Raw genomic sequence first — 144179 nt, 5'->3', positions numbered from 1 at the left:
TCCCCTGACAGGCCTGGTGGGTTGTGAATCTCTACCGAGCCAGGCCCACCCCCGTACCTTGCGCTTAGCATGTGGTCCTCACTTTCTGCTTCCCCTGGCACTTGCCCCTCTGGCCTCCCCTTAGTACTTGCCTATTCCCATTGTCCCTGTTCTTCCCCTCTCCCCCTGCAATTTTATACCTCCTTTAGCCCCACACCTACCTCCAGCCCTAGCATTTTCCCTTCCACCCCAGCCTACACCTCACCCCTACACTTCTTGTTACTGCACTTGCATGATCCGAATGACACAAGGCCTAGCCGTTATTGTCGTTTTCTTCCCTCCACCTCCCAGCCCCCCTTTTTGTCTTGTGGCACCATGAAACACCATTTGATGTATAGCAGCTTTACAAGTAACCAATAAATAAATACAATAAATGAAGTCTAACCTCACTGGAAAGTAGGAATCATGATAAGTGGCTGCAGATAGCAATAGACCAAAGGTATGTGTGCCACAGTGCAAGCCATCATTGAAATAACCAACGAAAGAATATGTCTTGTCAATGTGCACTATGAACATGCACCTGTGGCCTTTGCACATTTACATCTTACTGTGGAGGCCCACATGTGGAGGACAACCAGGCACGCCTGCATCAATGCAGAAATCAATAGGATTGCTGGAATAGATCTACAGAGAAGCTAGTAAGCCTTTCAAAACTGTACTTACTCAAGGCATGGTAGAATTTTAGTGATATAATTTTTTTTTTTTATTGTTGCTCATTGCACATGTTGCCCTGGGTGCAACAGTCCACCCAGACTGGTGTAAAATCACCCCCCCCCCCAATCTCCTCCCTTGCCGGTCCGGCCATCTCTATATATATTAACCCACCGCTTTTCATTCATCCATATCCATGAATCTGTATTTCATGCGGTCACCATCTCTATATGTGAAGTATGATTAATGAAATGAGTTTGTGCATTCTTAATCCGTACTGATGCGGGAAGCGAATAGCTACTTAGCTAACAGCAATACATACTTATCAGGTGTTGGGTACTAGGTGCATAGAGTACTGTTGAAATAGGTTGCATAGTCCCAAAGGGAAAATTATTTAACCAATTGACAGAATTGCCAAAGTCGCATTGGGCGCAAGATGCAAAAGCCTGTTTGCCTGATGTGTATTCAAATTCTGTTTATTTCAGAAAAGAAGTGTCCCTCTTTGGCTTTTTTTGGGGCATTGCCCAATGGTCTTCACCTTGCATACAGTCATCTTTGAAAGAATACGTGAATGTTGTGTGACCATGCATGTTGATACCATTGAAATGGAAGTAAATATTTTCATATGTGGGATAACTGAAATATTTTGTTGTTTTGCAATGCAGAGCTTGCCATTAATATTGTTCAGTTTTGTGATATGTTTTCCCGAAAACGAAACTCACTCTGGCATGCTGTGAACGCTGGATGAAGGGTCCCATTGTTATTTATCGTTCAATCCACCGCACTAACAATTTGAAGGACAAAATGTGTCGAATATCCACAAAGAACTGATAAGATTCATTATATTGAAAGCTTACTTCAGAACGTTTCTATTACTGAGATCTGTCTTTTAAAGCGGTTGGTCATTGGTTACATAGGGAGAATGGAAACTCAAGACACAATGTAAGCAAAGTTTTAAATAATATTTATGCAAGTTAGGATGGGAAGTGTGCTGTATGCTACATGATTAACATTGTGATGGATGAATGTCCAATTTGATGTACAGAATAGACATTGTACATGTTAATTGTAACTTAATTGATAGTTACATAAATATGCACTGTGTATATTCAATTAGAAAGTGGGTACTGAAATATATTTTTGCATTCTCAATTTTACATAGTTATTACATAGCTCCTGTCATGGGTACAGTCTACTGGTCAATGTCTTCTTCAACCTAAAATTGGACAATAATCAACAACACATCTGTGATAACCATTGTCTGGGATGATCACCAGACACCAATCTGTCCTTTCGCGGTTACAGCAATAATGATCAAGATGGCAGCCTATAGGTTCTGAAAGTGTTGCCTTTGAAATTTAAACCAGTAATTTCTTCTCTGTAATGGAACACCATGTGCGCCGATCAAAAATCGGTGATGGAAGAAAATAACTTTCTGTGAAGAATACAAAGACTGGGATTAATCGATCGATTAACAGAATCGGGATTATAAGATCACCGTTCAGTTAGAAAATGAGAACAATGCGATGTTGGCTAACTAGAACCTCTATTGGAAAAAGTTACCCATGTTTTCGTGGACTTAATTACCTCTTTTCAGCGTGATGTCAAAATGAAAAGTACCAGTTACGCTCCCGACTGTTGCGGTTTTCGTCCAAATAAACAGTTTTAATCATTTTTGTGAAAAGAAACGGAACAAAAGTTTTGCATTTGTTGTGGATGTGTGTGTTTATGTTCCTGGTTCTGCGTTAGACAACGTTACGACATTGGTGATGACAGGGTACGTTTGGCTACGTTACTCACTAACATCAATAAAATAGGTGGAGCTCATCCTGAGCGTCTAGTGATGTCAGCGTTGGGGGCGGATGATCTGAATTAGTGCCGCCAGGGCACTTGAACTTAGGGCGATGGATCAATGGATAAGAATAGCACAAGATGGCAATACTCGACCCGCTGAAGGTATTTTGGGCCCAGGCCCCAGAAAGCCTTGTGGACAATGCAAAGGGTCTTGAAATTAATTGTTGTAGCCACTGGGAGCCAATGAAGAGATTGCAGGGCTGGAAAGATAGGATTCCAGGGCTTAAGGCCAAGGACAAGTCTTGCAGTCCTATTCTGGATAAGTTGCAAAGGGCGGAAAGTAGAAGCAGGTAGATCTAGAAAGAGGCTGTAGCAATAGTCCAACCTAGAGAGAACCACCGCTTGAGAGACAGTGAGCTTCTGGGGGGAAGGAGAGGAAAGGCAGAATACCTCTGAGGAGGTGCAGAAGGAAGTTTGACTTTTTAGAAACATCACGATGGCCCAGAGGTTCTTAGCCTTGCAGGTGGGGGTGGGAGGAGGGCCAAGGGAGGCCAGCCAAAGAGTGACAGGAAAGGAGGATGAAGGTGTGCCAATGAGGAGGATCTCCATCTTGCTGGATTCAGGCAGAGATCATTGGCGGCACAACAATCTTGAATGGCAGATGGCAATCAGAGATGAGAGAAGGAGAAGAGGTGGCTGAGGGAAGCCTGAAAATGAGTTGGGTGTCATCCGCATAGCACTGGAAATTGGAGTAGAAAATGGCAATGCGGTGGGCGAGAGTTCCCAAGTATTGGTTGAAAAGCCAGGGTGAGAGGTTAGACCCCCTGGGGAACACCACAGGTAGAAACAATCAGTGGTGATTGTATCTCAGCCTCAGCAGCCCGTGGGGATTGGGGCATCTGATCTCTGGGGGTGTTAATCGCTGTGTGGGTTTGCAGTGGGGAAGCCTCTCTGTAGTGGATGTATTTCTGTCTCAGAGTCTCTTTGTTATGGCTCCTGACTGATCCCCTTATGTCGGTGAGCGACTTGGTTGGTTTTATTCACCCAATGGTTTTGCTCATTCCTTGTGGGGACTTGTGTAGTCATTTGCTTCACAGTGGGGAGCGCCTCTCTGAGGTGGTTAATTTTGTATTTCTCTCCTTCACAGTGGCGAGAGTCTCTCTGTGGTGGTAGATGCTGTAGTTGTAGCGGGTTCACAGTGGGAAAAGTCTCCCTAAGGTGGCCGGTACTAATGTTGCGAAGATGTAGCCAGATTAATGTCCCAACTGTGCTGTGTGCGGACATGCAGTGTGCTGTAACTCAGCAGAACTGAAGTTAAATGGAGCCAGGCCAGATCTAGGCGTTGTTGCAGACAAAGCATGTACTGTGGGAGGAACACAATATTATCTGGATTCAGAATGCAACCATACCGTTGTGACGCAGTGCCTTACCTGTGTGTCGCTGCAGGTGGCTACATCTATGCTTTGCAAAGCATTAGCAAAAAACACAGGGCCAGCAAGCTTTAAACAGTGGCAGTTCATATGTGTTGTTGCCACAGAAATGCACTAGTAGAGTTAATGTTTATCTAATTAATTGAATGCCCTCCTAATGTAACAGGTGTGCTGCAAGCGCTGTACATCAAGCATTGACATTCTAAGTTGCTCTGGTACATTAGCTATCTTTTGCAATCTATTAATCAAATCTTGGGGGGGGGGGGGTCTCTAATGTACTTGGAATGTATTTGTAGGAGAGATCACAAAGTAATCGACAACCACCAGTAAGTATTCAAATAAACGATCAACCTCTGGGGAAGGTGAGCGGTATGACCAGAAATGCTCTGCAAGAGGACAATAACAGAGGAACAATCCCCGGGGGGAGGGGGGGTTCAGAAAAGAGGAGGTGTAAACTGATGCAGTTGATGATCCAGCGAAGGAGGGGGAACATACACATGGAACATTGATTGCAGACATGACAGATTTACAACATAGATTAAGAACATTACATATCGGGATAGATATTATGTATGTTGAATAAAGTTATATGCACTGGAGTACTATACAGGGTTCATAGTAGTTGGGAAGTGAGTGCCAATCTGCAGGGAGACTGTGGGCAGAGTAGGAGAGCAGTATTGGGAGATTGCAGGGTGCAATTTGCAAAGCTGCAAAATTGAGAGGTTTATGGAGTGGGTGATAGAGCCAGAAGGAAGCTAGAATAGTAGTTCAGACGGCCGAGAGCCAGGCTGAACATCAAGGCTTTAGCCATGTGGCAGGTGAAAGGGATTCATTTGAATAATGAGAAGGGATGGCCAGGCCACTGAGGAAGTAATGAATGGCTGGAGCTTTAGTTCTCTGTCAAAGAGGACTACACTATTGTGAGACTTGGAAGCAGAAGGGAGGTGATTAGGTAGAAAAGACAGTAGAGGTGGAGGAAGGGGCTGTGCCTTAGGGGCTAGATAGTGTCAGTCTTGGAAGTGTTGAGTATGAGGCATCCAAGTGGAAGATGGCAGAGAAACAGGAGGCTGGGTCGGGAATAAGGGGAGGAGAAAAATAATTAGATAGTATCCAGAAATGTTTCCAATAATGAAGGCCTACAGCCATGTTTAAGCTCACTGTACCTCGCCAGAGCAGAAATTACCATTTGCATATCAATCTGGTATCACACTTAAGGGCAGTCCAGCACCAAAAAGTTAATCAATTCTCTTCTGAACAAGAGTACCACCAGCAATACCATGTAGATGATTTTGCCTTTGGTGTCTCCAGTGAGGTGTAGCTGTGGGGTTGTGCATCGCTAGCTATAGCAACCTGGATTGGGTGATGACAAGGAATATTTCGGTTACACTGTCGGAGGTCACACCATGCATATGGTTGGAGTATTCTTTTGTTAACATGGAATGCATGCTTTCATCTGTGTCTGTTATTAAACAAAACATACAGAAGAAGGTCAAAAGCAGGAAGTTTAACAAAAACACAGACAATGATTTGGAATGAAGCATGGCGACACTCATGTGACAGTTACAACTGATGAGATTCCTGAATCTCTTGCATCCAAAGATAATATAGCACTGACCGAGTTATTCGATCATGCAGCCCCACTAAAACTGAAACCTGTTAGGGAACACATGAATAACCAAAAATGGTTCTCACAAACTCTCATGGCACGCAAACAGGAAAAGCGTAAAGCAGAGAGGATCTGGGAGAAAAATCCCACTATAGATAATAAAGCCTCCTAGAAAGCCTTGGATAAGATATATAGGAAAGAAATTTGCAAGGCCAAGCGAAATTATTATGATACTCAGATAGTGAATTAAAAAAACAGCACTAAAACACTTTTTGAAGTATTTAGGGGAATGAGGATCCTAAAGCTCAACTCAACCCCTCTGTTTCGACCAAAGAAGACTGTTCTGCAGTGCAAAAAGCATTTGCAACAAAGATACAGCTGGCTGGCACAAGCTAGAATGTTAGAAACTCATGCTAAGATTGAGGGAATACATCAGCAAGGAAAAAAGAGGCACATTGCAAACACTGCTGGACCAGACTTTCCATTCCAGAATATATATAATCCTGGTATGGTCCTTAGACTAAAGACTATGAGGCCTACAAGTTGTCCAGGAGATATCTTTCCAGTTAAGATTATACTGGAAAAAATTGAAATCGTTGTGCCTTTCCTGGTATGTTTTACGGATGCTACCTTTAAGCATAGGGAGGTCCCCGATTGTTGCAAAAGGACGGTGGTTACTCCATTGTTACAAAAGCCAGGGCAAGACCCTCGAAATGATGACAATTTGAGACCAATCATTAATGTACAATTTTTGCTCAAGAACATCGATGAAGTAGCAACCAGGCAGTTATAGGATTATTTGGAGATGAATAAGGTACTCCATGGCAAACCATCAGGTTTCAGAGCCTATCATGGCACTTAAAGTGCATCATTGGACATCCAGACAGGGATGCTGGACATTGTGGATAACAGCAAGTCAGGGCTGCTGATGTTTTTAGATTTACCAGAAGCCTTCGACTTGGTGAACAAGAGGCTTGGATAAGTAGGACATTGTTCAAAGCTAGTCATTCAATGGATTAACTCATTCCTTGGTAACAGGATGTTGTCCACTGGGGAGATGAAAGCTCCGAACCAGAATATATAAAGTATGGCATTCCTCAGGGGGCCTGTTTGTCCACTGCATTGTTTAATGTGTTTTGTCGCCCGTTATGCGATCTCCTAGACAAGCTGGGCATCCGCTTCAGCAACTATGAGGTTGATACCCAGCTCATCATGGAATTAAGAGGGGACTACAGTAAAGACGCAGAGGAGATCTCCCACGTGGCAAGTCAATTAGTGCATGGATGCTGGAAAATGGATTATGTATAAATGGCTGTAAGGCCAAGTTCATTTTATTCGGATCCAGTCAATCAAGAGCACAACTGAGTGTGGATTACACAGGTTTTTATATTGAACAGCATTTGATTCAGGTCTCAACAGAAGTTAAGATATTGGGTATTGGGATCGAGTCCTCATTAAGCTCGGACGCTCATACCAATAGCATTGTAAAGAAGACACAATGCCACCTGAGAGTACTTGGGCTAATCAAGCCTTTTCTTTCCTAGGCCAATTGCACTCAACTAACAAGAGCTGTGCTTATGCCTAGGCTGGACTACTGCAATGCCGTTCTAGCAGGGGCCAATAAAAGATGCATCCATTAGATGTAGGTATTACAATACAATGCAGTTTGCATTGTTGAAGACATTCCTAGAGGAACTTCCGTCAACGAGTACAGTACAGTTTTTTTTGCAAGCGTTTAAAGAAGATTCTGTTTAAACAGATGGCTCTCTTCTCTATGATCCGTTTGCACTAGCAAATCTTTTTGTGCCCTGATGCTCGCGGGCTCTGGCACGTTATAAATATATAAATAAATAGTGAGCAAGGCGTCCAAATCTGGATTACCCATACTGTCCGGGTGAAACCCCAAGTCTTTTGCTATTTACCAAAATGTGGGAGCCCCTCTAGTGAGAACAAACATGGCTAAGTAATCGGTTATATTGGAAGGGTCTACAGTCACGTTTTAGCTCCCTGCGCCTTAGGAGAAATATAAAATGTTCATATAAGTCTAGTCTCACCCAGACGGAAAGTCAAGACTAGGCACGTCTTGTTCAAACACAAATACCAGCATCAATCCCAGACACGCGTTTCTAACTTGTTGGGTCTCTTGAGTGAGGTGCAGCTGTGGTACTGCGTCACTCTTGGCACAGAGAGCAAGTGGTCAATGGCTGGACTCTAGCTAAGAGTAAATCTAGTCTACGGCAGTATGTTAATTTAAGAGAGGTTAATGGAAAGGGGGTGTCCAAAGAGTCAAAGGTAGCAGAGAGGTTCAGGAAGGTGGGACTGGCGCAGCATTTGCAGTGGTCGGCAGATGTGAGTGCATATGCCATTTCCATGGAATGCCTATACTGCAGAATCCAGATTGGAGGGGGTCACAGAGGCAATTATTCTCCAGCGAGAAAGTAATATTAGTGAATCCTGTGCATTCAAAGATTTTGAAGGACAGGGATGACAAAAGAGAGGGAGCAGAAGCAAATGGTGTTGGGAAGGAGAACAGCGTGGAATGTGAGTGTGGTCACAGGGTATCCGATTCTGGATATTTTGGAGAATGATTAATGAGAGGATGCAGCGTTGACGAGCAAGTAGGTCGTCTACTGTAGAGGAGAGTTTGCACGGATGGGAGTGGAGAGATTAGATTGCGATAGTAGCAGGATTTAGATGAGCCAATGGCAGTCGATGGAGCAAGAAGGGGAATCCTTAAAGGTGGAAGTGGGGAGTGATCCATGCCTGTGTGGGCGAAGAGATGGGGTTTTGGGAGAATTGGGGGAGTCAAAGGAGTGTTTATGTACCACTCTGGTATGCACAGAACATATGGGGGGGGGGGGGTCTTGGGAGAGTCATTTTTCTGCAGTCGCACTGGAATGAGGAACCATTGATTCACATTCCCATGTTGGATAACCAAGCAAGTTCTCATGTGCAACATATGCATCTTTTATGTAGTAAGCGCTGTCGAGTATTGCCAAATATCATCCTTTCTCTGATCCTCAGATTTTCATTTGTGGTCCTCTCGTCAAGGGTTTTATTGCACCCGATTACGGACCATAAACAGAAGATTTCAACTTGCCACTTTTCTTCTTGCTAACAGATTTAGGCGGGTGGTCACCTGTGACCCCTGCTAACTCCCAGTGGCCATTTGCTGATTTGTCGCATTATTTCCAGGAAGCCTCCAAGATCACTCAAGTCAGCTCCACTGGGGACATCCAGTAGGCGTACATTTACTGCCCTTAGTTAATTGATTACCTTTCTCCAATCATGAATTAGTCTAGAACTGCAGCTTTATTAGGGTGGAACACCCCACCAAGATTTTTGCAAGACCCAGTGTGTTCAGATGAGTGCAAAATGATTCAATGGGAAAGTTATATGACAATGTTTCTGTATGTCTTTTGTCCTTCCCAGGTGGAACAACTTCTTTTATCGTCCCCTTTTAAGTAGTTATGTGTCCTACTATACATGTACATAGCACTGCATAGGGTCTTTCCACCATGTAGAGTGTTTGTACTATTTAGGAAACTTCACTAGAAAGATTTTTTTTTAAAAGAATCAAAACAATTGCTGGAACTATCTTAAGCAATGTTTCACTTCCTGTTTAACGGCTTTGCTGAAAATCTTTAAGATGGTGTGATGATTCTCTACCAATGATCTTGTGACTTGGTACTCACAATATGCATTAGAATTACATAAGACACTAGACTCCGTTATAAGGAGACATGAATTTGCTTTAGACTTACTTTCCCAAATAGGCTTTAGACTTGGTTTCACAGCTTGCTTCCTTCACTTTAACTCTCTGTTGTTACAATTCGGCAATAGCTTCGGATTTCGAATTCCCGCCTTTAAATCAATGTTCAAGTGTTTCCCATTATTCTATTTTATGAGTGCACTGCATAATGAGGTGCAGTCTAGCATATATCCTTCAATCACTCTCCTCGAGTGACTGGCGGAGGTTGAGGGAGACATCTACTCTCTTCCCACCTCAGCGCCTCACAAATCTCAATGCCACGTCCTCTCCTACCTCATCTGAATTCACCATCTCTAATATTGCTCCTCCTCACATCATCGTCCATCACCCTCCTGGGCTCACTGGACCATTATGTGATCAACTTGGGCAACTTTTCGATTCTCTTTCCACTAACCATCACCACATTCTCTTAGGTGACTTTAACCTTCCCTCTCCAACCACTTCTCAGAAACATTAACTTCAATCTTTGCTTAGTGAGCACTCTATCCATAACCTACCCACCCACCCACACTGGGGCTCTTTGGATCTCTTATTCATCTCACCGCTAAGCCACTAATACTACTGAAAAAGCATCCCTATTTGATCACTCCATTGTTTACACCTCCATCTACTTTCCAACCTCTGAACTCTCTTCACCACTTGCCTCACTATTACTAAAAGGAAGTGTAAATCTTCTGCCATTCATCCTTTTCTCTCTGACCTAGTTCTCACTCTACTCCTTCACGCCTGATGCCTCTTTCACTTACACTGCCTTCTCCTGCTTCCAATAACTACTAGGATTCATTCTCCTCTCACTTCCCACTGCTAACTTTCACCCCGAAGTCTCAGCACACTCAACCATAGGTCATACGCTCTTTCCGCACAGACATGCATCAGCTGCTGCGCAAATGGAGGCATACCCACTAGCAGAAGGACCTGCAACTCTACCAATCTGCCCTGAACTCTCTCAAGTACTCTCTTGATAGAGCAAAAGGGCAATTCTACCGCACCCTCATTGAATCTCACTCCAACCATCATTGCTGGCTAAAAGGCACCCTAAACTCACTCCTCCTAAACCTATAACTAGCAACTCCACTCTTGCAGCTAATGGTCGAGCTGCATACGTTGCTGCATACATTTCTAAAATTAGACTCTCCATACCTTCCTCACACGCCCTTCTCCTACATTCTACACACCTATTCTACCGTCATCCTCTGCCTCCATCTCTCACTTTAGTCACACTAATACTGACCCTAACCCTACTGATGAAGGCTAATCCCTCTTGTGCCCCTTCAGACCCTCTTGCTCCTCAGCTAGTCAAGCCTATTGCCCCGTTCGTCGCCTCTCACCTCCCTAAACTCTTCAACCTGTCCTTTGACACCACTTGCTTTCCCTCCATTTTCGAAAAGCCAGTTATCCCTCTCCTAAAACGCAAGGGGCTTAACCCAAACCTACTGGCTAACTTTCACCCTGTGTCTCTCCTTCCGCCCTACTCTAAAGTGCTTGGAAGAGTTGTGTTCAACCATCTTACTAATTTCTTAGACATCCACAACCTCCAAGACCCCCTAACAAGCAGGTTTCCGCTTCTGTCACTCCATGGAAACTGCTCTCATGAATGTGTCCAACTTCATTGCCTCTGCTAAGTACTCAAACCTATCCTAATTCTCCTTGATCAGTCCGCTGCCTTGGACACGGTTGATGTCTCTGATCTCTTTAATACTCTCTCTTTTCTTGGGATTTGCAATCGAGCCTTTGCCTGGCTTGAATCCTAACTGGCACGCACCTCACCAATTTTGTCTCCTGGAGCAACAACCTCTCAACGCACTCGTCCGACTGTTGGCGTTCCACAAGGCTCTGCATTGGGTCATCTCCTCTTTACACTGTACACCTCTGCTCTTGGGGCACCAAGCTCTTCCTTCAGGTTCTCATACCAACTCTTCGCGGACACCCACCCACATCATCTTCTCTTTTCCTGCACTCTCCTCTGATCCCTTGTATAAAAATGTCCAACTGTCTCTCTGCCATTAAATCCTGGATGGCATTGTACTCTCTGAGGTTTAACTCTATAAAAACAGATGCTCTTCTTCCCTGACAAATACTCCCGCTCATCTCTTCCTCGCCTATCCAGTTCCCACCTGATACTCTACTCTACACATCAGCTAAAAACCTTGGCGTCATCTATGACCCGTCTCATACCTTCTCTACTTTCATCTCCAAAACTGCAACAGCAGCTCACCTCAAACTCATAAATATTACGAAAATCAGGCACCACCTTCCTTTCAACACCGCCAAGCATCTCTTAATCACTTGTGTCTTCTCTAAAGTGGACAACTGTTCCAGCATCCTCTTTGGTCTCCCCAACTATGCTTTCTGTCCTCTCGACAAGATCATTAACTTTGCTACTAGGACTCTCTTTGGACTCCCTCACTTTACACCTACTTCCCCGTACTGTCACCAAGCTGGATGGCTGACTATGCAAAACAGGGCCAGATTTGTATTTCTTATCCTGGTTGTGAGAAACCTAAGGGCATTCTCACGGATAGTGCCGTGGGATCCTTTGTTCAGGTGGCCAGGGGAGGGCCATCGCTCTTGGATCCAGAGCCTGTGGGCTGATGAGCGAGGGTCACCTGGGCAGGGGATCCTTGGGAACTGGGGAGAGAACACCTACAGGCAAAATAGGAGTATACCCCCCCCCCCCCATCTTGCCCCAATCCATCTTACTTTCCCTTTACCTTCATGAGATGTTGTCATACAAGTTCCATCAGGCCCCACCTCGTTACCTTAAAAAGGAAAGGGTAAAACAGCCCAAGAAATTCTACTGTTCCGTAACCCTTAACAGCAACCCAGTCCATCCTCCTTCTGAACTCAAAGAACATTTAACACTGCCACCTCTATCCGCTCAAAAGAACAACAATCTCCAGAGTTCATATTTTTCAAGCCATCCCTCCTTTTCTGAAATGTCCGAACACAGTTTGTCAATAACTCTTAGGAAAAACTATGACTGCAAGGTGGTGTATAAAAAGAGGCTGCAGAGAGAAGGAAGGCAGTTGCTATGGGGAGACTTGGAGGGAGGCTGCAAGGCTGAGTCCAGCAGAGGACCACTACCACACTCCCTAACATTGAAGGAGCAAGGCTGGGCACAGAATGGAGAAGTTACCCAGAAGCTCAAGGTGAATAGGCGAGCAGGACTGCAGGGCCAGGAAACTGGTCAACAATTCAAACCAGCAAAAGAAGAACAGGCAAAACTTCCCTGTTGGTTGCAACCTGCCAATTTTCCCAAACTGCTGCCCAACAACGAACGGGTGTATCCCTGTCGGAAGTGCCCAGAGAAAGACAGCTCTCCTCCGGGTGAATAACAGAGTTGGGGAGGAGCAGAGGAGACGGCGATGATCACAGAACCATGGAAAACACAACCGCTGATACAAGTGTCCAAACAGCTCGTGAATTGACGTACAAACAAACGTCTGGTCTGTGTTTGCAACTGGCGATGGTTTTAAGTATTTGATGAATGGATAAAGCAAGCTAAACATGAAAGTAGCAAGTGGCTATTTGAACTTTATTGCAACAAAGAACCATCAGTATTTTGAAAGGGGAAAGCCAGCTGCAGAGGAGTCTGTCACCACGTGGGTGCTCACTCGAGAAACTCTGGGCAATTACCCAAAGGTAGAAAACTACAGGTACCACAAGGCCGTAGGAGAGCTGCCAAGATAGGTTGAAGTGGTCATACAGGACATCGAGTAAAAGCTTTGTACCGTCGAAACCCTTTGAGTTATCAACTGTGAACTAAGACAAGAAGTGCACTGTCCCACTTGTCACATCCGAGCCCAAAGAGACACTATAATAAAGGAGTAGTACACTATCCAGATTGTCATTTGGGATCTGAGCCCAGTTGAGGGAGATCCAGGGGCGAAACCATCACCCAAATGTATTCTGAGTGGTCAGCGCCCAGAAGAGGGGTAGCCAGGGATGAAGCCATTACCCAAGGTCTATGTAGAACAGAACTTTGTGTTTATTTTCTTCTTGAAAAGCCCATCAGGCCCACAGGATCAGTAAACCTCAAAGGCCTTGATAACGACAGGAACTGAGGGAGATCCAAGAGGGGAAAACTGATCACTGAATATCACGAATAGGGGGTCACCACCCAGAAGAGGGGGACGTAGGGGTGAATCAATATCACCCTAAAATAACTTTCATTTGGTAAAGGAACTTTATATTTTTATTATATTGGACATGCCAGGCCCCCAAAGGCAAGAGACTCTCAAAGGAAACGAGACTTGGCCATCTACGTTCCCGAGTACTGTCGAAGCCGAGACTGTACTGTGCTCCGAGCTCTCATCTTACCCCGGGGTCAAAACATGGGGAAGGGAGACCCAGGCGACCGCATCCTGACATTATTTGAGAACACTTTTCTTTTCTTGAGAACTATCCTGCACCACTTTTTTGTATTAGTTTAAGGTTTGGCAATAGGTTTCTTAGTATAGGCTGCTTGCTCCCATCTTAGATTTAGGTTTAGATTGGGCATTTTTCCATCCTGCATACAGAATTCATTGTTTAATAAACACCCTTGAACTGTGATCACCTGTGTCCATCTTACTTGTTGCCACCATGAGTTTCTCACATGGTTCACAAATCTATCCACGGTAAGGCACTATCATATCTATCCTCTACAAGCCTTCTCATAATCTCTGCTCTTACTCCTCGACTACCTTGGTGGCACCTCTTCCCACCCCACCCCCGTGCTTCCTCTCGCTTCTGCCATTTTGCTCTTCTTGTGCCACTTGTCATCGGGAGGATAACTCAGTGGCAACGTGCTCGCCTTGGAAGACAGACGACATGGAGCAACACAGGTTCTATCCGCGGGTCTGCGCTTAGAAACCTCTGGGTATTAAGCACGTTATAAATAACCTATCATATCACTTGTATGGATTCTCTTCAACCGGACAGCCAAGAAAAAGACCAAACAGATTTGCCCAAAACCAAACTAAACGCCTACCTCCTTGCCTCTGAGTCACCCTTAACTTAGTTCGCATCTGCCTTCTAGCAAACCTTATTTCCTCATCTCTAACTTGCCTCTGTCCCTCACGCCCTCAGTCGCCACTCTAGCACTTGTCATCTAATGCTAGTTGTCGTTAATCTATGTATGTCCACTTATGTATTGTCCCCAGTGAATGCTCCATTTACTCCCCTCGACAACTTGGTCAGAATTCAACTCAAACTCACCCAATTGTAAAGAGCTTTTCACTTCCCATCAAATTTGACTTATTATCTGTTGTATGCTATTTTGGCTATTTTGTGATTAAAAGAGCACTGTTCCTCATTGTATGTAAATAAATGTATCAATTCCTGGTATCAGGTAATAAAATTGCGGCAAAAATGTCGCCGGTAAAAAAAAACAAAAAAAATAAAATATAAACTTGCAGCAAAAATGCCACGGTTTGACCCGGTAAAGGTGTACCCCATTATACCATTTAAGGGGTGCAGGGGTGTCCTCCACTCCCCTTAAATAGTCTAATGGTCTAGGGGTTGCGGGGGTGTCCCCAGCATCCTTTACATGACTGGCGCAAAAGAACACAGCATTTTTGCAGCATTGTAATCACTGACATTTTTGCCACGATTTTAAGACGTGGAACCCAATCCCCTCTCTCCCTTGCAATCTCGAATGAAGCTGGGCTTAGCTCGGGGACGTAGACGTTGGACAGCATGCAATTAATACTCAATTCAGTTGTTGAAATGGCCTCTCGTAGTAGCACACAATATTGGACTCAGTGCTCCAGCAGTCTCCCTTTGTTGGCAACACAATCCTCAGGTACCATGTTCACGGTACAGGACCATCCAGTCCCTCGATACCTTACGCCAATGATTCACTGCTTTGCCTTTGGATCCCTCTGCCATGCTCAATGTTTTTATCTGCATTCCTCCTTTCTCAATTGCCCCCCCTACTCAAAGCTTAATTTACTTCTCCTGCTGTGGTCTCCTTGCCAACTGTTCCTTCAGCACCATCTCACAATTCAAGTCCCACAGAATCCCCACTAGTGAAACTCCCCTTCACAGCCAGCCGCGAGGGGGGGAGGGGGGGGTCTTTTACCCTCATGGAAAATTAACTAGAAACTGAAAATGCAGATGTGGCCCTGGAAGAAGTAATCCCAGAAGCTCTGACCTTCTGTGGGCGAATAACCCAGTCATGGACTCTCGATCCCTTGGGTGGTCTCTTTAGTAAGTGGGGGTTTAGGGGTTGGCCTTCACCCTTAAACCAGAGAGATCATTTGGCCTTATTTATAAAAGTGTGTGTGTGTGACAGAAGGAGGAGAATTACCTTTCCTGAGGCCACATCTCATGGGTGGAAGGCACGATGGCCCTCATGACTGTACAGTGGGTCTCTAGAATCCTGAAGTAGTTTCAGTCAGACAAAAACCTTAGAGACCACAAGCACTCCTACTTTATATTATCTGTCTGTTTCTCCAAGCAAGTGGGATCCATAGTCAACCTAGATAAAAACACAGGAGCAGTGCTTCTTTAGTAAACACATTAAGACACAGTCTTAAAAAGTGCATTTCGAGCGTTTTTTCTGTGCCTCCATTGGAACACGAGGTGTTCCTGCTTCAACATGGCCGCCAACCTCCTCCTTGCCAAGAAGGCGACCACATGACATCCAGGAGAGCCCCCATTGGCCAACTGCAACTACAGAAGGCCAATCAGGCGCCGGCAGGCAAACGCCGGCCCCCTCATCCAAAGAATCCTCATCACAAGGAACTTTTCCTGTCTGGAGCCTGTCCGGAGGCAACTGAGGCCTGGGCCAAGAACTCTGCCCATTTTCTGGTAAGCCTGCCCTGACCCTGCAGCTTTCCCACACCTCCCCAGAACGTAACCTTTCCACCTAATCCCTTCATGCAGTACACCTCATGGGTGCCTCTGCTTTTTAATGACTTTGGAGAATTGCTTGCTATCACCTGGTCTATTGTTGTTATCTCACTATACTATTTAGCGCATTTACCAGTATTGCTTATCCGCTTGTACTGTATCCTCTTGTGCAGCCAACTGCTACCTATTATGCCCTGCCACCATTTAGCCTCTGCCTGCCCCACTTAGAAAATCGAATTTAGGCATTGTATTTTGTTGAACTGCCACCTATTATGCCCTGCCTCTGAACTACCTAGCACTAGTCGCACGATCCCCCTGTCATTTCTGTCACATACCAGCTATATATATATATATTTATTTCTCTCTCTCTCTCTCTCTCTCTCTCTCTCTCTCTTTTTCTCTCCCCTCCTCCCCCCCCCCACCCCCCAGCCTAACAGCCATCCTTATAGCCCTCACTATAATGGCCTCTACGCCTCCCAACATAGTCCCAGCACACCTCACCCAGCACTAAATTCACATGCCGCAGCACCAGACTACAACATCACACAGTCTCGGCCGCCTAGCCACCAGACTCCGCAATCTCAGAAATCGATCACTTCCTAGGTATTTACTCTGCTCACCCACACCCATCACAACTAGAAACACCAGATTAGGCACCCGCACTGCACCACTACCCCATGCTAAAATGAGCATAGGCACTGCACCCCTCTCCCCCCACCACCCCAACATGCCACTACACTACTTCACATTAAGCTCCTCACTACCACAACAAGCACACTGTTCTCCCCCAATAATCTAATCAACATCCACATCCTATACAGACCTCGCAGACTCCCAGCTAACTTCCAAGAGCACCTCTCCCATCGACTCAGCAACATTAAAAAGTCCTCCTAAATTTAAGTCTCCTAATAGAAGGATTTTGGATACAATGATCCTAAGGATAAATCCGCCGCAAACCTAGCTAAAGAACTCGCAGACTTAGGTTTCTCCCAAAGAGTCCTCACCCCTACTCACTCCAAAGGCCGCACCCTTTTTAGGTTTCTCCCAAAGAGTCCTCACCCCTACTCACTCCAAAGGCCGCACCCTTGACTGGGTCATGGATCACAACTGTGCATCCAACATTACCTCAAACACTGCCCTTCCTTGGAAGGACCACACACGCATCCAATTCCTCATCCCCACCTACCCTAAACCTAAGACTCTCACCCACGCACCACCTGCCACAATAAGAAGTTCTAAAAAAACTCAATGCAGACAACTTGCGTCCCCACCTTAAAAGCCCCTGCCTAGCACCACCTTTCTCTCAGGACCCAAATATACTATCAGCTATCTTCAATGATACTCTCACCACCAATGCCATAAACTATATAGCCCCACTTGAAAGCAAGAAGGAAAAAAAATTTCATTGCAACTCTTGGTTCTCGGAAGAACTCCAAACCCTCGGAGCTCAAAAGCGCCAGTCGCTTAAAAACTGGCAAACGGATCCGAGTGATGTAAATAAGAGCCTCTTCAAACAAATAGCCCTCCAATATAAAAAAAAGCCATTTTATCAGCAAAATCCAACTCCTTCAATGATAGGATCTCAAAGGCCAACTCCCAAGCTAAAGAACTATTCGCAATCTTTAATGAATGAGTCACTCCTCCGGCTACCGCTGACGAGATAACTAAAGACAAAGCCTGGTGTGCCAGCATTCAGTCCGCCATGCTCAACAAAATAAAACTCCAGAACACAATCCAAAACCAATGCAAAGCCCTCCCAAACCAAAGAACCTACCACCCTACACAAGACAAAGTGTAGTAATCTGAAGCACGCTCAATTCTCCTTCAGAGACGTCACTGAACCTGAGGTCCTTAACCTCATCAAAAACCTCAAACCATCCCTCTGCAAAGCAGACATTTGCCCTACCAAAATCATCAAGGAATGCGCCAATGACCTAGCACCCATGATTGCAGCCTTCATTAACGCATCTTTCCAAACAGGAACTGTCCCAAACAATCTCAAGGAAGCCTGGGTGTGGCCACTTCTAAAAAAGGCCACAATTGACCCAGCGCAACCCAACAACTACAGACCGATAATGACCGTCCCGTTCCTCCTAAAAATCCTGGACAAAGCAGCTCACATCCAGATCCAATCATACATAGAAGCTAACTCCATACTAGGCAAAAGTCAATCTGGCTTCCGTGTCAGGCATGGAACAGAATCCGCCTCATTAGACTTAAAAAAATCAAATCTCACAGATCATGGACAAAGGCAAACCTGCTTTGCTCCTCCTCCTCGATCTATCAGCTGCTTTTGACCTGGTAGATCACCAAACACTCACCACCCACCTCACCCATGAAGCCCATTTCTCTAATCAAGCAGCGTCCTGGATCACTTCCTTCCTTGAAGGAAGAGCCATGAAGGTCTACTCCGACACAGCTAACGCAGATCCTACCACTATAAACTGCGGTGTCCCTCAAGGATCTTGTACAGCCTCCACCCTCTATAACCGCTTCACAAAACCCCTCTTCGACCTACTTGACTCCATGGGTGTTGCATATACAAACTATGCAGACGACACTAAGTACTTTTAGCCCTATCTGGACTATATCACCAAGACGCCACGGCCCTTCACAACATCTATGCCACTATCCAAGCTTGGATGGCAATTAATGGCCTCTGTCTTAACGGGGAGAAGACTGAAATTCTCATCCTGGGCCAGACAAACACATTATCGAAACTAAGCCCCCAATACAACTTCAACATAGACAACTCAACCATCTCCGTATCATCCTCTGTCAAGACTCTAGGTGCTCACATTGATGCAAATCTTTCGATGAACAAACAAGTCAGCGCCATAGCCTCTGCATCAGCGTTCAGCACCAAACTCATCAATGCCATTAAACTCTACTTATCCACCCCCAACCGCTTGGCCATAGCTAGAGCAACTATAGGAGCCAAACTCTATTATTGCAACGCCCTTCTAGCTGGCACCTCCGCCAAAAACAATTCACAGACTGCAAACCACACAAAACAATGCCCTCAGAGCCGCCATGAGCATCCCTAGAAGAGACCATGTATCCCACGCCAGACTTGAAGCACGGTGGCTCCAGGTCAAAGACTGCATTACTCTGGAAATCCTCACCATCACTCACAGGTGCATCAACAAAACCGCTCCAGCATACCTATCTGAAGCAATATCAAGGACCACATCCACTCGCCCCACCAGAGCTCAGTACACCAACCAGCTACACATAACGCGCATAATGAGAGCCACAGCGGGAGGTCTAGGCTTCTCCTATATTGCACCAAAACTCTGGAACTCACTCCCTGCCACCCTTAGAGCTGAAACTTCCATCTCTGTCTTCCGCAACAACCTCAAGGCCACTCTCCTCAACTAGCAAGTGGAGGACTGCCTCCTCCACTTCTGCCATGTATATTGTAATACAAAACAAATGTAATATAACTATATTGTAACCTGTATATATACTGCTAAGGACTATGTAACTATATTGCAACCTGTATATATATTGCTAATGACCATGTAACTTAAGTGCCACGATGTCCTCGGGCTGTTGTGCGCTATATAAATACGAATAAAACAGAAAAACAAAACAGTGTACTTTCCCCACGGTCTTTCTTTTCTTGGCAGCAATTGATGTTTTGTATGTGTCACTGCGTATTATAGAGCCAGCTTGGCAAACTCTGTGCTCGTCACACCAGAGGATAGTATAAGCTTTGAAATCAAAGGTATGTTGAACCTTTGGTGGCAGGCTAACTTCAGGACAGGCTGAACTGTTAGGCCAATGGCATCCAAGGACAGTTAGCATTCCAGCACTTCACAAAACGCAAAGTCACCAAGCAGGCGGCTATCTTGCCGCAAGAGATGCAAAGACAGAATACCTTAATTTCCAAGACAGACAATTCCACACAAGCCCCAAATTCCAGATTCTGATTACAAAACACTAGCAACGATCAACCTCAGAAAACATGAACATATCTACATGCAGCCACACACAATTGCCTGGGCAAAATGATGAATTCTCATGTGTAGATGGTTTGGGTCCAATGTGCTGCCTCAGCTTTCATTGCATGAAAAAGTATAGAAGGTAGAATGGCGAGAGTTGGTCGCACCAGAAGGGAGGAGTGAATCAGAGCAGAACGTTCCTGAATGGGTTCCATTTCAGTGGCTTTTACAGAAATGTGTATGTGGCCTTCAAAAAGGCATTTGGCTGATATTCAAGGGCCAGTCTCTAAGCCAGAGCATGAAATAGGAGGGCCACCTCAAGAGCAATATATGGTGGGAGAGTCCCTTCCTTGTCAGAGTGGCGAGCACACAACTGCCATTGGCTGCCCCTCCTTGGCAAATGGGCTAATCCAATTATCTGGAAGCATCTTTTGGTAAATTGGACCCAAAACCAGTCATATCAGTTCTTCATCCTTTAAAGAAGGTGTAGTTCCAGACATGTTAAGACAGGCGTGGGTCACACCATTACTGAAAAAAGCCTTACTGGAGCCTTCAGATTGCGCCATCTACCATTACAAACGCAACATTCTTTCTTAAGATGTTTGCTCGAATCGCCTCTATTCGACTTCCATCCCACTTCGAAACCTATCTCCTGGGAGACCACCAGTCTAAATTTCACCCATGGAAAGGAATGGCAATGACCTTTCTGGATATTAAGAATTCTTTCCTACATACTTGGGACCATGGCTAAATGGGTCTATTACTGTAATTTGACCTCTCGGCAGCGTTTGATGCCATTGCCCATTCACTGCTAGGCAAGCACTTCAGAGAGGTGGCAATAGCATCAGAGTCTGCTGTGAAGTGGTTGGCTTTGTTTCTTAGGAAAAGTTGGTTCTTACAGCTCCAGCACTTTAATGGTTGAATTTGGAGTACCCCATGGGTCCGGTCTATCCTCCTCCCCCATTTATTTCAATAGCTACATAAAACCACTGCATGACCTTCTGACAGACCTTAGCGGAGTGTTCCAGAACGTTGCTGAGGACACTCCGCTAGTTTTCCATTTTAATTGTGACCATCAGCAGGACTTTTAACACCTTCTTGAAATGTATACATTCTTTATGGCTCAGAACCGATTGGGTACATACAAATAAAACTGAAGGATTACTGCCCTCCACCATCCCCTATTCTTGCCAAAAAGACTGGTCATTTTCACAGATATGACTTTTGGAGATCACACTATTCAGACTCTGGTTAAAACCCATGGCATGATTTTAGATGCTTACCCATCTATGATGCCACAAATATTATCAGGTTGTAAAAAATACAAACTACTACTTAATGTTTCTCAAACTAATCAGACCCATCTTTCAGAATATCATTGTTCCATTATAGCTAGAACACTCAGAGGTTCTAGATTTAGACTATTGCAATTCCCTTCAAGCCAGCATTTAGTTTCTACGGAAGTCAAAGGCCAGGATCTTTAATCAAACCCCTTAATATGCCCACATTTCTTCCCCCCCCCCCCAGTTGTAAGAAAGCTGCACTGGCTCCCCATAAGAAATAAGACTTCATTTTGTACTGCTTACAGTAGCTCCCAAAGCCCTCTTCGTAATGGTCCAGAATACCTGAAGCGCGGTTTCAAATGGCACATCATTTCTAGGCCTAAACATGCCTCAAATTCCAACAATACGTCTGTTCACAGATTTAAGAACTCTGGGTCGTTTGGCAGATCCAGCACAAGCTGCCAAGACATGGAATCGTTTCCCAGCAAAGTCGCAAAATTGAGGCACTTCTCTTTCGGGAAAATGGATTTTTCATTCTGTCTTTGCCTAGCTTCTGTTGGCCTCAGTGAAGCACTGCGAATCCCTTTTGGGTGGTATGCCCTCTTCAGTCATATTAAAATTACAAGCGGTAAGCTCTTTTCAAAATCACCAGTACAACCACATGCATTGCTACTTAAAAGAAAATATGAGTGGGGGGAGGAACCATGCCAGTTCATTTTACCCAAATGTCATCAATAACCAATAATATGGATTGCACAATGCTCCAATGGCTCGGTATTAAAATATATAGAAAAGACATAAAACAAGCAGCGTCGCATAGCAATTTTCTATGCAAATCTGTAGGTTTGCTAATTAAATTGACACTTGTGTAGCACAGCTAGCTATTTAAATTAGCTTGTTCAATGAAAGCACAGCTCGCCCTGCATTCCTCTATTGCTCTCAGGGCTCCCTCCACCCTCTGTTCTCTGCAAGTGCAAAGAGGAAAATGGGAAGTAGCAGAGAGGATTTCTGCTGCACTATTAAAATTGCCAAAGTCCTGTGTGGGGCTGCTAGGCAAGAAACATTCGCTTTTTTTTTTCTTCAAATAATTGCAAAGCAGAAGTACTCTGGATTATACTTGTATTAAGCCAACTATATCCTGCCTGACTGGCATGGACCAGTATGTGCGCTAACAGACAGTCCTGCAATTACCTACCTAAAAATGTAAGTTGTTAAATAATGCATCATTTCAGTATTGCGACACTGTATGGTCTACATGTTTTTCAGTACAGTTAAGTAATTGTATCCAAATCTCATAGTGTGAACTAGATTTTTTGTTTGGGAAAGTGTGCGTCATATTGACAAGTGAACCCTTTTGAAAATGTACATGATAACATGGCCAAATGCTTTTGATGGCAAACCTAGTTCCGTGACCTGCTGGTTGCATAATCTGTGCAACTGGTACTCAACCCGTGCTGATCTCAAATTCCTTGTCATCCTATCGTTTCACCCTGTTGCTTTATACCAGCTCCCCTGAAAGTGAGATGGCCGCAAAACTACAATAGTCCACCTAGTTTGCCAAGTTCACTACTTGCTAAACCATCCACTCTGCTTAGTCGCTTGCTTGATTAACTATTACATAACGAAAACACAAAGATAACTAGAAATGTACACAAAGTAGTGATCAATAGTTCCATACAGTATGTACAGCTACAGATCTATTGCTCTCACTGCTAACAGCGATAAATACCACATTCATCGATCCGTAGGGCTGGAATGCTGCGTTTACCCAACTGAGGCTTGAGGACAGTTAGAGGCCCTGCTCGCCCCCTGACAGTGGCAATTAACGATATACTGAAAACAGTTATCAATGACAGGCAAGGGCCACCTTGCTCACCTGCAGTTGAAAGTTACACCGCCTGCCACAAAACCATACACCTCAGGCTATGACTTTCTTTTAACATTGTGAGCTTTTTGGTTTTATGAAACTTCTGAACTTCTCCTTACATAGCAAATGAAAGGTCAAGCATACAATGTGCAGGACACTACCCTGTGCAACACTGACTGCACACAGAGCGTTGCACTGGAACAGGAGCCTTTTGATCATGTCCATTTTTTTTTCTCCCATTCAAGAAACTAACCTTTACATTTTAAAGACACTCATCGCACTAATGTATTACTTCAGAGGAACAAAGAAATGCTGTATTCTTCCTAATATGTCTTGGCTACAAATAACATCCAGTCACATTTCAAATATAATGTACAAAATTGCTAATCAAATAAGTTTGTTTGCTAATCAAGGAAATGTAAATTCGCACATTCCATAATCAATTTTTGAAAACGCAGCTATGCCTTGTATACATACAGCTACTATGCCTGCATATGCATCATGGCACCTTTGAGCTCGTGCTCTTACTGTAACTAGCACCCAGATACCACTGGGTTAGGCGCTCGGAAATAAGTGCAAAATAATATTTTACTGCATCATCAATCCCCCTCAAGATTTCTATAGCAAACCACCCACACAGAGAATCATGCACGTTTTGTAGATTCACCATTTACAGGGTTATCCCAGCACACAAAGGCACAGTGCTGTGTCTGAGGGCAGATAATGACCTACAAACGGAGACAAGATAGCCAGAGAATTCAGTCTGGAAAGGAGCATGGCAATCTGGACATCAACACTTGACTGGGATGTGAAAACCTTTCACCAGAAAGTCTTTTGGGGTTGAAAAATCAGTGTTGATGGGAAAAAGGTTTGGTAAATGCATATATCACCGAGAAAGGGATATGCACGAAACTGAGGCCAAACCTCATCTGCCATGCTCTGTCTGGAGTAATTACAGTAACAATGCAACACAGCCCGTGGCCTGATTGAATATGACGCTTGAGCCACCACATCTGTTGCCATATAGCAGACCAATGCAATCATTCTCATGAGGGCCACTTGACTCAAGAGGGAATTTCTGGATTGCATTCTGCTCAAGCCAAGTTGACATTAGCCCCCATTAGGCAGGACTCCCAAGTCTGGATGTGACTCCGTCTCTGTCCGTCATATGCTGAAGCCCACCTACTGTGGAGCCTAGACCTTTCTACTACTATGCAGGACCGCCATATCAGGGGATAGCCTCAGTCTTTGCATGCTGTATAGTGAGTCATCGTTTATTGTGAAGCCCAGACCTCTTCACTAAATTGCAGGGCACTCAAACCTAGGTGCGGTATACACATCTGTCCATTGTATGCTGAAACAGAGCCTCCTGTGGGACCAGGGCCCCTCCATGAAGGACCCATGAAATCAAGGCATTTAAGCATACTGTGAAGATTTGTTCCAAATCATATAGCCCACTAACCAAAAAGCTAAAACTCTGCATATTCACTCAAAAAACCCAACCACCTCTCGCAGCGCAGGCTACATGCACTTCACCACAACAAATAAGCCGCACCAACAGCACACAAGGACTGACATCAATCTCATACTCGCATCAAAGCTCAGCACACGGTGCATACTGAGCTGAAGCTGTCAAAGTACACCACCCCTCTCACTATCCTACACCGACTTCGCCTTACTAACCCACGTCGCCTTCTTGTTTGCAGATCCGCTAGAGCGCCTGGGGACCAACTCCATTGGTGACGGTGCGCGGTACAAATACATTTAACAAATAGTGCATCCCCACTCCTGATCGAGGGTCCAAAAGACCAATGACGCTCCAAAGAGGGTGCATCTCTCACCACTACTCTTGTGATGCAGAAGGACGAAGATCCCCTACTCAGAACTGGAAGGATCTGCCACCAACAGCTGCCTACATCTTATTAGTACCCAGCGAGGGGCAATCAGATTGTAACATGCCTTTCCATGGCGGCCATTTGATTTGTCTTTCTCAATACACTTTAAATGGCCACCATGGAAAGGGAAAACACTCAGTTCTCCCTTCCCGGGCAGCCATTTTTTAAAAACTTTTTTTTCTGTTCCGTTCCGAAACGCTCTGGCGTTTCAGAACAGAAAAACAATGCTATTAGGACCCCGGTCTTGCGTGCCGGGGTACTAATAGCAATAGCCCCTCGCTGCAGTGGCATTACTGAGTCAGGTAAAGCCCCGGAGCCTTCGTAAGTCCTCGCTTTGCTCGGGCCTGTAACTATGCGCCCCTGGGCTTTACCTGCCTCAGTAATGCCCGCGCAGCTCAGGGCTTATTGCTTAATAAGTCACCTTGAAGGCAGCCCTCCCTCCACAAACAGCACTACACTACTGTACAAAATCATGGCAGGATCCAACTGTAAATTAATATGCTCCTCTCGAGCTAGGTCTGCATTATTAGCAATGAAAATGAAACTAACATGAGTCCCCAAACCCGTGATGGGTCCAGTGGGAGGGATGGTGAAGCCAGCCTCAGTGGAGGCAAGGGCAATGAGCAGGCGACCAATGGAGGCGGGCATTCCTCCCCGGAGGATCAGGTAAATAAAAGACAGGTCGATGACAAGCCACTGTGCCTTTCTATTAGGACCCCACAGAGCTACTCGTCCAATAGGATAAGATGGTAAGGCACCTCTCAGAGAGGACACACCGGGGAGATTAAGCATCAGAAAGCCGATCGCTATCGCCAAGCAGGAATTGCTGGAGGAAGGTATGGATTCGGATATGTATTAAGGTAGCAGGCCAACTTAACAATACTACAGGTTGCACACTGAGAGGAGTGACTCCGAAGCCTTCGGCAACCAGAAAGAGATGGAGTCACTTCTGTCATCTTGCTTAAAACCAGGGCTGGAGGAATAATTTTGTTGTAGAAAACAGCATTGGGCAATATTCTGATGGCAAAAAAGTGAGGAATCTATTTTTTGGTACTAATGTCGAAGAACTCTGCGCCCTTTTTATCTTTTGTGTTCATACAGTTAAGGTCGCATGTGTAATTAGGGTAACCGTGGAGTCCTATGATTCCTCTACTCCACTAGGAAAAGACCATAACACAAAGTGTTACCCTTATGTGTTGCTCATGCGCCCAAGTTGTTTTTACTCCATACAGATGGAGAAGGAAATAAGGTACCACACAAGATTTGTGTTTTGATTCACCAATATTTATATAGAAAACTGTTGCCCTTCAGGACTGAAAGGGACGACTTTGAGGAAATAGAGGGACACGGGATTTAACCCATGACTGGATTCAAGCTTTTGAGAACATTTAAGAGGACGGTTACATTGGCCCTGATTTGAGAAAGACGTTGGTTACGTTGAAACACGTGTCATCACTAAAGGGCAACAGTTTTCTATATAAATATTGGTGAATCAAAACACAAATCTTGTGTGGTACCTTATTTCCTTCTCCATCTGTATGGAGTAAAAACAACTTGGGCGCATGAGCAACACATAAGGGTAACACTTTGTGTTACAATATTCTGATGGATTATCAATTTCAAGGGGACGGAGGTGGGGGGCGTATTCTCAGCACAGGAGAAGCAAATTCCAGGTGAGGCTTTCACATTACATGACAGAAGAAGCAAGGTGGCTCAAACGCTACTAGTGGGCGTAGAAACGGGGAGGCCAGAGACACAATGGAATCTCAGAGCCCTGGAATGAAGAGCAGGAAGCCATTTCCCTAGATGCCTGCAAGAACCAGGGCTGTGCCCCAGCGTGAAGATACTTCTGAACCATATAGTGTTCAGCTTCTCCATGCATCAGGAGACAGCGAGACAGATCCCATTACACTTTCAGGCATCACTCATTGGCTTAACGAGTGAGCACCAGCATGAGCCAGGAAGCTAGAGGAGGCTTACCTTTCGCATACCTCAGGTAACAGCCTCTGTAGAGCATGCAATGCTAGGTTTCTTACAGGTACAGCATATCCATAGAGCAGGGGACTTCAAACTGTGGGGTGGATATCCCAAGGGGAGCCTGGAGGATGAGCGAGGGGTAGCATGATGCAATAAAAAGGGACTCCAGAGACAGCCGTTAATAGAATATAGGCATTTCTGGAATGTGGGGACAGTGTTGGCCGGAACACAACATATTTACGGAAAGTTTGGATACAACTGCACCAGGTCTATGTCTATCATGAGACAGGAAATTACATCATGTCTACCATTCATGTGGCCCTCTCATGTATCATGACAATTTGACAGGGACAATGAGACTTTCCCCAGAGTACACTCCAGTTTCTAGCCTCTTCATGACTACAAACATTTGCACAACCCATTGTAAACTATACTCTCACCCATCAATGCATACAAAGATCACTTGTGACAAACTAAACCATTAGAGCGTAGCTGAGTGGACCCATCTTCCGGTTTGAATGACAGCTGCTTCGGCACGCCAAACTGTCAAAGACTATCTGGCTTGTTCATGCTGCACTGTGGCAGACAGCCTTGACAGGAGAGGAAAGAAAGCGCACATGCATGGAAAGCGTGCTGCTCCTGCTGCATGCATTTAAGGCAAACAAACATTTATTTTGTAGCATAGAGGCGGACCAAGGGGTACTGATGCAGAGCGCCATGTGACACATTGCAATGTCCCGTTTGCCTTTAATACCTTAAGTCTTTATATCTAACAAGACGACAAGTTATTTCCATTTCCACCCTTGTACCTTTCCACAGGACGGGCCTCTCCTGTACATTTCCACAGGACAGGCCGGGCCTCTCCTGTACATTTCCACAGGACAGGCCTCTCCTGTACATTTCCACGTGACAGGAAGCGATATCACACTCTGCTTAACAGTCTTCACACTACTGCCATGGAGCAAAAAGCACATTTGCCATAGTGTACTGTGTCCGTTTACAGGGGGTTAATAACACAAATAGTGCAAGTGCCACCCTTTGCTACCACTCTGAGGAACAGAACCAAAAGGAAGGCACCACTCCTTAGCACATTCACAGCGTGGGCTTTCCTCACCAGTGTCCTGCCCTCCAGCAACTTCACTTCTATTGCCCGAAATTGGTCTTCTGTAACATGGCACACGGGTGAGCACCAAAAGCATTCTCTCCTGTGCCCTTAGTTGCCAAATATCATTCTGAGGAGCACAATCAAGTCAGAAGCTCACATCCCAAGCTGCGGTGAGCTCAAGGAATCGGAGATATTCCACCTCAAAGCTCACACAGGCCATGCTGCAGGAGGGAGGTGGGCAGGCACAGCCATTAGTATCCCGCCACTCAACTCAGAAATGACCCAGGAAGGGCACAAGAAGAATCCTGGAGGTGCGTCATCCACGCAACTGAGCGCCATCCCTGGAGCACAGTTCAGTGGCTTTCCTTGTTAACTTCTTTCTTAGGTTAGCGATTTTCTCATCAAGTTCCACCAAAGAGAAACTCTGAAAATCAAATATATAAAAATTAACAAAGAAAAAAAAAATCAGTTACCTGCAAATCGCAGTAGATGCACATATAAATGCATGCAGTAGCAAGTAGCGCTATTCTTGCATAGAGGCAGCGCCCAGTGGAGACCGCACAGCGTCATCGCAAGCCAGCATGACACCGAGCTGCTAGGTGGGCACTGCAGGCCAGCAATAAACTACATTGATTTTACAAAGTTATTCCTCAAACTCCTATGTAAATGTCCCTATATGAAGTCAACCTTGCCATTTTATTTTTGTTGCTTTCACCTCGTGACACTTAATAAAGCAATGGGGGTGATAAGTGTCACGAGGTGAACGCAACAAGAATAAAACAGCAAGGTTGACTTCCAGTCAGGATGCTCTTATTTTTTAGAGACGTTGGAAAGCAGTGAGAGATTAGGGCAAGTTATCTCTGCTCTCCCTTTCCTAGACAGGCGACACAGCGGCGCCCCACTAGGGTCAGTATATATCAGAAGGGCTAGCGAGAATTTTTCCACACAGGGACATTTATAGGGAACAGAGTTTGAGGACTAACTTGTAAAATCAATGAGATTCTTTCTGTGATGTGTGAAAAGTATATGGGTAGAGACAGGATTGTGATACCCTGTAACTTCAGTTGTCCTGAACAAGCAATAAACTACTACAGGGAGCGATGGCCAGTCACTACTGCAAGTAGCCATAGCTCCCAAGACCCAGCACAGAAACGTGATCTCCCAGCACTGCACAGAGCACACATTAGACGCTTACTTGCGTTTCCCGGGTTCTTCTTCTCTTTCCGGAATAGCCCTAAAATAAACAGAAATACACAAGTCAAGAAACGTGCACATCTTGAGCACAACCACCTGTACTAGAAGCAGCGTTTACACCCCGCCTCGGCCAGACAGCACACACGTAAAACGCTAGATCTGGGAAACTAACCAACTGGTCACTGAAACCTGGTGGCAGGGCATCAGCAGGCACAGTACAGGGTGGGCAGCAGCAGGTCTGCCAATCTAAAGGCGCTGCAGGAACACTGCTCTGAAGCACACGGGCAACACTCTGGAAAGCGCTTGAGGTCTGCAGGAAAGCCTTATAAAGGCCACAGATCCACCCGCACACAATAGGGGCGTTATTTCTAGTGGCAAATAACTTGCAAGGAAGCGTTTACACGGACAGCACATGCAAGCAGGGCAAACGTCGCTAATCAAAACTAGAGCTGGACATGAATCTGCACGCACCACCGTCTCGAAGTATTCTGGCGACATCCCTTCCAGCTCCAGGATCTTCTCTTCCAGTCTTTTGATTCGCTGATAAATGTCTTTAGGCACCGGGCCTCCTACAGATGCAAAATGAAACAGAAGGCAGCAACCATAAAATGCAGAAAGCGGTACAGTTGGCAACTCGCCTGTTTTTAAGAGCACTACTTAAGCTGCAGTGCACAACGGGCCACATGGAGTCCACATGCCAATTGTGGCCCACTAGCCACCTCCCGGTCAGCAGGAAACATCAGATTTCCGACCCAGTACGTGGGCCCTTGGGTGACAATGTAGGCACATTTCAGGGCTTGGGAAGGCAGAGGGGCAAATGTCCACAAACACAGCCACTCCAATAGCCGGACGAGCATGACTAAGGATATGCCGAGGGTATACTGGCCTTGGCCAGTGGCCACTCTTAGGGCACAGCCTAAGGTCAGTGATTACCTACCTACAAGCTGTGGCCATAGCTGGAGGACAGGAGAAAGGACCATTTGGGTGCACGGAAGGGCTCAGATGCACCGGTTATAGGAGCAGTCCCTGAACAGAGGCTTCAGCCAAAGTGGGCAACATTCACAAGTGGGCCACTGGTAATAACCATGCAAAGCTTGGGGCAGAGTCAAATGCTACCACACAAAGGCCCATCAGGTGTTTGAGGGTGAAGACCCCACCCAATGAAATTAGCCCCAATGCATGGTTAAAGGCCATGTCCCGGTGGACCCATTGGCTGGCTTGAGTGTGTCTGAGGCAGGGCCGAAGGCCCAAACACATCCAGTGAATGTGAGGCAGATCATTAACAATCAAAATTCAGTAGAACAAACATTGTTCATTAAAACAAATGACAGAACAACAGAAAGAAAAAAAAAGATGCGCCAAAGAAATCCAGGTAAAAATGCACTTGAAGAGCAGATTTCCCAGGGAAGCGGGCAGAAGATCCTGAGCAGTGCATGTGTGTGTGTGTGGCTGGGTTATGAGGGTGGTGGCCCATCTAATTTAGAAACCATAACTGATGAATTTTATGTCATTACTGGAAACTAGAACATCCCTTTAAGAACATATTGTTTATATGAGCCATTTGAGCAAAGTCTCTCAGCAACACCCCGCAGCCATCACTGGAAGCAGTGGGTATGAAAATCAGTCCAACCCACCATAACTTTGCTGGTGTTTACTGAACATGCCCCCAATGCTCCAATCAAAAGGCAGACACTATACTGAACTGATGATCCCTATAAGAGTGATGCCAGTATGGAGTTGCTTGTAGCGTTGAGAGAGCTCCGTTTTGGGTTGATGACGTTCTGTATAAAATAGCACCTATAAAAACAAAGGCAATTTTCCTTTTGCATTTGGGCTAAATTGCATACCCACAACGTAGTTCTATACCCAAGGTCAACACCCCACTAATGGCTGCTGGGTGGCACGTGTAACTTCGCTCAAATGGCATTCTCGTTTCACATTTCAGGTGGACTTTTTTCCCACGTCTTTTTTAATCCCACCACATCTTCCTGATTTTGCTATAAACGAAGTGAGCATTGGAAATACATTTTAAAAACACACTAAAGCAAGGTCTTGAGTTGCTTTCCGGAACCGAAGGGCGCTCTGCTCAAGTATGAGAGAGGCAGGGAGGCAGGCCCCAGCCGAGGGGAGGGGGAGGGCCCTGCCCTAACTCTCTGCTTGGAGAAGCATCTGACCCTCAAAGAGTTGGAGGTGGATGAGTAGAGAGCTCAAGAAGGAAGAGGTTTAAAAGAGAAAGTTGGAGGTAGAGCAGTCCCAGGCCCCAGAAAGCCTTGTGGCCGATGCAGAGGATCTTGAACTTCATCCTTGCAGCCACAGGGAGCCAGTGAAGAGATTTCAGTGCTGGAAAGATAAAATCCCTGGGCTTTAGGCCAAGTCTTGCAGTCCTGTTCTGTATAAGTTGTAACGGTCAAAGAGTAGAGGCAGGCAGATTTAGAAAGCGGCTGTTGCAGTAGTCCAGCCTAGAGGACCAGAGCTCTGGAGACAATGAGCTTCTGGGGGAAAGTGCGAAAAGGAAGAATACCTCTGAGGAGGTGCAGCTGATGGTTTGACTTCTTAGAGACATCAGAGATGCAAGGAGAGAAGGAGAGGGTGGAGTCGAAGATGACAACAATGTTCTTAGCCTCACATGAGGGAGCAGGAAATGGGCGGCCAGAGAGAGGAACGGAGGGAGCAGGGGTGCCAATGAAGAGGATCTCAATCTTACTGGCATTAAGGCAGAGATCATTGGCGGCACACCACTCCTGAATTGCGGCCAGTCTGGTGTGAGCGAATGAGCAGATGTAGCTCAGGGGAGCCTGAAAGAGCTGGGCGTCATCCGCATTACACTGAAAATGGAGCAAAAAGCAACGATGCGGTGGGCAAGACAAGTATTGATTAAACACCACAGGTAGAGAGGTTAGACCTTGGGGAACACCACAGGTAGAGAGCCATTAAAACAAAAAGCCACCAATCCATAGTCTGTTACCAATACAGAATATTTGCTAAAACCAATGTTTCAGAAAACAGGGAAACACTAAAACTACATCAGGCATCCTTTTGACAAAGACCACTAAGCATTAAATACTGACGCCCTAATAAGGTGGAGGGACGAGGCTTTTCAAACCTGTCTGCAAGCGCAGGTGAGTCTCCATGTTCTGTAGTCGCTCCTCCACAGCTTGGTTTCTGCATTCTCGAGTCAGCACTTTGGCTTTTGTGCTAGCTGTCGGAGCTCTCTCTGGCCGGGTCTGGGGTCCATACGTATTCACGACTCGAGTAACTACAAGAAATTATGCAAGCCTCATATTTCTATTTTACAATTCCATCAATGTAAACTTCCTCATTATTCCAAGTACACTACAAGTGCCTGAACCACAGCTGAAGCAAGCAGGCGCCAAAATGAAATAAGCTACAAGAGAAAATAAATGAAAGGATGGAACAAAAACCGAAGAAAAGAACAAGTTACTTTCTTACCTGGTAACGTTCTTTCGATGGGATGTTCCTCCAACAGTAATGTCCACAGCTATGCTGCTTCGTAATTTTTTTCTGGCGTCTGTGTCCCACATCGACGCGCTGTCTGTCGAGAGCCGACATCACCAGATGTTATATGTAGGACGCACGACACCCGTAGCCTCAGTTGCAGTTTTTTCCCCTCAGAACATGTGGCACCAATCTACTGCCAATATGACTACAGAAGGCCTTGCAGAAACGGAAGCTGCAATCGCATAAGAATTCTGTAGGGGGGCAGGCTGGGAGGGTTCGATGTGGAATACGTCAGAGGAACATCCCATCGAAAGAACGTTACCAGGTAAGAAAGTAACTTGTTCGTCCGACGTATTCCACATCTCTGACAGACTCCCAAAGCAGTACCAACGTATGGAGGTAGGAAAAGAATTTAGAAACCCAATCTAATAGCAGAATAGAGGACCACCTTACCAAAGGCCAAATCTTGACCATGGATAGAGTCCAGGGAAAGTATGGACAGAGGCCCACGTGGCTGCTTCACAAATATTACGAATGGGAACACCCCTCTGCAGAGCAGTAGAGGCAGCCACACCCCTAGTAGAATGGGCCTGTAAGCCTACCGGAGGGTCCTTACCCACCAAACGGTAACATTCAGAGATCGTCAAAATGATCCATCTGGACAAGGTCTGCTTGGTAACAGCTTCACCTAGACACCTTCCAGCATATCTTACAAATAGCTGATCGTCCACTCCGACCCTAGACATCTGTGAGAGATCGAAGCTCAAAGCTCTCCTCGGATCCAACCTATGGAGCCTCTCCTCTTCCTTACCAGGATGCGGCAGAGGATAGAACGCCAGAAGAGTTACCCTCTGGCTCAAATGAAATTCCGACACAACCTTCGGAAGAAAAGAAAGTCGAACCCCAAGGACAACCCTGTCCTTATGGAACACCGTGAAAGGTGGCTTGGCGGATAGTGCCTGCAACTCACTCACCTCTGCCAGCGCAAGTAACCTCAACTAAAAATACAGACTTAAGGACAAGAATGTAAGGGCTCAAATGGAGCTCCCATTAGGAATTTTAGAACCAAGTGCAAATCCCATCCTGGCACCTGGAAAGGTGACAGTGGAATAGTCCTTTTAGAAACTGAGAAATCAAAAGGAATCTTAAAATAAGAACACTCCTCAGACAAGCACTTAAATATGGACAGCACCGCCAGGTAACCCTTAATGGTACCCACTAGAAAGCAAAAAAAGACTAAACCACAGGAATTGAACATTGAAAAGGATCCACATTCTGCACCCTGCACCAGTCGCAGAACTTTCTCCAACGGCAGTGGTACAGGGATTTTGTTCCAGGCCTTCTGGCCGAAAGCAACACCTCCATCACATCTTCGGGGAGGTCCCAATCCTTATACCTCAACCTTTCAGATACCAAACATGAAGACTGAGGGACTTGACCTCGGGATGGAGACCCCGACCCCCCCCCCCTGTGAGAGCAGATCGTCTCAGTAGGGAAGACGGCATGGAGGGCAGATGGACATGTCTAGAAGGTCCGGGTACCACGCTCTCTTGGCCCATGTCGGAGCAATGAGGATCATTCGGGAACCGAACCTCCGCAACACTTGCAGAATGACGGGGATTGGAGGAAACGTGTACAGTAGTGGGAAGGACCACTCCACTATTAACACCCCCCCCCCCCCCCAAGGCTCCTCTTGGAGGAAATTCCCGCAAGCAGAATCTTTCACACTTCCGGCTGACACTGGTGGCAAAGAGATCCACTTGTGGGGTCCCAAAAGAACTTCCTGAGCCAGCTCCCACTTGTGAGAGATCCTGCTCTGCCTGCTCAAAGCACCCGCCACCGCGTTTGTCTCCAGCCAGATGAACTGCCGAGATCGAAATTTCCTGCTGGATGGCCCAGAACCAGAGCTGCATCGCCTCTCTGCAGAGTGGGAGTGATCCTGTCCCCCCCCACACCCCTTTTTGTTGCAGTAGTGCATTGCCACTGTATTGTCCGTCATGATCAGGACATTTTTCCCCCCCCCCCGCAAACAGCAGAAAAGCATTCAGGGCTAGCCGACAGCCCGCAGCTCTAACAGATTGATGTTGAGTATGGACTCCGACAGAGACCTATGACCGCTGACCGTCAACTCATTGGCATGAGCCCCCCCCATCCTGTGAGGGACGCGTCCATCACGATCGTCATCTCCGGCCAGGGTAGCCAAAATGGTGCTCCCTTCTCCAGATTGCCTTCGGCGGCCCACCACAGAAGATCCTGGGCGACCGAGGGTGGCACCTGAACGGGATCCGACACCCTGCCGGAGGACTGACCACTGCATTTTGAGAGCGCACTGCAAAGAACTCATCCGCAGCCTGGTCTTCAGCACCAATAGAATGCAGGATGCCATGAGGCCAAGCAACCTCAAGAACTCGAACACCGGGAGAATCTGGGCATGTTGAAACTTGTCCACCATCTGCAGAATGTGATGAGCCCTCACATGGGGAGGCGAACACTGCCTCAGGGATGTGTCGAGCACTGCTTCGATGTACAGGAGCCGCTGGGTAGATGTCAAGTGGGACTTCTTTAAGTTGAGGGAGAAGCCCAGCCTGTGAAGGGAGTGGCAGGTGACTGACAGATGATGCAGGACTTGCTTGGGAAAGCGCGCCCTGATCAACCAATCGTCCAGGTAGGGGTAGACGTGAATCCCCCCCCCCCCTTTCCTGAGATACGCTGCCACCACCACCATGAGCTTGGTGAAGACCCTCGGGGCGGAGGTCAATCCGAACGGCAGGACCGGAAACTGAAAATGCGAGTCGCGAACCTCAGGTACTTCCTGTGCTTGGGATGAATCAGCACATGAAAGTAAGCATCCTTGAGGTCGAGAGACACCAACCAGTCCTGAAGTTGAAGGACCTGGAGGACTTGAGAGAGAGTAACCATCTTGAACTTGTCCTTCCTGAGGAGCTTGTTCAAACCACGCAAGTACATGATGGGTCTCAATCCCCCCCCCCCCGTCTTTTTCAGGATCAAAAAATATGGTGAATACCATCCCTTGTTCCTCTCCGCTACAGGCACCAGTTCTATGGCGCCTTTCTCCAGCAGGGATAGGATTTCCTGCGCAAGGAGCGGATCTGGACTCTTCAAAGAGAGCTTCTTCAGTGGATTGTCATGAGGCCTCTGCCGGAAAGGAAGACAGTAGCCGTGGGCTATGATCTCCAGAACCCACACATCTGAAATAATGGCACGACATTCTACCAGATGCTGCGCCAGCCCTCCCCCAACCGGCGAACCATGGGACATGGCCTCATGACTGAGCTGAAGCGGCAGTGCTTGAGGGCAAAGAGGCAACTGCCTGAGCGGCTTTGGCACATCGAGTACCTTGTTTTCCAGCTCTGGTACTCCTACGTTGGCCCCATTGACTGGCAGCCGATCTACCAAAGGGAGAGTAGTATTGAAAGGAACCTCCCTCCATTGCTGTTCCCTAGGACAAAAAGGCGGAGGTTGACGTACTGCCGCGATCAACGACTTCGCTGCTGCTTTGAGGTCTGTAAACTCTCAAGGCTCTTGTCAGCCTTGCTGCCAAAAAGATGGACACCATCAAAGAGCATGTTGAGAAGCCGGGACTGTACATCAGGAGCAAACCCAGACTTCCGCATACAACGCAAACCTGCGCATCACTGTGCTTGCCGCCATGGACCGGCTGACACAGTCTGCCACGTCCAGACCCGACTGAACGGTTTCACACACGGCATCCTTGCCATCCTGCACAAGGGCCAGAAAACCATCCCGTTCCTCCCCTTCGGGAATATGTTCAGCCGCCAAGGATACACAATTCCACAGAGTGTGAGTGAATCTTGCCAAGGCACAAACAGAGTTGGCTGCCTTCAAAGCCAGACGAAAATACTTTCTTCGCCCAACCGTCAAAGCGCTTGTCGTCCCTATCCGGAGGGAATGGTAGGGTACGCAGCCTGCTTTGCTGGGGCCGTAGCCACCTGCACCACCAAACTCTCCAGAGTGGGGTGCGTAGACAAATAACGGGGGTCGCCACTGGCTGGATGGTATTTTTTCAGTAGCGACTTATTCACTGCCTGGAGACTCTCCGGAGCGTCCAAGCCGCTGCCACCCTTCTTTGTAAGGTCATATGAAATGGCAGCACCAGGTCAGTGGGTGGGCCTTCTGTCAGGTCATCCTGCAGAAAATCCACAGGTGGCGCAGACCACCCCAAGTACTCAGTCACCCTCGACATGAGACGCCTGTACGAGGACTCCGCAGGTGTACCAGGGTCAGGCCTGCCAAACTCAACCTCCGGAGAGGTGTCCAGACCACTGGTGTCATGTAAGGACTGACGCGGGTCTTCCATCTGGCTGTGAGCAGACCCTTCTTCCACCTCTGAGATGTAATCTAAAGGCTGGAACAAATCCCTGGACGAGGGTACAGAAAAAGGCTCAAACACAGGCCTCACTGATTTACTGAGGGCCTTCCTTGGAGGTTGCATGGGCCCCCGGGGCACCTAGGCGCCGATTGAATCAGCATCGACCGAGGCGCCAACGACTTCGGTGCCCTAAGCGTGTCCTTCGACGGCCTCGGCATCAATGACTTCCTCAGAGCCAGAGCCTCGAGAGAGTCCCTCGACGGACATGGCGCTGATGCCTTCTTAGAGGCGTCGAGGACCGGGACGGCTATGGTGATCAAACTTGTCCGATCGGGACCTCGACAGCTCCCGATTATCGCGCCGACTGCTCGAGCCCGAAGGCGTGCGAGCGGTGGCCCTAGCTCGTTCCTTGCCAGCTTCTCTCGAAGGCGTGGACGGAACTGTGCCCTGCGATTGGAAAATCACCATCATCTCCTTGCGGAATGCGTCCCATTCTGCCGGAGATTAAGGCTTGTTGAGACAAGCTACCCGCCATATGGCGAGTCCTCTGATGGGGAAGGCGACCGGTGACAGCGCTTCCGAGAGTGTATAGAAGAGGCAGAGGAATGGCGGGACCCACTCCAAAAATGAGATCCCCTGGACTTACGCCAACGCGGAGAGTCGCCCCTCGAATCCGCTGGGCTTTCGACCGACGATTTATGGGATTTGTAAACCCTACCTACAGACAACAACTTCTTCCATTCCCACAAGGCCTTCCACGTCAAGGACTGGCATTAATCGATGGCGTGGCTCTCGCCGAGGCACCAGAGGCAGACGTCGTGCAGATCCATAAGACATTTTGGAACCGCAGTCCCGATACTTGAAGCCCAACCTCGGGGTAGAAGACAAAGACATATTCCAAGTTAGAAGAACCGATTCAACAGAAGAACCGAGGCGTGCTCGTGGAAAAAAACGGAACGGAGGCTACAGGGGGTCATGCGTCCTACATATAACATCCGGTGACGTCTGCTCTTGACAAGGCCTTCGAGGGACAGCATATCAACGTAATTGACATGGGACACCGAAAACAATTCTGAAGCAGCACAGCTGTGGACATTACTGTCAGACATGTGGAATACGTCAGAGGATACAATCCCCTCGAAATACCCTTTTGGAATAAAGAACAAAACATAGAAAGAAACATAAGTGACCATGCAGAAGTGACAAGTCTTGACAAAATGCTGCTCACCCATACCCCGCAACCACTTTGCTTGCAGCTCAGAAACAGTGGTAAAAGACTGATTTGGAATAGGGCCTTCTGACAGATTTCTAGTGCTTTTGGGCACTAAAGCATGCAGCACTGCCAAAATATGGCAAGGCTCAGACACCCACAGTAAACCTTAGTGCAAGTCAGGGTCTGTGTTGGGACTCCAGGGACCCTGATAAGGCCCTAAATAATTTGCTGAATGGGCAGCAACGTTTGGTAAATCTGAGGGCACACTGTGAATAATGTCACGTGGCTGTCTTCTGGATGCTCTACTACCCCACCAGTTTGCCCTTTAGTGGCTCAGGTAGTGTTGTGAATAAGCCAGCTAGGCTCTTCTGGGAATTACCTGCATACATCACTCCTTCCCAAACTGATGACCAGTGCTGTAGTTTCCCCCCTGCGTTACAGGCAGTGGAGTGAATCCTGAATGGGCGCCCGTGGAAGTAATTCAGCGCGTGAGGCCTGCTCTTAACACAGAAATGCTGCATCGCGGAGGAGGATCCAGGTCCGTAGCTGAGACTTGGGAAGTACTTGCCCTCAGGACAAAAACTAATATTGCACGAGTTACAGATTGCACCAAAAAGCCACTAGTGACATTTTACGACCCATTGCTCCCTTTGCGTTGAAACCAAGTATCCTTGAACTGTTGCGATTAATTACTATTACAACTACCCTCCTGTCAGGATCCAGAGTGCATACATATTCCTTCTTTGAAACTATCTGTGCTCTGAATTCTTTTACAGGGTGGGTTTGATTTCATAGTGTGCTAGAACTGTCTGTTGTGATAATAATAAAGTAGATATTTTTATACAACCGTGGTCAGACAGTCCATCTTGGGTAAACATATTCATCCCCGGAGCAGTGGTGCCCCGGAAGTTGATTTGTAACAATGGGGACGTAAAATAACCCTTTACAGCTCCGGGACAATGAGATTGGATTGTGTTTGTTTGTGTTATGTGGTTGGCATGCAGCTAGATTCAAGTTTGCATTTTATATGCTTAAAATTCTTTTGGCACCGTTCGTATATCCTAGTATTGAATGTACTAGTATGCCCATGGACAATTGCAGTAGATCAAGTGGCCAAACTTAGACTTGGAAGGCAAGGGTTTAGATTATGGGACAGCTGCACCAGTTCCAACTGCACTGGTGGAACAGAGGGTAGCAACACTCCATTGCAGTAGATAGCAGAGGCTGCAGAGTGGCATTAAACACAAGGGGCCCTGACCTTCCTGACTGGTCAAAGAAGCGAGAGGGCTTCGAATTCTGCACGCAACCTAGTATTAACTGAGAGGGGTGTAGCAAGAAGAGAGGAATGTCCCAGAGGCGGTGCATCCGGCACATTTATGCAGTGCTCCCCTTTGCAGAGTGCCACGAAACATGGTCTGTGTGCCAATGGGCTTTGTAAGAGCATGGCTGGTCAAAAGGCATGTCCCAGAATATCAGCCTCTGGTCGCCGAGCAAGATTATTATAGGCCTCCAAGGTCCACCACGGTAGCTGTACCATGAACAGCTTCAGATGACTTGCAGGGACTCATTCATTGCCAAACGACAGTTCTGCTGAAGGGCGGGCCTTTAATTTTCGCTCGACATTCGCGTTCGATGCCCAAACCCCTCCAGATTACTGGAAGCCTGCATGCCCGTCTAAAGGGGCCTTGTATGTTTCAGTTAGATGCCAGGCGACCTTCAGCAAGTTTCTCCCAGATCTTGTGAACATTACAGCTGCACTGCATGCTATAACAGCTAGGAAGGCAATTGACACAATATTTTGACCTGTACTCCGATTTACAGCAGTTTTCCGCAGGTCCAACTGATACAACAAAGCGGACTGGCTGGTTTACACAAGCCATCGGCACTACCCAGTACAGCAAATGAAGGCCTCTATACACAATGGGATGTCATGTGCAGCTTTAGATTTCTTCTCCAAGCTGGCCGATATGTCAAGCCCTTTGCCAAATGCAGGGAATGGTGCAAGAAGAAAAGACTGCTTTCTCACGCCCCTCCACCAAGATCTCCAGGCTTGCTCCCTCCTTCCAGCTCTCTGCATTCCAACGCTAAACACCATCGAAATCCATTGCATCAATTGCACAGGATCATCCATTAGTGAACGCACTTGGGGCGTCTATTTAGGGGTGGGGTGGGGGAAGGGATGCCAATATCTTTCAGGGAGAGTATATTCAACAGGATTGAAGGTCCATTGTTGAGGTTGAGACGGTGGCTATGAGGCAGCGTGCTCGTCTTGGAAGCAGAACAAGAAGCATTGTCTCGCTATCCGGTGCCGCGCTTAGAGGCTGGACTAGAAAAGTCCAATTTAATTATTATTCAGGGTGCACATGCTGAACTTACCATAGAGAAATGTAATGTAGACAGTCTCTCTGGTATTAATGAAAAATGTGTACCATACTGGTTAACCAGCCCACTCTACCTCCTGGGAGTTAGGCATGGGTTGCTCTGTCAAACCACCACTATCATTCTCAGCCCAAAGTCCAGAAGACATTCCTAAAGACCCACATGAAAGGGCTTAAAGAAAACCTCCCCGACAAGGACATAGGACGGAGCTTATTTGTATTTATAAAGCGCACAGAACTGCCCTGGGGCATTGTGGCGCTGTTACAGAAGGCTTGAGCTTAACAAAGGTAGTATGTAACAGTTGGTTGCAATAGTACAGGTGGTAAAGAGACCGAGAGGGTCAAAAAGTTATGCTTACAGTGCAAGCATAAGCATGACTATGCAACATTAAAGGAATAGAAGGGTTTTTTCGAAAGTTGGTGTACGATTTCATTCCTTAGTGAGGTTGGCAGGGCATTCCCGTTTTTGGGTGCGAGGTGTTGGAAGCTAGACCTTCCAGCTCTGGTTCTTTTGAATGTGGGAACATAGATCTGGTTGGCGCAGTGGGCTCTGGTGGGTCTGCTAGAGGAGTTGAGGGGGGGGGGGGGGGGGGGATTCTTTCCAAGAGATAGATGCCTTACAGCAGATGCACCACCCTATGTGTGATGGCCATGGCTTTAAAGAGTATGCGTTCCTTTACCGGTAGCCAATGGGCATCTTTCCTTGCTTGTGATGTGTGTTCCCTTTTGGGGATGGTCAGCGCTTCCCAGAGTGCGCTGTTTTGCGCGATTTGGAGTTTTTATATTGACAGAGGTGCAAGGGCATTACAGTAGTCCAGTTTGGTACCTATTGTGGCTCTGGCGATGGATAGACAGTTTTTGGTGGAGAGGAAAGGCTTGACTGCGTTGATCTCCTTGGTGGTGAGTGCTGAGGAGGCGGCTATGGCGTTGACCTGGCGGGACATGGATAGTGAGGCATCTAGATGAGCACCTAGAGTTTTGACAGTCTTGGAGACGTTGATGGAGTTATCGATGTTGAAGGTTTTATATTGTGGGGGGAGTTTGTTGAGAGTTTCGCTGGTCCCTACTATGAGGATCTCAGTTTTATCCCCGTTTAGGCAAAGGCCGTTGGCAGCCATCCAGGTTTGGATGGCTGTGTAGATTTTGGTTAGGGCTGTCGCATCTTCTTCATAGGTCCCAGTTAGTGGGAGTAGTACCTGCATGTCGTCGGCATAGTTGGTGTACGCTATGTTGCGACAGTCGAGATCATTGAAGAGTAGAAGGATATGTTGTAGAGTGTAGGGGCGGTGCAGGAGTCCAGAGGGACGCCGCAGTGGATGATAGTAGGGGTTGCCGAGGCTGTGCCTAAAAAGACCTTCATGAGTCTTCCATTTAGAAACGAGGCCACCCAAGCGATAGCTTCTGGGGAGAAGTGCGCTTCATTTTTTAGGCGGTTGCCTAGGATGTCATGGTTGACATGGTCAAAGGTGGCGGGCAGATCCAGTAGGAGAAAGAGTGCCGGTTTGCCTTTGTCCATGATGTCCTCAAGTTGCATTTTTAAGTCGAGTAGGGCTGACTCTGTCCCGTGACCTGGTCGGAATCCTGACTGTCTTTTGCCTAGGATGTGGTTAGTTTCAAGATATTCCTGGATTTGCGTGTATTCAACTTTATATCTTGAGCAGGAAAGGCACGGTGGTGATGGGCCTATAGCTATTAGCAACCTCTGGGTCGAGAGCAGGTTTTTTTTTTTTTTTTTTTTTTAGAAGGGGGCGTACCCAGGCTTCTTTTAGACTGTCAGGAACTGTGTTGGCGTTGGAGGCGTTGATGAAGGATTTGAGAAAGGGGGCGGGTGTTTCAGTGCAGTCTTTAATCAGACTGGCTGGACAAGGGTCTCCTTTGCAGTTGGATGGTTTAATCTTGTTCATTATCTCAATGATTTCCTGTTCCGTTACTTCCCTGAATTTGAAAAGGGTTATGGGGGTTTTAGCGGAAGGGGGCACTGGACTGGAGGTGGGCAGGTGGCGATTGATTTCAAGTGCTGCGATAGGTTTTTGTGGTGCTCCATTTTTTTCAGTGGGGCAGATTGTATGGCGTTACACCAGGTTTGGTCTTTAACAATATCTTGTGATTTGGTAGCTGGTGTGGCGAGTTCTTTGAAAATGGCGAAGAGTTCTTTGGATTCGGAGCTTCTATTTGCAATTCTTTCATTGTAGGAACCTGACTTGTCTGTGATTATGGCTTTTTTGTATTGAGAGGTGATTTTTTTTTGGTAGGAGGATAGGGTGGCTGGGGAGGGTGATTCTGCCATGTTTTCAGGGCATTTTTTTCTCAGAGCGGAGTTCTTTAATTCGGAGGAGAACCAGGTGTTTGAGTGGTTCACCGTTTTGGCTTTTTTATTCTGTAATGGGGCAATGGTGTCTATGGCAGTGCTTATGGTGCTCTTATAGATATCTGCTAAAACAGACAGGTCGGAGGACTTGAGATCTGTTGAGAGGGTGCTGAGGTGTGGCATGATATCTTTGGTAAGATTCTTTGTGCATCTTGCCAAGGCTGGGGGGATAGGGTTGGGCTTTGGTCTTAGCCTCGGTGGGGATGAGGAAGTGAATGGAATGATGTGATGGTCCGACCATGGGGTCGGGGTGAAGGAGCTAATGTCGATGTAGCAGTTGTGGTCGGCTACACAATCAAGGATGCGGCCTTTGTTATGTGTGGGTGAGGTTATTTTTGAGGGAGAGAGAATTGGCTGGCTTATCCCTTTTGTCATTGTAGCCTAGGTTAAGGTCACCAAAAAGGATGCTTTTGGAGGTGAGTTATGTTTTCTGTTAAGCGATGTAGGAGGTTCTCATGGAACTCTGATAGTGGGCCAGGTGGGCGGTAGACGAGGTTGATGGTGGAGTTGGGGAGAGAGCGATTTTAATAGCAAGAAAATCTATGCTATCATCCAGGTTGGATGTAATGTGTCTGGCCTCAGGATGAGTGCTACCCCACCTCCTACTGAGGAAAGGCGGTCTTGCCGGATGATGGAGTAGCCCTGTGGGATGGCAAGGTAGAGGGCTGGCCCGGTGGCGCTATGAAGCCAGGTCTCAGTGATGGCTAGGATGTCGAGGTCCAGGTTGATTAGGAGTTCGTGAATTTCAGCGGCATGAGCAGGGATTGATCAGGGCACACTGTAGGTTGTGTGGGGTCTGGGATGAGGAGGGGGCGGTTTGTGGTGCAGGTGAGGCGGTGGGGTTGGGTGCGCCAGGACTGGTGTGGATAAGGATGGTTTGGCCGGGAGGGTGGACGTTCCTATGGTTTTGAGTGAGTTGGGAGGGGCTTAGTGGGCAATGCTCGGGTGTCGAGCCCCAGGAGTTGGTTCCTGATGTTAGTGGGTGCAGGGTATAGGCCAGTTATGACGTTCTCCAGGCAAAACACAAAGTTCGGTCTGTGTGTGGAGCCAGGTGTGACGGCCATGGGGTCTGGCAGACACGGCATGGAACAGGTACTAGCCTTGATTCTGTGGGCCTTGAGGGGACTGGGCCGGCTTTGCCTGCCGGCAGCCAATCAGAGGTAAAAAAAGGCCAGGCAGCCAATCGGCTGCTGGGGGCCTGGTTAGGCTCTGGAGGCTGCCAGCAAAGAACGGCCGGCCGTCTTGAAGCATGTAGTGTACCTTCATGTAGTAAAAGGTGCGGCAACAGCGTTACCAGCTGTATTTAAGCATGGAAGTCTATTCTTCCTCATGCATCAGCACTGCATCGGATTTAGGGGCTCAGGTGCTTTTCGGAGGCAAATTTTCGAAGGCAGGCGCTACGACCACAGCGCTTGCTGTAAATTCTGCACGATCAGGTGATCTTCATGCATCGTGCCTGCTGCTCCTGCAGGGGACGATCCTGGTCGAGGAGCTCCTGCTCCTGGACTGGGAAGGAGGGAATGGAATCAAGCTTACAAATTCTCCTGGCTGCAGTAACAGCAATTAAGAAACTGGCCGATAAGGAGTCTTGTATATACTGCAAGCAACAGAATGAGGAAGCTTAATGGGGGAATCGTGTGAAGGAAGTCTTGATGGAATAGATTATGTAAGGAAAATCAAAGATTCAGACCAGCAAATAAAAAGGGCTACAGACTCTGTACCCTGGGCCGTAGTAAAATCTCCTGCTGGGTCCATGAGCAGGTCCTTTAAAGGTGCAGGCCAGCAGACAGAAAGACCCACCTGCTGAAGGCAGGGGAAGAGGTGGAGAGATTACACACAGTGGAGGAGCAGACACCGGTTCGGAGGACTGCTGCTGTGCTCATAGGCAGGCTCACAGGCATAAACAGCATCTAGGTTGATGCCCTGCGAAGTCACCACGTTTGCTCCAGCAAACGAGAAAGCAGGTGGTCCCGCTGAAAGAGCACTGTGGTCGACACCCTTCCAACAAGAACCAAAAAGTACTTTGTGAGAGATGGGCCCGACTAGAAACAAATCAAATGAGACTAGTGGAGGATGATCCCCGATGCCTTGGAACCAACTGGCTTCAGAGGAATGGGCTAATTTACATCTCTGTGGCCTATACCTTTACCAGCATCAAGATTGTAAGGTGCAGAGGATATATTATACATCCAACCCCCAGTCCCCACAAAGTTCAAGGCACTACTGGAGGAGAATCAATACGCATGGACTATTTTGACCAAGTTTAAAAAAGGGAGCAGGGAGAACACTACTTAAAGCTTGACACCTTTGGTACCAATGGTGCAACAGGGGAGGGCAAAAGGGATGAAGGTGGGGGGTTTGCACAAAGGAAAAAAAAAAAATAATAATAATAATAATAATAATAAATAAATAAATAAAAATGGCACATGGACCTGAACGAGTTGTAGACCATTATTTAACCTCAACTGCACCAACAAGAATGACGGGTTGTACTTGAACGCGCAAACGAGACATGACGAGTTCTGGACAGCGCAACAGGTATGTGAAAAGCATGCTCCAGCTCTCATTCCTTAGTTTCCGAAAATAGGTAGCGGGGAGAGGAAATGCATATGGTCCAAAAGAAAAATGCTAGGTCATAGAAACCTGGACAGGCAAGCGAGCATCCTCTTAGGACAAAAGAATGATTAGCTACTTGGAGAGAACTGTGTATTAATGGGCACCAAAACACTCCCAGCCAGACCACGGCTGTCACTAACAGAGTGCCACACACAGACAGCTTCCAGTATTGTCAAGGTAAGTAGACCAACGTGGCTCAGAACAGCGAAAAGGAACAGATCACAATAGTAGTCTACACCAACAGACACTTCGAACACACAGAGCAAGGAACTAATGAAGTGTTGCTTGTGAAATTGGCAGTTATGAAACATATGCAATTCTGCCATTGAAAAGATGTGGTCTCCAACAAACTACAATCAAGTACCACGAGCCATTAAGGTGAGACAAAATCATACAATTGTTAGGTAGCTGCAACATCTTGAAACTTAAAACACAACAAATCAAATGGCAGATGTAGCAACCAAAAAGCATGCGACAAGCAGCAGCACAATGCCACTTCTATTACAGACCTTCTGTGGACGCCGGAATCAATGCCCAAATCAGACAGCAGCAGAGACAATCTCCCAAACAAGACTGCAGCATGAAACCATGTCGGATCTAGACAGCTGCACCCACAAATGCACCAGACACTAGCCGCCATTAAAATCCTCAACTCGAATTCCGTCAGTAAGGGGGAGCCAAAAGAAGAAACCAGGCCCCCTGAACTAGGAAAAAACGTACATTTATATCTGCACAATCAGGAGTCAAAACTCGAACATTTACAAACCACCCCCACGCCACGCATAAAACTTGGAATGCCAGGTGGCAGCATTGTATTATATTTCCAGAAGCTGGTGAACAGACCTTTCACATGACTCTTAAATCCAGGATACGGCGTGAAGACAGCATCTGTTCTTGCACAACTGTTTTCTAAAAGAAGGAATTGAAAACAGTTGAGTTTGCGGGACTAAACATTTCATACTGTTCAATATAATTATATATTGCACAATACCTGTAGTATCGCTGACCCATCTTGTAAAGTAAACCCAAGCTAGAAGCAAACAGGAGTAGGCAAATTCCTATACAGGAGGTACTGGAGGCTAGCAGCAAACTGTAGGACCTGTCAACTCAACCAAAGCTAAATCGGGAACAAGCAAAAGCTAGGAACAAAGCAGTGAGCTCACACCAAGGCGTATCCAATGCTAGAAGCAACAGGCAGCAGGTGAGACCACACCCCAGGCCTACCCAATGCTAGAAGTAGCCTGCAAGATAAAACAATGCATAGGGTGATCAGGTAGGGGCAGACTGCAGGAGGTTGGGGGGAGGGGTGAGGATATTGATCTATATCGCGCTTATACACAAGTGTTTCAGAGCGCGACCAAGCAGGGGAAAACAAAATAACAAAAATAACTAGGCCCAGTGACATTAAGAAGGTGCAAGTGCATGGAAATGGGGAAGTGGAATGTGCGGAACAGAGGGGCGAACAGAATAAATAGTACATGAAATAAATAAATGCAGTGGGAAGAAGTGTAGCCAGCAAGTGGCAAGTGCCCGATTAGTCAGAAAGGGTAAATCTGAATCTGATAAGTGCAGAAGAAGAGTGAGTGAGGAGTGTATGGGTACAGCTACAGATCCCGGAGGCAGGGTGAGCAGGTACCTGGGCCCTGGGACAGAGGGTGGCCAGGTGCATGGTACAGAGAGAGAAGCTGATCAGCAGGGGAGAAGAGGGGCAAAGGTAGAAGCGAAGAGGAAGGTCTTGAGGTGTTTCCGGACCGTAGATGGTTCTCCTCAAGTTTCAGGGTGGTCGGGGGGGGGGGGGGGGCGCTGTTCCAAAGGGAGGCCCAAGCAGAAGACAGATCTGCAGCTCGTTTCTTTGAAAAACGACCAACCCCAAGGGAGTTGGAAGTAGAGGAGTGAAGGACTCCGGTGGGGAGGTATTCACAGAGGGATAGTTGAAGGTATTTTGGACCCAGGCCCTAGAAAGCCTCATGGACAACGCAGAGAGTTTTAAAAGTAATCCTAGAATCCACTGGGAGCCAATTAAGGGATTTCAGAGCTGGAGAGATACGATCCCAGGGCTTTAAGCCAAGGGCAAGTCTCACAGTCCTGTCCTGGATTAGTTGTAAAGGGCGAAGAGTGGAAGCAGGTAGAAGAAAGAGGCTGTTACAATAGTCCAACCTAGAGAGAACCAGAGCTTGGACAGTGAGCTTCTGGGGGAAGGAGATTAAAGGAAGAGTACCTCTAAGGAGGTGCAGTAAGAAGTTTGACTTTTTACAGACGTCAGATGTGTGAGAAGAAGGAAAGGGTGGAGTCAAAGATGACCCACGAGGTTCCTAGCCTCGCAGGTAGGGTTAGGAGGAGGGCCAAGGGAGGCCAGCCAGAGAGTGAGGGGGTTGGGGGGGGGGGGGAGAAGGAAGGCAGAGGTGTACCAATGAGGGGGATCTCAGTCTTGATGGAATTTAGACAAATATCATTGGCGGCACACCAATTTTGAATGTTGACAGGGCAGGAGAGGAGGTGCCTGAGGGGAGCCTGAAAATGAGTTGGGTGTCATCAGCATAGCACTGGAAGTTTGAGCAGAAAATGGAAATGCAGTAGGCCAGAGTTGCCAGGTATTGGATGAAAAGCCAGGGTGAAAGGTTAGACCCCTGGTGAAAACCACAGAGAGAGGGAGCTAGAGGATAGGAAGGACCCAAGTGTTACCTCAGAGGGTTGATCAGAAAGGAAAGAGGTCAGCCAAGCTAGAGCCTGATCAGTGATACCCAGGTTGCCACGGAGATGATTGAGCAGGATGGCATGGTAGACCGTGTCAAAAGCAGGAGAAGAGCTCCAGCAGGATGAGGACAGGGGAGAGGGAGGGGGGGGGGCAGGAGGGAAATGTTAGAGTCAAGGTTACAGAGCAGGTCTGAATTCAGATTGGTGGTCAAGGAGAGTGCCAACAGAGTCAGATAGATGGTTAAGCTGGGAGATGGGCAGCTTTTCCAGGAGCTTCCCCAAAAAGGGAGCAATGGAAATTGGTCGGGCTAGTGGGATCAGCTGTGGGTTTCTTGAGGAGAGGATGCACAAGGGAGTGCTTCAGAGGGGAGGGGAAAGATCCTGAGGCAAAATAATTGTTACAGCAGATAGTAGCTAAGAGAAACAGATAATGAGCGGATGACAGTAGGAGGAATATCCAAGAAAAGCGGTGAGGAAATGTCACTCTGCTAGCAGGTCACAAAAGTAACCTGAAAGGACAACCCAAATTACAAAACACACCCAAATTTGTCTTTCAAAACGCACCTGTTATTTTCAATACTTCAGAGCCGAACTCAGAAGGTGGGGCTAGGGCATCCTGCAGAAGTTGCATCTAGGGGGTGGGAGTCTGAAGCTAGAGGGCAGACTACCTGCAACAGGGGATATCAGATTAAGGGGACATCTGGTGCTAGGAAGAAGCACACAGAAGCAGGACATTTCTGCGAGTAGAAGCACATTGTAGCAAGTAAGGCCACAAACATAGGCTACCTGTCAGCAGGAGCTTGCACTTTAGAGCAGCCAGCGGGAAACAAATAATGGGAGGTCTACAAGACTGAACAAAGAGGGGTGGCGCCCTGGGGATTTGATCAATTTAATTGAAAACCTGGGCCCTAGACAATATCCCTGCATGATATGAAGGCCTAAAATGGACCTATACCAAATTCTCCTTCCAAACCAATCAAGAGAGTCCAAGCAAGGGGCTGGCAGCCTTTGCCCAACCACCTTACATTCCCAGTACCAGCAGAATTCAGGTTGACCTCAATGGCAGCCATTCCCTCCCGTTCTCACAGACCATCCCCCAGAAAGCAGAGCATTCTAGTCCTGTACCCAGCCAATACTACCTTGGTTACACACTCCCTCCCCTCTTCAAATACCATCCCCCTGGAAAGCCGAGCATTCAAGTCTTACACACAGGCAATACTACCTTGGTTACAATCAATGACGTTGCAGAATTCTCGCACATTGTTCTCGTTGATCTCTGCCTGTTTCCGCTCAATAAACGCCATTATGCGCCGGTCGATCTGTAGGGGACAATGAAAAAATTAAGGTAGAGGAGAGGGAACAGCTATTCAGGAGAGAGAGAGAGAGAGAGAGAGAGAGAGAGAGAGAGAGAGAGAGAGAGAACACTCCAGTAAAAATAATAATACAACTTTTGTGGTAGGGTACATATTACCAATTTAGCGAAGATAATACATGATTTCTTGGTCGATATTGACCTAGAACCCCCAGAAAAAAATCTTGGTGTTTTCTTTGCAACATTAAAGAAGAGGGCTATGGAAGGGGACATAGTAATAAAGAAAACCCTATGTTGACATACAGTAACCAACATTTCGACATAGGAAAACCACACAGTTATCTAAGCAAGTTCTGCGCGGAAGGATTCATCCTATACTTGCAGCTTCACGTACGGCCGACTCTGGAGCATATGGCCATAGGGCAAGGATTGCCTCTTGAAAGTCGCAAATGTAGACACTGGAGAAAAAAACTGAACTGCTTGACTCACTGACCGGTTGTAAGAAAATGGAACATCTGTACATAAAGGGTTATGGCCATTCCACTACAATGAAACGTATAGCCTGCGATAATTCTGGTCTACTATTTATTCAGGCGATTCACTGGTGAGAATGACATCTTGTTATGTGTGGAAAAGGTATTTGGGAAGAGGTGAAAATGAATATTGTCAGGCTCCATTTGAAACTATGTTTTAATGGAAACGGTTGTAAATTGCGTTTTATAAGAATTTTATAAAAATTGTAAACATGATTGTATCTTTAGTGTAAAGGCTCTTTGACCTGTAAACACTTAATAAAATACATTTAAAAAAAAATTAGAACGTCAGAGTGTATGGGGAAACCAGGATATTAAAGACTTAAGGAACAAGAGTTTAGTCTCCATGCCAGAGGGTAACCAAGAGTAAGGCAACTAGAGTGCCCTAGTGTGAGTCTAGAAATTACCCTCCCATAACATAGGCGATGTATTCTGTTGGCCGAAAACCAACCACCTCATATGTTCAGCATTATTAGTACAGACTCATGAGCCTCACAGAGAGCGTCCATTTTGTAGGAATAGAATTCGCCATTTTGACTAATTTTCGTTCTTGCTTTCTGTTCCAACTGCTTTGCTGTAAGCGTATTCTATTCCGTTATTGCTCATGCATAGAGCAAGGCCACAAGTTACATGTTGAAACGCAGCTCAGGCATCCCAGACAGCAATGCCCAGTCTCCTCCCTCACAAGTCCTTGGAAATAAGCAACAAGGCATTTCATCATTACGCAGGTGCCAGCTGGTCTCGCTGATGCGGTAGAAATGAACAATGAATGGTTTGAATTATGGTCTCTTACGGCCCCCCCCCCTTCACTGAGCCCCTGTAGAGCGAGTTGACCTCTAGTACACAAATAGAAACTAAAAGATACGTTCCAGGCCTCGCTGTCTCTCCCCTGCACGCAGCTTGCAAGAACAAGAGCATTATGTTCCCTAAAACAAAGAATTGTGTCCGCAGATTGGAAACTGTTGCTGAATAAATGTCTGAAGGTGTCAAATTCAATTGTCAATCATCAAAGCCATTTCAAAGGAAATACATTATGGGCGGAATTGAATATGTCACTACTGATAAGATGTTCGTTTTGCATATATCTGTTGTAGAATGCTTGCTCTCTTGCGTCCTACGGGGTCTGGAGACACATTGCGGGACGCGAGACCCAGTCGGCCGACAGACTATTTGCTTTGCCCTAGATTTTTGGAATTGAACCTGGAGTATCAGTTTGTGTGTGGTCATTGTACCTTGTCTCCATACGCGAGGGTCCCCTAGGGGGCCCCCCCCCACCACTAAGAGGCTCACGGTGAGGGGGGGGAAAAGACATTGACATATATTATATAATGTGGCATTTATACCGCGCCTGTACACAAGTGTTTCTAGGCGCAACAAAACAAGGAGGAAACAAAGGGAGGCCAAAATAACGATCTTACTAGGCCGCCTTGTGTCATTCAGATCACCCAAGTGCAGGGAAGGGGAGAAGTGCCAGGGGCGAGGGGGAAGTACAGCGCAGCCAGGGGGTGGCTCATAAGTGCAGAAGAAGGGTTGCAGATACAGACACTCAAGTGTTGGGGAGCCTGGAGGCAGGGTGAGGGCAACTGGACATCCAGGAGCCTGGGCCCGAGTTCAGAGGGTGACCAGTGCACGGAGCAGTCAGGTGCAAGAAAGAGAAAGCAGAAGCCAAAAGGAAGGTCTTGAGTTGCTACCGGAACGTTTAAGAGAGGGGAGGCAGGGAGGCAGTTCCAGAGGGCGGGCCCCAGCCAAGGAGATAGTCATGCCCCCCAACTCTCTGCTTGGAGAAGCGTCTGGCCCTCAGAATTGGAGGTGGGTGAGCGGCGAGCTCAAGAAGCAAGAGGTTTTGGAAGAGAAAGTTGGAGCTGTCCCAGGCCCGTGTTATGCAAAGTTTGTAAGCAGTACCCTTGGGACCACTACACACAACTAGGACTACAGGTGTAAGCAAAACCAACCTTTGGTAGAAGTCTGTACTACACATTTTTGGTAGCAGAGCTGAGCAGCCAGGCTTATCTCAAGAGGGGAACGGGAGCAGTAATGATGTTACACAGAGGTCTACAATCACAAGTGTTCTAGTAAACTGTTACACTCAATGTTTCTTTGATAAAATACTTATTAATTTATCTGTCAGTTATAAAACATTCATAAGAAGGAGGCAATTATAGATCACACCATTTCAGACATACTTTTCAAGAGGAGTAAAAGAAAGTCTTGGACAGGATAAAGCAGTTCTGGTAGATAAACGGAAAAATCTCTGCAAATGTTCTTAGGAATAGTTTGTAGCAAGAATCCTCATATGTTGGGTCACAAGCCGATTAGGCTTGTGAATTGGGAAAGTTTCAAGCACTTCACCGCGAAAGGCAAGTACTCTGTCGGATTTTACAGTACCTTTACAAATGAAGAAAAAGATGCAGCGGATGACCTCTGTTCCTGGAAGTTCTTGCAGATCTTGCTGTTCCTGGGCCTCAGTCGTGGTGACAAGAGGGGGGACGCCTGCACCGAGACTGGTCAAAAGGCTGGTAACTGGCAAATCTTCAATTCCGGTAGCTGTAGTCAAGCACACAAGCTGGTGTCCCTCTCCCTGGTTATTTGATTTTCCTGCAGCACTCGAGGAAAATACAGCTAGCTCCGAGATTTGTATCCAGGTGGCTTAGTGTCAAGTTGATTGGTCCCACCAACTCAAGGGAGAAGTCGTACTTGCAGGGCATCTCTGTCGAGATGAACTTGGCGATTCGGACCTGCAGCAGGGCTTCACCGGGCAAACCAACGGTCCAGGAGTTGCAGCAGCCGTCCTCGTCAAGCTAGTCTTCGAGTTCTTTCGTACCAGTGGTCGACTGCCTGCCAAGCCAAGAGACTCGCCTTTTATTCAGTTCTCTCCTATTAATTCCAGCCTAGCTGTTACTTACCCAGCAGGGTAGCTGTTCTTGCCGGACAGTCAGCCAATCACCACTGAATGCATTTGGGTCTCCAAGGAGACTAAGCACAGGGAGTTTCGGCACCTCCCTCACTTCCTGCCCACCCCAGACACTCGGGCGCCAGAGGCGGTCTTCACTCCTGAAGCCCGCCAAAGGAACAAAGAGACCAAGCCTAGTTTGGCGCGCAGAGTACATCTCAAGAAGGACCTTTCCACAAAGAAATGGCGAAAAAAGAAGACCAGGACCCGTTTAAACAAAGGAGGCTCAGACACCATCTTGAAAAACATGTATCCCGCATTTAACACTACCGGTGCTCACGGTCGGGAAAAATCATGGTAGTTCGTTGTAAAAGCACTGCCACCAGCAATTCTGAGAGGAAAGGGTAACATTTGACTGCTACATGAGTATCTAGATACAGGGGATACTAAGTAACCCCTCCAGCACTCTGTTGTAAAATAGGGTGTGCCAAGTCTAGGAATTTGGGACTAGGAATTCCTAAAGACTAGTAAAGTCAATTTCACTTTACTTACTCTGGGAAACAGTAGTTTTTCCCAGAGAAGGTATTTAAACCATGGGAAAGCCTGAAAGGCTTCCCCGTGTCACTGCACTGAGGGTGCTGTGTGACACATGAAAATATTATGCCTTTGAGTTGGTTAGGCTCCATAATTCAAAAAGAAACCACATTGAAAAGTTCAAAGTCCCAAGGTTTAGCAAAAGAGCTGGAGGGCTCCAAGGTGGGAGTAATTGGCACATTTTGAGAATCCTCCCCAACAGCCCCAGAAAGCCTTGTGGAGGATTCAGAGGGTCTTGAAGTTGAGCCTTGCAGCCACAGGGAGCCAGTGGAGAGATTTCAGAGCTTGAGAAACTATCCCTGTGCTTGAGGCCAAGGACACGTCTTGTAGTCCTGTTCAAGTTGCAAAGGTCAAACAGTAGAGGCAGGAAGATTTAGAAAGAGGCTGTTTCTCAGCCTAGAGAGGAGCATAGCTCAGGCGATAGTGAGCTTCTGGGGGAAAGTGAGATACAGAAGCCTGCTGTACACCTACAGACTGATGGAGGAGACTTTCTATTAACATCAGTCGAACACCTCTTTGGGCAGAAAAGAAGCATCCTGCTTTTCGTCCCTGCAGGAGTTCCTGCGCTGATGGGTCTTCACCGCAGGCTCAAGAGCACAACTGAGCAGCTCCTCAAAGAAACAATAAAAGTGCCAGCACAGTTCTCCATGGGCTAAGATGATATGGCATTTACAACGTGCCTATACACAAGTGTTTCAAGGCTCCACGAGGCGGGGGGGGGGGGGGGGGGAAACAGAGGGCGGGCGGACAGACAACAATCCTACCAGGCCAGATGTCATTCAGATCGCACAAGTGCATGGGAAGGGGGAGGGGGGAGGGGGGAGTGGGAAAGTGCAGGGGGAGGGGACAGTGCAGTACATGGGATAAAAGAATAAATAGCAATAAGTAAAAGTACAGCAAGTTGGTGGCCCAAGTGCAAGGGTAAGTGCAGACATCAGGAGTCAAGTGCTGGTAGTGGGACTGTAGGGATACAAAAACAGTCCCCAAGTATGGGGGTTGCCATGAAGGCAGTGCGGGTGTGTGACTGGCCAGGGGGTGGGGGGGGGGGGGGGAGACCTGGGCCTGAGATCAGAAGGTGGCTAGGTAACCAGTGCAGTTTAAGTATCAGCCAGGAAGTCAGAAGGGGAGAGGAGGAGAAAAAGCAGAAGCCACGAAAGGTTTTGGAGGTGCTTCCGGAACCGGCGATGATTCTCCTCAAGTTCAGGGAGGCTGTTTCAGAGGGACACCCCAGCCGAAGAAAGATCTACCACCAACCCATTGCTTGGAGAAGCAACTGACCCCGAGGGAGTTGGAGGCGGATGAGCGAAGGGCTCGAGAAGGAAGAGAGTTGAAGGTATGGATGCCCCAGGCCCCAAAAGGCCTTGTGGACAATGCAGAGGGTTTTGAACTAATCCTCGCAGCCATTGGGAGCCAATGGAGATATTTCAGTCCTGGAGAGATACAATCCCTGGGCTTGAGGCCAAAGAAGTCTCAGTCCTGTTCTGGGTGAGTTGCAGAGGGCGCAGAGTAGAAGCAGGCAGATTGAGGCTGTTGCAGTAGTCCAGCCTAGAGAGAACCAGAGCTCTGGAGACAGTGAGCTTCTGGGGGAAGGAGAGGAAAGGAAGAATACCTCTGAGGAGGTGCAGCTGGTAGTGTGACTTCTTAGAGACATCAGAGATGTGAGTCAAGAAGGAGAGAGTGCGGAGTCGAGGATGACCAAAGTTCTTAGCCTCACAGGTGGGAGCACGAAGAGGGCCAAGAGAGGCCGGCCAGAGTGTGGCAGGAAAGGAGATGGTGTCTTTCTTATGGATCACAGGCTCTGGGAAGCGTCCACCACTCACGGAGGGAGGGGTCTGCCAGGCTCACAGATCTCCAGGTGTCTGTGGACTGGAGGCAGTGTACACTGCTCTTACAGATCTTTAGGACTTGTATTTTTTCGCTGATCTCTGTGAACTGGAAGAAGTCTGCAGGTCAAAGATCTGTGGACGCTGCAATGAGTTTATCACCAAGATTTGTGAGAGCACCGAGACATTTGTCATTCTCACAGCACTCGGGACATGGGATGCGTTTCTTCTCCTCCCAGGTTCCTTTGATCTCTGGGAAGAGTCCACAACTCACAAAGGTCTATGTAACCTGGAAGGAGAGGGCAATTCACACAGACCTGCCGTGGGCTCCCGAAGGAGAGGGCCATTCACACAGACCTGCCGTGGGTCCTGGAAGGAGAGTCACAGAAGAGAGATAGTAGAGGTGCAAACAATGGGTGTGTCAAAGGAATTCAAGTGTAGTGTGTCTTTTCGCAACAGATCATCACTGACCTTATTTTGAAATGTAGGTGCTCCTGTGTATCCCTCGGCTACAAGACCAGTGTTAGAGTACAGAGTGGAGGGTCCACCACTAATTAATGGGGAACAACAGGGCACACAAAGCTAAAACTTAATCTTCAATAGTCTGGTGCTCAGAGCAGTGTCAAGTGTATAATGTAATCGTAAAGTTAAATCAAAGATTTATGAACCATTGCAATTCTTAATCATAATTACATTTATGATGCATGTGAACCATATATATTTCAAATAAAGCAAATAATGAGTGACGGTGATATAGTTTTAAAATAACCAAGCAAAAGTATTTGGCAATCTCAACATCAATGCATATATGTCATTCTTTGTGAATTAATTTAAACACCGTTTTATGATCGGGTACAGTGTTGTAGTAAAACATGTTCCGGGCTTAGCCCTTCATCAGGTAGAAGGCATGTTGCAGTTTCTGGAATAAATAAATAGTGCGTCTTTTAGTCTGTCGGGCAACATCAATGGAGACAACTACATAATGGGTGAGTAAATGACTGACCTGTGTTCCTAAAAACATGGCCTAGATATTGGGAAGAATTCGGTGCAATATGGGCCACTTGAATCCACAGCGATTCTCATATAGAAGGTAATTCTTTAACCAGATTTTACGTGGCCGTGTTGTGTGTAATATGCTAGATAACAATGAAACAAGGTTCATCCACTCCGCACAGTGCGATAAACGTAGATCATTACACTCAGCAACTTAGGACACATTGGGGTAAACCACTACAAGAAACAATCTCACAAATATGACCCTCGGGAAGTATCTAGGCTTCCTTGAAGACCGCACAAGTCACGGAAAGCAACGCCGACACACGGAACGCCGTCTAGACACAGACCAGAGGTAAGCTGCTTTAATGCGCACAAAGTAGTTTACCGATGGATTATACATGCACATACATAGTAATATCCGATAATTCGGATTTACAGGTTCGACAGCTATAACTAATCCAACACTTGTAAGAAGAGAAGCACATAGCGAGGTTCTTTGGACAAGTCAGCCTTGAAACAACAATTGGCGAACTCTATTTCAATGTTTTCTTTACTTTTGTTTCAATGAACTAGCTGCTGCACTAAGGTTCCTGAGGCTGATCAGAAAAGGCTGTAGTATGTATGAACCTTAATATGTGCGCGCTAAACTTATATTGTTGATTTCTGCCTTTTGATTCAATTTACACTTTAGTATTCAATGCAAACAGTTTGAGTCATAATTCTTTGTTGGTTTGCAAGGATTAATTTTTTATTTGTTGTTGCCCTCTACACGTGTTTCACTACCTTTACAATGTTTGGCAGACCCTCAGGAGGGATAATACCATTTCGGAATGAACTTTGATTTGAATTTGCTGGTTTTTCACAATGTTATTTTCGAAATGATTTAGGCACTTCTGGTATTCAGTAACTTTTGCGCATCTTTCTTGAATTAATTACTTGTAGCCAGTTAAATTTTCATTTGTGTTTGTTGAAAAAATGGCTATACCTTAGTTTTCTGCAGTTTTGTAATCTTCTCAAACAGAAAATGGCATGATAACCGTCTACTTCCTTGTTCTTGGTTTGTTTCCCGATACATAGCTAAGGTCGCAGATCAAATCACACGCATGATTAACCTCTTCCGCGACATGATGGTAAGCAGTCTCCTCTATGAGACTACACACCACACTTTTGAGAACATACAGCCATTATTACATCGAAATATGCCTTATTATCTTTTGTCTACATACTTTTACCAACTTGGTACATATAATTGCCATCCCCGTTAGGCTGAACCTTGGGAATTACCAGCACTCACCATTTACTGGGTGGCCTCACCAAAAATTGGTGAGTACTTCAATTATACAATCATAAAGCAATGTATGACCGCGAAGTGGAACCCAGTGCTTTTGAGCGACTAGTCCCCACTCGCGGCCACATTACAGTCTATATTTTTTATTAGAATCACTGCAGATTCAAGTTCTCTGCACCACATCAGTGGCCCATACTGCATCAAATTCTTCCCAATATTTGGGCCATCCTTTAGGAACAGAGGTCAGTCGCCGATTATGTAGTTTTCTAAATTGAATATGAACTTTCGAATGCTCCTCGACAGACTAAAAGACACTATTTCAGAAACTGCAACGTGCCTTGTACCCAATGAAGGGCTAAGGCCGAAACGCTTTGTACAACACTGTACCCCATCATCATAAAACAGTGTTTAAATCAATTCACAAAGAAGAACAAGTTACTTACCAACTGTAACGTTCTTTCGACTGGATGTTCCTCCCACGTATTCCTCATCTTATGATAACTCGTTGTCTCCAGCTTCGCTGCTTCGGAAAAAAATTCTCGGCAGAGGGCGCTGTGCTCGAGGCTGTGGCGTCGATTGTCCCTCGACGGACTCCGTACTTTGTCGATGTCACCGATGGTATAACTAGCTTGAGCCGCGCCCGTTGCTTCAGTTCTTTCGATGAAACATATAGGAGGAACACCCAGGGTGCCCCATAACTGATGCACTCATCGCGAGAGGAAAGTTTAAGAAAAACTGTACTGTGGGGTAGGATGGGAGGGTCGATGAATACGTGGGAGGAACATCCAGTCGAAAGAACATTACAGTTGGTAAGTAACTTGTTCTTCGAATGGATTGTGTCCTCCCACGTATTACTCCTCTTATGATAGACTCCCATAGCAGTGACAATTTTGGAGGCGGGAGTACTAGTTTTAGTGAACAGAATGCAGAACTGCCTTGGCAAATAATCCCTCATTGGAGGAGGCAGTAGCGAAGCAGTAATGCTTGACAAAAGTATGCATTGTTTTCCAAGTTGCAGCTGCACAAATATCTGCTGCCGGGACTCCCCTCTTTAGAGCCGCAGAAGTAGCCATTCCCTTTGTAGAATGGGCACGAAGCCCACCTGGTGGGTCTTTTCCCGCTAATCTGTAGCATTCAATTATGGCTAAAATGATCCAGCAGGAAATGGTCTGTTTTGTTACAGATAAGCCTAGTTTATGACCAGTATAACCCACGAATAGTTGGTCATCTTGTCGCAATTTACACATCCTTGAGATGTAAAAACTAAGAGCCCTCTTGGGATCTAGTCTGTGCAGTATCTGCTCTTCCTTGCCCAAATGAGGAGGATAAAAAGTTGGTATTACTATTTTTTGTGACAAATGGAAGTCAGAAACTACCTTTGGTAAGAATGAAGGTTTAACTTTAAGGACTACCCTTATAAAAAAAAAAAAAAATATGGTGGTCTGCATTAGAGCCTGAAGTTCACTAACCCTGCGGGCTGATGATGGGGCCACAAGGACAGTTATTAATGTTAAAAGCCTCAATGGACATGAGTGCAGAGGCTCAAAAAGGTATGCAAGTCAAGAATTTTAATGCAAGTCAAGAATGTTAATACTAAATTTTAGCCCCAAGTTGGGACATGAAAAGGTATTGGAGGGTATACGTTAGTTTTAAAGAATTGAATTATTAGTGGTATTTTGAAATATGAAACCTCCAAGGTGAGCTTGAAAATGGACAGCGCAGCAAGGTATCCTTTGATTGTTCCTATCTGGAGCCCCTAGATGTAATAGAAAAGAGAGCACTACTGGGGTGCCACATTGAAAAGGGTCCACATCCTTATCTTTGCACCAGTTACTAAACCTGTTCCAGCGACATCGATACAAAATTTTTGTGGCTGGCCTTCTGGCCGAAAGCAAGACTTCCATTACGTCATCCTGAAAATCCCAATCCTTGTATCTCAACCTCTCAGAAACCATGCGTGAAGGTTGAGTGTCTTGACCTCTGGATGGAGAACCCGACCTTCCTCTTGCGAGAGAAGATCCTCTCTTTGCGGAAGACGTATTGGAGGGCAGATGGACATATGTAGAAGGTCCGGGTACCACCTCCTCCTGGCCCAATCCGGGGAAATTAGGATCATGGTTTTCCTGAACTTTCTCAACCTCCTGATTACTTGAGGAATCATGGGGACTGGGTGAAAAGCATACAGCAGCTGAAACTTCCACTCCACTACGAATGCGTCTGAGGAAATTCCCTTGAGCAGTACTGATCGCACTTCCGGTTGATCGCGGTGGCGAACAGATCCACTTGAGGGGTTCCCCAAAGGGAGAAGCTCTCCAGAAGGACTTCCCGAGACTGAACTCTGCCTGCTCAGAGCGTCTGCCGCCGCATTCTTCTCTCCGGCTAGGTGAATTGCCGATAGAGATTCCTTCTTTCATTGCCCAGAACCAGAGCTGCATTGCCTCTCTGCACAGTGGTAGTGACCCTACACCTCTCTTATTGAGGTAGTACATTGCCACTGTATTGTCCGTCTGTACAGGGAAAGAATGTCCTGATAATGAGGGCAGGAAGGCCTTCAGCGCTAGTCTGATTGCCCTCAGCTCCAAAAGGTTGATGTGTAGTTTGGATTCCGATGGAGACCAACGACCGCTGATTGTCAGATCGTTGGTGTGTGCTGCCCACCCTCCGAGTGAGGCGTCCCGTCACTACAGTTATCTCCGGCCATGGTTGCCAAAAAGACTCCCTTGAGAAGGTTGTCGTTGCAAGCCCACCATAGAAGATCCTGAGCAACTGCGCCCGGGACTTGCAGAAGATCCGACATATTCCCTGAGAACTGGGACCACTGAGTTCTGAGTGCCCATTGAAGGGATCTCATTCTCAACCTGGCCTCTGGTACTAGGAAAATGCAGGATGCCATGAGGCCGAGCAACCTGAGAAAATCAAAGGCCGGTAGACGTTGGGCATTCTGGAATTTTGTTACCATCTGCTGGCTGTGGAGAGCTCTCACTTCGGGAGGCGAGGCTTTTCCTGAGGAAGTGTCCAAGACTGCTCCGATAAACAGGAGCTTCTGGGATGGTATCATGTGGGACTTCTTGAAATTGAGGGAGAGGCCCAATTTGTGGAGGAGTGGCAGGTGATCGAAAGATGTTCCTGAGCTTGTTCTGGAGAACTTGCTCTAATCAACCAGTCGTCCAGGTAGGGATATATGTGAATACCTCCTCTCCTGAGACTCGCTGCCACAACCGCCAACAGTTGGTGAAAACCCTCGGGGCGGAGGTCAACCTGAATGGCAGAACTCGAAACTGATAATGAGAATTGCCAATCGCGAACCTCAGGTACTTTCTGTGCTTTGGATGGATTGGCACATGAAAGTAAGCATCCTGAAGGTCCAATGATACCAACCAATCTTGGAGTTGGAGAGCCTGAAGGATCTGAGAAAGAGTCACCATCTTGAACTTGTCCTTCCTGAGGAACTTGTTCAAGTTTCTCAAGTCCGAGATGGGTCTCAGTCCTCTGTCCTTTTTTGGAATGAGAAAATATGGGGAGTACCAACCCCTGTTCCTCTCCGCTACAGGTACCAGTTCTATGGCACCTTTCTCTAGCAGGGTTAAAATTTCCTGCAACAGGAGCGGATCTGGAGTTTTGACGGAGTTGGCTCCCGGTGGATGATTGAGGCCTTTTTAGGAAGGGGAGACAGTAACCTTGGGCTACTGTTTCCAGTGCCCAAGCATCTAAGGTAATGCCCCGCCATTCCTTCAGATGCTGAGAGATCCTGCCTCCCACTGGTGTTTTGTGCAACAAGGTCTCAGAGGGATTTGGAGGCGGCTGCAGGAGTGACTGAGGGTACAGATGCCGCTCCTGAGGCCGATTTTGCACCTCTTCCTCGTGCTCCACGAGGGAAGTTTCTTTTGCCCCTTTGAGAAGCCTGTCCTCTTCCAAAAGAGTAGAATCGAAAAGAACGACCCCTCCAGGAAGATGAGCCGGAATAGGGTTTTAGAGGCTGGCGCATAGCGGCGCTAAGCGATTTAGCTGCCACTTTCGAGGTCTGAAGTTTTTCTAGGCCTTCATCAGCCTTGCTGCCAAACGGCCTCAAGCCATCAAAGGGCATGTTAAGGAGTCTGGCTTGCACATCTGGTGCAAACCCCGACTTCCTCAACCACGCAAATCTGCGTAGCACAACGCTTGCAGCCATGGACCTGCCGATACTATCAGCAGTATCCAGCCCAGACTGAAGACATTCCCCCATTGCCTCCTTCCCGTCTTTGACTATATTCAGGAAGCCTTCCCTTTCCTCGCCTTCCGGAATATGATCAGACGACGCCAAAATACAGTCCCACAGGGTATGGGTAAACCTGGCCAGGGTACAGGTGACATTTGTCAATTTAAGGGCCATACTGCCCGACGTGAAAACTTTACGTGCCCATGCGTCAACTTTTTTATCCTCTATCTGGAGGAATAGTGCATATGCAGTCTGTCTTGATGTAGATGCTGCCTGAATGACTAGACTTTTTGGAGTCGGATGCTTATTTAAGTATTCAGGATCCGTTCCAGCTGGTCTATTTTTTTTGGAAAAGTGCTATCTGCAGCAGCAATACTCTCAGGTCTATCCCAGTTTTTCTCCACTGTCCTCTGAAGAGCCCTGTGAAAGGGGAGAACTGGATCTTTTTGAGGCCCTCTGACAATTATATCCGTCATGTCATCCTGTTCAAAAATGGGTGAAGTGTTACCCCAACCCATATATTCTATTACTCTGGTCATGAGACCCCTGTACCCAGCATCTGCATGCTCTGCAGGATCAGGTCTGGCAAACTCTAATTCTGGGGAGGTGTTAATTCCACTGGCAGAATGTAGAGTATCACTCAGGTCTCTCATTCTAGATTCCTGGTCAATAAGTTCCTCAGGAACTTGCTTTGTGCCATTAAGAGACTCCAAAAGAAGTAACTTTGTCTTCTTCTATGCCAGATTCCTCATAAATTGAGGACATGGACTTAAAAAGTCAGACCTGGGCAAAGGAGTGAATCTCCTTTCTTCTACCATACGCGTCAAAGGGATTAATAAATCCTTTGAAGTTGTCGAAAGAGTCTTTGATGACTTCGAAAATGACTTCAACACGGGCGTCACGGATGTTTTTGGTTCCGAAACAGTCGACGGCGTCGATGAAGTCGTCGAAGCTGTGTTTCTTGTATGGCACCAGAGAAGTGCTCGACTCTCAAAGAGTCTTCGATGGCTTGGCGTCGACTAAAGTTTTTTTAGTATCCTCGACACTACTGGTTTTTACCATTGTAGTCTTGGACTTCCCTTTGTCGTCCAATCTATTTTTTTTAGACGATGACGAAGAGTGTCTCGATCCACTCTTAGATCGAGATGTCTTGGAGTGCCTATGGCAATCAGATTCCTTCGAATCGGACGCTTTATGTTTTTTAGATGTAGCCTTCTTAGAAGCTTCCCTCCCCACCGACAGTTTACCTCTCCTCTCCCGAAGAGCTTTCTCGGTCATGGATTGGCAGGAACCGCAGTCGTCGGTTCGGTGACTGGAACCGAGACACCAGAGACAAACCCGGTTGGAATCCGTGATCGACATTTTTGATCCACAATCTACACACTTCTTGAACCCAGTCTTAGGCGTCGAAGATGACGATATTTTCTTCACAGAAAATGTGAAGTGCGCCTTTCTCAATAGCGAAGCGATCGGAAAAACGGAACTGAAGCAACGGGCGCAGCTCCAGCTATTTATACCATCAGTGACGTCGACAGAGTCTGTTGAGGGACAATAGACACCACGACCTCGGGCACAGCGCCCTCTGCCGAGAGAATTTTTTTTCCGAAGCAGCGAAGCTGGAGACAACGAGTTATAAGATGAGGAATACGTGGGAGGACAATCCATTCGAATTACATTTATGCATTGGTGTTGAAATACCTTTTTCTTGATTTTTTTAAAACTATATCACTGTCACTCATCGTTTACATTTGCTTTCGTTGAAATATGATGTATATAGGGTTCATATGCATCGTAAATGTATTTTTGATTAAGAATTGCAATTGTTTATAAATATCTTCGATTTAACTTCACGATTAAATTATAGATTTGTCTGTGCTTCGAGCACCAGACTATTGAAGATTAAGGTTATTTACTAACTGATCAGCTTAGAGTGTGCCCTGTTGTCGCCCATTAGCGGGTGTACCCTTCACTCTGTTCTGGAAGGAGTGTGCCAGGCTCACATACCTCAAAAGCTATTGCAAGACTCTGGTGCAGTCGCTGGTCTCTGTGTGCCGGTCTCTGATCTTGTATGTTTGGGAATGTATATAAAGGACGATGAAGAATACACTTAAGGGAGCATATTGGATAACATGAAATGGACAAAAAGTCGCATCTTGCACAAAGTTGTTTGTTGTGCACTCTACCAGCTCCTACCCAACTGGTTAGGCCCGATACTCGAGCCGCTTTTTTGCTCCCAGTCAATAAATCCCAATTTTGATCCCTGTAAGATGATATAGGGGATGGAGAGAAGGGTCCGAGACAAGAGACAATAACGGCTTGACTCAAAGAATAGAAAAAAGGAGAAATTGGAAACTTGGCCCATAACTTTTGGGAACCACGTGGCTGTGTAAATGGCATTAGGGCACTACAGCAAATCCCCATCCTATATGGAGGTAGCGTCTACCTGAATGGTGATGCAAGCTTTAGTCCAAGATATGCTTAAGGCAGGGTACAGAATTGTCAAAGAGTAAAACAAACGTGGGTCACTGGAATAACTGCATACATGGTCTGTACATGGGTAGAATGGCCAGGAGCATCAAAGGATTGTGGCAGCAAGAGGGTTATGTTAGGTTATTTGGCATTTATATAGCGCTTTATATATCATTGGTATGACCTCATAGCGCCCTCTTGCACACTGGGAAGTGAAAATGTCTTTTTTAAGATGCATGTGGCACTGAGGAGCTGAATGGTGATGCAGACGAAGGCTAGAGGACGCGACAACAAGGTAGCCTTAAGATGGCTGCTCATTAATCACGACATTGTGCATGAATGAAACTGACCTCTGAATGTCAGCAGTCATCAACCAGAAATTAAGAAATAAAATATGGCCGGCTACAGGTTGACCAAACCACAGACCTTCTGCAGGACTCAAACATAAATGAGCAGGTTCTCATCGCGGCACAACATTTTTACTGGAATCAGCAATGCCAACACGATTAGTGTTCTCCAATGGGGACAGTAGTGTACACTGGGCAGCCAGTATATACAGGATTTCTAACCAGGTCATTACGGAGTGATGGGCAAAGCAAACAAGTATGTTCTTACATAGATACAATGGCATATATTGGGGCAGCCAGCCTGATCTCTTTTATTTATTTAATACTGGTTGAATAGCAACTATATTGTGGGCGACTGCATAATGGCAATGCGTTGGAAATGAACTGTGCACCTATTGGATTTCTGTTTTGTACTATACAAAAACAAGATTGTAAACTTGTGCCCTCCCGCCCCCCATCATTTCACAAAGTAAAATTCACAATTGTAACCCATCAGTGTTGCTGGGAATCCCTCAAAAGCCCCAGTTGCTCACACGTTCCTGGAAAGGTTAACATCCCTTCAGTGTATCCACACACTGAAATAAAAACTGGCTCCACTGCTTGAGGGAAGGGACTGCAGCTCTGGATAACGCCACAGTGAAGGAATTTTGCTATTCACACAGAAGTCTAGTGATAAAGTTCCTCTCAATGGCGTCTGTGCCCTCTGAGAGGTGTCTGCCATTTACACTGACAGTCCAACTCCTGATAGCTATGAGCTCTAGGAGGAATCAAACATTCTGGCGGATCTTTCGGCATTCAGACATGTTCTGTGCCTGCAGGTGATCTCAAAGCAGACAACCCAATACCAGTACTTTGCCGTCAATGCAAATGGCAGCCTCCCCATTGCTCCCATCCTGCCACGGTACAAGCAACGCCCTGAATACAAGCCGTTCGGAGGGCTGCCAATTCCAAAGCAGGTTCACATACTTCTATTATTGTTACTACAATCATATATGTGTGTGTTGTTCCGAGGGGCTCTGAACTGGAAGAGTCACAGCTACAGCATCTGGAAGCAGAATGCATCCCTTCCTCACATGTTCACACAATGCAGAATACCCCAGAAGGAGGAACCGTGGAGTGTCTCAAAGTGCCACATCGTAAGTACAGCATATCCTTACCTCTGCTTTTTGTGCCTTGATTTGGACCACCTCATGACCAGAGCAGCGAGGCGCCTCATCTTCAGCAGGCGCTTTGCTGCACGTTTCACCCGCTCTTCCTCCTGCAGCTTCAGCACCCTGTGTATGAGGGGACATAGTGTCTGCTCTGCTGTTAACGTTAGCTAGATCCTGCTGGTCATCGCTCTGGTCCACAGTGGCTTTCTTACACGCATCAGTTCCATTTCCTTTTGTAAGGTCCTCACTCTCTGCAGGGGCTTCTCCAGGGTCTGCCCCAACATGTTCACCAAGATTATCCTTTACGTTATGCTCCTCCCCAATCTCCATGCAGGTTTCCTCACATACCTCAGTCCCGCCTCCTCCTGCACCCTCAATGCTCTCTGTAGAGACATGGGCAGAGCCTGCTTGGACAGCACTGTTACCTAGATCAATCTTGCCGTCTCCCTCATTTGCAGCCTCCGTGGATGCTTCCTGGCACACCTTTGGCTGCCTTGCCGCTGTACCTTCTGCACAGACATGGCCAGAGTCCGCTTCATCTGCAACCTCCATTGATCCATCCTCACAAACCTCACGCTGGCTTATCGCTAGATCATCTTCATTCTTTGCGCAGGCAACCCCAGAGTTTGCTCCCATGGCATCTTTAGAAAGTTCAGCCTTGACATTGCCTTCTGCCACCTGCATGGATACATCCTTGCAAGTCTCAGTACTTGCTGCTCCAAGGGCCGCTTCAGAACCCTCCTTTACCTCAGTCTCAGCTTGCGGGTCAATTGATGCTTCCTTGCAAGTCTCAGCCTTGCTTACACCTGTAGCTTCTGCATTCTTAGCGTCTGCTGCGTTCTCTTCTTTAGCAGGTTCTTCCTGTCCTTTAATGAAAACATCAAGTTTCTCTAAAAATGACTGAAAAGAACAGATAATTAATAATCAAATCTGACCCTGCAGTGCATCATCCAAGTCATCCTAGATCACCAAGTCCTCTAACATCTCAGATGCATGGAATTCACGTAGGCACCTTGGTTCAACCAGCAACCTGAGGGGCTAGTTAGCTACATTAGAACAACCCTGGACACCCTCCTCCCAGCAAAAGCCCCTCAAAGCGCTCAGACCTCCTCAGCCCACGCATACTCCACAACTTTGTTCACTGCGAAGAGCTCTTAGTCAACCCGAGTGCCATTCTGACTCTGAGCGTCTAATATTCTCTTATCATACTTTGTATGACAAAGTCGTCCAAGCGGTCTTATTAATCTCAACCGGCCCACCCTAGGTGCCTTTTTCCAAACTCTAATCTTCTTTCTTCTCCTCTCAAGTCCTTAACTGCATCCAATTTCACTTTACTTCTAAAGTGGCTACTTTTCGTGCTGTGATCGTTTCATCCTTACCTCCTTCCCAAACTTTCTTCTTCATCATCTTCTCAATTAGCAATGGCTTTTTACTTTCTCTCCAATTTCTAATTCGAACACTTCTTTGCTTCTTTCAACGGCCTATCCTACTGCTTTGCCCAAGATCCTATTCCTTCTTCTCTTATCTCCAAAAATCTATCCTTCTCTTAATTCTTATCTAACTAATCTTGTCAATATTTCTCTTCGTACTTCTATTTTCCCCCTCTTTCACGCAAGCATGCTACTATTTTTCCTATTCTGAAAACCTTGTTAGGATCGGTCTTCTCCTAACCTCCGTCCAATTTCTCTTCTTTCTAAGCTTCTGGAATGACTTGCTTACACTCCGGTTCCCACTTTTGTCTGTGAAAACTCCATTCTTCACAGCTTCCAGTCTGGGGTTTGTCCTTCTCATTCTACTGAAACTGATCTTTCTGTCTGACTCTTTGCTCACTGCTCGCTATTCTCTCTGCTGTCTTTGGCACAGTGGATCATGCTTTACTACTCAAGTCTTTCTTCCTTTGAGTACTCTGGTTCTGTGCCATCTCTGTTTCATTCGTAGTCATCTAAATATCGTTCCTATTCGGTCTCATCTTTCTCACAGTGTTCGACAGGGTTCTCTTCTATCACTGGCTACTATTATTTCCTCTTTTGGGTTATCACACCACTTTTATGCTGCTACCCAGCTCTTTTTGCCCTTTGCTTTTACACCTGCTATTCATCTTTCATCCTGCCTTTGTGCCCTCAGGAAATGGATGCCTGATCACTTTCTTGTTCTTAATGCTTCAAAAACAGAGGTTCTTTTCTTTACAGCTTGTACCATTTCCCCCCCGTTCCCCCACCATCTTTTGTTCGGTTTCCTCCTACTCCCCTTTTAAGTGCATTTGTAGGGCGCTTATACATAAAGTAAATTGTGTTTCAAGCGCACACCGGGCAACGGGGAGGCAACATGGGAATGAAAGGCAAATAATAATGAAGAGAAAGAAAGAGCCAGTCCTACTACGCCTTTTGAGAATTCAGAATGTGCAAGTGTAGAGAGACAGACGAGGGAGGGGGATACGTGCTAGGGGTTCCACAGAAGTGCAAGGAGCTATAAAGTGGTAGTCCACTCAAATGTTATTGTTGAAAAAGATTGGCCATAATCAAAAATATATATTTAACATTCACATGTAAAATGTGTGGGAAATGAGGCTCAAAGTTTAGGAATGGGGCATCCATTTTGTGAAATGAAGCAGCCTCCCATGATCACGTTAAGCTGCGCTTTGCTTACTGTGAGAGCAGAGCTTAACACGTAGAGAGGAGGCTGCCACAGTATTCATAATTGCCGACTTTCTTTTTATGTTTCCCGTGCTGCGCAGGTCCAGGTGAGCACAGAAAATCAAATGAAAAGGCACAGCTACAGAGTCTTCATAATAGCTGCGACTTTCATTTTAAGTTTCCTCAAGCCCGGGAAACAAAAAACGAAAGTAACAGCAATTATAAATAGTGCGCTGACAGCCAGTGTAGCATTTATAATTGCTGGTACTTCCGCTTCAAGTTTGCTGAGTTTTCTCAGGCCGGGAGAGCCCTTAAAATGAGAAAGGCACAGCAATTATAAATACAGTGACTTAGTACTTATTGCTGGGACTTGTCTCCTGGGCTCCCCCGGGACAGAGGATCCCAGGAGAAGCAGGCAGAAGGTTGGGGCAGCACTCCCCAGCAGCCTGACAGTACTCGCTGCTCTCCGACAGTAATAAGCAATAGCTCCCATTAAGGGGCTTTTGCTTGATTAGTGCCGCGAGAGTAGAGGCACATTCATTTCACAAAATGGATGCCTCCTAGTGCTTGAAATGTATGACTGGGCCTCATTTCCCAAAAATGTTAACATTGTAATTTAAAAAAGTGTTTTATACTTTTTTAACAGCAACATTGAGTGCAATACCCCTTTAAGGCGCCTGGCAGAGCTCACTTGGTAAGAGTGGTCAACTGCCAATACAGTAAGTGCAGGCCTGTGAGACAGCACAGGTCAGTGGGCACCCAAAGGCAAGTGCTGGGAGTGGGCGAAGAATGAAGGTGACTGGGGTGGGGGTGGAGGCCAAGACCCAGAAGGGCCCTGGTCACCAATCTCAGCGACTGGGGTTTAGCAAGGGATGGGCAGGGGGAGTGGGGGGGGGGGGGGGAAGCCAGCCTAGAGATAGTGCTTCTCTAAAGAGCGAGCTGACGGACAAACAGAGTTGGCACCGGAGGAGTAAAGATCCGAAGGGAAAGTATTTTCTGAGAGCCAGCTGTAGATAGTGTGGTCCCCAGACAGCCTTATGGATGATGCAGAGGGATTTGAATATTTGAATTTGATCCTTGCAGCAACCGGGAGCAGGTGGAGATATTTTAGAGCTGGAGAGATGCGGTCCCTGGGCTTGAGGCCAAGGATAAGTCTTGCAGCCCTATTCTGGATACACTGGAGGGTACTGATAGATTAAGGAACAGGCTGTTGCAATAGTTCAGCCTAGAGAGTACCAGAGCTCTAGAGACATTGAGCTTCTGGGGGAAAGTGAGGAAAGGAAGGATTCCTTTGAGGTGGTGGGGGTTGAAAGTGGGCCTTCTTGGCAAGGTCCTGGATGTGAGGGAGGAAAAAGAGGGGTCAAAGATAACTCCAAGGTTTCTGGCTTCAGATGAATGAGAAGGGGGTGGTGGGGGAGAACAGAGGGTGGCCAGAGTGAAAGGAAGAAAGAGGGACCAATTTATGTTGGCCAACCAAAATTTGGAAAAAGTGGTTTGTAGCCAATTTCAGCAGTTCATAGATAGCAAAGACCTGTTAGACGAATGCCAATCAGGGTTTCGCCCTAACCATGGAACAGAGACCGCTCTCTTGGCGGTCCAGGACCATCTACTGGAAGCTGCAGACAGAGGAAATTCTACCATACTTTTGATGCTTGACCTGTCTGCGGCTTTTGATACGATCAACCATAAGACCATCCTTCAAAGGATTGGAAAAATAGGGAGAGCTGCCAAAGTAGTGGTGGACTGGTTCGATTCCTTTCTGCAGGATAGAAAGGAACAGGTGACCCTGGGAGCCATCCTATCGGAACTAATACAGCTGAGCTGTGGAGTACCCCAGGGGTCAGCGCTTTCACCTCTGATTTTTAACCTCTATATTCGACCACTGTTTGACATCTTGAGGAAACATGGCCTACGTTTCCATTCTTATGACTACGATACACAGATTTATGTGGAGACAGTGAATCTGCCCGAAGCATTTGAAGGGATCAATAGATGTATGCAAGACAAAAAAAAAAATGGATGGCATGCAACCAGTTGCAGTAAAAACAGAGGCGATAATGTTCAAATCAGAGAAAAAGAACAAAAACATAGAACTAAATATGACACCACAGATTCTGGGTGAAGAGATTCCATTCGCAAAGAAAGTGAAAAACCTTGGATGTATATGGCAAGAGAATCTGGCTAGTGAGGCACAGGTAGGGGCCAAAGTAAAAGCCGCATACCATTCCTTACGGATGCTCAGGAACATACTCCCCTTCATAGCAGCCCAAGATCTCTGTGGTTGTAGGAGCGCTGGTAAACTCACATCTTGACTATTGTAATAGTCTGATGATAGGGATTCCAGCCAAACAGATGTTGAGACTTCAGAGGGCACAGAACGCAGCAGTTAGGCTTATAGCCCACTTAAAGAAAAAAGAGTCCATGTTTCAACATCCCGGAGAGCACTCCACTGGCTTATGGTGGAGGATCGAGTAAAATTTAAAGTGGTATGCCTCATGTATAAGTGCTACTATAAAACTGCACCCAGATACCTGATCACAAGAATTCACCATCACCAACCTACTAGAGACCTCCGGTCAGGAGATAAACTTCTGGTGGATGTTCCACGTACCAAATGTACCTCGAAAGGCGATAGGAGGTTTTCTGTATCTGGCCCAAAAGTATGGAACGAGCTACCCGTTGCCATACAATCATGTAAGTCTCTAGAGGGTTTCAGGACAGAGATGAAAACCTACCTATTCAAATGAACCTAACTATAGGGCATATACAGCCCCCCCCCCCCCCAACAGCTCCCCACAGCCAAATGTCATTTCTTAGTTAACAACTGCGCCCGAATGCAGTTTGGTCTGCCTGGTGTGCGTTTAGAAAAAATCAAAATCAAAATCAGGAGTCCCAATAGAAGTATCTCAGTCTTGCTGGCATTGAGGCAGAGATCATTTGAGGCACACCAGTACGGGATGGCAGATAGGCAGTCAGGAATGAATGTTGGAGGAAGTAAGGAGAGGATCAGAAGGGAGTTTGAAGTAGAGTTGCGAGTCATCTGCATAACACTGGAAGTAAGGAAAGAAAGTGGAAATTAGGTACGCAAGCAGAGCAAGATAGATGGGTTCAAGCCCTGGGGAACGGCACAGGTGGGGATAGAGGTGGGAGAGGAGAAAGAGCCCAGGATAGCCTGGGAGGGATGGTCAGTGAGGAAGGAGGTCAGACAGCCAAGTGCCGGCTCGAGATACCATGGGTACCATGGAGCCATTTCATGAGGATGGAATGGTTGACCGTAGCAGAGGAGAGAAAGTAGAATGAGAACAGCTGGAGAGTTAGAATCAAGAGATGCAAGCAGTTCTTCACGGGTGATCAGGAGAGAAGTTTCCATGCCTCTGGATGCCCGGAATCCCGAGTGATGGTCATGTAGGCAACTGACAAGCTCAGAACGCTGGGTCAGTTGGGGGGGCGGGGGGAGAGAGACCAACTTCTACAAGAGTTTCCCAAGGAAGGGGGTGATAAGAAATGGGGCGATAGTTTGCGGGGTTGGAAGGTTTTTTCCAGGAGGGGCCGCACAAGAGAATGCTTGAGGGGAAAGACCCAGTAGCAAGAGAGACAATATCGTCCCTAGTAGTTCTGGAAGAACAGGAGGGGGGGTGGGGGGGAACTGGAGGAGATTTTCTTAGAACAGACAACTCTAGTGACCTCATCGGATGTGATGAGAGCCCATAGGTGACAGAGGAGGGGGAAATGGAAGACTCAGGATATCCTGAGTTCTTGCTGTGAAGTGTGTGGGCCAGGGCATTGCAGAGGGCCTTAGGGAAGAGGCGAGGCAGAGCCTGCAGAGGGGTTGGCTAGCTCCTTGCCGATTTTAAAAAAAGAGTTCGACCATATTGTTGGATGCACTAGAGACGCGAGCCTGAATGTGGGCCCTTTATTGGAGAGAATGGAGAGGCTGTATTGCCTTTGGAGGAGAGGTTGACAGGCCAGTTTGCCGGAGGATGAGCCCGAGATCTGCCACTTCCATTCCACAGCGCCGCACTTGCGTTTCAGGGCTGCAAGTTCAGAATCATACCAGGTATTATGCTTGGTGGCATGTTTCAGGCGGAGCCTCATGACTTAGGCAAGAATGTCGCGAGTGTTAGTGATGGCAAGATGGAGGTTGCGAGTCAGGAGTAGAGTCTACAGTGGGGGGGTGAAGATGGATGTGAAGGAAGCAGCTGACACTCATTGGACGGATGTCTGAACGAGGTTGGCAGAGCTGGGGGAGGTGCAGTCAGATGGCAAAGAGGACCCAGGTGAGAGAAGAGGAGGGAGTGGCGTGGTGAGCAGGCAGAGATCAAAAGATCAGTGTGGATCAAGGGATCTAGAGTGTCCAGCCGAGTGGCTAGGACCACAGGGGGGGAATGTACAGGGAGAGCGAGGTGCAGAGGTCACGAAGAGTGGATGCAGTGATTGAGGAGTTGAGGTGGATGCTGAAGTCACCCAGGAGAAGGAGTTTAGAGGTAGATGTGAGGCGAGGAGGAGGAGAAAAATCAGCCCATTCCGAGGGGAGCATGGCTGGGTTGGTATGAGGGAAGAAGAGACTCACTCAGGGAAGATCAGGGCAACCCCACCTCTGGCACGTTTTGGGCGAGGCTTGGAGATTTAGCCATCAGAGAGAAGGGAGTCAAAAGCAGTGACTGAGCTGGCATTGAACCACATCTCGTTAAGAGCGAAGATATCGAGGTCACAGTCTTCAAGGAAGAGGAAGATGTCAGCAGAGTGGTTGATGCCCTGCCCAATTCATAAAGGATGCAGCCAGAGACCTGGCCCCCTTCATCACAAAACTCGTTCATGCCGCCGCCTCCTCTTCAGGCATTATCCCATCAAACCTCAAAGAACCTAGATCCAGCTATACCCACTAAATTCTGCTGAAAATCATAGAGAAGATGGCCTACTGACAAATTCAAAAACACTTCGAATCTAACCACTTACTAGGTGCACGCCAACCTGGCTTCAGGCCCCAACTTAGGACTGAAACAGCTCTAATAGATCTGAAGGCTGAGATAGATGAACTCGGGGATAAAGGTAAAATCGTCCCTTCTTCGCCTCCTGGATCTCTCGGCTGCATTCGACCTCGTGGACCATGGGGTCTTATGTAGCCATCTGGACTCTGCCACTCATTTTTCTGCAGAAGCTATAGACGCAATCCTTTCTAAGTAACCGGACTACGAGAGTCTTTTCCTCCATGGCATCCGCAGACCCCATCCCGTGCGGAGTGCCTCATGGGTCATGCGTCTTACCTACTCTATACAATATCTTCACAAAGCCCCTTTTCAATGATCTGGACCATCTCGGTATCACCTACACGAACTATGCACATGATACCCAGATCCTCCTACCACTTACTGGGGATTATGACATGGATTTGGCCTTCGTGAATAGGGTATATCTCATCATCCAGGCATGGATGGCTACTCACGGACTATGCCTGAATGATGACAAGACTGAGATCATCATTTTAGGCACAACCTCAACCCTCAAAAAACAGAGTCCCAACTACACTGCCTTCAATATTGACAACACCATTACCGTTGCTAAGGGGGTGAAAACCTTTGGGTTCCATCTAGACTACCTTGTCTCTCAAAAAGCAGGTAAATGCCATGGCCTCAGCCACTGCATATACCTGCAAAATGATAAGAGCAGGTAAACCATTTTGTCCAACGGTTGCATTACCTTAGCCACAGCACTTATTTTGTCTAAGTTAGACTACTGTAATGCACTGTACATAGGAGCAAACAAACTATTAGGAAAATCCAGTTTCTTCAGAACGCCCTGAGAGCAGCACTCGGAATAGCAAGAAGAGAACACATTTCTGAGATTAGAAGATCCAATAACTGGCTTTCAACTCAGGACAAAATCAATTTAAAAGTTGCCTCACTCACATACAAATGCCTGAATAATGCGGCACTTGCCATTTGTCTGAAAGACTCGCCATAAAAATCTTCCACAAGAACCACTAGATTAGCCAATACCAACCGCCTTCTAGTCCCAAGGTTCAAGCTTTCTAGAATTGGGGCAATAGCTTCACCGTCAAGGCAGCCCGATTTTGGAATGCCTTACCTCCTATTGAGAGCAGATCAATCTTACTAGAACTTCCGCCAAAATCTAGTAAGATGGTTCAAAGAAGCAGATAATGTTATTTGACACCTACTACTGATCCTCTATGCTAGCTTGTAAATAAGTGTCGATAATTATCCACCCACCTGTAATTTGAAACCTAGACTCATGACCAGCCACTGTATATGATCATTCTTCCAATTATGTTAGGTTTTCCAAATGATCTCGATGTCCGCTTAATTGTATATTATTGTTGACTGTACAAATCATATGTATTGTATTGCATTATGTCATTGTGTAACTAAGCTGTAAGTGGTCTTATGCTATGCACCCTGATGCCCATGGGTCTGGTGCACAATACAAACAAACATAGCGAGCATCAAGCATGGATAGATGCAGCAGGTCACTGCCTTGGAGGTTTTCCGATGAGTAAGAGGGCGTGGTATATCAGTCAGAGGTGGGGGGGGGGGGGGTGGACAGAGGATGGAGTAGCAGGAAGTTGATTAGGGACGATGAGGGACAGCAAGTGCCGGTAAAAGAGGAGGCTGGGTCGAGGACCCCGATCCATGATAGTGCCATTGCGATAGACAATGATACACATGGATGATGAGAAGCCATCCAAGAGTACTTCCCATCTTGTGCCACCATTAATGGGTGACAATGTAAAAGGGGAGAGAAGATGAGGAGGCCAGAGATGTGGAGAGGGGACAGAAAAGGAGGTCAGTGAAAATATGTCTGGAAGTTGCGCTAACGTAGGTGTCTGCGATGGGGTTAGTGGTCAGGATGTCTTTTTATCCTTTTCCTTCCAGACTTCATGAGAGAGGAAGGATAGGTGATAGTAAAGCAGTTAAGTAGATGTGCCACAGGGGTGCCAGAGAGATAGAGGAGAGACTGCACAATCAGAAGCTCATCAGGCAGCCTAATGGTCAACACACAGATGAATAGCACCAGTCGAGTGCCAGAATGGTGGGCGAGGAGTTATTACACACACCAAGCGCAGAAATGCATTAAGGAGAAGGGATATAAGCATTTTGTGTGGTAGAATGGCAGAGGCACACACGTTCACTGCTGTGAGAGTTAGCGAAAGAGGCTCGACAATGTCAAGGACATGACTCACAGAGCTTCTTGGTGAGAGAGCCAAGTTTCAGAACCAGGTTGAGGGGTAGCACGCTGCATGCTGGGTGGGAGGTGGCGGAGCACGAGGAGCTACGGGGGGCAGCATGGGAGTGGGGTGGCAATCCTCCGAGTCCTACCAGGCCCAGACAGAGGCCAATGAAGTGGGCCTTTGATTCAGCGTCTGCCCGCCAGCTCCCAGGATTGGCATATAACGTTCAAGCTGCAGCCACATCACGGCAGCGGCATCTTCGCAAAAGGAAGCACTCTGTCCTTCCAACAGGGCAGCCATTTTTTAAAGTTCGAGAAATGTCAAGAAAGGGCCCACTGGGAAAAATCGGGCGAAGGAGAGCTCTCTGCAACAGAAGGCGCAAATATAAATTTAAAAACATATCGTGGGCACTCGTTGCTTCGATAGTGAATTTAGCAGGCAGGATGTCCCCAAGCCCAGAAGGGCTTACCTGGTGTATGGCGATGTCAAGGCAGGCTCCTATTGTTCCTGGAGCCTTGTGGTGTTCAGTGCATCTGCTGCCTGTGCCCAGATGCTGCAGCCCGTCTCTGGTGAGAGGGCAGATGGATTTACTCTACTGCCCGGATTCTTGGGTCTTCACCTGGATACGGATATTTCCTTCACAGACCATATTTCTCTTACTGGCTCTTGTCGTTATCACCTCTTTAATATTCAGAAAGTCTGGCCTTTTCTTCATTTTAGTGCCATAAGTTCCGATTCCGGCTTTTAGTTTCTCACGTTTATGCTATTGTTCCATTTTGCTCTTTTGGTTTCCCGGCTTTCACCTTTAAAGTCTATTTTCAATGCCTCCATACATTATTTTTTTTCTCCCTCTCTCTCCATTCTCGGCTACAATTTACTTTTCTCTGTATTGTTTTCAGATCTCTTTATGGTCTGGCTCTCATTTATCTCCCTTCTCGTGTTTTCCCGTCCTCCCTGTGCTCAGTCGCACTTTCACTCTTTTTCCTTACTTGCTTTGCTTGACTGGAATGCTCTTCCTCTTCGATCTATTGTGATACTCTATTCCGTTCCTCTTTAAAGAGCCATCTTCTTCAATTCTAAATTATGTACCTTTTTTTGTATTGTAATGTCCATCATTCCTATGGATTCTGAAGAAGTGCTTTTCCTGTACCCATAATTATTATACTTTAAGTTGGCATATGTACATACAGCCCCTTGGCATAAGGCGCTAGATCACAAAATACACCCAGTGAACGGAGTAGTGCACAAAAATCAACAGGCATGTAAGTCTAAGACTGTACGCATTATGAATATTGAACTTGAAAAGCTAGAAAGCAGCAGACCAACTATCTGATGGAGAACACTTGGGCTGGTGCTTAATCGATCCCTTGTAAGCGGCAGTCGGGTAGTCGTGCAGAATGAGCAGTGTCAAGGGGCAGCACTTCATGAGAAGGACCAGAGCGGCAGTTTGCATGCCCCATTTCTGTCTCTTCTCAATACTGATATAAAGGCGTGGCCACTACACTCATGGGCCACCAGCAATGGAACTAGATGCCCGGGATCCCCTCCCCCCCTCCATCAATCAAGCTGCTCTTTCCATTATTTGGTACCATTCAGTGTCTTTGCTTTATAGAGCAGTGATCAGCCCAGTGAAATCCTCATGTGTACAGCGCAATAATGGGGACTTCATCTGAAGCAGAAGCTCTTCATAAATCCATCATGCTGGATTGAGTAGCTCACTGGCCATGCTGTGTGCATGCCTCACACACTTACACAAACGCACAGCGTGGGAGCCTCTGGCTTTCTGGCATCTCATTGTAAGAAGGAAGCCTGGCGAGATCAGGACGAAGGATTCAAAACATTGACTCCGACTACACGGCTGTGTGGACCAAACCAGGGCCTCGGCAGAAAAGCCACTTGATTAGGGCGTCATTCACACTGGCACTCGGCAGATGCAGCTCCAGCCCACTTCCTCCTCCACAAGTGCCTGTGCTGTTACTCAGCAGAGGCTTGGTACAAGCGTTGCGACACTGAACAGACCCCACTGAAAAGTGAAGCCCAACAAGGTACGCGGGGATATGAAGCACATCAGGAGCTACCAGGCCCACACAAATGGTTCTCCGAATGTAGTGGCGTGTGCAAATAGGGAGGGGCGGCCGGGCTGGGGGAGAAGAAGGCATTTCCAGAAATGTGCCTAAACCTCAGCAGTCCACGCAAAAGTAGACTGCACACAGACAGCTCTGCTGAAGAGCCACCAGTGAGGATCGGACCAACAGCCCAGAACACAGACATTCCGCCCAAGGGACAGCTTTATGCAAAGCTCTGAATTATACCATACAGCTTCAACTTCCACCATTCTACAGATCATCATCCAACTACCAGAGTGTGCTTTGTAGCAATTTGGCCCTCTATCCACGACTCCCACCCAGAGTCTGCCAATAAGGGCCTTCCTGACCACACACCAAATGCGAGCGACCCTCCTCCGCGGGAGTCATGCGGCCGATGACAAAACCCCACCAGGAGCCAACATGGGCACACGGTGCAGGCGCATGCGCGGGTCTACACCGGCAAGAATGTAGCAGCGTTACAGGGGTGGGAAAGGAAGCCGCTTGCACTGGCTTTATTCCCTTATGTACCCGAAGACCCTTACCATTTCCCCGAACATGGGGACGCTTTGACCCTTCGCTCGATTTCTAGTGCATCATTTTGGCACCGAGTCTCAACCTTTGCAATGAGTTTGTTCTGCAGCGACATGGCTATGGTGTGTTCGTTAAGAGTTTGCCGTTTCCGCATACAGTTTAACGGGAGCACAAGCATTTGTACTGCTTTTGTAATTCGGGCCACTTTAGTGAAGGAGATACTGGCTAGGCCGCAAGTTGACTTGCCAACGGATGCCCATTTTGTAGCACAGCTGCCTTCCTGTAAAAATGAGTGCAGGGCAAACCATGCTTTCTATGGCCACCTGTCCCTTTGTCAGTGGTGCCCAATGTGTACAGGCCTGTGCGTCTTTACCGTTTGACTTTTTCCATAAAGGAAGCCATTTGACCACTGTAGTGGGTTTAAACAGCTAGCCCCATAGTTTGTGGGCAGTCTCTTCAGGGCCGGTATCAGAAATGGCACTACATGGAAATACTGATAGCTGGCCCTGGTCGGAGTCCAGGAAAGGGCATGCGAGCACTTAGACAGGTAGCTACTCAGTCAAGACTTGAATACTGCAGGTCCTCGGCTGGGGGCATCCTCAGCCAAGGTTTCTGTGCATCGGGGGGGGGGGGGGAGGGGTTTGCGTACCGGGAGGACACCTGTGACCCTTCGGGAGGCCGATCACTGGAACTTGGAATCCAAAGCATGGGAGGCCTCAGAGCGACACCAGAGGCTGCCATGCCACTGTGACAAGTGAAAGTCACTTCCAGACGGTGAAGCTCTGCTATCGGCCAGCAGAGGCCTGCAGTTTCTCCCGCTCTTCGCTAGAGAGCACAAGCAGTAAACGATCCTGCACAGTGTTGGAGGTACTCAAGGCTTGTGGAAGCCGGGAAAGCGCAGCTACCCTCATCTGCCGTGTGAGGTAGTGAACGAGGCTCTGCTTTGCTGCTTTCCACCCTTGCTTGTGCTCACTTGATGGGCTACCACGAGAGCTTCTTGCATATGCTGCATCGCGGAGCTCCTGCGGCACGGGTACGGGTGCAGAGGTCAATCAAACAGCTGAAGTTCAGGTTGGTGGTATTCTGAACTCTACATTTGTGACCACAGCCATTCGAAGTCGCCATCTCATAAAAGCACTCTCTAATCCAAGACTTGGTTTTTCCACCAGCTGAACAGGCATGCTCATCTACAAGAAGGAATGCACTGCAGATGACAGGGGTTGTATTGTATATTTACAAAGCGCTTATATACAAAACAAGTGCTTCAAAACGCTCCCAGGCAGGAGGGGAACATGAGATACAATCATTCGTAAGGCCTTGGAATTTCAGTATGATATACAATATTAAGCATACTAGGCCAGACGACATTTCTGCTGATTCAAGTGCATGTACTTAAGGGGGGTGGGAGGTACAAGCATAACAAACGGACAGTACTGCAAGTGCATGACCAGCAGTTAGGGTAGGAGGGGACACGATCAGGTTATTGTGCCTTTATGGTGTGCCACCAACAGAAAGCGTTTCAGGTGCACAATGTAAAGGGGGGGGGGTAGACATGGAACAGACAGACAAACGTACTGGGTAAGGTGCATTCAGATCATGCAAGTGCCCGACAGGAAGTGCGAAAGATGGGTGAAGGGAATTGCGCCTGGTCCAGAAGGGCTGGGTTAGTGCAGAGGTTTGCCTTTTAGGAAGTGCGTAGTGCTGCAAGTAGTGCTGGGGCCATTAGGCAGGTGCAGGGACTGGTGTAGGTGCCTGGGCTCTGTAAGGTTCTGAGGTGAGCCAGGCGACCAGTCAGGAAGCTGAACAGAAGGAGGTGGCAGCAGGCGGAGGTTAGAAGAGGAAGGTCTTGAGGAGTTTCCAGAATTTGAGGAGATCTGGCTCAAGACAGAGGCAGGGAGACTGTTCCAGAGGATGGCCCCAGCAGAGAATAAGGATTTACACCCCAATCTCTGAAGAAACAGCTCACTCTCAGAGTTGGAGGAGGATGAAGGCGGTGCTCTAGAGCAAGTGTATTTGAGAAGAGTGTGTTGTAACTAGTGCGTGCCCTAGGCCGAGACAGACTCATGAACTATGCAGAGTTCTTAAACATGATCCTTGCAGCCACAGGGAGCCAATGGAGGGATTTCAGTGCCAGAGAGAAGATGCAGTCCCCGGGCTTGAGGCCAAGGATACGTCTTGCGGTTCTGTTCTGGATGAGCTGTAAAGGTCGGAGTATAGAAGTAGGGAGATTAAGAAAGACTTACAGTAGTCAAGTCTAGAGAGAACCAGAGCTCTCTAGAGAATGACTCTGGGGGAAGTGAGAAAATGTAGAATGCCTCAGGAGGTGCAGCTGATGAGATTTTTTGGCTATATCTGAGATGTGTGGGGAGAAGGACAGAGTGGAATCGAAGCTGACCCCCAGGTTTTTTGCTTCACTGGTGGGTGAGGGTGCAGAGCCAAGTGAGGCCGGCCAGAGTGAGACTGGGAAAACGGGACCAGGGGTCCCAATGAGAACAATCTCTAAAGCAGAGGTTGTTCGCTGTACACCAGGACTGAATTGTGGACAGTCATGAAATGAGCGAGGATGAAGAAGAAGCTAAGGGAAGCTTGAAGGAGAGCCGAGTGTCGTCCACATAACACTGAAAGTTGGAAGTGAAGGACGAGATCAAGTGCACCAAGGCGGCCATGTAAATATTGAAGAACCAGGGGGATAGGTCCCTGGGAGACTCCACAGGTAAAGAGTGATAGCGGAGAGAAAGGGCCCTAGTTCCACCTGGGATGGACGGTCAGAGAGAAAGGTGGTAAGCCACGCCAGGGCCTGATCACTGATGCCCAGGTTATAACGGAGATGACTGATCAGGGTGTAAGGTTCACTGTGTGGAATGCAGAGGAGAGGTCAAGAAGAATGAGGACAGAAGGAGAGTTGAGAGCAGGTCTTCACGGGTGTTCAGGAGAGCGGTTTCCGTTGTCTCTAGATGCTCTGAAGCCAGACTGATGGCTGTGGAGATAATCAACAGATTCAGTGTGGGGAGTAGGCTGAGAGATAGCCAACTTCTCCTGTAGTTTTCCCAGGAAAGGAGTGATAGTTTGCCGGAATAGAAGGGTCAGCAGAAGGTTTGAGAGAGGAGGGGAAAACTCCAGAGGCGAAGGAGAGGTTGCAGAGGTCCGCAAAGGCTGGAGCTAGAGTGTCAATGTTGTTCTTGATAGTTTTGGAAGGGCATGGATTTTGAAAGAGGTTTCATAGAGCGTACTAGCCTAGTGACCTCCTCAGGGGTGATGAAGGAAGAGGCGGGAAAAGGGAGAGGCCCAAGAGGGCTCGGAGGATGCTGGTGCATGTGTGGGTGAAGGAGTGAGAGAGGAAAGGATGCCCAAGGTTTTGTTGGTGAAATGTGCTGCACATGCTGAGCAGAGGGCCCAGGTGGGCGCAGAGGAGGAGGCGGATGCAGAAGGGTTTGCCAATTCCTTGCAGACAAAAGTTTGGGTTGTAGAATCCATCCCTGTATGCGTCACCCATCACCCCCCTCCTCGGAATAGACTATTTACCAGGGCACTGTCAGCCGCAACTCCCTCCCCAGTCACTCAGGCTGTTCAACCTACTCAACTCGGGAATGTTGCTCAGCACCTTCTGAAAGCTTAATTGAATATGAAGTAGACCACACCCACCAGTCTGATGATTAAGTCCCCTCGTCAACATGATTTTCACGGCTTCTGTGCCAGTTACTTGAAGCCATGGATCCTGAAATCCTTTAAAAGAACTTCTTGTAAAGGAATACCATTGTTTTCACTAATGTTAGGCAGACTAACATGCCTCGTTAGCCTCAAGCATGCTCTTACTTGTGTTGAGGACTGCTTTCACTTCATAGCAACCCTCCAGAACCTTTCCCATCCCAAGTAAGGAAAGCAACATGCCAGCGAACCTGGAAACGGAAAGAAAACCACAGCTGCTCCTCCCAGATAGCAGGCATTGTGACTGTACTTTTATTTCCACGACATCAGAGGGGAGGGACACGAGAAAAATCAGATAGGGAATGAAGCTTGTTGCAGGTAGGGCCTACGAAGATGGACCTTACAGCGATGAGGAGCACAGGGCAGTGGATCAAGATACTCATAACCCCCCCCCCCCGTTGAGACTTCTGCCATGCAGGTGCCTAAAAGATGGACAAAAATGCAATAGCAGTAACCCAGATTAAAAAAAAGAAAGGGCCAAGAACTATCCAAATTGGGAAGAATCTATGACAGGTCAAGTGCCCAAAAGCTCACGATGCGAGATCAGGAAGGGCTATTTAGGTCGGGGAAGCGTGCAATTCCTGGAAAGCACTTGCTTATATGGGGTGCTAAAAAGCCAGGCACTGACCAAGGAGAAGAACTTGAATGGAAGAATTGCAGAAAACCACAATGAGTAGTTGCACCGAAGGAGATGAAGATCAACGCACAGAGTACCTTAAAGAATCCTTAAACCCAAAAGGTGCTGATCCACCAGGAAAGCACTTGTGTCGAGTAAGGTATTAGGAAGACCCATGAGCTACACAGGAGTCCCAATCCGCTATATTAAGGCAACACATTTACAGGGACAGCATCAAGCAAAAGTTAAAATGAGGGCCAAAACTCCCAAAGCGAGAAGGAGTTACTTTCTCTAAAGAAAGCTCCAACAATTGCAGAAAATTGAACCAAAAGGTTTGAGGACTGCAAACACGTTCCCAACCGAGCCGGTCTACAGAAAAAAACAGTAAGCGGAACAACGAAGTGGTGTGCCTCGAGAAAAATCCAGACATAAGAAAGATTAAAAAGTCGCAAAAGTAACACAGAAGACTGGACTTGAAAAGCAGTTAGTAATGTTCTTACAATCTGCACTAAAAAAAGGGTCAAGTACTTTGGTTACGTACACAGTGATGCAATTCCTTTATGCAAAAGGCATGTTTTACTTAGGGACAGTAGAATACCTTCTTTTTACAAAAATAGGCATGATACCATTTAAAAAAAGAAATATATATATACTTGTAAAGTGTCCCTTAAACGCATATGCAATGTGCGATTACTCTATTGAACAGTTCACAGGACGAAAAAACTAGTGGTCCGATACATTGCTCAAAAGTACCAGCTGCAGAGTGCATTAACTCATGAAAGTGGCACACGCCGACTTGCCACCCTGGCCGACTTTAGGCTAATGCTCTAAAGGACAGCTGGAGCATAGTCTTGTGTGGAGAGCGGCTTCTCACGAGACTGTGGGTCATCATCTTGCTACCCTGCTGGGCACAGCAGAGGCTGGGCAAGACTGGCGCCCTTGTCTTCCGTTTAGTGCACAACAGCACCAACTACAGAGCTTTTTTTACCCAAGGCGTGGGCAAGAGCAGCATTATCCTGTGGGGAGCACTCATCGGGGGCCGGCGACTCAGATCATTAGCCCTGCCATGGAGTCAATGGAGGAGAGACAGACTACACGAGGGGCATGACATCTAAATGAAAGCAGCCCCTGCCAAATGAGTGGGAGAAAATGATGTTCCACGAAAGTAGGAGGGGGGACAAAAACCATTGCCCCCCCCCCTCATGACTGCAGTTCATGACTTGCCTTACCACCCCAGGTGACTGCACACTCAATGGAAGGGTGGTAAGGAAATAAAGGGATTAGGCACAAATTCACATTAAACTCGTTTATTAAAGAACAGCATTAGAGCATGAACATACATTATATTTTGAGAAAGCGGCTTCAACTATGAATGAGTGAGATTCCTCATAGGAAGGAAGCACATTGTGTTAGTCTCACAATACGACCACAACAAAATAAAAGACCACTTTGTTGCGAGGCTTCATCAAGGGGACTAAAACACATTTTACCCCATTCTTTTTTCCAAAGACGAGGGTTTGCTCTCACTACAGCCCAAACTATTGGATGGAATCATGCAACCCTGCGCTCCCCAAACCACCATTGTACATATCCGTTAAATATATATATCACTTGATGTGAGTTTGCACAGTACAATCCGCAGACCCACACCCTGGGACCCAGGGCCATGTCAGCTGTAGATCCCACTGGCCAAGGGCATTTTGGAGAAGCCTTGCCCCAAACAGTTCGTGCTCTACGATGTGGCCCAGTGGCCACAGGGACGACCAAAGGACATGTCCCTGTATTAGTGACCGCTGGTCATGGCCAGCGCTTCAAAAACCCTGACCCAACCAAAGCAAGCACTGCATATGACAGCAGGTTGGGGGGGTGAGAGGGGTGTTTGCAAAGTCCCTTTGGTCAGGCCCCACCAAAGATGCCAGCGGACAAATCTGCTAAGACAATGCCCCCTAAGCGCAATGGGTATTTCAGGGGTTCCAGGGGCAGGGCTAAAGGCATGCCATACCCAGAGGGCTACTGGGTGGCTCACACAGAAGTGCACACCAGTCTCTGCCCGTGCCAGATGGCTAAATGTAGAGATTACCAATGTTTTAAGTCAGTGAAGGAATAACAAATAAAATGCAGAAAACGCACCAGCTAGTATTTCTAAAGCGAGCACAACCCCACTTGCTATTCTGTACCCCTCTCCATGCAATGCTTTTTACCCCACACATGCCAACGCAACATGCACGTACAACACTCTGAACGAGTCTGCAGCAAGGGAAAAATTGCTAGCTTGTTAAATAATGTTGAAAAGTAACCGCAAACTGCTTGAAATTATACAGTCAATGCAAGGAGCCAACACACATGCACAAAAAGAAGGGGGCTCATGCCATCTGAAAACATTCATTTAAAAACCAGCTTTGCTAGGGTGACCTGCACAAACAAGCAGAGCCTGGGGCGGGTCAGCACTGTGGCGTAAGAAACTGCAACGGACATTTGGGGGGATTTTGCTGGTTTGGGATGCAAGCATAAACCTGCCTTTAGGAGTCTTTTTTCGTTGTTACAAGTAAAGCATGTATAGGTCATCGCATTGGCAAACGGGGCGTCATGATAGCGCGCGGTGGTAGCAGAGGTATGGTCGTTTCAGAAAGCATAACTGGAAAGCTCTTTCGTTTCCTTGCAGTGAAATAGAATGCAATTTCAAATATTTGTTTTCCCTGAAGGGTCTTGGTCCCTTTCAACCATTGTTTTTAACTTGCTTTTTTTTTAATTTCATAAACCATACCACATCTACAGTACTCACTGGGAATGGCTTTGGCCCCACCTAGCCATCATTCATTCTGGGACTGCGTTACCCCCATTTCAGGTCTCTGAGCCAATGACATACACCTGGTGGTTAGAGGGCTATTGCTAGCCCCTGATCTGCGGTTTTTAGCCTGGTTTGCAGGGCTGCGTGTACACAAATGTTGCTACCACCTCATTGCCTGGTGAGGTGGCCACCAGCACATCTGCACTGTCTCCAACGCCTGCTAATGTGATCCCTGCACGCTTACCACCACCACCTCGACCTCACCATCTCTCATAACACCTCTTGATGTTATTGTCACGCCTCAATACCAAACTTTGCGTCATCCGTTAACCCTTCCTTAAACATTCAGAAGCTCCTCAAGGAACGCCATTTCCTTCTTTCGCCACGCCAGTAGGGCTTATACTTTTTCCTACCTGTGCGTCTGCTACACCATTATCCACTTAATCTACCACTAGCTGCCTCCTCATCGCCAGTAAGTCTACCACTGTCTCATATTTCCACATTCTTAATAAACACCTTCTAGTTTAACCACTCCCTCAAGAGCTCACATACCACTGGTACAAGACAGCCTCTTGATATGAACCTCCTCTTTTACCTTGTAAACAGGAGGACCTGAAGATCCCAATGTTCAAAGATCACACCAATCACCGATGGCTCGAATGAACTCTTACCCCACACCTCTGAAACCACCTCCCACCCCTCTTACACATCCCCATCTCATTGGCTCCCCTACCTGTAACTCTCTGGGTGGGTCTCCCTTTGTACACAGCTCCATTGCTTCCCAGCGAGATTTGCACTCTATAAATTCCAAACATAGAAAGGCCCTCACGCGCAAACTCCTCAAACTCTAGTCCTGCCCCTGCAACCTCCTCTGTCTCACCATATTATGCACTGTCCAATCTGCTCTGCTCCAGTAACTCTCAGACTGACGTGGGTCTCCAGGCTGGCTGTACCCGTGGGTCTGTTAAGTGGTCAGGGCTGTGCTTGGCTGCGGTACCTGGGCTCAGCAGTCGATGCTTTCGCCTGTGGAAGCTGGCCTAAGTTGTGATATGGTATAGCCTCCATATGGCAATCCTCCCTTTCCGGGGGCCCAGTCCGGCTTGTGAAAGCAGACACTGTGCCTGAACAATGTATTTTTGCAGCTGCGGCTATAAGGAATATGGGAAATCAATTGCAATGTTGTTTCTACGACAAAAGAATACTTGGCCAGGGAACAATGGATTGATAGATTTGATTACTGTGGCGAAATTAACTAGCGTTTAATTTCTGGAGGGTTTCTACACATTGCATGTGAAACACTAGATCCCCGAATTGACATCCCTCTCCTGGTGGGAACGTGCAAGATACACATCCATGCAGCTTGTCTAGAGGGAGCTGCGCATCTCCAAGAGAAAGACACTATCCCACAGAGATACTTGCTAGTTTCCGTTCACATCCAAATACCTGTACAATCCTGTGTGGAACAGAAAGAGGGTTGGTTTACTACTTCCATGGAAAGAAGGACCAACTACATCTCCGCTGCCAAACCATCATTGCGCTCGGACATGGACTGCTTCAAGTAGTGGGAACAACGAAAGAGTAACCAATACCTTTGCACTGCGGCTTCTCTTGTCACCACCCTTTACAAACATACAGCAAATGTAAAACCTACCTGCATGTGCTGGATGTGTTTCTGTAGGGCTTGACCGAGTAGTGAAGCCTGGGGCGCAGGGAGATCTTGAAGCTTGGTCAAATCTATTGTAATGTTCACCACATCTTCCGGAATGTGAAGCTTTGAAGAAAAGGAAGAGGGGCTTATCAGAGACAGCAGACCACCACATCAAGCCTCTGATGTACAGTGACCCGAATATATCAAGCATGTTCTAGATCGAGCAAGCAATGCCTGCATGTAACCAATGATAAAGCAAGTCCTGCAGCTACTGGCAAAGCAAAACAAGGGGTGCAAGGGGCGTGTTTAAAACGGTCAACAGGGTTGCCATATTTGGCTACTTAAAAAGCATGTGTGTGGGAAGTTACAGGAATGTGCTGGTTGGAATTCTATGGGCTACTCTGCATGGCAGTGCTTTGGAAAGGTTTCTTCAAATATCCAAAATGTCGAAATGTAATACAAAGGGTTTGTACCTTGTACAACTGGTTCATTTTAAAGTGCATACCATTAAATCAAAGGCTCACGAAAAGCACCAAATCTGGAATCCACTTGGCCAAGATGAGCAAACATTGATCATGTCCCAAGTCACAGCCTGACTGAGACGCACACAGGGTGGTCTAGGACGGTGCAGCCAGAACCTCAAGGACCATGCAAACACATGTTCCTTTTTAGTAGGGCAGTGCTTAACCAGATGGCCGTGACATTTCCAACTGAAAGACTTCACCCAGCACCAGTTAAATAGAACATATGTGCCCACTTACAAATCAGGGAAACTAAGGGAATAAGGCCCTTTTAAGGATGTATTTATACCCATGGTGTCTACTAGCTTTACATGAAAAGGGTTTGCTTTGTGCAGATAGTAAAGCGTTCTTAATATCATTCATAACAATACGATGGAAGCTTGCGACAAAGAATCGCCATACCTAACAGTTAATTACACAACTGCTTTCAGTGGGTGTGTCTGAAAGTACAGAAGGTGTTAATTGGATGTTTCAGGCTTGCATTAGTTTGCATTTTGGGACTAGTTTTAATTTACAGAGGTGAAAGATAAAGCTACAGTGATATTCTTTTAGCTAAACATGTCTCTGTAAGGATTTACATGTAGTCAGGTTGCTGCAATGTGTGCACTTTGCAAGTAAACTCGCTCACGCATTATTGTTGGCTATAAAATCCAAAACGTAAACATATGTACCAAATAAACCTTGGCAGGCGTAAAGTGATGAAATTGCAGAGTAGGTTAAACTCCCTGCTTCACTGTAGTGTGTGGACCTGCACAGAATATTTAAACTAACCCGGACTTAAAGAAATTGGAATCCTTATAAGTGATTCACACTATATAAAAAGAAAGTCCTAAATCAAATTCAGTGATTTTTTTAGACCAAACAAATAAACAAAAACACTCAACGACTGCTACTCTGTTAGTGGCCCCATTATTGTCACTTAAAATTGTATTATTGTTATGTCGGCCCTTCCTCATATCCTTGAGCTTAGTTGAATATATTGTAATGTTTTCCACATCTTCCCGAAGGCTAAGCTTTGAAGAAGAGGAAGAGGGGTATATCAGAGATTCCAGTAATAAGTACAGATAGTGGTCCACCACAACAAGCCTCTGATGTACTGTGACCAGAAAATATTAAGTATTTTATGGATCGAGCAAGCAATGACTGCCTGTAGCCAAAGATAAAGCAAGCTCTGCAGTCCCATACAACTTGTTTTGACAGGAAGATATATAGTCCTACCAGCCATTCAGTGCACCATGGATTTATCATCGCAGGGGAACTGCAGCAAAACAAACATTAATTTCGTTCCCTAAGGCTGCCATGCACTGACGTTGCTTGGGCAGTCCAGAGGTGTGCCCAAAAGGAGATGAGAGGAATTCTTTTCTGTGCCCTGTTATGCTAGGCTATTGAATCTTGCACAGTATGTCTTCAGCCATTTTCGTGGTTTCTATGAGCCTGAGAAACTGCAAGAGGTATGGAAGAGGACTCATTTTGAAGCAGGGAAAGGTTGCTTTTTTACAACAATGTGTGAATATCTGAAAAGAGGTGGCTCTCATTGCAGTGTAAAGTTTTAATTGGTGAGCTGTCTGTGGCAGTGGTTTACATGCGCTCCAGGTTGTTAAGGCAGTTGTGTGTGTAGTCTGGCGTGGAGTGCAGGGAGTTATATTGGCGTTTCTGCGATGGGGGAGCACAGCGTTTAGCGTTTACATTCTGTAACCTGTGTTGTTTCGGTGCAGGAGTTTTGTATCAAGATGTGTTGTCGTTAGGGTGAAAGATAAAAGGATAGCAACATGGTTATTGATACCATGGATTCCCCCAATCAGGGTCCAATTTGATAGCATGGAATTGGAGGCTTGTTAAGTGCACTTTATGCAGCAAAAGTGGGTAGCGTTTTGCTTGAGTTTATTTTGCCAGGAACTCCAGGTTGCCATGGGTCAGAAGGGCCATCTATGGACAAGAGCTGCCAATGCCCAGGGGAGCGGTTCCCATGGTTACCAGGGGACTCTACTAGTGGACTTGGCCTTACTTTAGCCCAGCCCCTTGTATTGAGTGGGAGGGGCCGTCTGGGACGGGCTGTCGGTCCAGCTGCGTCAAGTGGCGCTTTAATAACAGCCATGTTATCTCCCTCCCTCCGCCCGCGGCGGCGGGGTCCTGTCCGAGGGGCCGCAGCCCGGGGCCAGCCAGCACCGTCCCCCCTCACCTGCCGGGGCCAGCCCTGCAGCGCCTGCAGCGCCCCCAGGAGCGCCTCCGCCTCCATGGCCGAGCTCAGGCTCGCAGGCAGCGTCTAAGACCCCTCCGAGAAACGAACCATCGCTACGCTGCGCCTCTGCGCCTGCGCCGCCGCCGCGTCATCATCACGTGGGGTGCACGTCCAGGCGTGCCCCGGAAGTCACGTGCCGCAGGTCACGCACGGCGCGGCGCGAGCGGCAAGGCGGCCTCGTGGCCCTGAGCTGCGCACCTCTGCTCTAAGGAAGGGGACCAGGTTGAAAAAGTAAAAAAACCGGCTCAGGACGACTAGCACTATAGAAAGTGGCCTCCAAGGCACCACCCTTCAGTAGAGGTTGCATTAGAACTTTAAACACATGTCATTCTCATGTATCACAAACTAGCACTATCTTAAGTTGTGAAATGCAGCTTTTCTTCTGTGTGAGCTGTGCCTGCCAGCTATGAGTGGGGGGTTTTGGAAATGTGTTCTGTGCAACAGAGAAGGGGGATGTATGTTGTGTAGTTGGACATACTCGACCATCCTGTGCAGAGGGACACATTTGGGAACGAACCCCAGCATAAGAGTTTTTTTTTTTTTTTACTTTAAACCGTTGTTTATTCGTTCGATCAACAAACTTTAAAAACGTTTTACATTAATCATTTCTTCATATTATACAATTAATAGTTTCAAATAAACAATATTTCTTTCTGCTAAACTGTTCGCTTTGCCTACTATATACAATTTACTGTAAATTTTATGATAACAGTTAAAAGTTCATTCATTACAGTTCACCATGTGGCCGGTGTTTTGACATCTTCATGAGTTCATATATTGAGAAGATAAAGGTGGTATAATGCACGCTTATTGGTACTTTATTTTGCACTTAAATGTAACTTTGCAAATTTACGGAGGCTGCCGGATAGCATGGGCATAACCTAACCTCTATTTACAAAGCATCAACTTGCCGAACATAATCCCTTAGCAGCTATAACAGCAGACAAGCCACATTTGCTACAACAAAGCAATACAAATAGAGTGTTACTTACATCAGCACCTAGTCTGCCCCTTGAATCTTTTGGAACATATTCTCAAGTTCATGATTAATTAGTGTTAAGAGTCTTCACAAAGATTATATATAACTCCTTCTAGTCCCCCACGTACAGGTTAACCAAAGCCATTCCCTGGTTGCCTCAAAGAGTGCACATTCTGTTGCAATTGTTAATAAGCGTGTTGTCTCAAAATGTGGACAGAATATAACTAGATGTTTCAACGTTTCTTTAATAGAGCCATCATTACAGAACCTACATCGCATCTCCCGATCTGCTTTCAAGTAAGGGCTCCAACTATCAATTCTTTCTAAGGTTAGGAATTGGTTTATTTTAAACCGAAAATACATTTCCCTGGCTTTGTTACAGGGAAATTGAAATATATATGGTTTGTGTGGACGTCTTGGAGAGCAAAAAAGGGCTGCTTCCATGTATCCTTTAAGTTCAGCTATTCGGTTTAACGTTTTACCCTAGTCATGCTCAATAATACGCAATTTGACATGATTTGATCTAAATTCCAGGTCTGCTGGTTCGAGTGCAAGTTCGCCCAACAGATGGACCATTTGCGAATGGTAGTTTGTGAGGGAGGTTCGTTCCAAAGCGACCATTAGTTGTCCTAAGTCTTCATATAAACAATTATCCGGTGGGTATAGCATTCTGGCGAAGTTAGATACTAAAAGCCAGTTCCGGCGTGCGGACAAAGCAGTAAGACCAAGTTCTTGCCTTATTATCACATTAGGAATGGATTTGGCCAACCGCAATGCTCCCTTCCATAACCGTCCTTGTAATTGATAAAGACAGCTGTTGATGTTCACAAGGCACATATCCAAAGCGAAAAGAAGCACAGATTCCACTTTCAATATGTAGAATTGTAGTAGTGGCAACAATGAGAATTTGCAGAATTTTACGTAAACTATCCGCATTTGGGTGGAAAGGGGAGCCACTTTCTTTTGTAATATCTGTTTCCACATTGCCAGAGACTGGGAATCAGTTATAGTGTAGCCAAGGTAACGTATGGCAGGTACTATGGTAATAGGAAAGTTTTCAATTCTCCAAATGCGCGTGATGTTTTTCCTCTTAAAATTCCTAAATACCACAATGTGTGATTTTTCCACATTGCATTTTAGGTTGTGGATCTGACAGTAAGAGGCAAACAAGTCTAATTTAATTTGCAGGCCTTTAGGAGTACGATCGAAGATTACTCTATAATCGGCAAAGGCTAGCCATTGTATTTTTAGATGACCAAGCCTTGCCGGATAAGAAATTTGAGTGTTCCAAATGTCGTTAATACCACATAAGTAAAGATAAAAGAGCGTGGTCGCTAGGTTACATCCCTGCTTTACACCAACATCGATGTTTATCGGCTGCGTTGTTGAACCTACATTATTAACTCTTACCAAGTAAGTGGTATTTGCATGAAGCATAGATATTAGCTGTATTATGTACTCAGGTATATTCATGGCAGCCATTTTTTTCCAGAGTAGTGCACGTATGACACAATCAAATGCAGAAGTAAGGTCTATTGATGCCATGTAAAGTGGACCAGAATCCCATATTTTGGTTTTTGCTAGCAAATGCTAGCAAATGCGCCATAATTGTTGCATTAAGCGGAGTACCTATCCTTGCCCGGAAACCAATTTGATATCTGGACAGAACTCTAAGCTGTCCAATGACCGCTTGCAATTTGCAAGCAAGCTGGCAAACACTTTTGCAGCAGTATCAATTAGCGCGATCGGTCGAAAGTTGCCTGGCTCAGATCTTACTCCTTTTTTATATATTGGTACGATGATGGATTTTAGCCAGGAAGGAGGGGCAGGTGCTTACTAGAATATTGTCAAAAAGTTTCTTGAAAATCTGAGCCCACATAGCTGGATGCCGTTTGAGAACACAAGGTGGAATCCCATCAGGGCCCGCTGCTTTAGAGTATTTTAATGTGGTTATAGAGGTCTCTATACTGGACACTTCCCATGGCGAGAAAGAAGCAATGGATAAGCTAGTCCATTTATAGTCTCTTTTTACAAAGGCTGCAGGAAGGGCACATTTCTTTTCAAAGAAAGTCTTCCAGACCTGTGCAGAGATCATAGAAGACTGGTCAGTGGGGAGTACAGTAGTGCCCGCCCTGAGCAAAGCCCATGTGGATCGTCTATCCCTACGGCAAAGTGTACCAAACATTTTCTGATTTACCAGATTGTGAATGAAATGCTTATGATCTCTGCATTTGTTTCGATAGGTGTTCAAAACCCTTTTTTTTCTATCAGGAAAACCCCCCACGTGGGAGAAGTTCTACGAATTTCACAGAGAGCCGCATTCTTGGATCTTTTAGCTTCGAGAAAAAAGTTGGAAAATAGTGTGGATCCTGCGGGAGGGTGCAGACTATTTACCCGCAGCGAGTTTATTACCCCAGATATTATTCTGGATAACCCATCAAGTTCTAGGTTTGGAAAAGCTCGGTGATGGTACGAGCTGTAATATAATATGAGGCGTGCAGAGATCATATCATTTACCTTATCACAGAGTTTGGTAGCCCATCGAATTGACAATCCAGGTCGATCTCCTTCAAGCAGCTCTTGCTGAGGGTCCGTGACTAATATTGCCACATCTATCTGCAGATTCAAATGAATCATGTTGTGGTCACTCAAGCCAGTATCATAGATTTTGATGTTAGTGGAGAGCGACTGCAAGCCCCGAGATATGGCAAAATAGTCAATACAAGTGGAACTTCCACCTCTCCTCCAAGTATGAAACCCATCGCTAGTCTCGAAAGGGAGAATGTCGAGTTCCCAAGATTCCAAATACTCTTTCCACAAACGACCTCTATAGCCCGCTTGCTGAGTAGCCCTACAATTAACAAAGTTAGAATTAGTTTTCATACAGTACGCATTGAAATCCCCTCCTAAAACAATATCACAGGTAGGATGTACTGATAAAACTTCGTCAAATACATTGTCCAGCTCTTGAAAAGCAAGTGTTATGTTAAGCGTTGCTGCATTGTGATATAGACATTCAATAAGAAATGGAGTTGAGTGTCTGCTCTTGAATGTGATAAGTACGGCCAACATTGCAGTTGCATTGTATACATCTAAAACAATTGCATTTAGGTTGGTGTTTAAGCATATTGCTAGTCCACCGTACGGCCTACCACATTTGCCTCGCTTCGCTTTTGTTTGATTGACGGTGTATCCAGGCAACAAGAGTTCGTGGTCGCACATAGTTTCCTGACAAAGCATAATATCACATTCCGTAGCTAGATGTACATTACTAAACCATTGCTTTAGATTATTAAAACCACACGAGTTCCAAGATAAAATTGATAAGCCTGATGGCTGGTTAGTGGGGAGTGTTATTCCTAGCTGGATTTAATGTGTTGTGCAAGGCGGCTAACCATGACCAGTCCTTACTAGTATTGGATAAGCCAACTAATTGGGCAATAACTTCAGCATTGACCCCACTCTGTGCTGCACCGGAGGCTAAATTTGGCAGGTGCACAGGAGTATGCACTAAAGGAGTTTCATTAAATGAAATGGCGTCATCGATAGAATCAAAGGGGTATGGCATCAGGCCGATAAAACGCAACTCTTCCGTATATTATAAGAGGAGGTTGGTAATAATGGGCGATTGCACCTTACACACCATGCGATGGTTCTGAATTGGCGGCAGGGTGATCCACTCAATATCAGTCGTGTGCAGAGTGCAAAGACCAGGAATACGAGTAAAGGCCTGCAACAGTGCAGATTGATTGAGTCGCTTTATGCCATTCTTGTCCGAGATGATTTCCCATCCTAAAATCATGGTGGACTGTTTGGTCATCTCCCCCATCACTTCAAAATCCCCCCCAGAGTGTTCCGGAGATGAGTCACGCTGCCTTTGCTTCTCACCCACTCCCTTTGAGTCTTGCGAGAGTGAAATCTTTTTGCCAGACTCACTCTGATTCTCTGGGTGGTGATGCTGGTAACGCTCATCGGTTACTGCGACCGCTCCAGAAGCTGGCTCCATTTCCAGCTCCATCTCACTATTAATGGGTGGGATCTCTACTACCATTCCTATTTGAGTGATTTTGTTGTCAATAGATTTAAAAAAAATAGGTAGTTGGGTCTGAGACGATGAGGGCACTGTCTCATTAGTAGGGGCATATGGTTTATATTAGAGCAAGTTTCCCCAGGGTCCAATCCAGTGTCAATGCTTTTCCCTTCTTCTGGATCGAGCGCTTGTGTGGAAATGTTTCTCTTTGCATTTTTCTTTTTTTTTTAGTTTTTTCATTTGCTTTTATTTGGGCAACGGGTTCCTCTTGAAAAATTTGGGTCGCTTTTTTACGATCCACTTTCCTTTTCAAGGCACGGAAAAAGAGTTTTTTTCCTTCCTTGAAGTAAAGGTACGCCCTACATGAGGGGGGGAACTTTCAGCTACAGCAGATTGAATATTATCAGGAACAGAGTCAATTTGATCATTGCTCTCAAATAGTTCAGTTAGTGCTGAGGGGCTGTCCGGATGGAATGCCTGCCCCCCTTCTGAGCAGCCAAAAGAGTGCCCCAATTTCTCTTCCCCGGGGCCAGATTGTAAGAAAAATAGAACCTGTTCCAGCTTCTCAGCATGTGAGGCAACTTCCATACGTAGCTGGGCATGCGTGAGAATGTTGCAGGAAGTATCAGGTACTGGGGCAAGCACAGTTTGCGCAAATGATTGAGGGAATGCATAAGTAACACAGGGAACATTCGTGATTTTAGATCCATTCAGAGGAGCAACTGGATCATCTGTTTGCGTAGTCACGGAGATATTATTGGGTGCTTCCAATTTCGACGGTTGATGCCCGTCTGGTACCCGTCTAAGACTGTCAGAAAATATAAAACCCTCCAATGTATTGATTTTTACTAGGATTTCTGTCAACGCTGATTTGCAATCCCTTAATTCACAGTGCGTGTACTCATGGCCATGATCCAATAAGTTGAGTATTCTTGTTAGTACAGGGTAAGATGCTTCAAGGGATTGCATATCCTCAGTAGGTTCTAGGATGTCAAAGCCCAATGGGTGATTTGACATCTTTTTGGCAGGCGAGTACGAAGGGTCTAGTTCAGATTTTGTAGTGCCACTTGGTGCTCGAGTTGGGGATGAGGGCCAAGAGCTAGAAGCAGGAAAGTTGAAAGGTTTGGATTCATGCAAAGGAGGTGCCGGTGAGAAGTTTATATCCTCCATGTGTATCACATCTTTACAATGAATGTGTACATCCGCTCTCTTGCAACTACGGTAGGTAACTGGCGTGGAGGGACCAACCGATAGCCGCACCCATTTTTCGAGAGCAGCAAGTATGACCGGGGCTAGTATGGAATTGTCAGAGGGTGAGGAGGGAAGGTCCTCAATAGAATGTTCAGGGCCAGGCGCTACAATATCCATACGCATGCTAAGGAAGCTTTTGCGGGATGGTTTGGGTGAGAGTTTACTTGGTGGAAGATCAGCGCTAAGGGAGGAAAACCCATTTGTTACATTTGCAAGTGCCTGGGCGCGCGCATAGGAGAACGCCACCTCATGCTTTATTAGGTCCTGGTCAGTTACGGGACCCCAATGCGCCACCAAACCGGTGCCTTCACTCGGCACAGGAGCGTCACTCCTCACGAATTCCTCTGACAGTGGCATATGTTTGTTTTTCCGGCTTTTTTTGGATTTTGTATGTTTAGAAGGAGACAATTTTAGAGGGTGACCACTACGCAACATGAAACCATTTAGGCCTAACGTGCTACGCTCTGTGAAGAGCAGGCTATAATCCCCACAGAATACACCACTCAGGTCAGAACATTTTTAGAATTCAAAACACCCAGAGGGGCCTGTGCTCGCCGCCTCACCGCCTAACAGCCCAACAGCCGCACTTCTGAATGCACTTCGGATGCGCGCGCGAGATGCGCGTGCACCAGTGCTTAAAAGGAAGTGGCTGTGGTTGGAGGGTGGGCAGGAGGGCGGGCGGGAAGGCGGAGCTGCAGAAAAAAAGAAAGAGAGAGTTTTTAGCGCTAACTGAGAAATGCGCTTTCACTCTCACGACAACAGCAAGACCCGCGGGAGACCCGCTGTCTTGCTTAGGGTAAACACAAAAGTCCCTAAAGCACCAACGTTCAAAATCCACGTTACTTTTTTGAAAGTAAAAGTCCTCCACACGTTTCCACAGCCGCAACACTTCCTCTTGCAGACGGCTCTATCGGGAAACGCAGGCAACACAGCAACAGACGGGAAGACCAGCAGAAGTCACAACCCAACAGCCGCACTTCTGAATGCACTTCGGATGCCATAAGAGTTTACAGATTGGTGGATAATTATGTTTTGGATTGTTTTCTTGTGCAGGGGGTAGGGCCACCAGTTTTTTAAGATGAAAACTGGAACGGACACAAGCATAAAAGGACTATCAAGGTGGACACTCAAAACACCCCATTACGCAGTATCCTCCATATAAAATACATACATTTATAATGTATGTATGTCATTAATAAAGGAGCTTTTGCCGTGATTGCTCCAATTAATATGACAGATCTTCCTATATATTTGTGTTGTAACCAGGGTAAGGATGACATGTCAACACACATTTAGTCAACAGATCAAACATAGGCAGCTATGGATCACTGACAGGGAAATGGGTAGGAAGGGAGCTGATGAATGCAAAATACACAACACCAATACCAGAGCGTGGGACAATGCGTGCCTCAACCTGGTACACACCCCTCTGAAATAGCTCAGATGGAAACTTGCCACCCCATCACACCGCACAACTAGATGGACAAACTATAATACCAACTGCATAGGGTAATCAGAGACGTGGAACAAATAAATGCACCTTTGAAGTGGCTGACAAGTGAAGCAGTTTGCAGTGTGGTTGCTGTTCAGCTTTGTTGTTCTCCCTGACTTTCTTGCTACTGGCGTTGGCTGCCTGTGTTGACCTGACTCCGCCCCCTGCACCTGGCCTTTGCAACAAATAATGTGGGAATCTGCAAAGTGGCTGACAAGTAAAGCTGTTTGCATTGTGTTGCTGTTCTGCTTTGTTGTTCTCGCTAATCTTCTCGCTACTGGTGTTGGCTGCCATTGTTGACCTGATTCTGCCCCCTGGGCTTTGCCACAAATACTGTGGCAATCTGCAAAGCGGCCGCAAAGTGGCTGACAAGTGAAGCGGTCCGCGAGCTGAGAGCTGCAGAGTGCCAAGACCAAAGAATCCTGCTTAATCAGGTACTGCGCTGCTTATAACCTTGCAGCGATAAGTACAATTATATCTATGGGGCAGACCGGTCTGAGAAGTTGAGGGGGCATTAAGCATACTGTAAGAAAGCCCAAACTAGACTCTGTGAAATTGCCTGCCAACACAGAGGCCAGACTCCTCTTAAGGATCACTATACACGGAAATATAATTGTGTTTCCCTGCAAGAAGATGCTATTGTTACAGAATTATTAACCAATCTAGGCAATGATGTTCTACCACCTCAGTTGCAAAGGAGTGTTAAAAACAACATTGACTCCTCTGCCCCCAATAATCCATACAACAAAAGAGAATAAAAAATCACCAATGGGACAGAATCTATTTACTCATTTTTTCAAGAAATCTGTTTCTAGTACCGAAATTAAACCATTTGAAAATCTGAGAAATGTTGAAGAGATTGATCATTTACATGTGAACAATCAATCTCAGAATGATTTATCTTGCTGAATCCATGTCATGTGATGTATCTAGTGCACCATTGGCTATGGCGCCATTCCTAATAATGGCGAGCCTTTCACTACCTCTTTCTACAGATGGCTCTCCTCCTGACCCCCCAAATGCCTTAACTTACCTGTTGGAGGCAAACAATGGGATTTATGTGACAGCAGAATCTGAGCCTTGCAGCTTTAACAATGACAGAGCTGGTTTACACCATATGTTAGTGCAACTGGACGATAGAATATGCCTGATCCCTGCAACGGTCTCAGCGCTGAATATGGTACTCAGTACCTTCGCATTATATGACAATATATATGAGGAAGTGAAGCACCATTCAAACTACTTGGACACAATTGCTCGGAAGTTGGATTTGATGGGAGACATGTTAGGCCTGCTTCCATTGCTTTCTCCCTTACGCTTACCAGAAAAGCAAGAAGAGGGTCTTCATTTAATTATTTTGGGTGACTGTGATCTTGGTTGAATCAACAAGCCAAAATCAGGGTGTTGTGATTACAACTGTGCGGCTGTTGTTGAAAAGTGATCCTGAAGAGAAAAAAATTCGGGTACAGAACCATGCAGCAAACGCAAACCTTTATGGAAGGTTGCAATCTAAATTAATGAAACGGACACGCATGACCTTAACTAAGAAACAAAAAGCCTTCAAAAAGTCAACAAAACTTCCACCAATTGCAAAATCTTTTTTTGAGAAAAGAAAAAAAGACTAACCTTCACTCTCACTATGATGCTACTTCCATAAATCTTGCAAACCTGTCTGAAGGAACTTTGCCTTTATCTACTCTAACAAAGATGCTGCTCAACGAAAACCTTCTGACATTACCCTCAGTTGAATTGAATCAAGCGGTTGTTTCCCAAACACAAGAATCAAAGGCTACACGTTCTTGTGACCTGCCCAGTTCTGTTTCTCTCAGCGTACAAACAAATAGGCTAACAGAGTCATGCACTAAGTCAGTGATCACGCAATCTTGCTTGCAATTAAGAAGCAAAGCTCAAATACAAAAAGAGAAATCAACGTTTGTGGCGACATCCAGCACTAAAGTGGATCCATTATTACAGCTACCGATGCGGTCAACTACCAAAACCTCCATGAGTGGGGCCTGTCAAATTAATGACACGGCTGGCGAAACTGAGAGAAGTGGTGTACCCAGCGGCTTTTGTCTGCCTATTGACTCGGGGAAAGGTGACCGGCTTTCCAAGTCAACATTAATGCTGATATACAGTCCCTTCGTGGCAAGCTGTACTGGCCTTGTACGGCCATGGTTGAGTCTTTATTGCCAATGCTGATTAAGGAACCATGCCAGGCTGACGTTCCTTGTAACAGAACACTGTGGGCTTAACGCTTCATGTGGCTAATCACCAGCAAGATTTAAATCTGACTCCTAATGCCTCCAACAGGCAAGTGTCATTGTCCTGTAGTGTGCTGTGTGGAGCAAAAGGTGGGGAGTTACCTCTTATCTACCACCCTAGAGAAACATCCATTTATATGTCTCTTCCTTCTCTCACTGATTCTCTTTTCTATTCACATGAACCAGCCACAGGGAATATCAACTGATAACTCTCCTCTGAGACTTGCTTATTCGTTCCCACATGAAGTAAAAAAAGATACAAAAAAACTGTACATGACTTGTCAACATCCTGGCGATTTGCAAGTTTGCTTAAATTGATCGAATGTCCTAACTATTTTTGCAGAAATTACTACGCTATGCTCAATTTCTTCCTTTGACATTGAAAGAATCAATTTTCCCAATCGATCACAATCAGACAAATGTGCTATCCATTTATGTTCATGTTTAGTTAAGGGTTTAGTTGTAGCTGAAAAAGTCAAATTTGAAGGATTGGGTTTCAGTGTCGAAAGCTGTAATGAGCTAAAGCGTACACAAAATGAAATAGATGATTCTGCTCTCAAATTAAGCTCTTGTGATGTAAGATTGGGGGTCAAGAATGATAGAACGTGGACAAATGGTGATAGAACAGCCCAAAAACGTGTCAATTTTGGTCCCACCCAGTAGAGTGGACTAGACAACGCACACAACGAAGGGCGGCAAGCAGTAGACGCTGAAACCCTTTCTATCAAATTTGTTAGTTGGAACACTCAAGGGTTTGTACATTTGTATAAGAATGTTGAGGCTTGGTCTTACCTGAATGCCAATACACTAATGTTTTTTCAAGAAACCTGGCTAATTAGTTGCCCTCAAATAAATGGCTATGCGCTTTTTCATCAAGCTGCTACAACAGTTGCCACAGGTAGACCTTCCGGTGGACTAATCATTGCTATTAAAACTGGGCATGGTTTTAAGGTTACTAAAGTTGCAAACACACTGTTTGGGATTTTAGAGATTGAGAAGAACCTTGGTGTATTGCATGCCCCAATACTTTTATTTAACATTGATTGGCATAGCTGACATGGAGGACTTTCTAAAGAATCTAGAAAGTTGTATACTTCGATGGAAAACGTCAAATAAGGGGGGAGGGTTGCATCATAGTTGCTGGAGACTAAAATGCTGATTGTCCAAATACTCAACTTGATGATGAATTTTGTAGAGTTAGAGCTGATTTTCTTCCTAAGGGTGCCAAGGCTTCAGCAGGCCTGAATTCGGCCCTTACTATACGAGACCTAGATTTGTTTATGGTTAATGACGTAGACCCCCTGACAGGCAAACGTGTACCAACATGGCATAGAGGGTTAAGTTACACGACCTTGGATTACATATTTGTCGACAGATCGTTAATGAATGTTTGTGTAGAATGTTTAGTGATAGAAAACATATGGAGTGACCATAACATGGTAATGGCAAATTTTAACCATTCCCCATGCTATGGTCAATACCTATGGTCCGGTTCATTTGATAACTGATAACAGAGGCAATAGAATAAGATGGTCTCATAGAACTTCAATGAAATTAAATAAAGAACTCATGAGCTTTCTGGAAAAATCGTCATATGAAAGAAAATTGGCTTGCTTTGGAGTTGAGAATTATGCAGAGAATTTACTGTCAAAAATAGCGCCAAAAATAGCGCCAGATGGTTCAAGGAAAATTTGAGATAAACAGGGCGGACATCTACACCAATATAATGAACAACTTTTTATTACAAAAAACAGCATTTAGAAGAGCGATTAGGCTGGAAAAGAAGTCTTTGTGTGAACACACAATTAAGATTCACAACCTAAAAACAACAAAGCAGAAATATAGAAATGTTTGCAAAAGAAATAAAACAGCTCTATTACAAAAAGATGCTGAATCCATGTTAACAATATTGGTTGGAAATGATTCTCGCCTTTTTTGGGAAACTGTTAATGCAGCGACCATCTCCAAATCTTGCTCCCACGTTAATGCTGTCTCAGAGTCTTGCTGGGTATCTTACTTTACCACTCTATTTTCTGGCAATAATCTTTTAATGACAACTAATAACAAGGTGCAAGGACATCTACCAGTCGGCCTCTCTATTACAAAGCCAAACCCAGACGAAATTACAACACTGACGAAGAGAGCTAAATCGTCTGGGGTTTCTGGCCCAAATGGCCTCTCTACAGATCCTTTGAAAAAGGATCCATGTGTATGGTCTAACATATTATTGATCCTTTTTGCAAGCATTATTGATAAAGTAGTGATCCCTAAATCCTGGAACCTGTAGGGTAGGAGGTCTGATACGCCTAACTATAGGCCAATCGCTGTTCTAGATGTTGAGAGTGAGATCTTTGGTGGTATCCCTTTAGGGCATTTGGAAATATGGGCAAAAGAGATGGGTAGACTGAATCGCTTACAAACAGGCTTCCGGTGCCGCCACTCCACTAATATTAGTGGTGTGGTTTTGTGCGAATTACAAGAATCTGCCTGGAGCTCCCCTCATAAAAGAACTTATGTCACATCAATAGACCTCTGTGTGGCATTCAACAAGGTTGATCGCAACAGGCTGTGGTCCAAATTAACCAAATGGGACATACCTGCAGGCCTTTTGCAACTAATAATGTGTCTATACTCCAATACAGGTGTTTGCATTCGAATAAATCAAGGCCTAAAACAGGGTTGCGTCTTAGCTGCCTGTCTTTTCAATTTAAATGTGTCTGACATTGGTGAGTCTCTTTATATGGCTGTGCTAATTCCCCCTAAATTTGGGAGTATAAAAAGCTCATGGATTGCGTATGCTGACGATTTTTTGCTATTTGATCAAGCAAAGATCGGGATTCGTAGACTGTTGTTAGCACTCACTAACTATGCAAAGGAGAACACGTTGGTGAGAAATCCACAAAGGACAAAAATGCTGGTGGTCTATAGAGGAAGAAAACATGATTGCAGTAAATGGTTACTTCAGTCAAAAGAACTGGAAGTTGTCTGCAGCTTGATATACCTAGGCTTTCATTTCTCCTCAAAAACTAGCTTTGTAGCTACTCAGAATTAGTAATTTGGAAAGCTAAAAACCTAACTAGTCAACTAAGTGTTATTGACAGAAGATATGGACGTTTTTCAATTAAAGCAACCCTCTAATTTTACAAGGTGAAGGTCATTCCAAAGCTAATATATGGGTTGGAGTTATGGCCAAATAAATCCCAACACTGGCTAGACATTTTAGAAGGGAAGATTTGGAGACAAGTGTTTTGCAAGTTCCGAATGGGGTACCTGTTGCAGCCATGCGATTTGAATTAGGGCTAGTTTTGCTCAAAGCCTATGTCCAATGGCAGTTCTTGCTATTGTATCATAACATTCTTACGGCTGATCAGGACACTCACTATTCTGAAGCGCGTGAAGTTTGCCAGTGACAATTTGAACCAGGTTTTGGTGGATTTTTATGCCGGTTGAAATCCAATTGTGAAGCAATACTTCTTGATTTACATTTAGAGGTGGGATTTCTCCAATGTATGCCTATGCCTGGCAAGGTCAAAATGGCTTTATATGATCAAGACTGCATAAGCATGACCTACATATTGCATGGTTTTTGCTTCTTTGCAACACTTGTCTCATGAACAACAAACGCAGAGGTGGTGTAGGCCCCTATCTTTTGATCTTCCCTAATAGAAACTACCGATCTATTATATTACATCTTTGGTGGAACTTATTTCACACCAAGGAGATCTTACTAAGTAGGGGTGAAATTGATCCTCTCGAATCAGCTCGTAGAAATTGTAAAGACACCAAGATTGTAGAGAGCATCAAACATCTTTTTTATGGATTGCCCTGCACTCCAACATGAACGATCCGTTTATTTTAATAAAATTATGGGTATAGCTGACACAGTTGATTTGATTAAATTGTGGAAAAGAATGCTTAACCCCAAATCGACAGCTGCGGGGGTGACGGTTGCCGCATTTGTTAAGACATTGGCAATACCAATTCATGAGGAACAATCTTAACTTGTCAATGTGTGCACAATTTTGTGACATGTATGTTTGGCTTTCTTGTCTAAAAATAGCTTTTATTTGCTCACTTTTTTGTCTTTTTATTTTCTATTGCTTTCTTTCTGTTATGGTTATATGACGTTAGCAATATAGAAATCGTTTTAATTGTAATGCAAAATGTGAATGTCTGATATATCTACATTGTTTTATGGACAGTGAAGTTCTTTTTATTCATGTGTTTTGTTTCTTTTTTGTAAAGGTTTTGATAAACCACTAATAAATACAAAAGCTAAAAAAACAAAGAAATGCAAAGACTAAGAGGCAGAAAACCCACTAACCCAAAAACTCTACTTTCCCCATCCATCTCTCACACAAAAACCCACACAACCACTGCTCCGCACAGCAAACCGCATGTACTACACCACAACGCAACAACAAACAAACAACACATAACTCGCACCAACAGCACACAAGGACCCACATCAATCCGATTATCACACCCAAGCTCAACACACAGTGAAAACCAAACTGAAGCCGCCAACAGGACACCACCGTTGTCACTTTCCTACTCTCACTTCGCCCGACTAACCCCCTACCCCTCCTTTTTGTTTGCAGATCCGCCAGAGCACCTGGGGACCAATTCCATTGGTAACGGTGCGCAATACAAATACCTTTAACATTAACATTAACCAGCTTTTGTGGCACAATCAGGTAATGGTGGGTACCTGGGCCCCTGAAGGATTGGGGGTTTCAGCCCACCCTGCGATCTGGTTAATGTGATACGGGAAAATACGTAAAATATTCCAATGCTTGTTTGGTTCATAATTGTTGCCCACTATCAATATGAATCATTTTGTGACGAAACTGTCAGTAGTCACCTTCCCTTTCCCTAAAACTGTGTCAGGGTTTTAATTTAAAAAAAACTCTCAGAACGGGGACAGAGGTTCCAATTCTGAGAAAGTCCCAGCAAAATCGTGATGTCTGGTCACATTAGCAGAGGGAGAAGGCAGGACCTTGAGACAGAATCGAGGCAGAGAGCTGATGGACACAGACATACTTGAGCATTTATCCTGCGCAGAGGGACACATTTAAGAAGAATGGCAGACTACTTGTGCTCCAGTATAAAGGAGCAGTTTGTCCTGTACAGGGGATGTATTTGACCATTTGCAGTGGCACACGTAGGCATCTTTTCCTATTCAGAGAGCCAAGGAAATATGGGATTTGTTGTATTGCACACCAGGGATTATTTGGGTATTTGATTAGGGGAAAGGTGTACTTTACAAAAAACAGTGTTGGGAATTTGCTCTCTACACAGAGTGGGATGAGATTTCCCTGCCCAGGGGGGTCTTTAGAGATTTGTCCTGTGCAGCAGAAGTGTGAGATGGAGGTTATTTCTCCTTTGCAGAGAAACATACATGTTTCGGCGTAGATTCTTTATGGTCCTGTTGCGGTCAATTGCGGTAAACCATGTTACATTTTGGGGTTGAGTTCTGTGAAGAGCAGTCTCCACGGGACTAGGAACAGGTTTGTATGTTGAAATGTGAAAGTGTAGCATCTTGTGGGGCTTTGTAAATGGTGTTTATAAAGGAGAGTCAGGATGGTCCCTGTAGAGGAGAATGTTAACTACCTCAAGCAAAGGGGCATGTGGCTTTGTAGGAGTGGTTTTGGGTTGTGCCCGGGAGAAGGAGTTGGATTTGAAGAAGGGTAGCTGGATAGAGCTTTGTAGTAGAGGGGTCCACATGACCCCTTGTTAGAGCTGTTATCGAAGATGCAATGTAAAGGGGGCAGAATTCGATCTTGTCATTGCTTTTCAACGGTGCTTTGCAGAGAATATATACATATATTCATGTGTCAGAGGTGCTTTGCATGGAGCTTCTAGAGAAGGCATCACTTTTGGATCTTAGCTGAACCGTTTCAGATGGTGCTTTGTAGGGAGGGCACATGTATTGAACCATGACATAGTGCTTTTGGATGGGGCTTTTCAGAGTGGTGGCAGCAATGGACATTTGTATTGGTGTTCTGGGTGGGGCTTTGTAGAAGACACCCGGGTTGGACCTTTTCAGAGGATTTTGTTGTGGTGCTTTGTAGAGACGCCTCAGGATACAATGATGTGGATGCGTTTTGTAAGGCTAGGGAAGTTCATCCGTCGATTTTCTATCAAAGGCAAATTCATTGCATTGTTTCATCGATTTTTGCCACAGATATATGTGGGGGGTGGGGGTTTGGGGTAATAAAAAAGGTAGAGGGAGTTTGGGGGAGGTGCAGGGGTCTCCCCTGCATACATTTGTGGCAAAATGTCATAAAAGAAAAAAGAAAACCGATGAATTCTCCTGCCATGTAAAACACTCGATGGAATCAGATAGAGCCGTTTTGTATGGGGTTTTATAAGTGGGGCAGGTTTGGACCTTGACAGAGGGGTTTTGAATGGTACTTTTGAGAGGGGTAATGAGAGGTCTGCTAAAAGGATAAGCTGGTGGCAGCAGTGACTTTTTCCCACTTTTTGGGGATTTTCATTTCAGCCTTACTGCGTTTACTGCGTTTGGCTACTAACTATGTTGTTCTTTAGCATTCTTCCTAGCCTGAGAGGCCAGGAAAATCCTTATAAGGTCTTCCACTGCCAGGGAAAGCAGAAGCTTTTGGCGGGCTACTGGAGGGCTGTGTGTGTTTGCTGCTGGCAGAATTCGGCACTGTATAAGCCTAAAAAGTGAAGAGGGACTCGAAAGAGTGTTCGCCCCTACCTGGAGGAACCCAAAGAGAAGTCATCCCTGGGGGAGCCGGACCATGAGAGCAGGAAAGCAAAGGGAGTCAAAAACGGCGTCTGGCATGCCTACCATCCCGCTGAGAAGCTCACTATTCGTTCACAGAGGTTGGACTGGCCGGAAGGTGACAGGAGCCAACCTCAAGACAACAACCAATGTGGGGCATCCCGGTCAGAGGCAGACACGCTGCCGGCGAGGAGTATAGAGCTGCAGAGACCCCGCAGCATACAGAAACATGAACATGGCCTACAGGACCCGATGACCGCGGCACGTCCTGGTCAGAGGCAGACATGCTGCCGGCTAGGAATAGAGAGTTGCAGAGCCACCACAGCATGTGGAAAGGCGAACAAAGCCTACAGTAACCCGACCAAGATGCGACAAAGCTGCACGCCAGCTGGAAAGTGTAGGCAAGACCCTCACCGGTAGCAGGTTTGCCCGGGATGCTTGGTGGGGCTTTGGAAGGATTCAAGAGATACAAAAGTCAGGTCTGGGACCCGCACCCAATTGAGAAGAGCATCACAAATCCTCTTCTTTGGCACAGTACCTGGCAGAGGGATGAGTCAGGCCAGCCAGAACAGTCAGAAAGAGTAGCAGAGTTCTGGGACCCGCACCCAATTGAGAAGAGTGAGCTTAGGGCCCTTTAGTAACGTGCATGCAATGGATGGGTTCACAGAATAACTCTGAGTCCAAATAACCGGACCAACTCGGGAAAGTGGCAAAGTACTGTTTTATTTACACTTATCTAAAACAGGGAGTTACAACAGACATCAACGCACTTTCGCTCAATTTCTCTCAGCAATCTTTTCACAAAACATAGACTTTATACTCAAAATACGTCTGAGGTGACGTCATACTACGTGGCAAATAATGAAAAACCTACTAGGGATTATGATAGGCTTAAGGGGAACATCTAAGTATACATTACATAGGAACAAGGATTGTGATTGGCTGCCTACTGTCAGGTGGACAATATATGCCTACCTTCAAAACATGTAATCTTCAAAACCATTAAGTACACAGTTTTCAATTAGGCTCCAAGCTATATGGTCCTTCGTTATACGAACCTCTACAATTGGTTGGCACGCTTGTGCCATATCTGGAACATTCGGTTCAAGCATCACGTAAACCTAGACCCAGGTGCAGAGAGGTGGGCCTGAGTCTACCTCCCCACACAATTAGCGCAACATATCTCATCACCCAAGCCTTCTGCCATGAACATTGTATTTGAACTTGGCCTTGCAAAGTATCCTTGTATCTGGAAATACATGGTAGTGCGAGCACTCACTATCGTTGTTCTGGGACTCCAAGTTCGACTCTATTTTCATCCTTGGCTCAAGTGACAGGAGACCACAATATGGTCAATTTTGCAGGTTTTAAATGTCTTCAATAAATCAAACTTGGCACTTTTGGTGTTCTTTCTTTGCATGTGAACAAGAGATGATTCATCCTTCGCACGTTCACTCCTTTCAAGAATAGATAACCGACATTGGCTACTTCAGTTTTGATACCAGGCCAGACAGCCTCGCCATGCAGCTCCACAATTCCAGCATATTCTTGCTGCAACACAATTCTCCCTCTCTTCTTCATGGTCCTGGCTTACTAAAATATATGATACTGATGTCAAGCTTCTATACAGTGGCGGTTTCGCAAGCATTCTATTCAATACATATAGCGAGCTTCTACAATGACTTAGCCTGAAAGACCAAAGAAATATCGAGGCTTAGTACCACAGAATGAAATACGCCAATCACGGGTCGAAAGATACAAGTATCTTTATTTCTGTACAGAATTCAAAGCAAAACAGATAACTATCTGGCTCCCAACACCTTGCAGTGTGTACTAGCAGACACAGTGAGGGGTGAGAGTGCTGGGCATCTTAACAGAGGTTCTTTTATACATTTTTCCAATCATTGTCCAGCCCCTCTCCAAACTAATAATTTACATGCTAGGGTGCGTGCCCAGGTCATATGACAAATATGACAATATTATTTAACAGATTTAACAAGTTTGTTTGTCCATGTAGATACAATGGTGGTATTGTTTCTCAGGCTCATAGTAAGCCTAGTTTCAAGAAAGAACACAATATATTACAACCAAAGCACACGGTTTGAGTTTGCTCTACATTGTTCCGTTGTTTAGATGAGGATGAGGCTTGTGAGTGCAGACACTTGGATTGCAATTCATACGAGTCACAAGGTTTCTTTGCTTAGAACAAACAGTCTGCTCTCGGTCAGCCTAAATGTTGACACAACTCAAAGGTTGTTCGGCTCGGCTGTAGTTGAAAACACAGTCCACCATTTTAGGACACAAAACAAGAGTTCAAACCAAAATGGCGGATAATTCTTAAAATGGCGGCGAAGTCGATTAGAAATCAGAGCATTTCAAACGCGGTTTTCTGTGCAACGCGAATCGGCTTAGGGAAATATTCATATCAAGGCGATATTATACGAATACAGTTTAACAAACCCTCCTTTTGGCCTAAACCAAGAGCATTACTCAAACATTTGCTTTATTCAAAACCCCACGCCTCAATGTCCGTACATCCTGAGTCACATTCTTCAGAAGTATCAATCGCGATAAGTTCCTTGATAGTAATATCCTTCATTACTAAAACATAAGTAGTTTCCTTTGGCGCATGTACCTTTGGTCCTAGTGTACCTATCATTTGTGCACAACATCCTCCTAACAGCGAACATATGGCAGGGAGACATTGTACACAACAACAACAAAACAATAGAACACCAAGAACTATCATTAGGACTGCAAAGAGCTTCCAACCCCATGATCGTAACAAGTCCCAGAACCAAGCACTAAGATTCTAGTTTCCCTCGGGGACATGTACTTCAGTACTCAAGGTATGTAGAGTTTGTATTGCCTTAAATATGGTAGGGGAGGAGTCAGGTACAAAAACACAGCACACAGATCCCACCAATTTACATACCTCAACACGCTCAGCTAGGATGACGTCTTAACACCATCCTATTTTGGAGGGCCACTAATCTAATTGCCTTTTGCTCCAGCGTCATGTTGTACAGAATATCGGTGGTTCTATTGATGGTTTTTTTCCAGTACCCTTGCTAGTCTTCTGAAATCCTCGGAAATCATTATCTGTCCCCAAAATGGCACAAAGGATTTTGCTACATCGATTTGTGAAGGAGTATCACCATTCTCATCCCGCCCTGGACGAGCTCTAGAGACTTCAGAGGTGGTGGCCACATATACCCCTGGTAACAAGATACCCAAGTAACAAGTACCCTGCCAATCTCTGGGTAACCAAGGATAAGCTTCATTGCGACAAACAAAGCAAACAGGGTCTCCTACATACAAAGGTCTGTCCTCACTGGTTAGATTTGCAATGTTAGTACAACCCTCGAATATACCCATTGGCTGAGAACCTTCCCTTTGTATACAGAAGGAAACCGAGTTGGGGCTATGATTAATAGTATAGGAAGGAGGCTTGGCATCCCGGTTGCCTACGGGAACCATTTTGAAGGAAATCAGTGATTGAAAAGGTCTAGAGAGTCTATCAGAAGGCCTAATAGAAGCAACATTGACTTTGCTTCTATTCACAAAGATAGAACATCCCAAAGGTGTTAGGACTCGTTTTTCAAATTCATTTAGATTTGTCCCATCGAAATTCCCAGAAATACGATCATTCCAATGACCAAATAAATAATGCCCTGAGCGAGGCGTAGCATGCAGTACTTAAAGGTAGAGGATGAAGATATCAGCCCAGTCCCTTTTCCCCGTGTTGTGGCATGTGTGAACACACCCAACAATTTGTTCAGTTCAGAATCGCATGGGTCGCATTCATGATCATTAGGAGGGTGTTATTATGATAACCCTGCCCATGTTGGGAGTCTCAAGGAGGAAGAGTGTGCAGATGCACAAAAGGTGGAGACACAGTAGAGACAATTTTAGTGGGTAACAAAGTCTCAAGTGGACAAACCCTTTCCATGTACCAGAACCCAAGCACAAATATAACTATTAAACAAACCAGTACTATGATTAAAAAACAGTGGCTCCTCAGGGACTATTATCTTTGATGAACAGATTCTTTGTCAGCCACAAGACCAATAGCTTGCTCCACGTGAGTGGATTTAGGAAGGGACATTGTTCCTCAGAGTCCTTTTAGAAGCCTCTCCGTTAGGCTCTTTTAGTTCATCTGTTGTGGCTCCTGACCACGTGGCCTATCTTGCTTGGAGGTAACTTTGCCGGTCCCTGCCTCTTATTTATCTTTCAGCGAAAGAGTGACAAGGGACTGGCTCAACGATGATTCCTTGTGGGTGCAGCCGATGCTTTGCTGTGGGGCCGGTGTCTCAGACACAGATCATACCTCAAGAATCCAGGTACGGTGTGATCTGCAAACAGAGTGTCGTTGCTTCCTGAAGGAAGTGATGAAGCGGAAGCAAGATTGCTCAACGGTGAAGCAAGATCCATAGAAAAACTTGAAGGAAAAGCAGCAGTCTCCCCAGGCCCCACGGGCTCAGGAAGGATTTCCGTAGACAAAACAGGCTTGCGTTGAGTATCAAAGTGAACAATTACCTTCTCTTCCCCTTTGTCATGGGGCAGAGGAAAAGGAATCTTCTTGATGTGCGTTGCATGGGTCCAGTGTCGTTTCTCTTCCACTCGTACAGCAGTCTGTGTGGCCAAGAGGACTTGGTACGGTCTTCTCCAGCGAGGTGCGAGACAGGAGGCTCTTTCAAACGATTTTTCGAGCACCCAATCGCCAGGTCAGAGTCGATGACCTGGCCCCTCGTATTTTACTGGGAGGGCTTCTCGCACCTGTTGATAAATCAAATACAAGTTTTGAGTTAACTGGTCACAGTACTCAGAAAGTAGCAAATGCTCTACATCTTTTAGTAGCTTGGGTTTAGGTACATTCCAAATATTGGCTGGTCTCCCCATGATTGTCTCATAGGGACAGAGCCCTGTCCTCGACTGTGCGGTCGTCCGCATGGATAATAGAGCTATTGGTAAGACATCTGGCCATTTCAAATTGCTATTCGCACAGATTTTAGCTATCTTATTCTTTAATATACCGTTATGTTGATCTACAAGTCCAGCACTCTGGGCGTGTCTGGCCGAATGGAACAGTTTGTCGATCTGTAATCCCGTACATACTTGCAGGATAACAGCAGCGATAAAATGTGGACCATTGTCCGACCAAATGATTCTCTGCAAACCAAACCTAGGAAAATATTCCTTCAGCATGGTTCTCGCTGTTGTTGTCAATAATCAAGGGGATGAAAGAGTATCGACCCCCTCTACCGGACCACAGAAGCCGAACAGTTCGACCATCTCACCATGGTTGGCACGGGCACCTGGATATTAATAACACAGGTAACCACGTGGCAGCCAATGGGGGGAAGAAGGAGTTGAGGGAAAGGGGGTGGACAAATAAGGGAAAGGTAGGGAAGAGAAATCATGCATATACATACTCCTGACACTACTCCAAACCTGTACTCCTGCACCTAATATCTCATGCCTATAGTTCCTCCTCCAGTCTTTCTCCTGCCACTTTATAACCTATAAGACCTATCACCCGCTTAATTTGTGTAGTTGAACCTGAATACATATGTAACAAAATCTTGACTAACATGAAACATGATGTTCACATATCACACCACATACCACATATGCAAACTATAATACAAGACATGATGCTGATGTCAAGCTGTATGGCACAAACAAAGGGAGCTCCCTGTGATGAAAAAACAAGACACATGGCCCGTTGGGCTAGCAACAAGAATATCACATTTAGCAGAGCTCTTCATAATTCCCCATAACAGAGTCACCTCTACTCTGCATATGGTAATTTCCCCAACAGCACTAAACACGTGCTGATAATCTTAGAAGTGGGTGGATAGCACCTTAATGTTAATCACATAACGAAAAACGAAGTAAAGTGTAGGAGGTTTCATTCGTGCACTCAAACTTATTTTATGAACCCACGAGGATCAGGGCTCATATGAAAAACTAGCCCCAGGAGGTCATGGAAAACATGTGCTGTGACCTAATCTCCATTAGTTGTCAAACAGTCTGCCATGTATACTAATATCAACAGTATACAAGAGAAAACACAACACTGATGCCACTGATTAAATCAGAAATCCTCAGGCACTTATCTGAATGTCTGGGTGCCTCGTGAGGACACCCGAGAGCCGCAGAATGACGCCTTATTTATGTCCGTGCAGTCGCTGCTCACCGCCGCGGCCCTGGCACTGTATTCGCATACCTCCGCTTTAGAAAGGAAATAAGTGAGGTTGCTGCTGCTGCTGTACTGCTCACTGCCGCAGTCCGGGTGCCTGCAACTGCATAACTTCTGTTTCGCGTGTCATTCAGAACTCCTCACACCACCGTGACCGCCCGTGCTGCAATCATTAATTATCCGCACAAATGCACGGGCGGCCGGCGGTTATTTTAGGCACCTAATCACACCCAGCTGTCTCTCCGTGTGAAGTCAAAGAACTACACGCGAGCCCTTAGGATGCTGGGAAGTGTAGTTCCCAAGTTATTTTCTACATAATACTTGTCTCTTTCTGCCCCACCTCCAATTCCTGACAGTCGTCATTGCTGTGGCATCTTTTAAAGAAAAAGCTTCGACCCATTTACTGAAAGTGCGAATAACTACCAGAACATACTTATAATTCTGACAGCGCTCCATTTCAATAAAATCAAAGTGTATAGCCTCAAAAGGCATAGATGGGGGACCAAAACTACCCCTTGGGGTCGATGTACCTTTCCCAACATTATGCTGTAAGCAAACCATGCAATTTTGGACAAAACGCTCAGCAGTTTTCGAGATATTTACATTCACCCAGACAGGTTCTGTATGTATATATTTTTTATAAAGCGCCGGTAGCCCGAGGGCATCAGGGCGCTTGAACATTACAACATAGAAGAGAAGAAAGCAGGCATAAAGAGACGCGAAACAGTTGCCATGGAAGACCTGACAGCCACTAGCGCTATAGATCTTATCTGAAGAGGAGTGTCTTCATCCGTTTCCTAAATACAAGGTGGTTTGCTTCTGACCTCAGTGAATCGGGAAGGCTGTTCCACAATTTAGGTGCCAGTACCAGAAAAGATCTACCCAACCCCGATTTCAACTTGAAATTGGGTACGAACAGGAGGCACTTTCCTTCCGATCGTAGTCTTCTCCTGGGTGTGTAGAGGACTAGGCTGTTTTTCAAATACTCTGGTGCTTTACCATAGAGGCGCTTGTGGACCAAAGAAAGAGCCTTAAACTTTATACGTTCCTCTACTCTTAGCCAATGAAGGGAAATCCTAACGGGGGTGACATGATCTTTCTTCTTCAGATTTTTTACTAGCCTAACCGCACTGTTCTGGATCACCTGACATCTCGCTAAATCCTTAGATGAGGCCCCTAACAGCAGTGCATTGCCATAGTAGAGCCGTGATAAAATAATAGCTCTGGCAATGGTCGCCAGGTTACATTCATTTAGGAAGGGCTTGATATATCTCATTAGCCTGAGATAATAAGCCGTGTTTTTTTGGAGATAGCTGGTCTGGGCATGGAAATCTACCGCAGAGTTGACCATCATGCCCAAGGTTTTCACTTTAGGGGCCACCGAAATGATGGCTTTCTTAATTTGGAAGGATTTGTACTCTGCCCCTAGATTAGCCAACTGACGACTGGAACCAAACAGCATCAGTTCGTTTTTTGAATCATTCAGGCACATCCAGTTAGCCTGCATCCAATCGTCTATTGTCTTATAAACCCTTGCAATCACTTCGCTGTCAACGGCGTGCTGGCTGCCCCCCAGTTCCAAAATAAGTTGAGTGTCATCTGTGTAATTCGTAAACGAGACGCCTGCATTCACCAGTATGCTGCACAAAGTGCGCATGTATATGTTGAACAGCATTGGTGACAAACTGGCCCCTTGGGGCACTCCGAAGAGGATATCGCAGGGATCAGAAAAGTTACTGCCCCAGTGGACTCTGGCTTGGCGGTTCAATAGAAATGACAATAACCAGTCAATAGCTCCTTCGGAGCAGCCCACGTTCTCAATGAGTGCCTTGATGAGGAGTTGATGATCTACCAGATCGAAGGCAGTGCTTAAATCAAGAAGCATCAGCATCCCTAACTTATTTTTGTCAAGCAAGCTCAACATCTGATTCTGTAGGTCCAGCATGGCTGTTTCAGTGCTATGAGATGCTCTGAAGCCAGATTGTTGCTGGTGCAAGGCTTCCTGATTCTCTACAAATTTCTGTAGTTGGTTCTAACAGTTTACCAATCTTTTTGGCCCATATGTGAGTTGGACCATGAGCCATCGTAACCCTAGTGGTAACATAAGCATCAGGCAGCATCCATTTTTGTTTTCCATTATTTACCCAACAACCTTCATCATCTAAACTTGCTAAACCCTCTGCCCACTGTTTAAGCTTGTCTGAAGTGGCATCAGCCTGAATTTCTTTTATGCAACCAATCCCTACATCTATCACACAAGTGTTAGTGACCTCTTTTGTTATATACATTTTGGAATGCAAATCGGTGGCAGTCTGGCTATTCTGTCAACAAAAGCGTTTCCTCTCCCAACATCATCTGTTACTTTCTGGTGTGCTGCGCACTTCATTATCGCTAACTGAGTAGGAAGCGCAAGTGCTGAAAGTAGCCAAACTATCAAAGTGCCATGTTGTATCTTAGTTCCATGCGAGGTCAAGAAACCTCTCCCCCTGGCCATAATGGACCGAAGTTGTGAACCACCCCAAAGGCATACTGACTGTGTAAATATATTCACACTAAGTCCTTTGGAAAGTTCACAAGCTCGAGTCAATGCAATAATTTCTGCGGCCTGCGCGGAGTTATGTGGAATTCTTTTGGTTTCCACAATAGTGCTTAATGTAGTTATTACATAAGCAGCAATGGATGTACCATCTGGAAGTTTGAAGCAGGAGCCATCACAAAACAGCTCCCTTTGTGGATCTTTTAACAGTGTATCACTTAAATCAATTCTGCCCTTAGTCTCTTGTTCTGTGGTATAGAGGCAGTCATGTGACATCTTCTCACTGCAAGCAATTTCTTGCGGAAAAGGCAATAGTTTGTCTGAATTTAATGAGCAACATCGCTTAATTTGGATATGCGGTGCAAATAGAATCAGCTCGTACCTTGTTAGTCGTGCTGATGAGAGATGTTGCGTCTGCGTTCTGTTTAATAGAACGTCTACAGAGTGTGGTACCATCACCGTTAAGGAGTGACCCAGAACCATACCCTCACTTTGTTTTACAGATGCAGCGGCAGCAGCAACAGCTCTCAAACATCTCGGCAAAGCGCATGCAACAGGGTCAAGCGTGGAGGAAAAATAACTGCACAGTCTATTCTTTCCTCCATGCTCCTGCGTTAACACAGCCAAAGCGCATCCATCACATTCATGCACATACAAAATAAAGGCCTTGTCATAATTTGGTGTGCCCAGAACTGGTGCTTAACACAACGCTGCCTGGAGCAGATCAAAAGCTGTCTGGCAATCCATGTTCCACAGTAAAGGCTAAGACAGGCCCTTCTTTGTCCATGACAACATTGGTTTTATCCTTAATGAGAAGTTAGGGATCCACTGTCTACAGTATGAAGTCATGCCTTTCATATCTAGCATATCTTTCTGTGTATCTGGGACAGACATGCTAGAGATGCTTTGTATCCATTCAGGTGTCAGTCTTCTACCCTCCTTTGACAGGAGATAGCCTAAATAGGCGACCTCCTGTCGACAAAATTGAAACTTTTTTAATGAGGCCTTATGCCCATGTTCTGCTAAATGAATAAGCAGCAACACAGTGTCACAAACCCTTTCGGGTGGCGGTGGTTGCCACGGATACGGCTTCGCCGCCATTGATCTGTTCCACCACGTTTCCTACGTTCCGAATTAGCGGTCTAGTGTTTCTTTTCTTTCACCGCCGCCAGGGGTACTTCCTCCCAGCTCACCCTGCGATCCAAGCGTTGTAACCGTCCAGCTCGGCTCTTCGTGGTGAAACGCTCACAGTTTTCCCTTTCCGCTTCATACTGAAGCCTTTGCTTTCTCTCGCTTTGTTTCTCTGTTTCCTCTTTCCTTTTTTCTCCCTGGATTTCTGACCACTTGCGCCTCCTCGCTCCTGCAGTTATTACTTTGTCCTCCTTCCGGGGTCTAGTCCCCTTCCTGCCGTTTTTTCTCTCCTACTCTCTGCTGGAGCTTTTTGCTTACCGTATTTCATTTTTTTCCTGTGTTCTCCTCTCTTCTACAGCCGTTCTCTGTTTCCTGTTTCGTTTCAGTTTTTTTCCCCTCATTGCTTCGTTTTGCTGCCTCCTTCACTCACATTGACGTGTCTACCAAGGCTGCTTACAATAATACATCCAACCGCTACTACCAATCCGGCCAGCAGCATCAGGACAACTGCGGGGGTTTTTTCTGCCTTCAGGCTTTTTCCCCCAGCACCGCCTGCACCCGGGGCTGGAGCCGAGGTGTGGTCCAGTCTGGGATCCAACACGGCTTCTCTTCATGGCAGAGCACAATCTTCGAAATCTAAGAAGGATTATCTGTTCCATCGACAAGGAATCGAGGAGTCAGACATTGAAGACCCAGGTGAGGAGAGTGGTGTCTTGAGTGAGGAGGTGGGAATCTTGGAGTGTGGCCCCCTAATTTCCTCAGAATCAGTGCAGGACATTGACACACAGTGCCCTCCTTGCAAGCAACTTTGTCAACCATGCCATCCTGCTCAACCGTCTCTGTGATAACCTGGGTATCACTGGTCAGGCTCTGGCGTGGCTGACTTCTTTCCTCTCCAATCGACCCTCCCAGGTCCAACTGGGGTCCTTCCTCTCTGACATCTTTTTCTCTACCTGTGGTGTCCCCCAGGGATCTAACCTCTCTCCCTGGCTGTTCAACCAGTATCTGGCACTCCTTGCCCGCTGCATCGCCGCTCTCTGCCCCAACTTTCAGTGCTATGCGGATGATACCCAGCTCATTTTCAGGCTACCCTCGGCTTCCTCCTCTCCTTCCCTCATCTCTGACTGTCTGTCTGCTATCCAGGAATGGTGTGCCGCCAAAGACCTCTGCCTTAATTCCAGTAAGACTGAAATTCTACTCATTGGCACACCCACTCCCTCCTTCCCTGCAGCTCTCTGGCCGGCCTCTCTTGGCCCTCTTCCTGCTCCTACCTGCAAGGCAAAAAACCTCAGGGTCATCTTCGACTCCACACTTTCCTTCTCTCCTCACATATCTGACATCTCTAAGAAGTCACACTACTAGCTGCACCTCCTCAGAGGTATTCTTCCTTTCCTCTCCTCTCCTTCCCCCAGAAGCTCACTGTCTCCCGAGCCCTGGTTCTCTCAAAGCTGGACTGCTGTAACAGCCTGTATCTAAATCTGCCTGCCTCTACTCTCCGCCTTCTGCAATTTATCCAGAACAGGACTGTGAGACTTGTCCTTGGCCTCAAGCCCAGGGACCGTATATCTCCAGGACTGAAATCTCTACACTGGCTCCCAGTGGCTGCGAGGATTAAGTTCAAAACCCTCTGCATTGTCCACAAGGCCTTCTGGGGCTTGGGGCCTAAATACCTTCAACTCTCTCTTCCTAAATATCTTCCTTCTCGAGCTCTTCGCTCATCCGTCTCCAACTCCCTCAGGGTCAGCCGCTTCTCCAAGCAACGAGTTGGGGGTAGATCTCTCTCCTCGGTAGGGGCCTCCCTCTGGAACAGCCTTCCTGCCTCCCTGAAACTTGAGGAGAACCATCTCCGGTTCCGGAAGCACCTCAAAACCTTCCTCTTTGCTTCTGCTTTCTCTCCCCCTCTCCCCTGCTAAATTCTTGACTGAAACTGCACTGAATCTGCAATTGGGCCACTCTCACCGATCTCGGTCCTTGGCCCAGCCACTGTCCACTTGCACTGCCTCCCTGGCAACCCCTGCACTGCGGGACTGTCTCTGTATCCCTACAGCCCCCCTTCCCAGCACTTGTCTGCACTTACCTTGCACTTGCCACCAGCTGGCGCTATTATTTATTTGTTACTCTACTTCCCTGTACTGCACTTTCCCCCCTCCCTTTCCGCTTGCATTTTTCCCTTCCCTCCACCCATGCACTTGCGCGATCTGAATGACACTTGGCCTAGTAGGATCGTTGTCTGTCTTCCCTTTGTCCACCCCCTGTCTCGCCACGCCTTGAAACACTTGTGTATAGGCGCGTTACAAATGCCATATCATATCATATCATAACTTCTGAATCTGCAGCTAAAAGAAGATCGTCAACATACTTCAACAACGGACAAGTGGAAGGCAACTCAAGTGTATCAAACTGTTCCTTCAAAGCTCTACTATAAATGCTTGGACTCTCAGTGTACCCTTGTGGCACATGATTAAATGTAAAAGAACGTCCCCCTAGGGTGAACACAAACAAATATCTACTGTCAACATTTACAGGAATACTAAAGAAAGCATTCTTTAGATCCACAACACTAAAATGAGTAGCTGAAGCTGGAATCATTGTCAATATAGTGGAAACATCAGACACAATGGAAAATTGTGGAGGAACAATCTTATTGATAGCGCGCAAATCAATAATAAAATAGAAAGGAATTGCATTATCCCCTTTCTTATACACCGGTAGAATCGGACTATTACACAAACTTCCTGCAATTTCCTCGATCATTCCTCGATGTACAAAATCAGAAACTATACTCTTTAAAGTTTGTTCAGCGTCAACTGAAATCTTATACTGTGGAATACGTGGTAGTTTAACACCTGGTTTCAACACAATTTTAACAGGCTCAATTTGCAAAATACCAACGTCCTTATCATCAACCGCCCATAAACATGCCGGAACCTTATCCAATTCAGTCGGTACAGGCCTATTCAAGAATTGTGAAGCAGAAATATCGTTAAATGCACTCCATCCAGAGAACAGTATATTACAGCATTCAATTCTTTCAACAGATTCAACCCCAACAAATTTTCGCCACAATTCGTTGTCAAAAGAAATGGACATGAATCGGTGAATGGCATCAGTGAAATCGGTATCGGCTGAGAAACCGGATGAACCACTGGTGTACCAGAGAACCCTACAGAAATGTTGTTCTGCCCTGACAGTAGAATATCTGGAACCCGCAAATGATCAACAGAACACTTCTGTGCTCCTGTATCTATCAAAAATAGATGCTTCCTATTCCCCACCTTCATTTCAACGTAGGGCCCTTTCTGATCAACAGGGATAGGTACTGGTTCCAGACTCTGCTTCGGGCTGTCCTAACGGAACAGTACATCATCAAATGCAAGATCCTCAGAAAAATAGACAGTTGAAGGATTATCAGAAATGTTCCCATTATTAACACTGTGCTGCTGACTATCCTGTGAAAATGACTGTTGATTCTGAGCAAACTGACTTCTACCAGTACCCCCTATCCCAGGACGGCCTCTGGATCATCTACCCATGGTACGATACGTGTTATTCGATCGCTGCTGAAGGATCGGGCATTGTGCTCACAAATTACCTTCTTGCCTGCAATGTGTACAGGACCCATTTGCGCATTACTCTGTGGTTCAAACTGGCCTCTAAACTGTGTATTCCCACCTCTGGTTCCTCTTACTATTTGCTGCAACAATACTTTTGTTTTCAAGTCTCCCTTCTTCTTTCTATCCTCTCTTTTTCAGTATTGACTATATTTTCATAATACTGAGCCATGTGCAATACTTCAGACTGTGATTTAGCTTGCCAGGCGCTTTCAGAAGTCATCATTTGTGATTGGATATCAGGCAACAATACACACACAAATATTTCTACAGCAGCCTTTTTCCTGACTCGGTACTTAAGTCCTGACAGCTGAAATCTCAAAACACGTGTTCGAACCGATTAAACATTTCGGTAGCACTTTCAGATTTCCCCTGAATGCAAGCTGTAAGCTTTTCCCAAACTATTCTTCTCTCTGGAACCAAAGTCTTCAATTTAGATACTATGCTGTCTGGCAGTGTCAATATCACCTGTGGCGGTTTTTCACCAGCATTCCTTTCTCCATCTATCCGTACCAAGTTAACCCATGTGTCACCCAGTCCTACCTGATCATCTACAGTTCTAATCTGTTTCCATAAATCGGCAGGTAGGATCACAGGGAACATCAAATCTATATCACCCTGCGTGAAAACTGACAAGTGCAAGACAGATTCAATTTCTTTATAAAATCCTGCTGGATTTTTCCTGATATCTGGAATTGTTTGTTTAATGGTATTCACTTCCTGTCTAGAAAATGGGACATGAACAAACTGTGAGACATAATGAGCTTCAACAGTAGTGGATACAGTGCCTGTTGCAGAATTAGCTGGAATTTCAACTTTAGGAACAAATGTCGGACGAACCTCCCTCATTGGCAATTGAGAAGTAGGCAATTCTGAACGTTCATTAAGCAACAAAGCTAAATTAAGTGACAAAGTAGTCAAAGCAGTATCGGGCGAAAATGCTGTCTTATAAATGACCATCAAATCTGCGGGAAAACAAAACTTTTTCTTCATAAACTCATCCTGTAGGTACTTTACCATTACCTGTAACACTTTCCTTTGCATAGCCAGAGCATAATGACTAAACGTGTCATATACTTCAATGGGAGAAATTGAAACATCCGAAATCCATCTAAGCGCGTCTCTTGTGCAAATACGCGTCTCTTCACTCATTGGTTTACATGAAGGAAGAAATTTTTTCTGCACAAATGAGGTTTCCAATTTATTACCATCTATTGTATCATTCTGTAACTGATCTAACTCCCTCTTAAACTCGAATACCCTCTCAACATGCTGATGTACTTTCTCTGCAGTGTCCCTTGAGCAAGCTAAGACATTCAAATCCCTCAACCCGTGTGGGACATTCATGTCCATCAAATCACTCCAAATATCAGACAAATGCACTCCCATCCCCTCTAGCAAAATATTCTGTTTGAGAATACTTTCTTGGTCAGAAATCCCAGTTAAGACAGCTGGTTTTTCACCTTCTTCTATATATTTCTTAGCCCATGCATACAATTCTCTTTTTCTAGCTTTAGATACTGTACTACAAGTCACTATTCTTAAATCATCACTCGCCCCTTCAATCACTACAAGTGGAGCAGAACCACTGGGAAAAGAAAGTTCAGACAAATCTTGTACAATAGACAGTGGAGACACTACAGCTGGCGGTAAAGACGGAATTAAGGGAACAGCAATTGTCGGTAAGGGCGGGGATGCAGAAGGGGTGACAACAACAGGAAGCGGAGCAACAATGGGAGGAGCAACAACGGGAGGAAAAGGAACAACAACGGGAGGAGGTGCAACAGCGGGAAGAGGTAAAACAGCTGGGAGAGTCACATAAGGAGCTGGTGCAGTAGAAACAGTCCCACGCTCATTCAAAAGCTTATCGATTAGCTCGTCTGAGGTATGAAAATCCTGGGATGGATATATTTTCTGTACTCCAAGTTGAAAAGCCCTGTCCATACTTCTAATAGATTCCGACTGTTTCTGTTGATCATACAATAATGAGTTTTCAGTATTAGACATATGTCGACGTTTGTGTTTCTCTTTACTCTTAAATTGCTGCATAGCTTCCTTTCTCCAATCCTTAATTACATCAAATGCTGCAGGCCTAGCCTTTTTCTTCAACAATATAGACTCTAAATACTCTATATGGGAAATTTCAAAACTACCATGAAATGGCCACTGAAATTCAGAAGCATGTCTAGTTTGTCTGTGCCAAATATTGTTAAATACAATACTATTGAGGCTGTACTTACAGTACATTAACCAAGCCGGTGCGCCAACAGGTGGTGCCGGTTGACCTCGTCCCAAAGATTGTCTGTCTCTGCGGAATAAACCCCTGAAACTGGCAGCCAATTTTCCAGGCATGTCAGATTACTGGTGTTACCTGGCGTTGTTTATACTTGCGAGTGCAAATCTGCAACCAATATCAGGATTCTTAGTAATCGGGGTACGACTCACCTGATTTCAAAGACTAAGGAGGTCTGATCGGATTACAAAGGATCCTCATGGTTGGCGATTTCGGCAAAGAGCCTGCCTCGATATGGGGACCCTCGCCAAGATGCCTTCTCGAACCGCGTGCTCACTGTTCAGGGATCAGATCGTGCAGTACTGTCGAGGTGTCGCATCTCACACAAAAGGGACCCCTTTTTATCACTCTCCAATCCCGGTCTGATAGCCACATCTTCTTTTCAGCGAGATTACATCAATCTTGAGGGTCCCTATTCGGGCACCATCTGAATGACCAAAGAAATATCGAGGCTTAGTACCACAAAATGAAATACGCCAATCACAGGTTGAGAGATACAAGTATCTTTATTCCTGTACAGGATTCAAAGCAAAACAGATAGCTATCTGGCTCTCAACACATTGCAGTGTGTACCAGCAGACACAGTGAAGGGTGAGAGTGCTGGACATCTTGACATGGGTTCTTTTATACATTTTTCCAATCATTGTCCAGCCCCTCTCCAAACTAATAATGTACATGCTAGGGTTTGTGCCCAGTTCATATTACAAATATGACAATATTATTTAACAGATTTAACAAGTTTGCTTGTCCATGAAGATACAATGGTAGTATTGGGTCTCCGGCTCATGGTAAGCCTAGTTTCAAGAAAGAACACAATATATTACAACCAAAGAACACGGTTTGAGTTTGCTCTACATTGTTCCGTTGTTTAGATGAGGATGAGGCTTGTGAGCACAGACAACACTTGGATTGCAGTTCATACGAGTCACAAGGTTTATTTGCATAGAACAAACAGTCTCCTCTCGGTCAGCCTAAATGTTGACACAACTCAAAGGTTGTTCGGCTTGGCTGTAGTTGAAAACACAGTCCACCATTTTAGGACACAAAAAAGAGTTAAAGTCAAAATGGTGGATGATTCTTAAAATGGCGGCGAAGTCCGCAGACTCCCGATGGATCCGGAGGTCATCCTGCTTGGGGTGGCGAACCCGGACAGTTATCCCAGAGCGGGCCGATCAGTCAAACTGCTCACACATCTACTGCTAGCAGCCACAATCATGGTGGCAACGAAGTGGAAGGCGCAGGAGGGCCCGCTGCTGGCCCTCTGATGGATAAAGGTCTGGGAGATCCTGGTGGCAGAGAAGGTCACAGCTGCGAAGGAAGGGGCTCTCCACCGCTTCACCGACTGCTGGGCTTCAGTACTGGACTACCACTCCCGTTTTCCAGCCCTAACATTTCAATCCCGCCTGGTAGCGAACTTTCTGGACCCTCAAAACCCCGATGGGTCCCCTACCCATCGGGCACCACGAACTAAAGGAGCGGGGAATGGGACCGATGGGAGTGGGCACAGAGCAAGCTGCATACATATTAAATGTGCGGGGAGTCCTGTGTGTAATGCATAGATAACGCTGTAACCGAAATAAATAAAGTTGTTTAAAAAAAAATGGCGGCGAAGTCGATTAGAAATCGGAGCATTTCAAACGCTGTTTTCTGTACAACGCGAATGGGCTTTGGCCAATATTAATATCAAGGCGGTATTATACGAATACAGTTTAACAAGTCTACCTTGTGTTTCAGCGTTTGTACAATTATTGAACAGTTGATTCTCTGCAACACTTTGAGCAGGTGTAATCTTCTTTTTTGTAATGTAACTGCTCCTCTACAAGAGCATCACAAATCCTCTTCTTCGGCACAGTACTTGGCAGAGGTGTGAGTCAGGATGGCCAGAGCATTAGAAAGGGAAGTACAGGTCTGGGACCCGCACCGAAATTGAGAGGAGCATCACAAATCCTCTTCTTCAGCATCAGAATCCTACGGTCTGGGACCCACACATACAAACCAGTAAAACAAGGTGAAAGGAAGCCAGCGGAAGGGAGTCAGTCCCTCTGGTATTGTGAACTTTGGTAAAGAGCCTGAGAAGGGCCTGGGGAAGGTAGTCATTCCCCCAGCCTTTGTGAACTGTGACAAAGAGCCAAAGAAGGTCCCAGGGAAGGCAGTCATTCCTCCAGCCTTTGCAAACTGCAGTAAAGAGTCTGAGAGGGACACAGGGAGAGAGACATTCCCTCACTACAGTGAATAAAAGATCAGGGGAAGGAAGCCATACCCCCTGGTGTTGTGTACCATGAATCCAAGAAAAATCAGGGGAAGGAGGCCATACTGTCACGATCTGAGCTCCACAAAGTTAGGTATACCTCCGTTCCCAAGTATCAGTCAGAGAGGTAGCTAACCACTCGCTGACCGATTATTGAGACCACAGGTGGTGGGGACAGGAACACGGATCCCAGGTGGCTGCAAGAAAGGGATAGGGTTAAACAAGACAATACCGCCAGTACGACAAATGTAACACTATAAGGACTGTAACCACCTACCTTTGGGAAGACCGATGTGGACTTGAATACCTAGATGTCCCTCCCCGAGAGATGGAAAGATTCAACCAGGGACCACCTGTCGTTTGTAAATTCTGGAGTACAAAGTAGTGGTGGCAGATGCTGTGGTTCATGAAAGGCCAATATCCAAAATGTTCCAGTTCACCAAATCCAAGGGTTAAACAGAATCAGTCCAATAACCAAGTCCAGAGTTCCAAAAAACTGTTGAGAACACAATACCCGGATTCCAATACAGAAGGGCAATCCAAATCAGTCCAAAAAATCCAAAAAGCAAAGTTCAAAACTCAAGGTAGCCAGATCGTAGCTCAGGAGCAGTAGATGGCAACACACCGTCAAAACAGCTGAGAAGCGTATGACTTAAAGTGGGTGTTGCTTTTATTTCGTGTTTCCTGGTCACATGATCACGTGGAACTGCTCCTGATTGGCCCTGCACACATCACTTGACCCGTGCGAATGCGTAATTTGGTCACGCAGGCGGCCAGGACGTCGGAATGTCCACCGGGACCTCAAGCGCCATGGCAGCCTCCATCCACAATGCTGCCTTAAGCGGCGTGATGTCAGCACTGCTGTCGGCGTCAAGCTGCAGACCTCACCAGCGAGCCTTGGCCCGACGCCGCAGACCCTGAAGGCATCCCATACCTCTGCGGGCGCCGAGCCGGGCCACCCATGCGACGCCGTCCCAAGGTGGGAAGTAAGTGTTGTTGATGCATGACAGAGCCCCTCCTCAAAGGTCCACGTCCCCGTGGACTACCAGGGAATTCCTTGTGAAAACGGGAGACCAATAGAGGAGCATGGAAATCGCTAGCTAGTTCCCAGGACCTCTCCTCCGGATCATACCCTAACCAGTCTATCAGGTGGTACAGGCATCCCCTGATGATACGTGACCCAAGGATGGCACTAATCTCATATTCCTCATCCGAACCCTTAAGAACGGGAGAAGGGGGTAGGACTATACGCATGTTGGCAGGACATGGTTTGAGAAGGGAAGTATGGAAGACTGGATGGATACGCCATGTACTAGGTACAGACACCCTATAAGCCACAGGACTGATGATTTTCGTGATGCGGTATGGTCCAACAAAGCAGGGTAGTAATTTGCGACAATCAGGTATGAAAATGTCTGGTGGAGAGCCATACTCTATCCCCCACAGCGTATTCAGCCGCATCTGTACGTTTCCTATTAACTGCCCATTGCGTTTGTACCTGAGACTCTTTGAGGTGTAACAGTGTTTGGGTATGGATTGCTTTCATGTCCCCAATGCATGAGACAACGACAGTCAGGTGTGTCTGTGATGGATCTGGGAATGGGAGGACACGAGGGTGTTGTCCGTATAGACAGTAAAAGGGAGAAAAACCTGTGGATGTGTGGGGTGCATTATTATAGGAAAACTCGGCCACATGCAGAATCGAATGCCAGGTATTTTGGTGTTGTAAGAAAAGACAGCAGAGATACTGCTCCATGGATTAAAACGTTCTGTCTGTCCGTCTGTTTCTGGATGGTATGAAGAAGAGTATCAGGAATTGATGCCTAATAATCGTGTGAGTGATCTCCAGAATCGAGAAGTGAATTGTGTACCCCGATCGATATAATGACTGTGCGTAAGCCAAAGAAACAAAATATGTGGCGTAAAAACAGATCTGCTAGAGTTGCTGCTGTAGGAATACTAGTACAGAGGACAAAATGGGCCATTTTTGTGAAAGAGTCAACTACAACCCATATGGTGTTGAATCCACTCACTTTAGGCATGTCTGTAACGAAATCCATGGTAATGGTGTGCCATGGTCGGATTGGTGGTGTTAACGGTTGTAACAGGCCAGATGGGCAAGTTTTTGAGTTCTTGCATTGAGCGCACACTGAACATGAAGCCACAAACGAGACCGTGTGTGCATTGTTGGCCACCAGCACCAACGGCGGACTAAAGCCACCGAGCGTGTTTGTCCCGGGTGTCCATTAATGGCGGTATCGTGGGACCACTCCAGAGCTATTGAACGTATATCAGGTGTAGGAAGGTATAGCTTATTCTGAAAAAAAGGTGAACTGTCGTGTATGGTGATATCCTATTCCTGCAGCTGTTTGTGATGGGTGGAGACCCGTTGACGGAGCATAGCTAAGAGTTCAATATAAGGGGTAAACAAACAGATCACATGTTTGTTTTCTAAGAGTGTTTCCGGGAAGATATGAAGTGCCTCTCCACCAGGAATACGAGAAAGAGCATCTGCTTTACCAAGGACATTACCTGGGCGATGTTTTATTACGAAATCGTAAGTGGAAAAAAACAGATGCCACCGGACCTGCCGACTATTAGTACACTTAAGTGTGGCAAGATCCTGGAGATTACGGTGGTCTGTGTATACCACAACCTGATGTTTCGCCCCGAGTAAATGGTGTCTCCAGATCTGAAAGGCGTCCTTTACTGCCATTTATTCTTTTTCAGTGACGTTATAATGGCTCTCTGCTTGTGTAAACTTCTGAGATTGGAATGCAACTGGATGCAATAAACCAATGGCTGGGAAGGATTGGGACAAGACGGCTCCTAATGCATATGAGGAGGCGTCCACCTCGAGCACGTATGGCAAATTGGGGTTGGGATGTTGCAGAATAGGAGCTGTGGTAAATGCCATTTTTAGGGTTAGAAAAGCCTCCCGTTGTTGTGAGGACCAGATGAATGGGACATTGGGACTCACGTGTTTTGTTAAGGGAGCAGCGATGGCTGAAAACCCTGCGATAAAACGCCTATAGAAGTTGGCGAATCCAAGGAAGGACTGTAACTCTTTAATGGTTTTAGGGACTGGCCAATTTAGGACAGCACAGATCTTTGCAGTATTCATAGTCAGTCCTCCAGGAGTAATATGGAAACCTAGATAATCGACTTCTTGTGCATGGAACAGGCATTTTTCAAGTTTGGCGTAGAGACTGTTGGAACGGAGTCTATGGAGGACTTCCCGCACATGTAATATGTGTTCTTGGAGTGACGGGGAGAAAATGAGTATGTCATTGAGATATACCACTACATATGTATCCATTATATCATGGAAAACCTCGTTCATAAACTTCTGAAAGGTGGCAGGGGCATTACATAGCCCGAATGGCATAACAGTATATTCGAATAAGCCATACCGGGGACAAAAGGCTGTTTTCCATTCATCACCTTTTCTGATACGTATCAGATTGTAGGCACCTCTGAGGTCTAATTTGGTGAATATTGTAGCATGGGTCAGGGGATCTAACAATGGTGAAATAAGAGGAATCGGATAGCAGTTTTTTATAGTAATCTGGTTTAACCGCCTATAGTCTATGCAAGGGCGTAGATCTCCTTCCCTCTTGGGCACAAAGAATATAGGACTGGCCGGGGGGGATTGGGATGGGGTGATATGCCTTAATTGTAGTGAATGGTCTAGGTATTCCTTGAAGACTACCTCCTCCGATGGGGACACAGAGTATATGCGTCCACATGGGATAGGAGCTCCTGGGACCAAATCGATTGGGCAGTCATATGGACGATGTGGGGGCAAGTGTTCTGCTGATTTCTTATCAAGCACTTCCAAAAAATCATGGTACTCGGTCGGTCGTTCAGTTGTGACAAGTCCAATTATGTGTCCCATAGATTCATTTTCCATGGTCGATGGTTTGTGTAGTGTTAAACAAGCTATTGCTCCAAGAGCCTGTGCAGGAGTTGTATTGTCGGAATTGCAAATGCAATGTTCATGACAAAACGATGAATCAAAGACAACGGAACCTAGGACCCAGTTTATGACAGGATTATGGGTCCGTAACCATGGGATACCAAGAATCAAACCGTATTGTGGGGTGGTAATTCGATCAAAAGAGGTGATTGTCCTGTAGTATCAGAGTTAAGGGAGCAGTCTGTTGCCTAACGGGACCAGAGACAAGAGTAGAACCATCTACTGCTTGTACGGGTTCGGGGTATCTTTTATTCTGTAGAGGTAGATTCAAGGAAGTGGCTAATGATGTATCAATATAGTTCCCTGTAGCCCCTGAGTCGATGACTAATTGAACAGAATGTCTGATGTCTCCTTTGGGACACAGATATGCTTGTAAGTTCAGGGGTCTAGAGGTCTCTGGTAATGTTGGGGGAGTATGTGACTGTACTGAATGGCCCGTCGACACCCCCTGTCCTAGGGACGAGCCTTCTAAAAACCCAAGGTCTTCAACTTGGGTCTTCTGGGACACTCCTTCACAAAATGACTGAGGGTTCCGCATTAGAAACAAGCATTGACTTGTCTGCGGCGTTCTCGTTCTGCGGGAGATATGGGACTGCGTATACCCCCTACTTGCATGGGTTAATTGGTATCCGAAGAAGGAGTTGACGTAAAGAACAGCGGAGTGGTCTTTTTATTTTCTGTCTTACGTTCTGTGTGCCGGGCATCAACCTGGAGTCCAAGGTCCACTAATTCGATGTATTTAGTCGGTAATGCTGGGACAACGGCAAGGACGTCTTTCATTTGGTCACTAAACCCCCGGTAAAACACGACGGACTTCTTATCCTCAGGCCATGAAGTCTCTACAGACAACTGGTTAAAACATGTGATGTACTCAATTAATGAGGATTTCGCTTGTGTTCATTCTAGTAGCTCCAGGTCTCGGGTTTGGGCCTTATGACGAGTATCAAATACCGTGTCATTTCGGCTACTAGTTGATCAAAATCATAAAGAACAGGACTATCATTTTCTAGAAGTGGGTTGGCCCAGGTGGCGGCTATCCCGCTTAGGTGAGATAACGTAAAGGCAGCTTTGGTTGTGGAGTCAGGAAAGGCTTGTGCAGGGTTTGCTATTGCGGTAGGAGGTTCTGGCTGTGCAGCAACATCCCTGAATTCCTCATCAGAGGGAAGAGCATGCCTCTCTCTTTGAATAGCGTCTAAATGCTGGTGTATAGCTGCAGTAGCAGCGGTCATATCTGCCCGAAGGACCGTGATAGCCTGGACCAGAAGGAGAAGGAGGCTTTTCAGTCTGTCACGATCTGAGCTCCACGAAGTTAAGTATACCACCGTTCCCAAGTACCAGTCAGAGAGGTAGATAACCATTCGCTGCCCGATTATTGGGACCACAGGTGGTGGGGACAGGAACACGGATCCCAGGTGGCTGCAAGAAAGGGATAAGGTTAGACAAGACAATACCGCCAGTACAACAAATGGAACACTATAAGGACTGTAACCTCCTACCTGCGGGAAGACCGATGTGGACTTGAATACCTAGATGTCTCTCCCCAAGAGATGGAAAGATTCAACCAGGAACCACCTGTGGTTTGTAAATTCTGGAGTACAAAGTAGTGGTGGCAGATGCTGTGGTTGATGAAAGGCCAATATCCAAAATGTTCCAGTTCACCAAATCCAAGGATTAAACAGAATCAGTCCAATAACCAAGTCCAGAGTTCCAAAAAAACGTTGAGAACACAATATCAGGATTCCAATACAGAAGGGCAATCCAAATCAGTCCAAAAAAATCCAAAAAGCAAGGTCCAAAGCACAAGGTAGCCGGATCGTAGCTCAGGAGCAGTAGTTGACAACATGCCGTGAAAACAGCTGAGAAGCGTATGACTTAAAGTGGAAGTTGCTTTTATTTTGTGTTTCCTGGTCATGTGATCGCGTGGAACTGCTCCTGATTGGCCCTGCACACATCACGTGACCCGCACGTATGCGTAGTTTGTAATACTATGCGCGTGGTCCCATGGGCGGCCAGGACGTCAGAATGTCCACCGGGACCACAAGCGCCATGGCAGCCTCCATCCACAATGCTGCCTTAAGCGCCGTGATGTCAGCACTGCTGTGCGGCGTCGAGCCGCAGACGTCACCAGCGAGCCTCGGCCCGACGCCGCAGACCCTGAAGGCATCCCATACCTCTGCTGGCGCCGAGCCGGGCCACCCATGCGACGCCGTCCCAAGGTGGGAAGTAAGTGTTGTTGTTGCATGACACATACCCCCTGGTGTTGTGTACCATGAATCCAAGAAAGATCAGGAGAAGGAGGCCATACCCCCTGGTGTTGTGTACCATGAATCCAAGAAAGATCAGGAGAAGGAGGCCATACCCCCTGGTGTTGTGTACCATGAATCCAAGAAAGATCAGGGGAAGGAGACCATACCCCCTGGTGTTGTGTACCATGAATCCGAGAAATATCAGGAGAAGGAGGCCATACCCCCTGGTGTTGTGTACCATGAAGCAGAGTGGAAGAAGGCCCTGGAAAGGGAGTCATTCCCCTGGCACTGTGAAAGTATTGAGAACAAGATACCGGGAGAAGGGAGGTATTCTCCAGGAACCTAATAATGAAGAAAACGATGGGCAATAAAGAATGATGCTTGAGTTGGAACCTTTGAGTTTGAACTGAGAACTTTACAGCACTTCACGCTTTAAGTTTGTGTTGTATTCTGGAAAGCAACTGAGACCTGGAGACAGGAGTCATTCTCTCAGGTGCAGTTCCCTCCTGGCAATTGGAACTATAATCCATTGTCCAGAAGAAGGGAAACATTCTTCTGGACCAAGAACATCCAGTATCTCTTTAGTTTAGTTGCCAGTGTAAGTGATAGAAGTAGGCATTTTGCCACACAACGGTGGACTCTTTTTGGTCATTCTGACAGATTCCTTAGGAAAAGCCCTCTTAGAGTTAAGGAGAGATAGGTTTCCCCTTTCTATGCCAAAAATCATGCCACCTGTGTGTCAGTCTTCCTCTTCTTTTTTTTTACACTTAGTTTTTATTAAACATTTTATTTTTTTTAAAAAACACAATCTGTGACTACTCACAACCACAAACCCACCCATCCCCCTCCCTATCCCACCCCCGCACATAATTAACCGGGCTCAAATGGGCATTGGAGATTCAAGGAACAAAAAGAAAAGAAAACTATTGGGCCTCACAGAGCTAATAGGCTGACACTCGGGGTTCATTAATGATAATACTGATCAAGCAGCCGGTGGTAACATATCACGGAGGCGCTGGAGAGGGCGTTACTGGGCAAGGAGCCTCAAAGTTTCATTGTATCACAGTCTTCATGCAGAAGCACCAGTGTCCAGTCCCTCACCAAGGTGTCCATTGAGTTGTGCACTAGGGCTGTCAACTTCTACGTAAAAATAACACACAACTTAGCCAGCCAATCTGCTCTGGATGGAACACATTTACTTCTCCATTTCTGGGCCCAGGCTAGCCTCCCCGCCCTCAGCGTAGCCTGAACCACCTTGGGTAAGCAATAGACTCTGAGGCCGGAGAGGGGAACCCAAACAGGAGGTCGGTAGCACTCAAGGGGAGCGTGAGACCTATTATGTCTGTAATCCAGCTCAGTAGTTCCGACCAAAAAATCTGAATAGAAGGACAATCCCACCACATATGAAACCAGGAACCCTTCTGGCCACACTCCCAGGGGCAAAATGGCGAAGTGCCCTGATACATTTTAGACAATCTCTCCAGGGGGAGATGCCATGTATGGAGGATTTTAAAATGATGCTCCATGGCCGCTGTATAAAGGGATTCCAATAGGAGCCCACTAAAGAGCCTAAACCAGGTCTTCTCCTCCAAGGTCTCTCCCCACTTCTCCTCCCAAAACTGCTTAAACCCCTGTCTACCCTCAAGCTGGGCCGTGATTAAGATCTTGTACAGCTTTGAAAGGACTCCTCTTCTCGAAGTTGCCTCAACTAAGATTTTCTCCAGGGGTTTGAGGGGACGGGACAAGTTAACGCCCCACTTAGGGCTAGTCAGGAGTCCCTTTATTCGAAGAAAGTCAAAGATGGGCATCAGACGTTCCCCCATTCCCTCCTCTAAGGCAGAGTACTCAATAAAGGAGCCATTCTGGAATAGCTGGGCGGCTCGCTCCAAACCCAAATCAGACCAGCTTTGGGTATCTCTAAAACCTCTCCTCCCCAGGTCCAGAGGGGGGCTCCATAAGGAGGACAGAGGAGAAGGTCAAGAAGAGAGGAGGGCATTGGATTTGTCCTGCCTCCACAGGGACCACAAAACTGCCAAAGTTGGATGACTTCTGACCCCAGGTGGGATATCCTTGTATGGAGCCCACAGAAGATCTCTCACCTTCTTAGGGTGTGTGTGAGTGTCCTCTATATAAGACCAGTATGTGCGCATTTCATCTTTCATGTGCTCTAGCATGACCCTAAGCTGCGAAGCCTTATAATACTGCCGAAAGTCTGGGAGCCCAAAGCCCCTGTAGGCCTTGGGGGGAGTCAAGGTGGCAAATTTAACTCTTGGTTTTTTCCCGTTCCATACAAAACGCATCGCCATAGATTGCAGAGAGATAAAAAATGAGTCTGGCACTATGATAGGGAGGGTGAAGAAAAGGTACAGAAGGCGAGGTAGGGTATTCATTTTTGGGGATACCATACGTCCAAACCAAGAGAGAGTCAACGAACCCCAACGCTGAAGATCCGAACGAATCTTGGCAAGAGTGGGGGAGAAGTTGAGTTCAAATAGGTCTTTCAGGTCCCTCGGGATCAAAACTCCCAAATTCGGAGTAGCCACGCACTCTACCTTGATACCCTCCACAAACTCTTTCCCCACAACTAGGTCGTCCCTCTCCCCCATTGGCATGAGAGAAGATTTCGACTGATTAATTTTCAGGCCGTAGAAGGCTTCAAAGGACTGGATCAGGCTCAAGAGGTTCGGAAGAGACTGACTCAGATTGGTTATATAAACCAGGATGTCATCAGCAAATAATGATAACTTAAACTCCAGGTCTCCGCACCTGATCCCTGAGATCCCTTGGTTCTGCCTAATGGCTATAGCAAGCAGCTCCATTGCAAAAGCATATAAGAGAGGAGGCAAGGGGCAGCGAAAAAGGGCGAACGGGGCAGAAAGCACGTCGTTAACTGCCACCCTGGCAGATGGACCATTATACAAAGCAGACACCCACCCACGGAATTTCTCCCCCAACCCCATCTTCTGCAAGACCTTGCCTACGTAGGGCCACTCCACACGGTCGAAGGCCTTTTCGGAGTCCAACGACAAATGATACACCTCTTCGAACATCAAATCAAGGGTTTTCCTAACGTTATCGGAGCCCTGCCTCCCAGGGATAAACCCAACCTGGTCACCATGAACGAGTGAGGTGAGAAATCGGGCTAGTCTGTTTGCAAGTAGCTTTGCCAAGATCTTCACATCAGTGTTTAACAGCAAAATGGGGCGATACGATTGGCAGTTCAACAGATCTTTCCCCTCCTTTGGGATGACCACTATTCAAGCCAATAACATAGACTGGGGAAGAGTCCCTGAGTCTAGGACACCATTGAATTATTTGGCCAAGAATGTAGCCACAGTGGAGCCAAATGACTTGTAAAAAAAAGACTGCGAAGCCATCGTCACCATGAGTAGTATCCCCCTTCATGGAGCTTATAGTATCCACTAACTCTTGGGGCGTGATGGACCTCTCTAGAGGGCCCACCTTCTCTGGAGGTAGACAAGGGATCGGTAGAGAGTCAAGAAAGTTCTCAGCCTCTGGACCCCTTCCTGAGCATTCTGATGCGTAGAGGAGTTTGTAAAATGAACGAAATCGCTCTGCTATCCCTAGGTCATCAAGGCATCTCTCACCACCCCGGGAGACGTACTGCGTCTACTCTTCTACTGCTCTTCAGCTCACATAGTCTCCACGCCAGAATTATATCAGCCTTCTCCACTTTCTCCATATACCTTTGTTTGAGGAGAGATAAATTTCGCTCTGTTTGCCCGACCAAAAGGGTGGCTAATTTCACCTTAAGTTATTGTATTTCCGCCCATTTACCCGGAAACAGTTGGGAACGGAGCTTGCCCCCCGGCTGGATCTCTTTTATTCTATCCCTGAGGTTCTTCTCCTCCCTGACCTTAATTCGCTTTCTTGCTGTCCCCAACCCAATCAAGACCCCTCAAATTGTAGCCTTAAAGGCTTCCCACACTCCCGCCTCTCCAACCTCCCCGTTATCGTTAAGCTCAAAGAACTCCTTCATGCTCGTGAGGAAGGGTCTGAGCAATCTCCCTGTCTTTCAGTAAGAGATCGTTGCACACCCATCTCCCAAGTACCGGGGGGGCACGGAGAAAGACCCACCTGCATGCAAACCAGATCATGTTCGGACCATGGAATCAACTCCACCCCAAACCCGTAATACTCTCACGCAACGAGTTATCGAGCAAAACATAGTCAATCCTAGAGAAACACAAGTGCGGATTAGAAAAGAAAGTAAAGAGCAGGTTTTGGCCCTGACGTGTTGTATGGGAGTCCAGCAGGCCCAGCGCCTCATTCGTCGTCTGGAGGGCTGCAGCCAACTTCCTTTGGGCCTGCAGGTCCGAGCTAGGGTGGAGAGACTTCCTATCCACTTCAGGCTGGAGGACCATATTAAAATCCCCACCCACCAGGAGTAGGCCTTCTGCGAATCCCATGATCTTAGTTTTTGTCTCATCCCAAAACTGGTCATGGGCTTCATTCGGAGCATAAATAGACACAAGGGTCACTTTCCTCCCCCTAATCACCCCCATCACCATCACAAACCTACCAATGGGCTCTCGCGGAGAAGTGGGCATTGGAAGTTACTACTATTCCTACCCCCCTTCTCCTGGATGAGGCAGAGGCTTGAAAGACCTCCTGAATGGTACTGGATCTGAGCGCCAACTCCCTCCCCCTCGCCCTGTGGGTTTCTTGTAAAAAGAAAAAGGGCAACTTCAACCTATTGAACTCCTTAATTACTAGAGATCCCTTAGTCGGAGAGTTCAACCCCTGTACATTTAGAGAACCCAGTGCCAGCAAGGGTAAAGCATCAACCATTGAACAAACAGACCACTCTGCAAGGCTCTGTGAGGCGGGCTATACGCCCCATTTGGCTCCCGTGGGCCATCCATTTCGATAGGTTCCCAGGGAATTCAGTTTTCAATGACCTCAATCTCCTGTAAGGCCTTGCGAACCCACAAAATCCCCAACTCAACAAACAACAGCACCCCAACTCGGCCCCCACTCCTCCCCCCACACACGCCTGGTCTTCCTGCGCCATAGGAAATGCTGTCCAACCAAGCCACCGCTGCCCCCCTCCATTGGGGCAGTACTCATCAATAAGATCAAGATATGCCGAGCCCCCTGTCCCCCATCTCTAACACCAATAAAACAGAAACCAAAGCTCAAGACTGATTCCCTTCAGCCCCCCCACCCGAAGGGACTAACAGGGCACAAGATCCACTCAGGGCGCCGAACCCCACCACGGTCCCCCCATCATAAGCAGAACAAGGAATATTTCTCAGCTGTCTGATAAGGTCTCAGCACCCCTCCTCACTCTCTTGCGGATCCCCTTTCAGGGGGATAATACAACCACCCCCCGGACCAAGAGAACAGAGCCAGTACCAAATCTCAAACTAGGGCATACCAAAACAAAAGCCCAGTGAGTACTGAGCAGTAACCATTCCCTCTTCATTGTCACCATTCAGGCCGCCACAACCTGCTCAGTCCTTGGCAGACTTAGGGGAGGGGGGATCACCCTTCTAAACTTTCTGTGTCCTCGAACCCACCGTCTTTCTGAGTCCTCTCCGGATCTCCCATTCGGCTTTCGGTGGCTTCCCATGTCTTTTTCGTCAGACTCTTGGCGACGGTTCTGGGCGGGCTCACCCAGAAGCTCCCGGGACACTTTTCGAATATCTTCCTCAGTGACCGGGGAGTATTTATAACCTTCATACTCAAAAGAGATGGAAAAGGGATGACCCCATCTGTAGCGGACTCCTCTTGTTTGGAGCCATTTTATAAGAGAGCCGCAGAGACGCCTTCTCACCAAGGTGAGGGCCGACAGGTCCTGGTAAATTGAAACCTTCTCCTCTTTCCAAACAATCAGCCTTTCTTCCGAGCCAGCTCAAGGATCTTACTCTTCTCCGCGTAATAGTGGAACCTCACCAGAATTGACCTGGGGCCTCTGGAGTGGGCACCAGCCCTGTGGGCCCTATCTATTGTCGGGTTGGTGGTGTTGGCATCATCAAATAGATTACTGATTACCTCCTTGACCACTCTATCAATGTCTGACTGCGTTTCACCATCTCGCTCCGGAATCCCTAGAAAACACAGGTTACTCCGCCATTCCCTATTTTCAAGGTCGTCAAGTTTAAGAGTACACTTTTCTTCTTGCCTCTCCAGCTCAGCAAGACGGGTGACTATTTGCGTTTCCAGTATGTCAACGGAAGACTGATTCCCCTCCAGGGTTTGGACACGTTCCTCCACAGAATCTGCCTTCTTATCTAAGGAGTCGAGACGTCTTCCAATGTCCGCTCTGAAGCCACTGATTTCCTTCAGGAGAGCTGTTATACACTGGTTCACAGATTGAGCGTCCACACCACCCGGCTGCGTGGGGGCTGGGCCCTCTGACGTCTCAATTGCTGTTGTCGGAGGATAGCTAAACTGTTTCAGTGATTGGACCCAGTCCATTTGGGAGAGACTCGGGAAACAGATCCCACCCAGGGCCAGGGGGGATCAGCAGGCAGAGGCCTCAGGTGAATGATCCGCTAATGTGCACATGCAGCCGGGGCCTTTCGAAATGCTTAGAGCCGGACTGATTAGCGAGTTAGATGGGGCCACTGTGCAGAGACTCCAGCTCGCCCTTCAAGATTCTGCATCTCTATTTTTCCTTACAGTCTCATGCACCCTTGCCACAAAGACTGAAACAGGCCCCCCCCCCAGGGCATCAAACTAATTGCTGTAATACACACCTTGGTTTGACTTAAGGAAACAGTGAGCTCTGACAAAACACTGCAGAGATCCCGTGAGTTGGGACAAACAAAGTCAGTTAGCGGGATTAAATACAGGTTTGGGGTCCCACATAGGCAAAGCTGCTCAGCCCCTCTTCCCCGCCGTGGGCACAGCTCAGCGACTCTCATCGGAGTGCAGTCACCACAGGTTCAAGCAGGCCCCCACACACTCAGCAGGGCAAACAGCATTACACTCCTTTATGAAGGGGGCAGGGTCTGCACAGCTGCCCAGAATATCTCACGCTCCAGCTGGGGCAGGCCGCAATATGGCAGGAGAGCCCCACTATACACAGGGCTGTCAGGGACCAGGGGAGGGGTGTCCCTCAAATGAAAAAAAAAAAGAAATGGAAAAAGGGGTTACACTCCTCTACACATCAGGACCAGCTCATGCGGTCTCCCCGCAGTTTCAAACTCCACGTCTCTACGAACTCCAAATCCCTCCAGTATCCGCTTCTTCTCTGGCTGCTGCACTCCTGTCTTCCCTCGGGGGCGCTGGAGGCTACATCTAGCACTTCACAGCCCTCGGGATCCTCCGCGACCCCCAACAGCCGGGCTGGACCACACGCACTGCCTCCAGGATCGCCACGGAGTTTGGCCAGCTCCCAACGGGCACGGAAGGCAGGCAAGGTCTTTCCCTCCCAGCTTGCCTCAGCGGCCTGCTGCTGATGTTTGGGGGAGGGGCAGGGAATCCCGTGTGGTGACTCGCCCACGCCAACCAAGTCTCCTCCAAGGTCCTGGGGGGTCTCCATCAGCCGTGGGTCCAACAGGGTACTCTCAGGGAGCCCCCCTCCCGGCAGAAAGCTGCATACCACAGAGGCCCCCACCTCGCGGCCGCCTGCGCTCACCTCCACGGCCTTCACACCGGACAGGAGCCGTCAGCAGTCCGCTCACCATACTGGGCTCCGGACTCAGGTTTGCCGGTACGTCGGAGAGCCGGAGTTGTGCACCAGGCTGTCCCTGTCACTTCGGGGCCGCACGGGGGGGCAGGATCTCACTGCAGGGGGCATCTGGGGGGGGGCTCAGACCGTTAAATCGGCCCCCGGGCAGGAGAAGGGCTCAGAGGCATCTGCACATCTCAGCGCCCCGTGGTGGAACTCAGTCTCCCTCTTCTAAATGATTCCACCCGGCTCTTTACACAGAGGAGTGTGTGGGTGCTGTGGTAGGTCAGAAGGAGGAGACAGACCAGGTTTTGTCATTTCAAGATTCTTTATTTAAATAATAAAGGAACAATGCCTTACTATCCCTAATCTATGGGTTCCCCTACCTCACCAAACTAACTAATGTGTTCATCGTCTGTAAAGTAAAAAAAAGAAACAGTCTGTCCTCCGGCCATCTCTATGCTACTCTGTTCCTATCACTAACAGAAAACAACTAAAGACTTGGAGAAAGACACCCTTCTCCTGGATAAGCTTATTCAGCTTTAGTATAGAAAGCCCAGGAGAATGACTGCCTTCGCCTGGATAGGCTTCTTCAGCTTTAGTATAGAAAGCCCAGGAGAATGACTCCCTTCTCCTGGATAGGCCTATTCAGCTTTAGTATAGAAGGCCCAGGAGAATGACTCCCTTCTCCTGGATAAGCTTCTTCAGCTTTAGTATAGAAAGCCCAGAAGAATGGCTCCCTTCTCCTGGATAAGCTTCTTCAGCTTTAGTATATAAAGCCCAGGAGAATGACTCCCTTCTCCTGGATAAGCTTCTTCAGCTTTAGTATATAAAGCCCAGGAGAATGACTCCCTTCTCCTGGATAAGCTTCTTCAGCTTTAGTATATAAAGCCCAGGAGAATTACTCCCTTCTCCTGGATAAGCTTATTCAGCTTTAGCATAGAAAGCCCAGGAGAATTACTCCCTTCTCCTGGATAAGCTTCTTCAGCTTTAGCATAGAAAGCCCAGGAGAAAGACACCCTTCTCCTGGCTAAGCTTATTCAGCTTTAGCATAGAAAGCCCAGGAGAATGACTCCCTTCTCCTGGATAAGCTTCTTCAGCTTTAGCATAGAAAGCCCAGGAGAATGACTCCCTTCTCCTGGATAGGCTTCTTCAGCTTTAGTATAGAAAGCCCAGGAGAAAGACTCCCTTCTCCTGGGTAGGCCTCTTCAGCTTTAGCATAGAATGCCCAGGAGAATGACTCCCATCATCTGGATAGGCTTCTTCAGTTTTAGTACGCAATCTTGAGATATTGCTTGACTATCTCGTGAAGTAATTGGTTTAGTTCTTGTAGGACACCTTTCCCAGTCCTGATTTCCCCTGCTTGTTCCCTTGGCAGGCCTTTCCTCCTCCACTTGTTAGCTTTGGAAGTCCTGGAAATAGATCTCTCGTCACTAAAACTCTTTCTCTTCCTGGCTCCACTAGGGGGGCGTATCCCCTCTTTATATGATTTGTATTCTCTCTATTGCTACAGTTCTTCATTTCTTTGTGCATAAGACAGTTGATATCATATTCCCTCTCTCCTGATTATCTGTCTTACTCCTTGCCATTCTTATTGCAGACCCAATAATAATTCCCTTTTTCAGTTTTTATCTCACTGATACGAGTAGGAAGGGTTTCACAATGGTTTTTCTATTCTGACCATTCACTGGGACAAATACTCTGAGTCCCAGAGTGTTTATCACTCTTCCTACTTGTAAACCACTCACTGGGACAAGTACGATGAGTTCCAGAGTGTTTGTTGCTCTCCTTAACTTTGGGCCACTCACTGGGACAAGTAAGCTGAGTCCCAGAATGTAAGTTGCTCTCCTTAACTTCGGGCCAGTCACTGGAAACTGTAGGCTAAATCCCAGAGTGTTTGTCACTCTTCTTAACTTCAGGCCATTTACTGGGAACTGTAGGCTGAGTCCCGGAGTGTCTGTCACTCTTCTTAACTTTGGACCACTCACTGTGACGAGTATTCAGACAGTATTCCTTATTGCTGTGTTCCCTCCGGGGTCTCTGTCTGTCCCTGTTACCTTGCTTTTCGAGGGTTGGAGTCACTAGCCCTGTTCGCAGGAACAGGACTTTGTGCGTTATTAGGACAGCTTGGTTTCTCGTTCCGTTCACTTTGGATTCTTCTCTGTGGCTCTGAGGCTTCAAGGCTCCTTCGGTCTTGGCGTGGTTGTCGGGCTCACTGGTCCACCCCTCCAGGCCACGGCCACTGCCCTTGTCTGCTTCTCCTTCTTGGGATTTTCTTCCCCTCTACTCATCAGCTTTGGACTTCCTCAAGCATTCTGGCCAACTACACCTCTACCTAAGAGAAGTCCTTCTTCCCTTTTTTTAACAGGTAGCTGGGTCCTCTCCAGCAGAGGATCACAGTCCATCATCTCGGTTTCTTGAACACACTTCATTCTTAGTTCAATCTTCTTTGTCACAGTGTTATTGGTCCCAGATCAGGGAGTAATCATTATTACTCTTTCATCATTCGTGTGCTTCATAGTATTTGCAATCTGTGCATTAGATCTGTGCACCATCTGCTTGCATTGTTTGACTGATACCATTTTAAAATCGATTTAGCTATGTCTAGCATTAGATCTGTGCACAATCTACTTTGCCTGTTTATTTTTACATCTGAGTAACATTGCATTGTTTTTGTTGCCTCCATTTTCAAAATCGAATTTAGGTGTCTTTAGTTAATACATTTCTGTACTACTTATCTGATGTAATTCTATTCCTTATGGTTTGCACTTATTAATTTCCGACTTCATCTACTAGCCTCCTGGTGAGCTAAATTAGAACTGTGCTGTTCAGCCACTCCTCCTTCATTTCTTGTCTAAACCTCTGCTGACCTATGGCTCTCTCCATTTGTACTATATTATCTAACTGCTACACTATCACCTATTCCCCCTCGCTCTCAAAGTCTGGTAGCAAAAAGCACATAAAAGACATCTTGAGTGCAAACCCAGGACTTCTCATTGCAGACACCTATGTCGGTGCTTCCTCTAGAGAGGTTTTCACTGATATCCTCTTCTCTGTTCCCTCTCCAGATCTGTGGACCCCCATCTCATCTCTACTCTCTCTCCTTCCACGTGCTCTTTCATTAACTGTTGCACCAAGTGGCAAGTCCTCTTGGCCGCTTTCTCATCCTCGCGTTGCTTCAGTAATGTCTTTGACACTGGCACCACCCTGGTTCAGGGTCCACAACCCAACCTCCTTCTCTTATGGCCAGGATCCTGCCTTCTCTCTTTAACTTACTTCCTTCTCTTGTATCTCCCCCATCTACTCTCTCTCTCCCTCCTCTGACTGGGGTACAAGGCCCCTGTACTCCACCTCAGAAAACCTTCAAAGGCACAGACCTCCTCCACCTGGCAACTCTTAACGCTCGCTCAGCCAACAAACACTCCGCTGACATCTGTCTCCTTATTGAAGACATTGACCTTGACATTCTCTCTCTTACCGAGACATGGTTCAATGCCAGCTCAGTCATTGCTTTTGACTCCCTCCTCTTTGACGGCTTCAAGATCATCTCCAAGCCTCAACCTCACTGCACTGGTGGGGGGTTGCCTTAATCTTCCCCGAGCGGGTTCCTGCAGCCATCTTACCTACCCAGTCCTATTCCTCCCTTGAAAGCGTGGTTTGCAAGTTGGTCCTCTCTCCCATCTCAACCCTGACCATTGCTACCACTTACCGGCCTCCAGGCGCCACCACCCTGTTCCTTTCTGAATGGGCGACTTCTGCTCTTCCTTACTTTCATCCACCTCTACCCTCCTACTCCTGGGTGGCCTCAACATTCAACTGGACTCCCCTGGCTCTGCATCCATTATTTTCACTGACCTCTGCACCTCGCTTTCCCTCTCCATTCGCCCTTCTGGGCCAACCCACTCATCTGGACAAACTCTGGATGCCCTCATACACTCCGACTTCTCTCTTTCCCCCCACTAGTCACCACTCTCTCCTGGACAGACCATTCTCACCACGCCACCCACCTAGGTCCCTTTGCCCCCCTGACCACTCCCACCTAAATTCCCACCAACCTCGTTCGCTCACATCCATCCGATGAAACGAGTGGCTGCGGCTGCCTTTGCCACCACCTTCACCCCGCCTCACCCACCCACCTCTGACTCTACTTCTGGCTCTACCCTCATCAACCTCCACCTGTCCCTCACCAATACTCTTGACATTCTTGCCCCAGTCACGAGGATCCGCCTGAAACCTGCTTCTAAGCGTAACACCTGGTACAACACCAAAATTGCGGACCTGAAAAGAAAGTGCAGGGCATCAGAACGGAAGTGGCTAAACTCAGGCTCATCCTCTGACAAACCAGCCTGCCGCCTGTTCCAAAGCAATACAGACTCGACATCCGTGCAAAGAAAAGAGCCCACACAAAAGCACATGTCTCTGGTGCATCCAATAACTCAGCTGAACTCTTCAAGATCTGCAGGGAACTAGCCAACTCTTCTACAGTCTGCTACTCCCCCTCTCCGCCCCAGATCCTCTGCAATGCACTGGCCTCACACTTTGTTGCCAAAACTCAGAACATCCTGACCACCCTTTCTTCACTCCCTCACAATCCAACCCACAACGCTTCTTCTCCATCCCCCCTCCCTCCTCCTTCCTCCTTCTCCTCCTTCTCACCTGTCATACCTGAAGAAGTTACCAGAATTGTCAGCTCCATGAAGGTTTCTTCTAAACAGGTTTCCCTTTTCTCATCCAGGACCATCAAGGATAACATCAGCTCTCTTGCCCCTGCTCGTGCTGATTTCTGCAATCACTCGTTTGCTATCCTCCCTTAAGCACTCCCTTGTGCGCCCACTCCTGAAATAACCATCCTCAGACCCTACTTGCCCTGCCAACTACCACCCTTTTTCCATCACCCCCTTCCTGGGGAAGCTTCTTGAGAAGCTTGTCTTGCCCCCAAATCAACTCTCACACTGAACTTGTCGGTGGTCTCCACGACCATCAATCTGGATTCCGAGCCTCCAGAGGCACAAACTGCTCTCCTGAACACCTGTGAAGAACTGCTCGCATCTCCAGACTCCAACCCCCCAGCTGTCCTCATCCTTCTCAATCTCTCCTGTGCCTTTGACACAGTCAACCATGCCATCCTCATACAGAGGCTTCACAATACCCTAGGTATCTCAGAATGGGCACTGGACTGGCTGACCTCTTTCCTCACCAACCGCTCTTCCCAAGTCATCCTGGGCTCCTTCTCCTCTCCTCCTTCCCTCTCCACCTGTGGAGTCCCCCAGGGCTCTATACTCTCCCCCTGGCTCTTTAACATCTACCTTGCTCTCCTGGCACGCCTCATCGCCTCCTTCTCCTCCAGTTTCCAGTGTTATGCAGACGTCACACAGCTCTTTTTCAAACTCCCTGCTGACCCTCTTGTACCCTCCATCATCCCTGACTGCCTATCTGCCATCCAGTCCTGGTGCGCCTCCAACAATCTCTGCCTCAACGCCTGTAAAACTGAGA

The 144179-nt window shown here is 46.5% G+C and overlaps 1 protein-coding gene across 2 annotated transcripts; it reads right to left on the bottom strand.

The window, feature by feature from the left end:
- Window positions 1-27749: 27749 nt before the first annotated feature.
- On the bottom strand, window positions 27750-90128 carry MBIP (MAP3K12 binding inhibitory protein 1). Of its 2 annotated transcripts, XM_069638426.1 has the most exons (9): window positions 89969-90128; window positions 87272-87391; window positions 66081-66974; window positions 49699-49795; window positions 46626-46691; window positions 32501-32653; window positions 29869-29966; window positions 29399-29437; window positions 27750-28627 (listed from the first exon to the last, which is right to left on the bottom strand). In XM_069638426.1, the coding sequence occupies exons 1-9, from the start codon at window positions 90023-90025 to the stop codon at window positions 28520-28522; spliced, it is 1632 nt and encodes a 543-aa protein (XP_069494527.1). In that variant the 5' UTR covers window positions 90026-90128; the 3' UTR covers window positions 27750-28519. The 2 variants fall into 2 exon arrangements, with proteins under 2 accessions (XP_069494527.1, XP_069494528.1); XM_069638427.1 differs by lacking the exon at window positions 46626-46691 and having other exon boundaries at window positions 28382-28627; window positions 89969-90120.
- Between the last annotated feature and the right edge of the window lie 54051 nt (window positions 90129-144179).

This window comes from Ambystoma mexicanum, chromosome 14 (genome assembly GCF_040938575.1).
Source record: "Ambystoma mexicanum isolate Mex_15411 chromosome 14, UKY_AmexF1_1, whole genome shotgun sequence".
NCBI classification, from domain to species: Eukaryota; Metazoa; Chordata; class Amphibia; order Caudata; family Ambystomatidae; genus Ambystoma; species Ambystoma mexicanum.
The sequence above is the reverse complement of the archived record's forward strand: the minus strand, read 5'-3'. Positions and strand labels throughout refer to the sequence as shown.

Coding starts and splice junctions, on each gene's coding strand:
- MBIP (XM_069638426.1), bottom strand. CDS start 90,025: ATGGAGGCGGAGGCGCTCCTGGGGGCGCTGCAGGCGCTGCAGGGCTGG. Junction 87,392..89,968: donor TGCAGGGCTGGCCCCGGCAG/GTGAGGGGGGAC, acceptor TTTTCTTCAAAG/CTTCACATTCCGGAAGATGT. Junction 32,654..46,625: donor ATTTAAGAGTCATGTGAAAG/GTCTGTTCACCA, acceptor AATTTCTTGTAG/TTACTCGAGTCGTGAATACG.